At 36.5% G+C, this 144,179-nt stretch overlaps 2 protein-coding genes across 2 annotated transcripts; both read right to left on the bottom strand.

Annotated features, from left to right (window-relative positions):
• Positions 1 to 39,768: 39,768 nt before the first annotated feature.
• On the bottom strand, positions 39,769 to 104,316 carry Adam7 (ADAM metallopeptidase domain 7). Its single transcript, XM_074053327.1, has 24 exons — positions 104,090 to 104,316; positions 79,498 to 79,604; positions 78,182 to 78,285; positions 74,677 to 74,753; positions 70,998 to 71,076; positions 69,615 to 69,691; positions 68,275 to 68,464; positions 66,972 to 67,025; positions 63,440 to 63,511; positions 61,114 to 61,283; positions 58,586 to 58,670; positions 56,735 to 56,865; positions 55,090 to 55,264; positions 53,640 to 53,729; positions 52,494 to 52,689; positions 52,017 to 52,119; positions 50,850 to 51,036; positions 46,242 to 46,322; positions 45,578 to 45,656; positions 44,967 to 45,072; positions 44,549 to 44,648; positions 43,183 to 43,245; positions 41,786 to 41,842; positions 39,769 to 40,801 (listed from the first exon to the last, which is right to left on the bottom strand). Exons 1-24 carry the CDS (start codon positions 104,314 to 104,316, stop codon positions 40,757 to 40,759), a joined length of 2,655 nt encoding a protein of 884 aa, XP_073909428.1. The 3' UTR covers positions 39,769 to 40,756.
• Positions 104,317 to 112,110: 7,794 nt separating this feature from the next.
• Adamdec1 (ADAM like decysin 1) lies at positions 112,111 to 130,424 on the bottom strand. Its single transcript, XM_020153542.2, has 14 exons — positions 130,261 to 130,424; positions 126,669 to 126,787; positions 125,864 to 125,940; positions 125,076 to 125,154; positions 123,404 to 123,480; positions 121,937 to 122,123; positions 121,665 to 121,727; positions 120,847 to 120,918; positions 120,370 to 120,539; positions 119,931 to 120,012; positions 119,076 to 119,206; positions 118,037 to 118,214; positions 114,529 to 114,613; positions 112,111 to 113,374 (listed from the first exon to the last, which is right to left on the bottom strand). Exons 1-13 carry the CDS (start codon positions 130,346 to 130,348, stop codon positions 114,533 to 114,535), a joined length of 1,404 nt encoding a protein of 467 aa, XP_020009131.1. The 5' UTR covers positions 130,349 to 130,424; the 3' UTR covers positions 112,111 to 113,374; positions 114,529 to 114,532.
• Between the last annotated feature and the right edge of the window lie 13,755 nt (positions 130,425 to 144,179).

Raw genomic sequence — 144,179 nt, 5'->3', positions numbered from 1 at the left:
ATCTATCTGAAGGTGTCCCTGAGTAACCCAACAATGACAACAACAAACACCTTCAACGAGTCCCAGAGTGTCTGGCATTTTTAAGACATTGCTGCAAAGGAAGACAAGTTTAATTACTGCAGATGAAATAAATCAGGAGGATCTCATTGGAAATGCAGGTCTGCCAGACAACCTTCACTGCAGTCATCTCAGCCATCTGCCAATAAGGACAATTCATCTTAGCTTCTGAAGGAACAGACTGCACAGGCTAAGGAAAATTGCGGCTTGACGACAGAGGAACCCAATCCCTGAACACTCTCTGTCTTTAAGAAAGAGACCAATGAAATGCTGATGAGGTTGGGGAGAAACTGATTTAGTTCTACCACCCAGGTACCCACTCTGACCTTCCTCATTTCTCCCCATAGCGTAATATCCAGCTACTGGAAATTTTAATGTTCTCTGTCTCTTTTTTGTGCTCATGACACCTTTACAAAATTATGGCTGACTCCATGATCTACCTGGAATGCTGGTCCTCAACTGCACTCTAGACTCCACCAGGCAGGACAGATATCTTCTACCCATGCTGTTCTGTTGTATGTGTCTCTACTAAACCAGAAGCTCTTTGACATATACTTTCATTTCTATGTTGCCATACTTAAGTTGTTAAATCCTTGTATTCTCACAGTGGGCATGGTGCCTGAAACACCATGAACTCAGAACTAACATTAATGAAAACAACTAACACTGCTGGAGTATTTTCTCATTTAATCCTCCTTAAAACCAAATAATCGAGGTATTTTCATCATTGACATGCTATAGAGGAAGGAAGTAATGCCCAGAAACTGAAGTGACAAGTGCCATTTCAAAGAGCTTACAGGTGGGCAGAGGTGGTTAGTGAACCTGAGTCAAATGACTCCAGTACTGTAAAGCTTACTCATTGCATTTACTATTGAACTGATGCTGAGAGGTTGTACATAGTTTGTTATAAAACAATATTATGATAAAAACCAAAATCATAAAAGTGTTATTATCCTTTACAGCAGAAATTCACTCTTGGTGATATGTCCTGCGGGAATAATTCTATAAAGAAAGAAGTCACAATATAAGCACATAAAAACACATTTTGGACATGAATATTCAAAAGAAAGACACTATGGAAGACTAGTAGAATAAAGATTTAATATCATTGATGGCTACTTTTTAAATTTTTCTATAAATTTCCCTATATTTATTTTATAATATTGCTTTAATGAATTGGAACTACATTGCAAGATCAGGCTAGCTATAGAAGTACCGATTTATGCAAAGAAATATTATGCAGTTATTTAAAATGATAAATGTAAAGGTGTAGTTTTTGCCATGTAAAGTGACAAGGATTTATCATTAGCTACAAAAATAGCTTACTAAAGAACATATATAGTATTGTTCTGAATTAAATTATATAAATCATTTGTGCTTAGAAAGTAATCCTGGACATCAAATATAAACATTTTATTAGTAGATATTTCTATGTGGTTAGATTCAGGGTTGGTTATCTTAGTCAGCTGTGCGGCTGCAACAAAAATACCAAAAACTTAGTGACTTATAAATAATGGAATGAACAAAGCATAGTTCTGGAGGCTGGGACATTCAAGATCAAAGTGCTGGCATGGCTCCATTTTCTCTTTCTCCTTGTTGTGTGTCTTCACATGGTGAATGGAGGAAGAGCAGAACAGGCAAACCCACTGTTTTATGGGGGGACTAATCCCAGCCAGCAGGCTTTCACTGTCATGACTTAGTCACCTTGTCAAGGCTCCTCCTCTTACTACTCTGGCATTAGAAAATACTTAAGCACGAGTTTTAGGGGAGTACAAACACTCAAATTATAACAAGGATAATTTTGTTTTCCTTTTTTTCATGATACATATGAACATTGTCTGAAAACTGCAACAAAGAAATCTTAGTTTATAACCATTAAGAGTTGTAAAATTAAGTTTTGCAAGACTTCTGGATGAAATGGCAAATGAGTTTTAAGTTTTCTTCATTTCTCCAGTGGTTCTATCCCTATTTTTTGATCCTTCTCACAACATTTTAATGAAATTATCAGCAAATATAATGAAGAAAGCCATCATCAATGTTTTCATCAGGATAGGAACCATCCATGGTCCACAGAAGTTAAGAAATCTCTAATGTAGAGAACAGAGGAGACTGGGTTTAATGGAAGGCGGGTCTAACCTCTCTTTTAAGAGAAGTTTCATATTCTGCTACATAAAGTACAAAGAAAAGGCCCTGATGTACCCCCAACACCAGTCCCCTATTAAAGCAATTAAAGCCGATGACTAGGGCAGGTTTGACAGTGGGCACCCCTCTGGGCTCTTAAGAACTGACACAGACCAGCTTAGTTTGAAAGCAGAGACCATGAGTCCACATCCCTAGCCCTTTTTGCTTTAGTTATTTTTTCTGATCTGGTCTTGAGTTTTTGCCTGAGCCAACATAGGACCACAATCCTCCTACCTCTGCCTCCTGTGTAGCTGTGATTTCAGGCTTGAACCACCACTCCCAGCTTGTTCTTTGGGATAGGATCCTGCTACTTTTTAGTTTGTGTTGATCTTGAACTGCAATCCTCCTATCTCTGCCTCCCAAGTAGCTGGGATTACAGATATGAGTAATCACTCCTGGCATGGTATACCACACTCTTACTATTAAAAATATGAAAGGGATATAATCTATAAGTAGTTGGCATTTGAAACAAACCATAATGTTTCAACACATACACACACACACACACACACACACACACAGAAAGAGAGAGAGAAAAAGAGAGAGAGATCTCCTTTAAGAATTCAGGCTTCCAAATTCTAAACTATATCTTATCAAAAATAATTTCAGTACTGTTAAAAGACCTTAACCAAGGATAAAATATGACCATAACAAAAAACTGGAAAAGGAAAATAAAGAAAGGTAATAAATAATCATAAAAAAGTTTGACTTTCTTAGTAATTAAACATTACAGATTATTTTTTGCTATCTTTATCACAGTCATCATCATTATTAGTATGTGCATAAAGATAAATATTCATTTCTGAGCAGAAATTACCATAAATTTTTCAAATTTCTCCTGGCTAACTTTAATGCAGACATTTATTTACAAAAAAATCATCAGAAATGATCACAAAGAGTTATGTGAAATAATATTTATTATATTAATTGGAAATGATAGTTTACCCATAAAATGAATTTTGATATTTTTCATAAGAGCGAGACAATTAATGTATAATCTACTAATATCTTTGAATAATAAACATACATCACAATATATATTTTAATGTACATTATATAAGTAGATTAGATAGATGGTAGGTAAATAGATGATATGCAGATAAATTTGTATAAATAAATTTATATATAAAAATTATCTCATGTTAACAATGTTTATAATTTTGGATTGAGGAATTAAATCTATTTTGACTTTCTTTACACAATTTAATGTTTTTCCTACTTTGTGCAAAGATCAGCTCATGATTAGGAAAATATTGACACCTGTAAGTGCAAAATTTTGTTAAAACATATTATGAAAAGAAAGTTTGAGTCTGTCTGGGTTTGGGGATAATTTCTGTGGATCCCGAATAATCCAATTATAGTTACTGTCTTAAGAACAAATGTGATTTTGTTGCTTTGTAACTGTTTGAATTTGACTTTGTGTTTCTTGTCCACTCATTTCAAATATGTCACTTAGCTTGGAAGAGACTGATTTGGAGGCTGTCTGTGATGAAGCCTCTAGGAGTGGGATGCTGTATGCATTAATTTTTAAAAACTCAGCGTCCTGACTTAACTACTAACTACTTCTATCCAGTTAGCTCACAAGTTACTGTTGCTATTTTAACTGTTCCCAGAAAACCATTAGAGATTTGATCTGGAGTATGTCTATGAATATTCATAGACAGCCTCATCTGTGTTAGAAACCACACCCACATCTCTGCAGCATGAATAAGAGTGTCCTCTGGGACTCGTGGTGCAACATGAAAACTTGGCGTTAGCAGCCTGCAGAATGCACAAAAGATCTTTGCTGTTGCAACAATCTGATTTACTTGTTTTGTATCATGGAAATGTTTTTTAAAGCTCCCTTTATGTATTTTGCATCAATTGGCGATCATAAAATCCTTATAAAGTTAAAACTGTCATTTTCTAAAATCAGATTGATAGATAGCTTTAAAAAATACACATACAGTTCCTGTGCTATTCTGGGATATACAGTGAAGAGACATTTGTATATACACCTGGTGATAAATGTGGAAAGCCGGTTCAATGCATAGACAGACATGGTGGCTCTTGGTAAGCATCTCAGTGAGGCCATCACTTTGAATTTGAATTTGGCATGTGACTGCAGAGACACATACATGTGAGGTCATATGTGAGTAAATACTGGCAACTTGCTTAAAATCACGACGCTAGCTCAATTCATTATATAAGAATGTTTTGCTCATATATCTACCCAGCTTAACTCACATTTCAACTCTAACCTTCCAGCCCCTGTGGGACATAGGGAGTCCTCCACATAATTTTTGGAGTTCTTAGAGCCTGATTTCTCGTGATCCTCACTATTTTATCTTATAAACATTGTCTTTTAACTGCACTAAATAACCAAAAGTGGAAATAAATTACTCTTGGAGAACTCACCACTCCCCCTCCTCACCCCACCCCAGGTTAATGAAATCACAGAGAAAATATCAATGAACTACAGACTTACTGAAGTCTTCATTTGGGTAGAACATAGGATTTCAAATCTCCTTTCAGCAATTTTTTTCCCTTAAAGTCTTTCCCCCACTCCCCAGGCTCTGGTCTCCCTCAGCATCTAGCCTTCCTTTCTCACTCTTGTTCCCCTATTTTTAGCTAAAACACTTCAATTCTTCTCCCTCCAATTTGCTGAGTAATTAAGAAAATTTGCATATTCTAAATTTGCTTATCCAAAACTATCAATGTGTTTTCTAAAGAAGGTTTTCTTCTTAACTTAATACACTCTCCTAGGGAACAGTTGGGGATGTATAATATAATACATGAGTTTTGCTTTTGTTTTGAATTGGACACACAATGCTTTTCCTTAAGCAAGAGTGCACCCAGGGTGCCATTTTTGATTGTCTTCTCTTAGCATTCTTTCCATATACCCTTTCCTCCTCCAGTGATTCAAATTACTATTTCACTACAATGATTTCAAATTTCTGTCTCAATTTCCACCACTGGCTATGCTACAAACTCACACACAGGTCTGCATACTGTATATGTAGATGACTAAGTCCTTCAAGTACCTTAACATTCAACATATTCAAAGCAAGTCACTATACACTACCTTTTAAAATTTTGTATATACTCTTCATATTTATTAATAACACCACTATCTTCACAAGGACCCAGATATCTGGGAGCCATTAGTAAATCCCACTGCTTCTTTATAATTGTTAACATGGGATTGTTTATGGAAATCTGTCTCCTCTAGATTTATACTTATTTTTTCCAGCCCCATTAGCCTTCCCAGAAACCCTATGTTTTTTTCTTCCTGGATTTTAGAAACTACCAAATTAGTCTTTTTGCCTTTGGTCTGTTCCCTCTTCAATCCATGCTCTTCCACTTGTGCCAGAGAAATCTTTCTAAAGTGTAAATCTGACTTGTTCCCCTCTGCTCCTTCTACAGGGTCAAACCCAAGGACAATGCTGTAGAGTACAATGTTCTTCACAATCTGGATCCAGGGATGACCAGCTTTCTCCACTTCCATAATCTCTCCAGGCACCCCGATGTTGGGTCTAGCCTCTGCTCACAATGTGTGAGCTAGCACATTTGTTCTTTATTTTTGTACCTGTGTAAGTGACATCACTTTTACTTTGAGAGACCTTCTCCAATCTTTTGTTTCTAACCAGAAAACCCTACTCTTTCATCAAAACTGAAGCCAGAAGAATCCTCATCTGTGAAGACTTTGACCTATGTTTTCTTTTCTGCATAACATTAATTTCTTCTCTATCTGTTGTTTCATAGCCTGTTCTTCACCTCTTAATTAAAGCTTCTGCTGCATTACACTATAATTAACTTATATCTTGGTCTCTCCACTAGAGTGGAAGTTCCCAAGTCAGGACTGCATCATGTTTGCATTTACATCATCCATATTTAGCACAGTGCCTACATCAAGGACCATGGATGCTTATTATTGAATTAAATAATGGTTAGTTCTTAGTTTATTTAATTATTGATATTTGGAGACAAATGGATTTCAGATAAGCTTTATTTACTCATTTTTTTAGCAGTAGGTTTATAGCAAGGACCTCATGCTTGCTAGGCAGGCACTCTACATTGAATCATGCTTCTATTCTTCAGATGGACTCTTGAGATGGTTGACATTTTATGTGACAAATATTTACTCTTTACCATGCTTTAATCAGGCTCCTCTGAGCCTTCTGTTAGACAGGCTTCATCCTTGTACTTTATCTTAGGCCTGTCCACTCCAGTTATAGAAAGAATCCTGATAATTCAGTTTAGCAAGAATTCCCTTCCCTGGATGGGAAGTGATTTTTCTACCCTCTGATTCCTTCACTCTGCTCCTTGCCTCAATCAATACTTAACTATTGCTTTTGTATATGGAAGTCATCTTTCTACCCTATTTCTATCATCTTGACACTGACTGAAATAGCCCTGGATAAAATCTTCCTTATAATTTTAACAAGAATTAAAAACTTTTTTTCTTTAACACATGCTACATGGTTCCTTCTAAGGGTGCTCCCCTCTGTGCTTAAATATCTTAATATCTTAAACATCTTCATGTTTGAGAAGTAGGCTGATCCTTCCAGACCACTTTCTTATTCTGCATATCTGAAATTGATGAAATATATTCTTTGCAACTTACATGAGTACTGGTTAATTTGTTCCTAGAGAGTAAATTATTCATATTTCAGAATTTCACTATCTACAATGAGGGTAACAGATGATATTTTCAAAATTTCAGTACATTTGTGCTCACACATACACACATGAAGGATTGGTTTTATAGTGAATGTAACAATATGTATTTCTAAATTATTAGTCAAGAGTCTCTAAAGAAACAGAATCCAAATAGCATAGGTAGAGATATAGATAAGAAATTTATTATGGAAATTGCATCAAAGTGGTTATGGAGGACAAGTAGCCCCAGGATCTGCCTTCTGTATGCTTGAGAATCAGGAAAGGTGGTGATATAATTCAGTCTGAAAACCAAAAGAGCTAAGAACATAACTCCTAGTCTGAGGCCAAAGGCTTAAGAATTGTCAGGGAGGGAGGAATGGATGTGGGGAGGATGCTTGATGTATCTGAGCTGCAGACATGGGTAATAGTAGGACAGGAAGTAGACAGGGGTGGTTGAGCCAGACCACTGTCAGATTCCAATATGTCAATTTGCATGCTCTAGCCTTTACTTCAAGTGAGTGGGACCACAAGGGTTTGGAACGGATGAGTGGCATGGATCACTTTTTCAAAAGAATCATACAGATTGCTATGTGAACAATAAATTGTACAGGAACAGAAGCACAGCAAAGACACTAGTTAGGACATTATTGTAGTGTTCTAACAATAGTGGGGATGATAGCAGTTTGGAGCAGAGAGGTAGCAGAAAGAATGAAGAGAAGAAGTCTGGATTGTGGATATATTTTGAAGGTGGGTCTTCAGGATTTGTTGATGGATTCAAGGTTGAGTGAAGAGAAAGGGAGGAAATGGGGATGATTCCAAAGTGTTTTGTCTGAACAATATGAACAATGGGATTGCCATTTTATTAAGACAGGAGGGATAGTGATTTGTAATGTGGAAGTTGGATTTGCTTTGAAGTATGTGAAGATCTATAACTAGCACAATCTCCTAGAAAAGGAATCTGTTGCATTTTTTTTCTTACCAAGATAGCAACAGACTCAGAGCTGCGGCTGTGTCTGTGCAGTGGGTTGTGTGCTTAGATGGTCAGACAGTGCAATGTGATGGGAGGGTACTAGCCTCAAAGTCCAGTAGGCTGGAAGATGGAACTCAAAACTCCCAATATGAAGGACAGCCTATTTATATTTCACAAAGATAAGGCCAATATTCTAATTCAAAAATTAAGCCTCAAGGCAGCTTGGCTAGCTAGAACTCTACATAAAGAAAGCCTGTACTTTCTCCCTAGCATTAAAGCACAGGCTGCCTCTTCAGCTCCTGGGATGTTTTAACATATGGAAGTATCACTTCCAGCAAAGAGGCTTTCTATACTTGCTTTAAAAAGGTGCTAACATTGCCTTAAAAATAAGATGTTATTAATGTCATCTTTCCTTAAAATTATAGGCAACCTTGGAAGTTGAGGTAGATTTACATACCCAGATATCTTGCACATTTAGTATTTAAGTAGATACCCTTATATCAAAAAAAATTATGAAGTAGGTGGAAGTGACACAATTATTATCATTGTCAGCTAAGAAATTTAAGTCTTAAAAAAAGAGAGAAAAAACTAAAGACACCAAACTCTAGAAGTAGTAAGTAGCAGAACAAGGACGCAAAGATGATTTTTCTAAGCTAGGATGGGGAAGAAGGTATGTTAGCAACTGACTCCATATTCTTCCCTCTACAGTGCACAAATGTGATTACTGAGAATTTAACTCTGCATTTCTTAATCTCTTATGTAAGTTTTATTTTGGAATAACCAGAACCCCCTGCAGCCTAATCTGTATTTCAGTGTTGCTGGGAAATAATTCAAGGAGGTTATTGGCAAGTTGGGGAGGGACTTACTTTTATTGAGTGGATCATAAAATATCTTATATAAGCAATTGGAGACTCTCCAGTTCTTTCTGGTTGCAGAGAAATTTGTCCTCCAACTCCTGGAAACAGGAATTTTAGATTCAACCAATGAAGCTCAAGCAGATAGCATTACCTCATCAGAAAAGTTTTTCATTGGCTATTCACTTTCCAAGTTGCTTTAAGATAGTTTCTAATACATTAACCCTTGTGTGTATGTCTATGCAGTGCAGCATGAGAGCTAACTCTTGATAATAAAGACATTCCACAGGATCTACATATAGCATATGGTTAGATCACAGAAGCAAATGATATTTACTTCCATTCAAAGCATCTAAACAATGCTAATGGTCAGTTTTACTTTAAAATAACTTAATTTTCTTTTTTTTGCTGACTCATAATACCTCAGTATGCATGCTAGAATGCTAGAGAAATGCCAGTCCATGAAAAGCAATACCAAAGATAACTCTTGCTGTGTATACTGAGTCCTGTGGCTTTTAAATAGCTAATATTCTCCATGAATTATGTCTCCTTTTCCATTTGTCTTTTGCAAGCTGGTCTACAGTATTGAGTCTAGGTGCCTGACAGAGAAATAAAAATCTATGTATGTGGGGAAAAAATGACACATACAGCTAAAGGAACAGAGTAACACTAGAGGGACCAGGGATTAGAAGACTCCTAGAATTAACCGACAGCAGGGTACTTATCCTTCTGAGGTATAGGTGCACCTTCCCCGATTCCTTTCTTTCCAACCCCACTGGTCCTGTAGACCAAAGCAAAATCTCTCTCTTCCATTTACTATAGTTCCTATTGTTCTGATGTCACTTGTGGACTACTCATATCTAGTGTTCTGTATCATTTCATGACATTTCTATACAAAGCTGTGACCTAATTATATTGTTTATCTAACCTTCTTTATCCCATGTTACCAATTAGATTGTAAATACTGTAAGGTGAAAATTTAAGAGTTACAATTTTTTATGTTGTTTAGAATCCAACAACTAAAGATTGATTAATATTGAGATTATTTGAGGAAGACTTAGGAATAAGGACCTGAAAATGACCACACTTCTTAATAGGTAAGAGGATGAAAACAACTCAGTCCAGAAAAGAGAAGCTGGATCTTTTGTCTCCTTTGTGGTTCATGGATTTACTTTCTCAGAGTCTTATGGTAGCAGAAGACACAGTAAGCATCTATCTTTGTCACTATCTGTTCAGTAATTTTTGATAAGTTATTTAATTCCTATGAGACTCAGTTTCCTTATCTATAAAACTGGGAGAAATGAAACCCAGTTTACAAAAATGGGAGAAATGAACCAGTTTACAAAATAATTGTAAGGGAGGTATCTAGATCCACCCTGATTACTGTCTTCTTTATTGTCTCCCCTTTACTCTGGGTAAGATTTACTCATCCTGAATGACAAGAAAGAAAATGTACTTAGCAGGTATTTTCTGGTATCATCACCTACTTTGCTCATTCCTACTATGAGATTCTGAAACCCTTCACTGCTGACTTGACTTCCCTCCCAGTCTCCAGTCAATCCCCATCAAAACAGAAAAAAGTACTTGGCCCCATCCAACTTAGGAATTGAGTGGTCTTGGGTTTCATTTGTTGTCATTTATCTGCTTCATCTCTGATGAACTGGGAGGTTCTGAACTCCACAAGGAACTCACCTTTACCTCTGAGGTGGAGCCCTCTTGGTTTCAAATGGATGTGTCATCTTCCTGCTCAACTATTTGATGCCACCTTGAGGTAAGAGTCTTACAGACAACTGCAGTTCACATTGGTAGGATCTAGACATTGTTCCTGTCATCTGCATTTCTTCAAGACAGAACTGTGCCACCCTTTCATACTGTGAGAATAATGAACCAGATATTTGGCTTGATTTTGTGTTATCACTGCAAATAATAAACCATTTGCCTTCACCAATTTGGGCATTACTTTGCATTGCTATAATTAACTCACACATATCCTTCAAGATCAGTTAATTCATTCCTTTCCTTTTTTTTTTTAAATCAGTTCTTTCATCCACTTTCTGAGGACATTCTTACATTGAATTCTTGCCTGAGCCCTAGGAGACAGAGTTCAACATACGAAGCTACTTCCTTGGTTTTGATCTGGCCCTGTCTCAGTTTCACCTCAAACTGCACTTTTCCCAGCATGACTCATAACGAAGTCATGCTGAGCCTGTATTATCCTTCCAGGCTACCTTATACTGTTTATAGAAAACCAACAGGAAATAAAGAAATGTTAACAGATCCCAATGCATATTGAATAATTTGGATATTTCCAGAAGTCTTTAATTCACCACAAAGAAAATAAGCAAATAATCTTTTAAAAGTAGAATCACTTACAATAAAATAGATTTAAAAGAATTATAGGTTTGAAGGAGAAAAATCTTTAGAAGTGTAGTTAAGTAGCATACTCTGACTAGTAGAAGGCAGAGAATGGGCAAAGCAGATTTAATGCAGGAATCTATCTCTTTTACAAGAAGGCTCTAGTCTTAATATATGACCGATTTGTTATCGTCCTAATAAAGCTAATGTAAATGATTAAAATCTTTCCAAATATTTCTTGCTGTTACTTTGAAAATCAATAACTACCCTGCTTCCTATCAAATTATAATGAAAAATGAAGCCATATGCAGACTTTACGGAATCTGCCAGAAATGTCTACCTTAAATGACCTAATGCAAGGAAAACTATGCTAATGCATTTGTGACTCCCCAGTGCTTGATCTATGACATTCAGATTTATGTCCTTTGAACTAATCTGAGAAAGAATGGGGGATACCAGTGGTAGTTGATGTTCTCTGGTTATGTCATGTACTGCAACTTGAGTTTCAATGGTCTCATGGAGTATCTTTTTCTGCCAGGTTGACTTTGGATCTTATACATGGAAGTGAGTCCATATCAAAGTCAGAATTTTGGCTTGGTACATAAGATGCCACCTTGATTTTCATATTGGGACATTCTCTGTCTGATTCATTAACTTCCTTAATGAAGGTTTTTTAAAAAATCCTGTTTAGCCTCATGATTGCTATCTTGTTTTATGTAATTTGTAAGATTTTTCATCCTTGTGTGTCAGTTTTCTTTTTCTATTAAGTAGGCTGGGTGTCTTTCTAGCATTAATATTGATTGCATGATACTGTTGCATCTTATTAATACTTAAATATTTCAGTATGATCAATTATGATCACTGCCAACAACACTGTGCAACAGATATTCATTAAACATTACAGTGTGCCTCACAGGTACTGGATTAGATTAAGGATCAGGTTGAGATTCCCCTACGTCCATATAGTTTTCTGTTTAGTGAGGTGATAGATAATTTCATAAGTTAGTATAAAATATGATGGATTTTATTAGGGAGGTGTAATTCCTAACTCCTCAAGGGGATAGGCCTTGAGGTCTGCTCAGTGAAGAAATTACCTAAAATCATAACTTAGTTTATCTGATTACCAAGACCCCTGACCCTTCCGTCTTGATTTCCCCACACTGTGCTCTCCCCATCTGGTTCAATTCCTTAGCAATGAACACTTCAAAAGTCTTAACTGGGACCTTATTCACTCTACAGGTAGTTGCCTGAACAGATCTGCAGGCAGCCTCTCTAGAAAGGTAGCTACTTTCAGCAGAACTTGATGTTAGTGCTTCAAGATGAACTATGTGTCTTCCTGTCCCACTCAACTGAATGTTATAACCATCCTGAGATCCTGTGCAGATCAATCTATGTGGCTGCAAAGACCCCTGCAAATGCATCTTCCTGAAGACCTTCACTTGGAACTGGCTTTCATTATTAGCTAAGCTGGGTCCTGAGTTGGTGCTTCTTTAAGGAACTGACAACTTCTTGCAGAGTGTCCAATTCTCTTTAAGGCTACTGCTATACTATTTACCTCCTCAATAAAGAATGTATTATTTTCTCATATGGAGAATAAAAAATGATATGATGATGAGAAAGAGATAATGCATGGGAAAGCTCTACACTGCAATGCACATGGAAAATATTTTTATAGTTGCCTGCTAAGGAATACTCTTGTGGCATAAAAGCAGCATTGTAACCACCCAAAAAGCTTGCTTATATCCAAGAGAGTAAGATTTGTTCTTTCTTGTGTGTCCTTTTTCTTTTTCTATTAAATGGGCTGGATGGTTTTTCTAGCATTAGCATTGATTCCATGATACTATTATGTCATATTGATTCTTAAAAATTTTAGGATGATAATTGTGAACACTATCAACAAACATTTATTACACTAAAAGCAACTATACATAAGTATATGAGTATTTGTGGATATATACTGTTCGTGATGGCTGAGGGATTTACCTAATTTAGCAGAGAAATAGCAAATGGAAAATACAACTGTCAGCATGCATATAAGTGTTAAATAAATGATACAAAAATGAAGAACAGGACAGACTGTGAGCTAATTCAAAGATATTTAATCCTCATAATAAATGTACCTGGTTTATATAGGCATCACTATTCTCCGGTGAAAGATATAAAATTGAGATGTTAATCATTTAATTAAAGGAAAAGAATAAAGAATCTACACTCAAATTAATTATACAACAGAAAATAGATTTTTACACGTGAAGACTTTGGTATCTCAAAAACTATAAATTCCTTACCATGCAACCTACTATCCATATGAGGGAGATATTGAGAGTGAAAAAGGGGTACTATTAACAGTACCCTGGCACAATGGATGTAAAACAGAAATGACCTGGGCAAATGAGGAGGTATGACTGTCAGACCCATTATGTTTATTTAAACTTTATCACTGGGGGAGGAGGAAAGAAAGGATGTAGGAATCATTTATAGCAGGATCGAAGGTAAATATCCTAATCGACAACTTGGTGCAGGAGCTGTCTCTCTGTCCCCTCACCCCAACTTCAGCTGCATTCTCAGAACCCCAGTGCTTGAGTCTAGTGTTCTTCATCTACATACCACACTTCCTCTTCCATAAACTAACCTTCTTGAAGCTTGCAGCAAGTTAGTACTGTCTTAATGAACTTGGGGTCACAGGATGGGCCCCCAAATGAACCTGTGAGTGTCTCTGATCACCAATGTAGCGTGCCTCTATCCAGCTGCTTTGTATGATTTTGTGACAATTGACAAGAGTGACTGTAGCTACACAGTGGTAGGTTTGGAGTTAAATCTTGAGTAAGGGTCCAGCTCCTCCACAGAATACACTTTGGCAGGTAACATGTCTTTCCTTAGTCTCAGTGCTGTGTTGCATTAACTGGACCCACCTTTACACAGTCATGTCTGCTGCACAGGATCAATAAAACATCAAAATCAAATACTTTATAATCCGAAAAGTGCTATATGAAAGTAAATCATTTGGAATTCTAACATGTTTTATTACAAATGATTTCATAAGATGTATATGGTCCTTGGCAACTCTGAAATATTTTGAGTAGTAACTCATACCTCTCATATTACCTGTAGTATGACTGATTAATTACCATTGCAGAGTTTGGATTGACAGCTAAAAACAAAATCCAAGTTGTCAGTTCTTGGTGAACTGCAGAGTTTTCCTATGGGGCAAAAGAGTGGTTAGGAGAACAATTAGTTACAAAGCTTTCAACATATTCAAACATTCACGAAACAGCAAACTGAACCTTCCCAAATATATGCTCCAAGTCCCAATATTAAAGTAAGTTATAAATTATGAAATCACTGCAGGATGACACTAGTTGTGCTTGGAGGAGATGTCTGTGGTGCATTGCAGGGAAATATGAATATCAATGCTAAGTCCAGTGAGACAAGTCAGTTTCAATTCCCATTTGCCCTCCTCCCCAGTGAAGGAGACAAAGACACCCTGAGTGCAGAGTTCAGCAGTGGGCCAGAGGGTCTCCCAGGGCAATGTTCCAAGGAACGTTGAATGAGGTGAGAGAAAAAGGTCTCTGCACTGCTTTAAAGTGCCATAAAAATCAGATTAAATGTAGAAGTTTTCAAATGAAAATCCTGTTAGAGAAAATGATCAAAAATGTAATTTTTGTGAAAAATCGGTATTTTGGAAGAGCATACCGAGATTAACAGTCAATACCCTTGAGAGAGGTGTGAGCTTTGCCATGAACGTGCAGGGCCTGTGTGCACTGTGCCTGCTGGGTGTCATGATGCCATCTCTTTACTTAGCATTCCCATTGAGCAGGACAACCGCATTTTGCAGCTGGAGAAACTGATTGAGTTAGCTGCCCCCAAGCTCACAAATGAGCCATTCCCTGCTTGTTCTTCCTCCTTAGCAACCCCACCATCATTCAAGTATGTCAAGCAGAGAAATTTTATAAAATGCACTTAAAACTTAAGTGGTTGAAAGAGCTCATGGTTGCCTAGCAACAGAGCTTTCAGAGGTAAGCTACATGACAGGCTGAAGAAATCTCTAGAGAAGAGAGGAAACCAGGCCTCTCTCTGTAGCTGGCTTGCTGCATTAAGTGAGAGATGCACTTTAACACTTGGCAGAACTCACCTACAAAGTGACTTGCATGGACTGGGTGATCCCTGAGTTCCTTTCACTGCTATATCTATGACTGAATGAGCAACCAAGTTTATTAGCGTCTCAGCACATTCTGATTTTATTAAGGAATGCAGCATCTTTGGCCATTCCTTATCAACTCCCTTATTTATCTAATTCTCTATGTAAGATGCCATCTTGTCAACTGGTGATAGTTTGCATGATTTACTTAAAGAAATTAGGGCGAGCATAGTATGCCAGGCACATACTTGTGTTAAGGGCACAAGTGTGAACCAGTCACAAATGCCATCTTCCCCAACTCTTGGAAAGCAAGATGACAGGAAAGTGCAAGCGAGTGCCTTTAACAAGTGAAGAGGTAACCATAGAGGTCCATATCAAAGAGCTTTTTATTTGGCTCCCAATTTTCCCTAGAGACCTGGAAGACCTTTATTTTGTGGTAGGATTTATATCATGATGAGTCCTGGAAATTCTCATCCTTGGGCTATATCTTGATGAAAGAGGAAATTGAGGCTCAAGTTAAATGGCTTGCCTCAAATCACACAGCAGGTAAATAGCAAAGATAGGATTCAAGCTTATGCTTTCTGATTACACACTTAGCAACTTTGTGTGAGTTAGACCCTTAATATGAGACTTCGATCGCTACATAAATGAGAAATAAAAATAAATAGTCTTTATCTGGAAGGGGTGAGGAAAAAGTTATTGGAGAGGTAGCATTTGAATTGGTCATTATAAGATGAAGAATGAAGTCTTTGAAGATGGGAAGAAAGAAATCTTTAGAAGAAGAACTATGATGAGTAAAGGAAATAAAAAGTATAAAGAATAAGACAATATACAGCAAATGCTAAGAAAATCAGTTGAGTTAGAGCCTAGGGCAGAAGAAGCAAAACAGCAGAAGACCAAAGCAGAGACTTTAAAGGACCAGGAGGGCCAGGTCCAGGGATGCTGATTTCATTCAGTAGGTGACAGAAATACTAACATTTCTAAGCAAAAGAAAGTCATCATCGTATTTATGGGCTTAAGTGAGTTATAATTATGACAGTTTTAAAATGTGGTTGTGAAGGCCAATTAGGCAACTGTTGCAATGTCCAGGAAAAGACACAAAATGGGGGCAGAATGAAGATTGTCAGGAAGGAGAGGAGAGAATGAACCAAGAAATTCTAGAGGCAGAAAGAGTGGTTTGTGTGATGAGGCTGGCAAAGGTGAGAAAGTGCTCCAGGGATCACCTATGCCAAGTCTGGTGATGTCAGGGAGACAGCATAGATTTTGGCATCATTTGTCCACAGGAGAATATTTCTAGAATGAAGGCGGATAACTGGCAAGGTAAATACTGTGTTATTTATAAATCTGTAGCCCTGGATTAAGTAATAGGGACTTTAATTACAATGGACTATTTTTTTTAGATTTAATAATTTTTAAATTAAAATATAGTATACATTCAGAAAAATGAAGTTATTAAATGTAAAAGTGTCTTTTAACAGTGACTGCATCCTGGCAGACACTTTTATGTCCTCCACATCTCCTCAGAGATACCCATTATTTCCACTTTATTTTAATTGGGTTTGTCCAAAATATGATCACAATTATCTATTATATATTCCTTGTGTTTGCCTCCTTTTACTCCAAGACATACCTGAAAACTTCTATAATGTTGCATGTAACCATAAATCATATTTAAAAAAAATTTCTTTGCAGTATGCTATTGTATAAATACACCAAAATTTATTTGTATATTCTGTTGTTCAATGATTTGAAATTAAAAAATAGTGCTAAGACACTCATACATGTCTTCAGATGTATATATGCATGCATTTACATTGAGGATAATACTAGGCAAGTGTACACACACACACACACACATTCACACATCTGATATGTGTGTGTGCATGTGGGAGTGTGTGGGTGATTCTAATTTGTCACAAAGCAAGGCCACAAAGGCTCTGCATATTGAGACATGATAAACCATTTATATCTGGTCAATGAGATGCAAAGTGAGCAGACATATGTCAGGCCAGAACTAACAGACCCAAATGAAGTACTAATAAATGATAGCAGAAACAAATCTGAATGGGAGCATCTATAAGTAACATTAATTATTTCTTGATTGGGCTGTCATTTATATACAAGGATGTCTGATCTAATGATGGTGCAAAACAAAAGAATTTCTGCATTGTAGAGATGTGCCTTGTCGCGCAAAATCAACATCTCAGTTCTAGATGGTCCATTTGATTTAGAACAAGATAGAAATCAACACAAGAACTAAAAATAACAGATCCAGTTCCCAAAACAAATCTCAGTGAGGTTAAGTTGAAGTAGATAAGAACATTCCTATCTAGTTCTGCTGGGTTTCTGCTCCAATTACCAATGTCATCAGGAAACTGGAGTACAAATCAGGAAGCAGGAGCAGAAGCCCAAGTATGTAGTCTAGAAACTTATGGTAGAGATTTTCAAGCAGAAGACCATGAGTCACTGCAGAACAAACGCAGGGATGGTTAAAGCAAGATCAATTCTTGACCCAGTCTAAGAGTACCAGTTTCCTTATAGTCTCTTTGGTTTAATCTAAAATGACTCCTAGTTAACTAAGTTAACTGTCAAACCTGGATGGCTAGGGTAGAAACTGGCTAGTAGCCAGTACATTGTAGAGAACTTCAAGCCTATGTATTCACAGAAGCTTAACTCTGAATATGTTACCTACGTGTTCTAGAGACAAAATTAGGAATTATATCATTTTCCCCTTCAGAAACAATTTCCTTTTCTCAGTGAAATGTGAAATCAAGACAGATAAACCTCCAGGCTATATGTAAGGTACAGGATGAAAAGGAAACTTCCCAGTGGGAGCACAATGGAAACACAATGAAATGCCAACTATAATACTGAATTTAAGCAAGAGAAGTCAATATAGCATGTCTGCCCCTTAGCTAGTTTTTGCAGTTGTCAGAAACTACCTTTCATTTTCAAATTCCTAAGTTAGTGACTAATACCTTGAGTTTTAGGAATAACACACTTTGATTGGTTTGTACCCCAGAACATGAGAGCAACTTTGAGGATTCACGTGTGTGTGAAATGTTTATTATTTAGCTCTGATTGTTCATCTTTGCTTTTCCTTTCTCCTGCTCTTCACTGGCCATTTTCACTACTCATGAATATTTTTTAAAAGAATATTTGCCAGGAAGAGAATAAAAATAGAAAGACATAGAGTTAATGAAGCTTCCTTTAATGTGGTATTACTAACATTCTTAGTAACTAGAATGTGATTAATAATAGTTAATAATAGAAACTAATGTTTTCTATGCACCAATCTTTGTTCCAGTTGATTTACATATATTAACTCAAACTTGTAGCTCCTTTGGGAGGCATATACTATTATTAGAATTTGTCATTGAGGAAAGTGAAGCATAGTTTTATTGAACTTGACTTTACATTTGTAAGTAATATGATTAAGATGGGTTTTATAAGCCCAAACTATACATTTAACCACCACCCTCTGAGGGCTTTTAATGATATGTGAGAAATATAGGTAATAAAAGACCAAATTTTAATTTATTCAATAAGCTTAACTTTGGTAATTTTAATGAATTAAAAACTGTTATGTTCTAGTTGTGATAAATATGACTGAGACATGTTGCCAGTAGGACAGATAAATAAGTGCCCTGAACCTCAGATGTGGAAATAAATAGCCAAGTTTAAGCTTCGTGTCTGAGATTATCCAGAGTCAATGCAGAGCTAGGAGCAGGTTCAAGTTCTTCTAGCACTTTGCTTAGGCTTCAAGTGTAGCCCCTGAGATTTTAGCCACAATATTCTATGTAAGACTTTGTTCCTGCAACTTTTTCATACCTGCTGTTTCAATTCCTTTTTCACTATTCCATTTCTTGGTTTTGTTCTGCTCATGATTTAAATAGGTTTCCACAGCTCATCTATTTCTGTAGCTGGAGGTAGATGAGAAGACTAACTCCCACATTTTAGATCAACCTTGCAGCACCTCGATTTTCTAAAATATGCCATTCCCGAATATTCACTTCTAGGAACTCTAAAGCTGGAGTTGCAAGAAAGTTGATGGTGCAAACTAGAAGTTGATGCAGTATAAACCAGACTAACATCTGTGCTGTATTTAGGTAGATTCACACAACATAATCAACAAAGCCAGAGGAAATGAATGTAGACAGCCACTGTGTTGGGCTCTGTACTGAAGTGTTGTGACACCTGGTGCTATTTGCTGCTCTCCCACCCCCAGCAGATTTTTACTACATTACATAGTATCAGGTGACTAAGGATGATGGTTCATTGGGCTGCATGGATGCATTGACATTTGATGGTAATGAGACTTCCACAAATCACAAACATTAGTTTCTGCAACACTACCTATCTTTGTATTGTTTTTCATTCTGCTCCTTAGCAGAGAGACCTGGCATTTTAGCAAATAGTTCTCCAGGACTATGGCGATTCTGTGCTGATTCTGGAGTTAATTTGATGAGTTTATCGCTATAGGACATTAATATATCCAGGAAACTTTAAAAGATATCATCTGACCATCCTCAGAGGCCACAGAATGACACAGCCATTGTTCCACAGGTTCATACTTCTTGCTTTGTTTTCTTTTTTAAACCACTGTGACTTGTAAAAATCAGTTATAAAGTTTTTCTTTATTGAACAAACAATAAGAAAGAATGCAAAATGCTATCTCAATTTATTCTTGGATCTGTTCATTCTAAACCCAGAACTATGCACATATGATCACACTATATGAAACTTTTGCTTAGTTCAGGGACAAAGTTGATGCATGTGACCTGGGTTCAGTATATAAAGAGTAGAGATTTAGATTCAGAAACAGCACAGTTTATTTTTCAGCTTTGTCACTTACTTGATAAGTGACTTAGATAACCAACCAGAGCCCTGGTTTTCTAATCTACAAAATAAAGATAAATGCACACTTGCATGCACATGCACAAACACACACCACGCGCTCAGAGACTTGTGAGATCAGAATGAGATAACCTAGGTGAAAAGCCTAATAGCATGTCTATCTTTCAGTTTTCCTAATGTCTTTTATGAAAATTACTGGAGAATACAGAGTTCAATATGAGACAAACAATTGACTCATTCCAGTAAAAGAGCCTTACGAACAAACTCTGTCAGTGTCTTCTTTCTCATTGTAGCTTCTCTTTTTGGAAGAAATATCCATGTGAACTTGGAATAGTGCCAAAATAGATGGACCTCTTCTTCAAACATGCGCCATAGTGGGTCATTGTGAGCTCATTGATAAGGGTGAACAAACTGAAGAAGTCATCAAGGAAACGTGTTATAATAGAATATTACAATATTACAATAGAATATTACAATATTGGACAAGTGCCAGCTGTTGAGGGTTGAGTCTCATCTGGCTGCTAGCTAGCAAGTCCTGGAGCCTCTCTGGATGTTAGTATCCTCACAAAAACATTAAGAAGAGTGACCTAATGACATTTACAGTCTGAACTACTCTTTGAATCTGTGAAGTTAAATTTCTTCATGCAAGAATTATTTGTACAGCTCAGAGAATGGGCTGGCTGCTACAGGAGAGTCATAGCTTTCAATCCTATCATTTCCTGAATGAGAATTTAGCTTAGGCAGTTTCTAGAACCCTGACTGATGGCAAAGCTGTGGGCTCCATCACTGAGTAGAAGTTCATGAGTGAACTGATTCCCACAGGAGTGGAGTCTGCACAAGGCAGTGGCATTTTTCCAACAGTACATTATGGCAACTTCTCAAGATTCTAAGGGTCTAACATTTCATTTGAAATGTTTTATGAAATATCCATGCATTTTGATAAGCCTGTTGGTTATTCAGATGCCACAATACATTTATTCCCCCCTAACACCCTGGGAATCCAAATGTAATAGCAAATCTATTCATTTGCATCTCAGCCTCCTCACATCAATGATAGTCTTTTAGGGCAGGGGCTGTATGTTGCTTTTCTCACTATACCAAGCACATAGCATAGATCCTTGAGCTATTATTTATGCAGTCAATATTATAATGAATCAGAGGTAACAAAGACCATATGAGGCATTGACTTGGGAGTTAGCAGACATTCAATTCAATACCAATCTACCGGGAACTTTACATTTAAAAGGGCTTGTGTCAGCCCAATCAGATCCAAGTATGTAATTTTTACCTCTCTGATCTTGAACATCCTCCTTGTCAATTGAGATGATAGGAACAGGCAATTTTAATGGTATCTTATAGCTTTAAGCTTTGTGTATTAATTCTGGTTATATATTGGAATTGTAGATAAACTTAAAGTTGCAGTTGGAAACTACACAGATTTAAGGAATATTAAATGACTGTTTTACTCAAAAACATAAAGTGACTCTCAATGCTTACATAAATTTCAAGCTCCTTAAACAAGGTGTTCAAATCCTGTGCACCAAATAATTCACCACTTTCAACATGGCACATTTTCAGGGTCATTTGTGAAGTACAATATTAAATACACAGTATACAACTTTAAAGACTCAATAGCATTTCTTATCATGATTGTCCATTCTCTCATTTAATTTTAAACTCCTTAAGTAAAGCATTGTGGTTTTATTTTTTCATTCAGTTTTAACTAATGTCTTATATATAGAAGATGCTAAAATATATGAAAATATTTATGAATAAACATATCAGATCTTATTTTTTTCAAATGTACACCATGAAGTAATTCAAAAATATAAGGAAAGAGGAAAGGTCAGACAGTGGATCTCCTTAAGCTAAAGGCTTGATTTGTAGCCGAGAGATACAGCACTGATTGCAAGCAGACAGGAGTTTAGCTTTGAAGAATGCCTGCTGCAAATTCTTAGAAGAAAGCTCAGATTATTGGGCTGTGCATATGCTATTGTTTGGATATTGTTTGAGTGCATCCCCCAAAGATTCATGGGTTGGAAGCGTGGTCCCTAGTAGTATGGCAGTGTAGAGGTGGTGGCTGAACCTTTAAGAAGGTGGGGACTAGTGGATGGTGGTTAGGTCATTGGGAATACTGCCCTTAGAAAGGATTACTATGGTTTTCATGAACCCTGGTTAGTTTCCTTGAAAGAAAATTGTTATAAAAAGAGTAAGTCTGAATGCAACTCTGGTTACTCCAGAGGCACCTGCACACCCATGTTTATTGCGGCACTATTCACAATAGCCAAGTTATGGAAACAGCCAAGATGCCCCACCACTGATGAATGGATTAAGAAAATGTGGTATTTATACTCAATGGAATTTTATGCAGCCATGAAGAAGAACGAAATCTTCTTATTCTCAAGTAAATGGATGGAACTGGAGAACATCATCCTGAGCGAGGTTAGCCAGGCTCAGAAGACCAAAAATCGTATGTTTTCCCTCATATGTAAACTTTAGATCTAGGGCAAATACAGCAATGTTGTTGGACTTGGGTCACATGACAAGGGGAGAGCACATACAGGAGGTATGGGGTTAGGTAAGAAACCCAAAACTTGAAAGTATTTGATGTCCCCACTGCAGAGGAGCTAATACAGTAACCTTAAAACGACAGAGGTCAATATGGGAAGGTGACTGGGAAGTAGTGAAGAGGTCAGGTAGAGATGAACCAATTTGGGTTGTAATACACTTGTGCATGGAAGTAATGCCAGGAATCTCTCTGTATAGCCATGTTTATCTCAACTAGCAAAAATGCTTCATCTTTCTTATTATTGCTTATGTCTTCTCTTCAACAAAATTAGAGAAAAGGGCAGAACAGGGTTCTGCCTGGAAGTGAGGGGGGAATGGAGGACAGGGGGGAGAAATGATGCAAACAATGTATGTACATATGATTATATGAATAAAGAGAAAAAAAGAGTAAGTCTGGTCCTGGGCTGTCTCTGGCTTTGTGTCTTACCAAGTGATCTGTTTCTTTGTCACCTGTGCTCCTACTGTGATGCCATGTACAATGTTATGATGTAATCAGAAGGCCCTCCTCAGAATTGAACAGATGCTGGTTCCATGCTTCTGGAACCCTGGATCTTTTCTTTATAAAATATCCATTCTCAAGTGTTATAACAATATAAAACAGACTGATGGACTTAATAAAGTTGTTATTAAATGATGAAATGCAAAGAACAAAACACAGAGCTTGTTCCTTTTTAAGTATTCACAACTGGTTAATTGTTTTCCTCTAAAGATTTTGCTTTTTTTCACCCTTCTCTATGGTGATAAAAAGAAAAGTTCATCTGAAACAATTTAGATGATTCCTTTGCAACTTCTAATCTCACTGGAGCCCCTGGCAGGTGGACGTTCATAACGGTCACTTCTGGTAATTTTCATCTCTTTGCTCTTTTCTTATATTGTGCTTTTTTCAGACTGCAAATCAAACAATGTACCATTACAGATGCAGCATGGGCCTGAAGAATTATTATCTACTCATTTTTCATGAAATGGAAATTAGAAAACCTCCCAGTGAGGCAACCACTTCTGGTTGAGTTTCTGAACACTTTGACAGTTTTGCAGTTTCTAAGTGCAAAATTGTGTCCAAGGTCTATTTATCTGTCATCCCTTCTTTACTGAGCAGAGCTTTAGCAAAGGGCCATAATTCTTTGTAAGACTCCTTTAACCAAAGATTTAAAGATTTCTGTAGGTGCTATTTTGGGAGTATTGGCCTGGCTTCTATTGGTTTCTATATCATCTTGAAGGTCTAATATGGTTGTTCTGAGGAGAGAGATACCAAGCTCCAACAGCCTACTTAACCTGCACTTCCAGGACAGAATTCCTGGTAGTGGTCTACCACTTGCCTTTTCAGTTGATTTTAGAACTTCAATGCTTTCCTATTGCTAATTACACTGAGTCTAAGTATTTCTACATGACATTTAAGATCTTGAATTTTATAGTTTCCTCTACCGGTTTAACCACATCTTCCACTCATTGCTCCTCAGATCTGCTTCCTGCAATGTTAATGTCCTACGTCATTAACACTTTGCACAAATGTGACTTTTCCCGGAAATACTCTCTAAATGTCCTCATACCTCTGATCTGTTAACATCAAGCCATTCTCATCTGGTTCATAAAATCTTTTCTGATTTGTACAGTCTTTGTAAACTATGAGTTTCTTGTTCCCTCCTTTCATGTCTATTATTGGACTGAGAATATTCTGCTTACAGAGTAGAATACATGGTTATAGAGCTAATGCTGTATGTATAGACCAGGCTTCCCTCCATTTGTTTCCACCACCCGTGTCTCTTGGTCTCCATAGACATGCAACACAAGCTTTGTTTTATACCTGGGAGGGATGTTGTAATTAATACTAGGGTTGTGAGAAGGATGGTGGTGGAAAGGCTTGATTTGACCCCCCCCCCCACCCCGGTAACCTTTGTTTTCTAAGATTATAGGAATTGATTCTCATGAGATTTGGTGTAACTACTTGACTTCCCTAGATATAAGCTGATCTGCTTTGGGGCCCATGTAATTATGTATGACACTGTATGAGAAAAAGGATAAATGTTTTCACTTTCTCTTCATGGAACTCAACTGAGTTTTGACATTGTGGTGGTCAGGGACCAAGAGGGTCATGGACCTACCCACTCAAATGGGGATAACTGATAAGTGTAAAAATAGCACGAGTAGGAAGATGTGCTATTTTGTGTAAAGTATATTTAGGGTTTCAGGATACTCAAAGAAGGATGCTGTAGGGCCTTAAGGCTATCAGTTATCATCATTACCTGAAGGGGCAAAGGGAGAGAACTGTTGCTGAAGGGAGAAAGAGGTAGAGAGAGAGAGAGAGAGAGAGAGAGAGAGAGAGAGAGAGAGAGTAGACAAGCACAGCAATTTCCAACACATAACTCCCCCCGCCATGAGTATGGAGTTGGAGGAGTGAAAAACACAACCACACTCTGTGTCTCCAAACTCCCACTTGGTGTCTCCTACTGGACACATTCAAAAGGAAGCCAGAGAAGAAAATGCTCACTGCTGCAGTCTGTAGTACTAAGTTTCCTTGGGTAGGAGAAAAGGTAGAAAGTGAATCTGAGGGGCTCAGGGAGAACATCCATCTGAGGCTGGCTGAGGACTGAAAGCCATGAATGATCTGGAGAGGACAAGGAGAATACTAGCTGCAGGGCTGAGACAGCAGACATGAGGAACCCAGATGGATTAACAGCACGTGATACCCCTTGTCCTGACTGCAGCCAACACTGCAATTTTCTGGACACACAAGAGAAGCCCTGTGGGATTCTCAGAAACAAAAGGAGGGAATTTGAAGGAGAAAATAATGTCTGCAAGTGGCTTTCGTGGGGGAAGCCCTGAGAGGTAAGTATGGCCAAGAACACATCTCATCAGAGTGGGAAATCTAACTCAGGTGGCTTAATGCAGTTTGCAGTCTTATTACCCTCACCTGCTTCTCTATTTTGAAGTCACAATTTGTGGAGACTTGGAACATGTGGATTATATAATACTTTATATCCCATGCCTTAACTTCACTTTTGAGTGACATACTGTTTTGTGTTATGCATTGGTGTATCTTATCTTAACAATCTAAATACAAGACTAAGAATTACTTTTCTTTTTTATAGTTATCACACATATTTAATATTTTAAAAAATTTACTAGCACATATTAATGATATAAAGATTTTTCAACTGTGATATTTACAACATGTGTATAACGTACTTTGATCAAATTCACCCCAAATTTAATTCTTTTAGGGCTGAGCACATAATTGGTGCCAATTAAATGTTTGTTGATGGCTTAACAAACTTTAAAAGCTAGAAGTTTGTAAAACTCAGTTATATATAAATAAAAAACAGTTCTCTGGCTTTGGTTGTTTTATCCACATAAAACATCTAAAGAAATGACACAAAAGGATGGCGGTGGGTATGGTTTATGTGTGAGTTCCTAAGAGCTCACACATCCAACATGGAGAGGAATGAGTTTACATTTCCCATATCTCATGTGTCTTCTCACTGGTAAGGATGTTAGGGTGCCATGAACATGACTGGAATTTTGTTATTTATATGTAAAGTGAATTAAAGAGAAAGATCACCAAAAGTGAGACCCAATATTTTATACATACACACACACATACAAATGGATGTAGAATTGTGTTCCATAAATGAGTGTTTATGATATAGTTCAATGTTGTAGCACAAAAATTGGCTATACTTATTCAGAACTGAGTGACAAAAAGCTAAACAAACACCCCAAAGCTTGCTTATTAATTGGGTGTAGAAACCTTCCTACATAGTATACTAGTGCTCTTCCAAATTTTTCTTTAAACAAGGATTTCTATCTCATTTGATATTCAAAACAGAAGCCACACTTAAGTAAACAGGGCAAGGTGTCTTCGTCCTGAGTGTGTCCTGTCTAGTAGCACTCAGGCTCTTTTGGGAACCCCAGGTGGCTTTTTGTCTAGAGAGGTGAGCAGTGGGCTGAAATCGTGCTTAATGTTGCACTTGCTGCATCTGTGGAGATGAGTGGACGATGCCTTGGTTAAGGAAAATCATTCACTGTGGTTCAGACTATTCTAAGACCTCAGACAGGACACTTGCTGTTCTGGAAATGGAGATTTCAAGTCAAGAATTACTCATTTTTCTATCCTAAAAACACATTATTACTTTTTAAGTTATAAAAAATGATCCTTATTGAATTTAACCCGTATATTGTGAACTTATAAAGGGGAATTCAATAATCTCCATGCTACCTTTATTGTTTTTCCCTGCAACAATCAATATTTCAAGTCAGAAAAATAGTCTTTCACAAGGGCCTTCATGTTCTCACTCACATACCTGAGAGAGAGAGAGAGAGAGAGAGAGAGAGAGAGAGCTCTAGGCTCCTGTTCTATGTAAGGCTGGTGCATGTCATTAGTTTTCTTTTCCATGTCTTCATCCCTAAATTAATGTAACTATCTTAAGGACAAGGATGATTAAGAACATCTTTCCTGTCCACTTCCCAAGCCAACCCTAACTCAAGATGTACCTCTGGTGCTGCCTTGAAGTTTCTGATCGTGCTCTGTTGACCCCTTAGAAATGCTGATATTTCCTTGGATATCACTGGATTTATAAAACATAAAAACAAACTCTGTATTCCTTATATTTCTAATATTTTACCAAAATGCAAAAGCCCAAGGAACAATTTTGTACCTCTTGTAACTAGGGATAAAAAATAATATTCAATGCATACATTATTGATAAAATTCTAAAAAAGGAAAGATTTTAAGTAGATGGATGTAAATATTAATGTCATTAGCTCAGTAGATTTTAAATTTTTTCTTTGGAACATAACTATTCCAAAATCTCTATTTTCTCATGGCATTTATGGACTTTTTCTTGTAACATAACTATCGTAAAACCATCTCCAGCTTCTCTTTCATATGTGCACATCTTCTGAATCCACTCATAAAAATTACCATGCTCGCTAGAAAGGAAATTTGCACTGTCACCTTGTAATTAGTGTAATGTAATGCAAGATATTCTAACCACTGCATTTAATTAAAAGAGTAAATCACTTTAAAAAAAATCCTTGGGTTTTTATCAAAGCCTTGATTTTAGCAGTTCTGTCTTGGCAGTGCTCCTTAAAGAGATGAGGCACTCCCTTTCCCAGAGGAAGCAAGTCCTCACTGCTAGCTTCATTGTCAAAGGCAGGCTGCAGCGGCCTGGGCAAATGACTTGGATAATAGTGATGCTGTCATCCAAAGATGCTGTCTCGTTGCTGCAGCAAAGGGTGTTTTGCCCTGATTACAGACATACTATTCATTTGACTTTCGTTGGCCTGGGTGGCTCACAGAGGCCATGGTTGACTTTCACAATAAGAGAACAGTTTACCCTGCGTGTGTCTGTACGTGTCGTGTAGATGTATTTATTCGGCATCTGACCCTCTCATCACATGATAAATTGAAGTTCTTTTTTTTTTAATCCCATTTCCTAAAACTGGATGATGTCACCCATGTAAATAAGTGTACATGCAAAGCCTAGTGACAGACAGTGGCGCCCATCTCTAGAATTATTACAAACCACTTCCTGTGTATTCTGCTCATCCCAGACAATTCTTGTCAAATTGCTCAGCTCTGCTGTCCAGCTGATTTCCACAGTGGGCTCCTCATGTTTTCTTTATTACAGTTTTAAAGCCTCTGCTTTGTCTCAGTCACAATTTTCCATTGGCCTCTGGTACCATAGAGATGAAGCGACCACTCTGATGCTCCTTGCATCAGCCCCTGGGATACAACCCCTCAGCTTGCCCTGAGTTCTCTTCTAGCTGAAAACAACTTAAAACAATAGGAAGAAAATAATAAAACCTAGAAAAATTGCATCTTTGGCTGCTTAAACCAGAAAATAAAGACAGCAAATTATCATCAAAATTGTCTAATTTACTTACTCATTTGTATGAACCAGAACTCTAATTTCTTAGATGGAAACCTGTCTGACCATCTTCAAAAATATTTTTATAAAAAGTATTTTTTAATAAAAAATTGATTATTTAAAATATCAAATAATATTAAAAGGTTTGTTCCTGATTCCCATTTGATATATACTATACATTCAATTCTGTTTGTTACTTCTACTACCAGCTAACTCTATTTCTAAGCGAGTTGCTTATATTTCCATTTGTGCATTTATCAGATTTAGGAATTAGGAATTTTTTTTCTCACTAATCTTTCCAAAACAGTTACAGCACAATTGTTTCAAATATTGTTCATATTTGTATGTCATTCCATTTCTTTCCACCTGCATTTAATTTCCCTTAAAGTCAAAATAGCCTTATTTGCAATTCTTGTTTTAAACTCTACTCACAGCAAAGAGTTCTTCCATCTTGGCACTGTCGATGTTTTGGTATGATGACTTACCTGATAGGAAGTTTGCAAGGCTGGAGGTTGTCCTTCACAGTACAAGGTGTTTAGCAAATCTCTAACCTCATCCCACTAGGTGCCAGCTGTGCCCCGTGCCCACCCAGTCAACAACCAAAAAAGCCTTCAGATATTGCCAGATTGTCCTCTTTGGAATAAAATCACCCCTGCTGAGAACTACTCCTGCAGCAGGACTAGAACCCACATCTCAAGATGGCAGCTACCCTTTGTACTAGGCCAAGTCCTTTTTTGTTTATCTCCTATTGGAGTACCCTCTTCTGGAGGTTCTCATGGTCCTGGCCTCCCCAGGACTCCCATGCAGACAGTTGCTCTGAGGCTGCCCACCCTTCCACTCTCCACCCGCACCTGAGGAATTCCCTCTGCTTCTCTGCTGTGTTGAATTACCTGGTCCCCAAATCTTCTGTCTTCTTTGTCCTTTTACTCTCTTTAATATTGAAGCATATGCTCCAGTAACTTCCTTAAGACATACTTCTGGAAACTTGCAGGGTGAAAATGTCCATTCTCCCCTGGCATTTGGCTGTGAACCTTGGCTGAGTTTAGACTTCCAGTTTGTAAAGTGTTTTCCCTCAATACTTGGACGCTTTGCTCCAGTACCTGCTAACTTTCCATATGATACCGTCCACCATTCTTACTCATATATTTAGATGCAGAATTTTACCTTTGGAGGTTTTGAGACATTGAGACACTCACTTTTAGCCTGCTGATCTAAAATTTCACTATCACTTCTAAGATGGTGCTTTTCAACTGGAAACTCACCTGCTCTAGCTTTGAAATTTCTTTCAATTGTTTTCTGCTTCCATTTTCTCCTTACTGGAAAATATTTAACTATCATTTTTTGAATAATGCTAATTTAGTCTCTCTATTGTCACTCCTATTAGATATAAGTTAGCTCTTTCATTTTTCTTACATCTTTAAACTATTCTTTTATTTTTACCCTGATTATATCTCTATGCTACATTCCATATCATTTTTTCGGAACACTCATGAAGATTACCAGTTCTCTCTTTGGTTATGTCTAATATGCTATTGAACATATCTATTGCACTTTTAACACATTAACTGTTTTATATATGTTTTAAATTCTACGTATTATTGTTTATTATTTCCATTGTCTGGTCATCTTGTAACTCTTTAAATACAAGAAGTGTACATATTTTGTATTTTGAATCTGTTAATTCCAACATCTATTATATTTGTGACTCTGTTTTTTATTTTTATCTTTTTTGGCAGAACTGGGGTTTGAACTCAGGGCCTTGCACTTGCTAGGCAGGTGCTCTATTACTTGAGCCATGCTTCCAACCCCCATATTCGTGACTCCTCACACTGCTGATTACTTTTCCTATTGATTCTGGCTCTCCATGACTTAATTCTAATCCTGTTGTGCAATTTCTAAAGTATGGTCTCATGTTCCCAGGAACTTCATGGTAAAGCACAAAACTGAGCTAGAATCAAAGTGGCTTCTGTTTCGCTCACATGTCTGGATTCTTGTTTCTCCTTGGCTCTGGACTCTGGTGATGTCTTTTCTTTATCACCAGAAAGGCATGAATTTTTACATGAACACTTTGCCGGAACTAGTTGATGGTCCATGCCAGATGCACTTCTCAATCACCATTTCCCCCAAGAGTGAAGGTACTATTTAACATTTTTTCCTCACTGTATGTAACTAGTCTGTCGATGGGATGACAGAAATTAGATTCAGCCTCTTACTTAGATCAACTGTAGACACTTAAAGGACAGAAAGTACGAAACAGCAACTTAGGGCAGAAGTCATCACACAACGGAGGTGATTCTGACATACTAGAACTAAAGAAGTTAAAATATATAGTGTCCCAAACTCACTGCCTTGAGTGTCCCTAGGCTGCAACACAAATTAGATGGAACCCAGGCAGAACCCCATGTAGATTCCCTGAGTCTAAGAGATGCAGTCAAGAATCCAGGTAGAGTATAGCAGTCATATTTCACAAGAGAGAGTACTGTAAAAGAGAGAACTGCACAGAACTGGAACCTGGAAGCCAGGCCTGGTGGTATATTACTATAATCTCAGCGACTTGGGAGGTGTGAGAAGGAAGATCGCAAGTTTGAGGCTGGCCCCTGCAGTTAGCGAGACCTTTCTCAAAAACAAGACACAAACAAAATACCTGAGGCATGACTCAATTGTTACAGTGCTTGCCTAGCAAGTTCAAGGCCCTGGGTTCAATCTCCAGAACCACAAAAAGTAAAATTTAATTTTTAAAAGTGGAATCTGGAGATGCATTTCTCCAGATTAAACAGAAGGTCCCCCTGTGGCACTGAACAAGGGACTGGCCAATACACACATGTGAGGAAACTGCCTGAGACTGGGGAAAAAACAAGTTATAGGTTTATGGGCAAACATACCTGATTGATACATGAGTAAATAATGTCTGCTCTCCCCTAGCCAGATGGGAAACCTAATAATTTATGGGCATTTAGTAGAGTACTCAGATGGGTCTTGCTTGAGCAGTCAGGAATAAATAGCCCTAAAATAAATACTGTTCTGGTTCTGTGTAATAAATCTTAAAGTCAGGACCTGCAAGAATGAAGTTGTTTCCAAATAATGTCCTGCTTACAGCAAAGTTTAAAATTATTTAGAGGAATACAAAAAAATCCAATGCCATCAAAGATATCATTACTTATGTGTGACGTCTAATAAAAAATGACCAGAAATGTAAACAAAAAGGAAACTGTGACCCTTAATCAAGAGAAAACTTGATCAAAATAAACTCAAAACAGAACCAATGTCTGAATTCGCAGGATAGAATATAACCATATTCAACTTATTACAACAATTTTCAATACATTCAAACTTTAAGTAAGACACAGAAGCTTTAAAAGATACTGAAATATCACAATGAACCCCCTGTACAACTATTATATGTGAATAAAAATGTTTAAAAGTGTGGAAGAAAAACATTAAGGATTCGCATGAGATTATATTTCTAGAAATGGAGGCTAGGAAGACTGTTGAACAGAATTGGATAAACGTGTCACTCTGTCTTTTCAAACAGAATGTCTTTTTTCTCTTGAGAGAACTTACTGGGGCTCAGAGTGCAAGGATAGTAGGGCTTACTGGACATACAGTAGAATCTTTCAGAGTTGAAGGAGGGAGGACCTCTGGAGTGGCCTTGTAGTCTTTTCTATCTTAGCAATTCTGAGGACAAGAGGGACCATGCACTGTAGGAGAAGCTAGGGAAATTGGGTCCTACTTCTAGAATGATCAATATTTTAGCTATTTCCTACTTCTTACCTAACTACACTGAATATTATTTGTATTACTTGTAAAAGGAAAAAGTATCTTTTAAATCTAAAAGAGTATTTGAGAAATTTGCCCTGTCTTCCTGGTCCAGGGTTTTAAATACTCAGCCATTAACATAGTAACAGTAAAATTGAATATATTTTAAAGTAATCTCTTCTTTTAAGGAAACATGTATGTGAGTCATGCTTCCTTGTATTATCATATTAGTTCACTATACTTATGTAAAAGTCAGTTAAACTTAACTTCATTATCACTTCCAGCCCAACTTGCTTCACCCCTCACATTTCATTTCTTGGTGGAGGAAGCAATGAGATACAGAAGACACATCAGCTGGGCTCTCTCCCTCATCCTTGTCCGTCACCCAATCAATAAAGAGCTCCTTGAAGCCGTCCTCATCTCTGTTTCTACCATCCCTGGTCCCTGTGAGGTTGGGTATTTTCTAACTTAGACAGTATAACAGCCTTTCTCTCATCTGTCCTTCAAAATCGTGTCTCTTTTGTCCTAAAACACAAATTTGACCATGTTACTCTCATTTAAATCATTTGATACATCCATTGCCTTTAAGATAATGATAGCATAGACTACCCAGCACAGCCTACCCTCACTCTAATGCCATTCCCACCTTCTCATATACTTGATGGTTCAGCTACACCAAAATACTAGCTGTAAGTGGGTCGCTACACTTCAGTAAGCACAGACGCATCACTTCTTGGAAGACTGATTCTTTGCTTGGCAAATTTTTATACATTTGTGAAGGCCTTGAAAAAATTTCCCCATGTGAAGACTTCTCAATTCTAATAACAGGTATATGCCTTCTCTTCCTTCCCCTGGGTTGTCACCCCCTCCTGTTCTCTTGTTTTGTGCCACTCGTCTCCATCTATTTAGTGACCAGCTAATTAGAAGTCTGTTTTGCTTCTGGTGATGCTTAGGTTTCTTAGGGGCAGAGCTTCACAGACATTTTTATGCCCTAAAACAATATCTCAAATACAGCAAGTACACAATACAACAGGCACACAAGTACAAGTACACAATGAGTACATGCTGAATGGAGTAGATAAATAAATAGAGCCTAAATGGTGTCAATCCATATTCATGATTTATTTTGTTAATTTTAAACCTTTTTATCTCTGTGAAATCTACAAGCATTCTCTGCCTCTGTCTCTATTTTTGTTTGATACATCAGGATCCTAGTGAAGAAGATTATAACTTTGGCTGTTCTGTGACTCAGGAAATGATGTCATATAATTCTGCCATTTTCTCATTTTTTCCTTCAGAGACTAAGTGTTCTCTCCCTTGTAGATCCAAGTGCACCACAGCAATAATACGACATTAGATTGGACTTGTGCCTGATAATTCATTTCTGAAGTTGGGATATTAGGTGTCACAGCGTCCAGCTGGTGATATTTTCACCATAGAAGCCTGTTAAACCAAGGCAGCATTACCAAGATGGATTGCATTGACTCATTTCTCTTCGGAATTGCATGGCAGTGCTCCAGCATTGAGGCATCAAATTTACTCAGTATAGGGTTTATGAGATTATCCTTTTCTTGCCCCTGCCTGCCCCAAGACTACAGGAGGAAGTGACATCTTGACAATGTTCTTCTTCAGAGAGAACAGCAGAGACATTTCAGAGAAGATGACATGCCTCCCCTTTCCCTGTGGAACCTGAAGTGGCATAATTCTGAGTCAGGACTTTAAGAGATAAGGGTGCTACTCAAATTGTTGTTCCCTGTTCTTGGCTTATTGACCTAAGCTTTGATATCAAGATGCTGCTGATAATGGGGATGGGAAGCTTAATTATGGACGATTATTACTCTCTATGCTGGAGGATTTATCTTAGACCATTCACATTTTTCCAAGATAAGCAGAGATTTCTCTTTTGAGTTCTGATAGAATGACAATTGACCTTTGAAATTTTTCTTCCCTGTAGACATGGCTGACAAAGATGTGAAAATGAAACTTAATACCTTGTTGATTTTGGGGAAAAACATAAGGGTAGGGCAGGAGAAGTTCTGCTAACTGCTTTCCTCTGGCCGGCCCCTCGAAGGCTCAAAGCTGCCTTTGCCAAGGGAACAACTCTTGAATCATTCAGTTGTCCCTGTGACTGTGGTCTCATTGGTCAGTTCAGAATAGGAGTGGGTAGCAGTTCTGAGCATGGCTTTGCCTGAGGTCTCTTAAGGTGTCAGAGTTTTCATTTGCAGGCTGTGTGTTGGAGGGCCTCTCACCCTTCCTTTCCTTGTTGTACAATAACCATTGTTGTGAGGCTTTGCACATTCACAGAAATGTGAAAGGATCTAGTAGAGCCTAGAGTCATGAAGGTGCCCTTCAGACACCCTCCTTCTCCCTGTGTGTTGAAAGCAGCCACTCATCTGGTGCATTCTTTATTTTATTAAAGCAAGGAAGAGGGCTGAATCATTGAGCTCTGTGGTGTCTTTGCTGACACCTGTCACCCCCTGGCCCACCACTCCTGCAGAGCATCAGTAATTCTCTTGCCTTCCCCACCTGCACAGCCATGGCAGAGGCAGTGACTGAGTCTGCCCCTGCACACTGGGGTGGATTAAAAACACCATCCAGGTGGAGAGACCTGTTCTGTGGGGAAAGCATCATCCAGAATCTCAGGTTTTTGTAAAATGAAGAAAAACTAGACCTAAAATAATGACGATGATGACGATGATGATAATGGGACATGAATGTATATGGGGGACTCTCTGGGGGAAGACCAGGGAGAGGTGGGAAGGGAAAAGAAAAGGTTATGAGGGGTGAAGTGGATGGAAGTACTCTGCATATATGCATATGAAGACAAAATAATGAAACCCACCAAACACTGTTTGAAAGAGTGGGGAGGAGGGAGAGAAGAAATGTGAATATGATGGAGGAGGTGAACTTGTTCAAGGCACATTGTACACATGTACAAAATTATCACAGTGAAGCTCCCTCATATCATTAATGTATTGTAAACCAGAAATTATATATATATATGTGTGTGTGTCACATACACATATGATACACATATGATAAAGAAAAACTCCTAGTCTCACAAGATGCCTGCTAGGGAGTAGCCTAGGAGAGCTGTAAGAGGTGTTAAAGTTTCAGGCCCCTCTACACATCGAGCTGTACCTTAAACAATAGCCTGGGCTGCTGAACTTGGGTAACTGTCCCTTGGCTTTACTTTTTTCTTCCTTTGTATGTAAAGCCATCACTGTAACTATGGTTGAGAAGACTGTGAAGTTTGGTGGGGGAAAACAAGAAGAGGAGTGAGATCTATTAGTTTCCTCTGCATGGTTTTGAATTTGGTGATGAGGGTGGTGGTGATGGTAGTAAGTGTTTGTATGTGTGTGCTCTTCCCTGTCAAAACTGTATCGACACCGGCACAGTAAGTGACAGAAAGCATACTCTTTGGAGTTAGACTTTATGGTTTGAGATCCTGACTATACTTCTTAATTAGCTATCTCTCTTTTGGCAAGTTATTTCATTTATTTTGACCTCAATTTTCTCAAGCTGTAAAAAGAGAATAATAATAGTAGTCCACTCAAGCAGTTGTTCAAAGTTAAATAAAATAATATTTATGAAACGCTGAGAATAATGCTTGGCACGTGGTGTATGCTTGATAAATGCTGTGTTTGCTTTCCTGGCCTGGTTGCAACAAAATTGCTGCTATCATGGCATGAGCAGCACTGGCTTTTGAATCCACTTATGTAAGATTCTCTAAGCAGCTCTGATACAGTTTCTTCCCAGCTAGCATTCCTGCAATTCTGAAGATCCCTTTTGCTAAACTCTTACTCTGGATCCCCTGTATATATGTATATACGTAAAGAGCCCTTCCTTATATCAAGGCTCTCAAGTCTTCTAAAAGCCTGGCTTTTAGTTTGATGATGATCAGGAAGCTTCCAATAAGCCTGGGAGTCAATATTTTGTGCTGTTTGGAAATGATTAGTAAAGGAATGTCAGTTGTCATCAATGGTCGATCACAAAGTCAGAGGAGTCACACAGCATACTGACTTTTCCTGACTTCAACTATCCATTGTGCATCCCTGGGGAGAGGGGGAGAGGAGCCCTTCAGGTTCCTATGACAGCAATGAGCCATGTTATTTTGCTGGTATTTAAAACTTTAAGAAACAGATAATACATATAACAACAACAACAACTAACCCCAAACTAAACCCCACAGTACTTTTCAGAAGACTGTGTTATTGGGTCTGTTGCCATTCCATTGCCAAGGAGACTGGACTTCAGAGAGGAACGAGGATGTGCTTTTCCAATTTAAAGTCTCTATTCATAGGTTTTGGACTGTTGGGAAGCTGCCCTTTCATTTAAATGTATGGTCCCTGTTATTTACTTTGGCTCATAACTCATAACAGAAAAGGAAGCGGTATCTAGCAAAGTCAAGAACAAAGTTTAGCCTATTTCTTAATCCATTTATTTAAAGTCGTGATATTGGAAAAGATACCTGGAAAAAGAGAATCATGGAACAATTTTCCAGCTCACATGAAACTTAGTTAGCTATGTTGCCACCTAGTGGTCCTTCTGTGAACTTCACTGATGGGTTGTCAAATGGACATTTCACACTGATAACTTATTAGCTTTCTTTCCAATGTGACTTTCCAATTTTAGCACATCCGATGGGAGTTTTTGAATTCTATAATCATTGGCAGGAGAGATGTCTTGATAAAAAGGCAGAGTGGCTGCGTGGAGAGGGTTGATATTTGAGAACTCTTGATGCTATATTGGGATGCTCGTGGTAGACCATGGAAGGGTGAAGGTTTTTGTTTTGTTTTGAATCACTATTGCTGCATTCCTGGCAGAAGTAATTTAAAAATATTCTTGAGATTTCTTGGCACAATAGTGTACCTACAGTGTATTATAAGTGTACCTACAGTGTATTATAACATATATGGGCTCTGGTTTATTTTTCTGAGTGTTTTAAAAGTGATTTGCCTGATGTAAACTGCAGAGGTTGTTTTCTCTCAGACCCGTTTTACAATGTGTGCAGCTACTGGTGTCTCTGCTTGTGTTCTAACTCTTGCTTTTAAATTTCATCTGATTTTCCTGTGAGTTGCTCCAAGTATGCCTTATTTAGTGGTCAGTGATGTGGGCAGAGATTTCAATTAAACCCCCAGGAGCCATTGAGCTGTATGTAGTCTGGATATCATAGCCCAGCCAGTTTTCAGTCCTCTAGTACTACCTTTTCCTTTTCTTTCTTGTAGCCCAGGAAGGCCTCCAACTCTTGATCCTCTTGCCTTCACCTTCCTCGTGCTGGGACTACAGGCAGATGGCATCGTGCACAGCTTTGGGCTTTTCTTTCCGTGGCTCTCTCTTGGGTCCCCATGTCAACATTCACACATACCAGGAGTGTGTGGTGAGCTAGTCAGAAGCATGGAAGTTTTGCTTCATTCTCAGAATACCTCTCCATCCAATTTCATCTCTGGTTGGTTCACTCCTTTCCTTAGCTCTTAGCAAGCCAGACAAGAGGCATCTGTCTTCTATTTGTTTCCTAGTGGCTTGCCCTTGTTGCTTATAGAGCATTTGGTTTCCTCCTCTTCAACTCAAATCTACCTCATTGGAAGCCATTAAAAAAATGTAGGGCTGGAGGTATAGCACAGTGGTAGAATGCATACTTAGTATGCAATAGGCCTGAGCTCCGTCTCCTGCACTGAAAAAAGGCAATGTAGAGACAAAATTAGATTGAAGATGTTAAAGAGCTGTTGGAAGGTTCTATGATTATGATGAACCCTGAAGTTTCAGCTTCTTTTGCTTCCTGGTAAATCTGCAGATGGGATGTGACCCAGCTACGAGGACAGCCCAGTATCCCAGGTTATTCCAAGCACTTTCCAAGTTTGGGCAGTTTCCAACAGCAGCAGGGTTCTAAGTTCATGCATGCAACAGGCAGCACGAAGCCCATAGGGCAGAGGGGAAGGCAGATGCACTCAGACCACGAGTCTGGTGGATCTGTCCACTGACAGCGGTGTCCCTGTCAGCAACCAGGGCTCAAGGAAAATCCCCAGAGGAGACAGAAGGCAGAAAGTATTAGGTAAGTGTTACTTCTTAGGGCTTCAAGCCTAGGCACCCAGGTTCTAAACAATTGGGGTTAGATAAAGAAAGGCAGCTATAGGACTGGAGTATAACCCAGGATTAGAGACTGAGGTAGGAAAAGTTTGGGGCTCATGTAGGTTGCCTGGAAATGGCCTAGACCACCCTCAACTGACTGGGAACTGCCCAGGCCCCTCCCCACTTGTTTATTATTGGGTGGGAATCTCCTGGGTCTGCCCTCTCATGGGTTAGTGTAGGTTTTGAAAGCATCTGAAGAGCAGAAACATGCTCTCTCTGCCAGCAGACTCTACCTGTGCTCCCTTTGTATTTTCTTTCCTGACTTTTAATAAACTCCCTTTACACCCACATGTTCTGCTTGGATTCTTCCATTTGGAGCACAAGGACCAAGATTGTCTGAGAACAACAATCACCTATAACAAGACTACTGGGGCTTGTGCAGAGGTCAGTGAAGACATTCAGCCCCTGAAAAATTGATTATGTGATCCAGCTAGCAGAATGATGTAATTCTAACACTTCACATACTCCAATGCCAGAAGATGGAACTGGACCTCTGGTATAATCCTCTGAAGGCATGACTGGATCCACAACCTGTGGACTGCTCTTTACCAGCTGGTCAACCAGTAAGGAGAAGCAGTGAGTGCTGTTTCCTATCTGTACACAGAACTGGAAGGAGAAGACCCTTAAGAAACAGGCCAGATAATGGCAGCATCTGAAAGGAGATTTCAGTAAAACTCTCAAGGCTGGGACAAGTAGCTTATCCAAGCTTGGAGAGCTCTGCCTAAAGTCAAAGAGGGGCTTACTGTTGAAGGTTCAGTGTTATTTGAAAAAAAGCAAAGCAGCTGAGAACCTAGAGAGACTATTAGTTAGGAATTGCTTGAAGATGAGGATTTAAGGGAAGAACTCTATGGGAAAATACTCAGAAATTAGATGTAAAGCTCAAGGCAGAAGTAGACAATAGTGTAAATCTTCTAGAAGAGACTTGGGAGTGGTAATAATAATAACAAATCAGGAAGGTGATTCTTTTATAAAGGGAATATGATATTACCAAAGCATGTATTGCTCACCCGCATATGTAGTGCTCGCTTAGAAGAATATGAAGATGTGACCGTGCCTTAATTTTGGATGTCTGAGGAGTATTGATTGGCTTAATGAGGTTACTATATAGTAGTATGGAGTTTTCCTCCCCCCGACCCAAAAGTTACATGAGGTACTGAAGTCAGGGTCTTTTGGTCTAAGAACACATTTAGCAGTATTCTTTTCTAAGGTGGCAGTTTTGATCAAAAGCAGAAGCACGTATGTAGAAAGCTGAGAGGTGCATGCTGAGACACTGCCGTCCTCCCTGCCTCCACCAGGGGAAATGAGGAGTCACCAAGGACAGCCTGCTCTCTTCCTTCCTCTCTAGCCTTTATTTCACTGAGCCGGAAATTTTCATTTAGTACTTGAGAACTTTATTTCAGTAAATGAAGAAAAATAGCTGCAGTAGGTTTAACAGTTCACAAAGAGAAAATAGAGAACACTGGAGAATCCACCAAGAGGCATCTGAGTAAGGAGCTGAAATCATTTCCAGGACATCCCCATCCACCAAAGAAACCCACCGGGACCAGGCAGAGACACGCAGTACAGAAACCACACACTGAGTGCTCACATCCGTGTGTGCTGAGGGCTCTCACACCCTTCACGGGCGTTTGGAGCACATCCTCTTAACTAGAGTTAATTTTCTGAAATCCTTGTAACCCTCCAACTTGTCTGTCACATTCTTGAGGAATTCAGAACTGTCAGGAGCATTCTGTGTCCTTGTGGCTACTGTGATTTTCAAGGCTCTTCTGTAGTCACGGTGACCATTCTTCCGTCTTCACTTTTGATTGACTAGTGGATTGTGCTACCCTGTGCACTGCCCTCTGGCATTTCTACAGGACACAATTTCATTTACACAAAAGTGGAAATGATGTCCTATTCAAGTTACAGTAAGTACCTCCATGTCCCCAAGGAAGTAACCATTTACAAAGGATGTTTTGCTTCTTAGACTCAGGGTTGTAAAGATATCATTTTCAATTTTTGATTCTTATAAAAGTAACTATAGTAGGAACCTCTACTCCCATTGCCCACATGGGGGCAGGAAATGTTTTGCTGTTTTTCCTTTCTCCCCACCTTTATCCTGTTATAATAAATTTTTTCCTAATAAACTTTATTTTTACTACAAAAAAGTAACTAGATTAGCATGTTGTAGGCAAATAGTATTAAGCTAAAGTACATTGCAGCCACCAGACATTTTTCTTCTTGTAGTGTATGTCTGTATTACAGATTGTGAATTCTGCAAGTAATATTAACAAAAAGAAATTGCTTCTCTTAAACATTTTCTGCTGGATAAAGACTATTTGAAAAGCTACTGGACTCTGCACAGCATTTAGGGAAAGTTGTGAAGATCTTGCATGAAGGATGTTCAGCCCAGCCTGGCACAGCCATTTTGGATGTTCAATTTCAAACTCTAAACAGAAACAGAGGGTTAAAAATAAGTTGTTTTCTATAAAACTCATACACATATATTTCATTTATTCATAGCTTCTAATTGGAATAACCTTTCTAGATTCTGTCATACCTTTGCTCAGACTTTCTTTTGGATCTTCTTAGCCATGGTTAACTGTGTGCTTATAAAAATGAACAGTTCTACACAAAATGAAGAAAATAATTTTGTTTTCCAGTGCAAGGGGCCAAACCATTTGCTTGCTCTAAGGAGTGTTTCCACTCTCGACTCTATATGGAATAACTTTGTAATTGTGGAGTGGAAGGATCATCACAAAATGTCCTGCTTTGTCCACCAGTGTATGTGCACCACACAGGATTTCGCGGAAGAATATTTTGTGGGGGAAACCAGTACCCAGTACATTGTGGGGGAAACCAGTACCCAGTACATTGTGGGAACTCAACAAAAATGTATGAAGGAAGGAAAGAAAACAAAAACTCAGAAATGTAGCCAAATGATAGGCATTTTGCCTCCTTTTGACAAAAGGCATAATTTTTTCCACAAACTTTCCAATATAGGCACGTAATTCAAATGCAAATTCACCCTCTACCTACAGTCATTTATTATTTTGGTAAACAAAACCTTTAGTAAAGCAATCACAACAAACAATGTTCTTTTTCTGTGATTACATCCTTGAAAATACTTTAAGAGAACCTAACGCATGGGTATATATACATGCTGGCCAATAAAAGTCTGAGAGAAAATTATCATTTTTGTTATTTGTTAAATATAATGAGAATATGACACTGCTGAATTCTAACTTGCTCCTTTGGTCAATTTTTAAAGTTTTGGATTCAATCCTGCTCTTCACAATTCTGTTAGAAATTTCAGCATATCAGTGGAAACAATTTTCGGTATCTTGTTCTTTTGATAAGTATTGAGGACAACAGTCAACAGTAAAGAACAGGAAAGGAATAAAAAAAGCAGTACTCTGTCACAGAGCCTTACCAGTTTGGCACTTTGATTGGGATCTGAAATTCCTCTTGGATCTTTACTTGCAGATTTCTATAAAAAGTAAATTATGTTGCATCAAGAACTGCACCAGGTATTGCATGTGCACACAAACACATGAGCTCATATGTGCAAGCCACTTCTTGCTCCACATAAAAAATCCAAGACAGTTTATAAATCCAGCAAGGAATGGGGAGCCCGTGTATAAAGTTTTGATTAGATAAAGTCTTATCAAAAACCATTAATCTATAAAACTTGTGACTCTTTCCTAGAATATATTAGGCAAGAGATTTTCGAACTTTTTGTAAGCATTAGATCTTTCATTCAGACACTATTTCTACTGGGATCCCAGAAAAGCCTATCTTCAAAGATAGGCTCCAAGTGTTCCATGGGGAATGCAGCACAGTTCCAGATCCTTTTCTGTGCTAGAAGATTCTGAAGAATCATGGATTGAAAACTATTCTGATCACAACCTTACAGTTATCTGTAAAGAAAGCTTCATGAGAATTGCTGATTTCAAAATGCAGAGATAAGAACCATGGTGTATACAGCACATCATTCTGGGTGAGAAGTGCTCCACCATGAGACTTTGAAGATGTCATTTCTCAATCTCTCTCTCTCTCTCTCTCTCTCTCTCTCTCTCTCCCTCTCCCTCTCCCTCTCCCTCTCCCCCTCTCTCTCTCCTTGCTTAACTGAGCATTCCAGAGCCTGGCTTTCATCGTCTGGAGTTCATTAAGGCCTCAGTAAAAACCATCATCATGGTTTTGGCCCTTAGATCTGGGTCCAGGACTGCAAACGACACTAGTGAGGTATTTATCTCAGGAGCAGAATTTAAGGGGTGAAAACAAGCTCAGTAATGACAATAAATAGTACATTAATGTGGTAGTTTAAAAAATCAAAATTAAGTGACAAGAATTCATGATGAGAAAAAAAGCTATCATTTAAAACAAAGCCAGGAAAGGGCTATATTAGAATTTGAGTGGTTCGTCTTACTCTCCTCACCCCAACATCTGTCCTGCCTTGAAGAAGTATGTCTCTATACCAGAGGGTCCTAGTTCTAACTAAATCAGAGAGTTATGTGATATTATTGAACCTTTTGTCAAGGAATCAACAGACAGTTGAATAGTATCAAAATTATCAATGAAATAAGGCCAGGCATGTTGGTGCATTGGGTGTAATCTCAATGACTCGGGAAGCAGATATAGGAGAATTGTAGTGTGAGGTCAGTCCAGGTGAAGTTAGTATGAGACTACCTGAAAAATAAACTAAAAGCAAAAAATTCCTAGGGATGTAGCTCAAGTGGTAGAGTGCTTGCCTAGCTCCAATACCATAAACAAATTGTTAATGAAATGGACACAGACTACTACGACCAAGAGAAGGGAACAGAGACATACCGGTGTGATGTAGTGAGGACTTGAAAAACTGGATGGAAGGCTCTCCAAAGACTCTGCAGTTCTCTGCTAATGAAAATGTATATTATTAACCTGTAATTAGAAGTCAAGAAATTATGACTATTTCCCAAGCCCACAGAACTTCCTAGTAAATGCACAAACACTGAAACACATAGAAAAATTACTGGTCCTAGATTGCTATCTTCGAGTCTAAGGCTTGTCTGCAAAGCTGACATAGGCAGGGAGTTTCTTCACATATTGAGATACACAAGTAGCACTAGGTGGCCTGCCTCCTCCAAATCTTAATAGCTCTAATTGTCTGCATCCTGGAATTCCACAGCCTCCAGACCTGCCTTTTAAAACACAGACACACTTGGCTAAAGCTACCCTCTTTAAAAGTGCTTTGTGTTAACTCCCTAGGAGAGGGTAAAATAACTAAAGGACATGGTCCAGTGAAAATGACCTGAGAAAGGCACTGGCTGCTAGAGAAAAAATACGAGGCATCATTAAGGTAACAGGGAAGGAACACCGAAGATACCTTCCCCAACCACAATTTTCCTGAGAACTTTAATGAGGGAACTTCAGTGTCAAACAAGTATTAGTTAAGTCGTTATTATCCACGTAATTCTACACCAAGTAATATAAAAACCCTAAATGTGAGATTTGAGGGCCCCAACATTCCCATAAAATCTGTGTTTATAAAACTATATATCTCAGTGTATACACATTCATTCTGATAGTCAACAAATATTTATCAAGTGTTTCTTCTTGATGCACCTCATTTAACCCAAAAAACCAAAGACCTTAAGGAGTTTGCAATCTTAAACACAACAAGTATGTCACAGCTCTCCTTGAACCTCTGACTGGCTTCCACCCTTGATCACATCATCACCTACCTTTACCAGACACCCTGCTCTGGGAATGCGCCTAATTTGCATATTAGAGAAACTGGAATCAGGAAAGCAACTGCAATGGCGCTTGTGGCACTGCAGATAATTAACACATATTCAGTGTAAATACACACCAAGTGGTGGGCTGAGTTCATTGACATACACTTTCTCACTTAAACCTTGAGGCAAATACGAGCATCATGACAGAAATTCTCAGGTTAAGCCTAAGAAATTATTATATGATATGTTCTGTTTATAAGCGTGGACAATTAAGACTTATTTTTAGCTTTGGGGGATTACTGATGGCGTTATAAAATATACAAATGGATAAAGATGACAAGAAGTCATCATATAACAAAGGAAAGAACAATTGTTCACCTCTGAATAGTCTACATTAAGTGACTTCTTTCCATTACTCACCTCAGTAGCACACACACAAGTACATTTTTAATTAACTATTGCAAATGAAAGTTTCTTACATGTAGGGGATGAACATCTGGGGAAACTGGCTCAGTCCTTGTCTGTTGCTCATCACCAAAGTATCCTTTATTCTCCACTCCCTGTATATCTCTAGGAGGGCTTTCAGGAAGGAAACAGCACATGTTGACATGTTGACTAATATGGGATAAGACTGCAGTTAAAATTAAGTCATATAAAACATTTTAAAATACTAACCAATACATCACTATGCTTGAAAGATCTTTGGATGATTTCAATTCACAGCAAAGTGCACTGAGGTAAATGTTGGATACAAGCAAACACGTAAAAGGTGGATTTGATACTATTTTATCTGCTGCTTAGTAAGAGACATTCCTCTATTGGGTAACTTCTATGGTGGCCACAACACTTATATATTCTTAGTAAAAGTCCCATTCAACACAGAAAATGTAAACATACCTCTGAACTCGTCTCAACTTAATACATTTTTGGTAACGAATTAATAATGTGACAATTCCAACACCAATAATCACCATGACAAGTACAACGACCATGATGGAAACACCTGCAGCATTAAAACATAGACTTCAGCCAGGACATCAACTTTAGAACAATGGAATATTAACAGTAATGGAGCTCTTATAGATATAACCCTATTTCTTTTCTAAAGAACCTTAATTCGCCTTGCCCCAATTTTAAGCATAAACTAAAACATTATAAAAATTACCATCTGTATTAGTAACTGACATTAAACCCACAATTCTATTATACTGAAAGTGAACCACAATCAGCAAGAAAACTTTTTGTCATTAGTTATTAAATAACTTTTAAAAAGCCCCTTTTGTTGTGTGTTTTCAGAAGACATAGGCAATATTTAGGTAGAAGAGATTGTATGAATTCTAAAGGGCAATTGTAAATCCAATTCGAGTCTCCAACATGAAATAGTAAAAAGAGGACCATAAAAAAAAAACCCATGTAGAACCACACCAAATATATATCAGACAGGAAGAAAACTTTCTTACTGGGCAGGCTTTTGAAACATGTGAGATACTATATTCTAGGATGCTTACTGGTAAGATTTAAGGTTTCTTCCAAGTCGGTAAGTATCTGTTCTTCCTCACACTGGCACTTGAGTTCATGGCCACCCACCTGGAAGAACAGTCAGTCATATAATTTCATAAAACAACTGATATATGTTATGTTTCGCACCCCATTTAGGTTAATGCTAGCTCTACACACCACACACACACACATTTTTAAAGTAATGAAATAAAGTGTATACCAAAATCAATATGAATAAAATAATTAAACAAAATCTGAGAAGTAACCATCTCTGAAGAAATCCTTTGAGCCAGAGAATGATAACTACATATTCATGCAGATGGACTAGACAGTATGACTTATCTTTCCAGAAAGCATCCATATCCGAAAATGAATAGCCTCTGCTGTGGTTGCACAAATTATAGCCAAAGTGTAGGGTGTAAGTTTAGTAATAATGAGATAACACTGACATGGGCAAAAGGAGTGACAGAATATTTAGTTCATCAAAGATCAATGTGTAATGGTAAGAGAACACACACTGGATTCATCAATTTTTATTGACACATGAAAAAGGGTATCTAAAATACATAGCTGATTTTAAAAACCAGCCTACTCACACACGAGTTCAAAAATAAAAGCTTATGTAAATAAATGGATGGTAAGAAACTAATTTTACAAGCAATGAAATCTTACAGAATTTTCATCGCACTGAGAAGGGCAGTTGGTTGCATTGTAGACCTTTTCCATTTTTATACATTCACCGTTGCTGCACACCTAGAAGTGAAGCAACCAACATGGATTAGAATGACTTATAATTTATGTGACATTGCAACTTCACATAATTACATGTGAAGTTTTGCATTCCATTTTATGTAGTATAATTAAAATGTATGTGATTTTTCTCCATTGTGAAATCCCGTAAGTAGAACCTGTGGATGGAGAAATCTTCCATAGATGATTGGTGAACGTATTGTATGTTATAAACAAACTCATTAACTAGTAACCTGTTTATACCCCTATTAATCCTTTGAATGTTAATCTATCAAAACTTCTGCACTTATACTTGCAGTATTTCTATTTCCGTTGTTTCTTTTGATTAGTATGAGAATTTAAGTCTTTCAAACCATAATTGCTGGTTGAGGATTTTATTAACATCAATCTTCTTATGTCAAATACCTGGAGTGAGTTGAAACTTTATACTTGTAAAAATAATTATTATTCATTATTCAATATATTTTTACTCTTATAATAAATATATTAACCACAAATAACTAGAATTTTCTCAAAATTTAATAGATGTTGCTGCTTATAACCATTTCTCTAACACCTTCTCTCCTTATTTTAACTTCTTAAGTTAAATTCATTTCCAAGTTGGCTGAAATAGTTTGACTATATTTTTCTGAGAAATAGATGCAGTGCATACAATACCATGTCTTTTCCTTAGTCATGAGATGTGTGAGGATGTCACTCTATTGCTTTCTTGTATGAACACTAACTTGGCTGTCTATACAGCTTTAGTGTTCTGGAATTTGTGTTCTCTAAAGTTCTGTAGATGTTGCTCCATTTTCTTTTGGAGAGAAAACATTGCCGAGAAATCTTGTTGAAGAGAAACGTGACGGCTACTTGATAACTTTTCCTGTAGAAAAATGGTGACTGGTCCTCCTTTGTGTTTATACTGTGTATTTCTCACTCTTGACATTCATGGCATGAAGATAAGTATTGGTGTGCATCTCTTTCTATGATTCTTTTCGGGTATTAAGTGAATGTTTTATATTTTTATTATTTTATTATTTCCTTAATTGTATTTTCATGCCTATGGTGTTTTCCTTCTCTATTAAAAATGTTTTGGATTTCTTAGGACTGTTTTCCCTGCATTTATTTATTTTCTTCTATTCTTTAATTTCTTTCTTAGTCTTCCATGTCTTCTATGTCTTCCATGTCTTCTTAGTCTTCTAATTTACTGATAATTTTAGTATTATCCATTTCCCTTACTGTCCAGTTTACCTGTAAACTAGTAACATGACATTTTAAACTTTGAAGGCAATGATTCTTCATCTTAAATGATACCATTTTTAAATCATATAATGGCTGCATTAAGTTCCGTGTCAGATGATCCCCATTATATGTCTTCTTGTTGCATCAGGAGATTCTTTGTACAAGTGATACTCATTTGTATTCTGGATATTTTGGGTACTAGGAGGTGCTGGCTCTTATTCAAACCTTTTCCTTTAGCAGTCCTTCTCTACACCATGCCTTTTAGGGAAGGGGGTCCCTACTGTGCTCATGCCAGATGGGGCAGAAGTCCTGGTTCCTCACATTGCTGACACAACAGAGTGGCAATGGGGGAATTCTCTACCACTGAGCTCTGGTGAAAGTCCTGACTCCCCATGAGCCACCTCTACACCCCATCTGGAGGGAGGATCATTGCTACCACTGGAGTTGCAGTGGGTCTTAGCTCCCCAAATGATCTTTGCCAACACAGGTGGGGTGAGTCTGCGGTATGTTTCTCTGGCGCTTTGTCGAAGTAGAACAATTGTTTTCAAAATGTTTTGTTCAATTTTCTAACTTCTTTCCTTGTCCTTTAGCTACAGAAAGATTTTTTTGGTGCTTGTTTTGTTTGTTCCTATTGATGCTCTAAGATACAGGAAAGAAAACAAACAAAAAAACCAGGAAACCCACTGACTTGTGGTTCATTGAGACCTAGAGTCCTTAGCTCCTCTCTGCCTTTCAGAGTCTTCTTATACTTTTTAAATATATAATGACCAGAAGTTTAGCTATATTTAGCAGAAGAAGGAGAAGTACCTATACCATACCATCTGGAACCAAAAGCCCTTATATCTATTTTTAAAGTGAATTATTATTATAGTCTTCCCTAAAAAAGTACTTCAGATGTCACTGTATATCTACTAGAATGACCAGAGTCTAAAACACTGGTGTTAACAAAAGCTGGTGAGAAGGTAGAGGGATGGAGGCTTTTGTTCATTTCTTGTAGGAATGTGGAGTCGGGTCACAATTTTGGAAGACCGTTTGGTAGACTCTTAACAAACTAAATATATTTTGCCAGTATCCAGCAGGTGAACACTTGTGTCCACACTGGAGCCTGTTCATGAATATTTATAGCAGCTTTGTTCATACATGCCAAAACATGGGGACAGTCTTCTGCGCCAGTGTGTTCTTCAGTAGGGAGGCCAATGAAGAGACTGAAGTACACCAAAACAGTGGAGTGTTACTTGACCTTAAAAAGCTATGAGCTAGTAAGCTGTGAAAAGACACAGAGGAAACTCTAGTACCTATTACGAAGGAAGAGAAGCTACTCTGAGGGGCTACATACGACCTCATTCCAACTGTGTGAGATTATGGAAAAAGTAAACTGATCAGTGGTTTCCATGGCCTAGAGGAGAGAGAGGGATGAATAAGCAAGCACAGGGAATTTTTAGGACAGTAAACTATAATATGATACATGTCATTATAATTTAGTTGAAACTCATAACATTCTCATTAAAGTGAAACTTCATGGAAAACTATGTATTCTGGGAGATAATTATGTGTTAATATAGATTCATCCTTTGTTTAAAAAAAGAAAAGGTACCATTCTGGCAGGAGATGTTGCTAACAGGATAGGCAATGTATACAAAGGGGATATGGGAAATATTTTTCCTTTCTGTTTTATTTTGCTATTAACCTAAAACTTTTCTAAAAATAAAGCTTATTAAATTTCAATGTTGTGAAAGCATTTTTCTTCCTTTTTGATGTATAGCTGTTCCAGAGGGACTGACATCTATGATTTCTCACGTTGGCTGCTTTTGTTCACACTTTGAATTCTTTTATGTCTGTCGCCATTTGCTGTCTTTGCCTATCCTTACAGAATGGAGCGCTGGGCCAGATTGCTTTAAACCCATGTAGATGGACTGCCTTCAGTATTACAAACTCCACTAAAGAGTAATTTGAGATAATGTCTTACTGTGATTTTGCCATTTTTGTATGTTCAGTAAAGAGATAAATACAAAGGTTGTTTTACAGCAATTCTTCTTTGCCAGAGAATGAGATAACAAATTTGCTTCATTTCTCACCTCTTCTCTCCCCTCCTCTTTTTTGATCCCCTGTCTTCCTGTTTTCCTTTTCAATACTGCTGGTACTTTAGTGTGACTAAGGAAAAAGGAACTAGGAGATTTATGATGTGTCTTACTTGTATTCCTGTACAAAATTAAAATTTATCCAGAAAAAATACTTAGAGAATGAAATGAATTATGAATAAAATTCATAATGCTTAAAAATTGTATTTCCAAGAAAAATGAAAGAAAAACTCTTTAATTCTTGACTTGATAACCCCTCCCCAGACTATCATTTACATGCAGTGAATTCCGTCACAAGGAGTTGGATGAAGTACAACTGTGGTTGGTGTGTTTCTGGAATAGGAGAGGCTGGTTAATGAGTACAAAATTACAATTAGATAGGATGTATTATTTATAGTGTACTGTGATATAATAAGGTGACTATAATTAACCATAATTTGCTGTGTATTTCAAAATACTTAGAAGAGAAGATTTTTAATGTTCCCAACACAAATAAGTGATAAATATTTGAAATGATGGATATACTAATTACCCAGATTTGATTATCACACACTATATTCATGTATTAAAGTGTGACAATATACCTCATAAATATGTATAATTATTATCAATTAAAAATAAATGTTATAAAAACTGGAAAACAAAGTGACTAAAAAATCTTCCTCATTTTCTATGTGTTAAAACATTCATGTGATCAAAGCCAAATTTTAAGGTGCCACACATGTTCTATGAGCATTCAATCACTTTGTCCCTTAGATTGCAAATGCATACTGGTCACACAACTAGGAAAGCCCATTTGTTGAACTTTAATGATCTCTTTAATTTAATGTGTGAAATTCTCGACTACACTCTTTAAATTTTCTGTGTCTAGCATAGGTATTGACAACTTAGCACTTGCCAAGTAAATAAGTACAATAAATAAAATAAATGAAGAATATATGCCTACATTAGAGTCCCATTAATTAGAAAAAAATCATGTCTAATCTCATTAGATGTCTACTGTAGGATACTAAGCATATTTATTTGTAACAATTGCATATCATTCTGTATAACTAAAATTAAATAAAAATAATATTACAATGTTATTGCCACTCTGTTCCTCAGTAATAAAAAGAAGTTGCCAATTTATTTCCTCTATATAAGTCCCTCTGGGACCAATTACAGGGTCCAATGTTTTTGAGCAGCTGAAGCCTGGAAGTTTTAATACAATAAACAGTTTTCAACTTACCATTCCATCTCCACATTTTGTCCCAGCATCAACCAGACCAATATCTTTAGAACTGCGGCGTAGAAAGATGGTTTTGCACTGGACGGTGGCATTCTGGTGTGGGTACTTAAGGTAATAGGTCTTGTCTTCTCCAAGTAGAGATGAGTGCTGCCCTCCAGAGCAGTATATCTTCCCACATTTGAAATCTCTGAAGGAAAAGGATAATATTCTCAGACTTGGGAACAACAATAGCCCTGCAGAGACCAGGCTGGCAACAAAGTGGCCCAGCGACATTTTTGTAGATCCAGGTTTGTCAGCAGTGGCAAGGGGCCATGGCAGGTGGAGAAAGCCATTAGGCAGTTGAAGTCCTGACCCTGGGAACTGAACCCAGATGAATATAGTATATAAAGTAATCATCTTAAAAAACTTCTGTGATTCTCCCAAATCAGTATTAGTTCATGTTCACAGAAGAATGTTTTTATTAGTAATTTGAATTAGCATAACTTTAATGAGTACTCAGAGGTTTCCTTCTGATTCTTTCTTGCATAGAGCTCAACAGATGATTCTGACAGCAAGCCTGTGAGGTTGCTGCTATGACAACCTACCATCTTACAGTGCAGTTAGCAACTGAAAGTAAGGGAAGTGAAGTGACTGTACATTTTACTATTTATGTATTCACGAGAAAAGTTGAACTTGACTATATGCTTTCCCAGTTGTGGTTTTCAGCCTACATCCTGCTTTGTAGCACCCAAAAAGCTATGTGGAATGTCAGCTGACAAACCTGGAAGTATGGCTGAGTTTATGCTTATGGTAACCAGGTAGGACTTCCAAATTTTTCCACTCTCTTCAATTCAACTTCTACCTTTCTTTTTATGACTTCATTTTTTTCTTTTTCATTTTTAAACTTCATTTTCCCACTCCCTGTTTGCCTCCTGCCATGCCCTGTTTTTGACAGGATCCTTCTCCTCTTTTTCTTTCCTAAGCATGTTAATTCTTCCATCTTCATTGAGCGTCAGCTGATAAACAGGACATAAATACCAGTCACCAGTGTCAGGGATGTATCCCCTCTCTCTTCCTCCTCCCCTCTCTTCCTAATCTCTCAGAAAAAGGAGGTCAGTGGCTGTCAGAATTGAAGCCTTTCTGATTTTTCAAAATAGTCTCAGAGCACTATTTTCACAGGGCACTTACTTCTCTTCACATGGAACAAATCTGTTTTCCTTGTTTTTGCAGTAGCCAAATTTATTTCCTTTTTTATTCATTTTGTAGCAGGTGTCATGACTTTCTTTTGCTCCTAGAATGTGAAATTATATAAGAGAATAAAACAATGAAAGCATGAATATTGTAAATCACAAAATACCTTATTTCTAACCCAGTTGAACTTTCTGTATCATGTGGTATCATGTATTGATGAAGTAGATGGAACAGGTATCCTGGGAGAGATTTTAAAAGAGGAATAAACATGCATTAGCTCACATACTGAGCTAATTAGTGAATGTTGGAAGTAAGATCAGCAATAGAGGTCATATCTAAAGAGATGCCAGGTAATACCTTAGAAGAATGCCACAAATGATATTATTTCCAATCTTGCCCCCAAACTCTTACAGAACAATAATACATAAATAAAGGCTGTTGTCACTATAATTATTCACTGTTACCATCTCTCACCATCACTAAATAATTCTGAACACTGATGATCCCTAGTGGGACATTCCCCCATGAAGCAGTAGCCTTCTGCATTCTTGCAAGGAACCCCATTGAGGTGGAAATGGTCCTTTGGACACTCAGGTGAGTGGCCAGTACACACTTCGGGAAAATCACATTCATCTTTTGCTGGTCTGCACATGGACCCTTTTTTCTTCATCTGTTGAAGACAAACAAGGAGACTGAGTCATGCACACATTTAGTTAGCTAAGACTGAGCAAGGAGGCAAAAAGTTGACTTATTTATCTTAAAAAGGACTTTAGGGATGGATCAGAACTTTCTTCTACATTACATTGAGAATTATTTCATTAGCTTTTTATGGAATTTTAGGGATGATACAATGGCAATTTTGACATTTGGTATTAGAACAGACTTCGGCAGAGTTGAAATGGACATAAAATGGAGAGATGGGCAGGTGTTCCCATTTACTTTGTCTTTTCTTTATCACTTGTTCCCATCCATCACCCCCCATGAACTCACATGCTTCTAGGAACCCCTGTCTATGAAAAAGGAATCGCCATCACCAAGAAATCAGATCCCTTTACATGAGCTGGAAAAATAGCCTGGTCTTCATTGGTGGAGGGAATTGCATAGACATGTTCCTTTTCTTTGTGAATTCACTCTTCGCGAGGGGATGGGGGATGGGGGTGGAGGGGCAAAGGAATTGTCAATAAATCCTTGAGCGGCGACATTTAAATTTCTGGTCTTCTTCCCTAGGACTAATTTTTTTTAAACCAGCTAGCACACTATCGGTTTCCAATCCCAACATTGTCTCTTTTCTTTGTAGCTGACTGTTGTTGGGATATCAACTTTCCTTTCAGGTGAGGAGGTTAAATTAATTAGCAATGATTTACAGAGGGACAAGAATAGTGTTGATATGTGACTTCACTCCTAAAACACCAAGTGTGCTCACTAGCTTCTCCTCTTCCAAGACCATAGCACCACCAGATGCTCAGAAGTCAGTTCTTCTCAGAATAAGGACTGCTGTGTATTAGCAAGACTTGCCTCATTCTAGAATTAGTAGTGGATATTTGCATACAGCCAGACAGCTCTTTGGTCCTAAGTTCACCTAAACTGAAAGCAGAGAAATCTCCAAACAAAAGGTCTGACCTGACAAGATTCACAGCAATCTCCTTCTGCACAATCAAATCCTGGCTTCAGGACACATCTGTGTGCATCACAACAAGGATTAGTGCACTCCTGGAAAAAAATTAAAAATAAACAGCATAAGTAGGTTTGCATTTTGGTTCCTGTGTGATGAGTTAGTTGCTTGTACTTCTGTGTGATCTTTGGAAGTTAAATACAAATGCAGGATCCTTGGCTATGGTATATGGACAAAGACTACTGTTTGGAGCTCTGTTTGGGATTTTTGTGTTTCTTTTTCTCTTGGCTGTTCAATACTCTGAAGCTTATGAACTCTCAGTGGCAAGACTAGAGTTCAATGTCTATGACTGTCCATTCCCTAATGGATCCTGCTGCTTCAAATGCTAAAGTTTGGTGTGAGATAACACAATTTCTAAAGACCTGATCACACCCTTTGCTCAAAATACCAAGTATTTCAAGCTGAATTTTCTTTCTTTTAATACATCATTCTGTAATATCAGCAGGTCCTACCTGCTCAAACAAAATTAAAACTGCAAAAGAAATTGTCTGCATCCATCCAGGTAAGTCACTTCATTTGTTCTAAAAAAAAGCAAGTTTCCAAAATTAAGAGCATTTTGCATTTAATCTGAGACACTTGAAGAAAAGTTCTTATATCTCTGCACAGATCATTGTTCCCTCTCTGATTATGAAGTCTGTTGCTTGCTAGCCTATTAGAACACTTTTGAGTTGTGTGGTGTCAACAGTGTAGACACAGACCAGCAGTATCAGCAGATCCCTACATCTTGGTAACAAGACAGAATCTTAGCCCCCTAAAGGGCTACTAAACCAGAGGTCATATTTTAAAAATATCTCCCAGTGGTTTACACGATTTGTTAACTTCAGTAGTAAGTTGTCTAGGATACTTACTTGTTTCACAAGCTACTAAAAGAAATAGCTTCAATGCTAGGAAAAAAGCAGATTAATAATCACTTTAAAATTTGCATCAAAGGCTTTTTCTAAATGCTCCAAAAACCAAAACTGCACTAAATATGCAAAAGGTTTGAAGGTTCTTGCTCTGTTAAGAAAGAGTTTAATAATAATGGGAATTGTCTGGCTGTGAGTAAAACTCAACTGAGTGACTATAAGAGATTTTGTAGGATGGTTATGTCCAACTGTGCACGAGAGGTCAGACTTAATGACACGTACGGTCCTTCTCACAAGATGTGCCAATTAATATATAAACCAGGAAATGGGATATTGCCATTCTCTAGCAAGACCATTATACACAACTCATGACTTCCTAAGAAGCCTTAAAATGAGGCTGCCCCAATGGCTGATTTTCAAATTGAAAAGGAGACAGTTTTAATTGATACTTTATAAGGAATATGATGGTTGGTGGGATTAACAGCTACATCCGCACCTACATTTCAGCTGAGCATAGACTTTGTAATTGAAAGACAACATCCTTTGCAAATACCTGGATAGGGCCACAATCACACTCTTCTCCCTCATCCGCCTTCTTGTTGCCACAAAATGGGAAATCAGTGAAATTGGTAGGAAAAGGAATATTGAGCATGCATGTTGGCTTGTAATCCTTCTGGTATTGCTTGTACTGGGTCTGGCTGCATTTACTGAATTTTAGTGCAGGGATGCTAGAAACAGGACGAGATAGAAATAAAGATTTACCATAGTAATGCATCGTAGTACAGCAGCTGTGAAAGTTTTATGAAGAATTTAGAAAGAACAAATATAAATGTAAACTGTGATAGTGGAGTAGGAGCTGGGTTCCTTATTATTGAAATAACTTTCTGAAACACAACTCACATATGTTATTTCAATAACGAGATTCCGGCTATTCATCCTTCAACAAATCCTCCTAGAATTTAGACTGGTTGTCTATGCTTGCTGCATCCATATCCCTTTTAATGTGGCCCTCTTGAAATAATCTTATAATACTGTACATCAATGTTTACCATCTCTGCAAGATGACAAATTTCATAAGGCAAGGGATGTCTCTGTGCTCAATTTTTTTAAATAATCACTAGCTAACACAATGCCAGCACAGAATAGTTTCTAAAAATGTTTGTTGAAACAAACTGTTTGATAACCTCATACTATCCCTAGGAATGCTAAATACTTCTTTCTCAAATTGAAATTCACCTTCCTTCTATCTTCCTTTTCTTTGACTCCCTTGACATCATTTACACAATGATTGAATACAGAAGAGCATTTAGACACTTGATTCCATATCATAGGGGTGGTGGCACTCTGCAAGCAGGCAGATAATTATGTAATGTTAGATATCAGCTTCTGAGTTCTCACTCCATATCAGCTGCTGTGTTTGGGTACTTTACTACTTTAATTCAATTTGTGGAGGCACTGATTATCATCAACAGAGCAGTTTCTTGCTATACAAAATGTATCTTCCATAAAGGAGTCCAAAGATGTGCAAAATAGGAACTGACCACAAGATAATTCACAGTTGGACATTCATTCATTGTGTGACTACTTATGGAAGACCTAACATGTGCCTGGGACTTTTCTAGACAATAGTAATATAAGAGATGAAAACAGACAAGATCCTCGTTTTCTACTGGAAAAGTAACCTAATAGGCAAACTAAATGTGTAAAACATAAGTACAAAAATCAGAAACCAAACAAAACAAAGGGGAAGGAGGTGGAAAATGTCAGAATATGTGTGTGATGAAACTGGATTGAAAAGTTTCAGGTGGCCAGGGAAGGCTTTGCTGAGAATGACATTTGGATAAAGATGTGGGGGGGGGGGAGAAATTATAGCTTATAGCAGAGATGGCAAACCAAAGAAGGTAGAATCTATTTCTCCCCTAAGTATCTTGGTAGAGATTGATAGTAATTGAACATAATGTACTTTTATGATGTACACAGATAGAGTTTTAGGATGTCTTTCAGTGTATCACTAGAAAAAGACATTGCCCATTTGAAAAAATTCATCTCTAATTGGGAAACTCCTCATTTTGCCTGATTTTATAATAAACTTTCCAGGAAATTCCACTGAATAACAATGTATCCCTAAAATAATGGAATTGACCTGACTCCTACTCCCCATATATATAAAGGTATTCTCTATAGTATTCAAGTCTCACCTTCCACCACGATCCATCACACATTTACCCAAAGGACAGGTGCATGGGAATTCATCATGATGCATTCCGAGGTTATGCCCCAGCTGATGTGCCATTCTGTTTGCAACTATATTTATGTCAGGTAAAAGATCCTGATAAAAAAGAAATGCTCATTAAAAATTTATAAAAACACACTGTAGTACATAGCACTTTGAGTAGTGGTTGAAAGAGCTTGCTTCTAGCCCTTAGTTAACTAGTACTTATTTAATAGGTCATAGACTTAATTATCTTCCTCCCTTGCACCTTAATTTCTTTCTACAATGAAGTTGGAAAAATGACTTTTTAAATATCCTTAGCTCCAAAATTTTGAAACTTGTTTTTGTGTAGAGCACAGTAACACTCATTCTATTCACCAACTCATTCTTACAAAAATTAAAAACTATTAACTAATGCTATTATAGTCTGAATGCTTGGTTCCCTCTAAAATTGATATTTTGAAGCCCTAACCCATAAGATTGGAGGTGATTAGGTTATGGGTGCAAAAGCTCTTATAAATCAAATTAGTGCCCTATAAAAGAGGTACAAGAATGACCTTACCCCTTACCCCTTCTTGCACAGTGAGAAGGTGCAAACCCTGAGCCAGAAAGCGGACCCTCACCAGACATTAAATCCAATAGTGTGTTGACTTTGGACTTCTCAGTTTTCAGAATTATTGTAAGCAACTTCTGTTTATGGTACTTTGTTTTAGTAGCCCAAATTGAGTAAAACAAATGCCTTATACAGCACAATAAATATTATTGATTATTTTGTCTATACTAAATGTACAAAGGGGACACACATAAAAACATTTGATGTTTTTATAGTTTCAGACTGCACAGCAATGCTGTACAATCCTCTGTAGGGAGTTTTGCAATGATGAAAACCTGAAGGTCAGAGACCTAATATTCATGCTGGATTTGGTTGTTACCTTAGCTCACAGTTTTAAATTCATGTATCAATTCCTATAGAAATGAAAAAATCTAGAGAGAATAGGCTATTAAATCACTGCAAAGCTGACAGAACACCTTTAATTTATTCATTTAATTTTGTTCATATGAAGTTGAAAATGTTTCGTGGGCTGGTTAAAATATCACGATTGGTATAGAAACAGGCTGTATCAAGGTAGATTGATTCTATCACACAAAACTTATGTTACTGAAATACCAAAGGCAAACATGCTGGCATAAAAGTTGCTGTATAATAAATAGGTCATGCAGCCATTTAAATAAGTGCTAGCTTTTAAGTCTGGGGTCTTAATAAGACTGGGCTGGGTCTTATTAACAACTAGGCAAAGACATGAAGGAACTAAATAAAAATCTTCATGCTTTCAAAAGTCTGCCAGACAGGGTTATTTGGACATCATTTCTAGAAACTTCAAAACTTGTAAAAGAGGCAGACAGACAAGGAGAGAAAATAGTTCATAAGTCTTATGCTTCCTGAACATGAATTTACAAGGGTGTCTTGAATTGATACATTCAGTGATTTATGTATTTTCTTGTCAGCACAAGAACAATTACCTTTACTTGCTAAATAAGCTATCAAGTTTGTGAACATTACTTGTCTATATAAATAATTATATTTAATATGCAAAAGAATTTCCTAATTACTGTATGTTAAGCTATATATGGTGTTCTTTTGAACTCTGAACTACACTGGTTAATTTTTATTATTCATCTATATTTTTTAATAAAACACTTTTCTTGCTTAATAAAGGGAATAAGTCTTTTGTTTACATATCTTGGGAATATATGTGGTCTTCTCAACAGGACACAGAAAATAAAGAAATTTAATCCAAATATTTTTACTAAGTAGTATAAGTAAAATATAGCCCACCTTAACAATACTGGAGGAATAATAGGGCAGGCACAGTCCTCCTGGGTAAGAAATTCCTTGTGCATGGGTGTACAGCCACTTCCCACTATAAACAAGATGCAAATACAGGTTTCAATCTGAATTAAGTTTAATTAACACAAAGATCAAACTGCAGTGAGCTACCACAAGTGTGATGCCTGTGCTTGTGAAAGTGTCTTCCCACTTTTGAAATTATGGAATCAAGGATGCCCTTATGGAATCCAGGATGACCTTAGGTGATATTAAACTCATTTTAAACAAGAGGAACTGAAAAAGCCAATGAAGTATTGAACTGAAAAACATTAAGTGAGAATTTCATTTTTCTAGACTTTTGTCTCCCTGCACTCAGCTCTGGATAACACCACTTAAATGACAAAAGACCAATTAATGAATTAAATTTTAAAGTGTTGGAGTGGGCAGGCATGGTGGCTCACACCTGTAATCCGAGCACTTGGGAAGACTGAGGAAGGAGGATTGTGAGTTTGAGGCCAGACTGGGCAATATAGTGAGGCCCTATCTCAAAATAAACAAACAAAGAAACTAAAAAAAAAAGTAAAAGAAAGAAGTGTTCTTGGGGACAATGAAATACAGTGAATGTACTCGATGCCACAATCAACTACAGTTGAAAACCTTAAAACTTTTAGTGAACCATAAAAAGTCAGAGAGGATTTGATATCTATAGACTTTTCATGTAAAAAGAGGACTATTCCCGGATTCCCTAAAAAGACAAATGATGTATATAATCTAGGGATCCAAATTTGATTTGACACCAGAACAGTTTTTACAGTTGAGTCATTGTAAATAGAGCTTTCATGGACTGGAAGACAGCACCTAGAACATCATAGGATTCAAATACAAAAATGTGGCTAGGTAAGATGACCCCTTGCAGTAGTTGACTTTTTTGATCTAGAAAACACACCACTTCTTCCTTCACTAGTGAAATGTTTCTATCTCTACATTCTAAGTGTTGGTATTTACTATGTATCTGGGAGGAGTTTAGAACTCTGGTCTTCCCAGATGCTGGTGATCTTGGAAGAACACCATGAATGATGAAGCAGCAGGGAAAGGATGGTCTAGAGGCTGGCTTCTCTTGGTCACTTAAGTGCAAAAGCAACACCATGGCAACACCATATATACTTTTACGACTTCTAACTCTACATAGGAGAACTCACACAAGGAACCCAACATATAAGAAGTCCCAAATATCATGCCCACTTGGACACCTAGTACTATTTGCCCCCCCGCCCCCTTGCAGATATTCTGTTGATAAGCAAAGCTACTTGTCAGAGTAAAAGAAATTCTACTAAAGAAAAAGGATGTTCATCTATACCTATTTACGTATTTCAGGACCTATGTATAAAGTATTTTAAAATACATGTACAAAGAGAGGATTCAAGGTCAATCTTTCCAACTATGAAGCTTGTGATGTTTGACAACCCTCATCCCCCCAAAATTTAGGCATGATAGTGCACAAATACCCAGGCACAATAGCCAAACACGACTGCACCACTGGAGATATTTGCTATAGGCCATCCAAATATGAAAACCAAGAATGATATTTTTTTGGCAATCCAGTTCATGCTTATCAATCTGCCAAAGGACTAGACCTGACCTCTGATTGTAGACTTTGGAAGTTCCATGTTTGTGAGACCAGCCTGAAAGCTGATATCTAGATAATACCAGAAAGAACAGTAGGAAGCTGTGTTTGCAACCTCCAGAGATAAGGTGACACTGCAGGTAAATAAAATAGATTAAATGGGTGCTAATCCAACATGGTGGCTATAGGGACATTAGAAGAGATGATGAAAGATGCCATTGCTCCAAACTAGTTCCTGCATGATTTTTAACACTCATTAGGAGAACAGGATTATGCACTCATAAGGTTCAATTAAACTCAGTTCCACAACTCCTTATCATTTTCTCTTATGCTAAGAATTATGTTAGATTTTTAAATAACAAAAATAATAAAATGCGTGCATTTTAAAGGAATTAATGATTGAGTAGGCAATCTAAACTTTTACTTAAAATATTGAAGCTGTGGCAGGTATAGCTTACCAGGTTAGTTGCCTGTCACCAGTACAGTAAAGAAGATAGTCTTGAAGGATGGTCACTGACTGGACACACTTTGATGAGGAAAGTGCCCAGAGAGTGAGATACTTCCCAGAAAGGCAAATTTTGGTAGACTACTGGAATGGGTACAGCAGGGGTAGAAGAGGGAAGCTGGCACTGCATGTTCAGAGCTGATATACATGGATTCTCAAAGCACTTTGCTTACCCAATGACATTTTTAAGTCTGTCCAGAAATATGTGTATAGTCATGTTTTTCAATGTCATAATGAAAGACTATTAAATAGTCCATTTGGAAATTACCAGTGTAACTAGAAATAACATTTTTCCTTGTGTATTATCCTAAATCAATTGTTTTTAAAAGTATTTTTGTTGTTCACTCATTCTGCTTTCTTTTTTAATAGTCTACTGATGATGTCCAGGAAAATAGAGCAATCACATACCTCAGTAACAAAACATGATCAAAATTCTTCCTTTTCTTAAGGATTGTTTCTTGCCACGTTGAAAAATGCAATAAGGTAGTTTCTATATTTGAAGCTATTTCTATTTTGTCTCCATTTGTCCATATTTCAATGCCAACCAATGTCACATGAATGTTCAAGGTTTTATAAATCTGTTCAAAAAAATCACAGTCAAGTTGCTAGAAGGATCCTTCATTATAACTATATTCCTTTATATTTCCCAAAAAAACAGCAATTCTAACTTGTTAAGTACATTAAGAAAATAGCACAGTCCTCATTTTATAAATTGAGATATCAAACTGGAATGCAGAGTGTACTGTGAATATACTTGGTGACTATATTCATTGGAGGAGTTTCCATGGTCAACAAAGAAACTTGATAAAAAAAAAATGCCTGATTTTCCACAAGTCTCATAAGCCTTACAGAGAATGTGTCTAGAAGGGAGAACTTAAAGCTCTGAGGTTATAAATCACTTGAAAATGTGAATTTAGTGGAATGAATGGTTTTTAGCTTATTTCTCTAGTTTAAGCCAAAGATTGTTTAAATTATAGATTAGAAAGTTGATGTTGGTTCTCAGAAACTTAGCTTATCCATACTTGATTTTTATCATTTTCTTTTTGGTCTGAGAAACCTCCCTTGGGATTGCTCAAATCATGCAGAAAGAGTTGCAGCCTAATAGCATTCCCACCTGTTTTCTAAACTGCTTTGTAAACACCTAGTTGAACTTTATTTTTATGCCAGGACAAAATAAAACAGAATTTAGCAATGCAATTAAGAGTATTTTGAGACAAAGGAGTATGCATTGCATCAACTTTATAACCCTTAACAGAACAAAGTACTAGTTGAAGAAAAGAATGATCAATAGTGAATGCTGAATTAGGGGCAGAAATGGAAATGTCACCCATTTGATGTTACTAGAGAATGCAACTAGTTGTTAAGAAGTTTCACAGTCATATTATTTGCCTAATAATATCTTGTACACTTTTCTACTTCTACAAATTATGAATATACTGAATTTCATGTATTTCCATTATAACTCAACAAAGGTCAACCATAGACACGATAAATAGTATTTTTTAAAACTCTTATAAAGTAAGACATCTAGTCAAGTCATGACCTCAAAACTCACACTGGTACCTGTGATTCCCATCCTTATTCTTCTTGGCCTTGATCTTACTGTGATAAACATTATCAGGCAGAATTTTTTAACCTAAATTTTCTGAGCCCTTTCTTTATATTCATGGATGGGCTATATGTTCATAAAACTGGGCTCACATGAAAATGGCAACAATATTTGTGATCTTACAGTGCTTTCAGTTTTAGTGAGAATAGTGAACATTCACCAGGCTAGATCAAATTCTGGGTCCTAACACACACTTTAATAAATTGAAAAATAGTTGAAATGAGACAAAACAAAGTCTAAAATTCCAATGGAATGAAAATCAGAAATCAATAATAAGATACGTAAAAATCCACACGTCAGCAAACTAAATAACACAATCTCCCTGAACACTGAATCAAAGAGAAAACCGTAAGTACAATATGTCTTTAACAGAATGATAATTAGAAGTAAAATATACTAGAATTTATAGGAAACATTTCAAGAAGTATATACATTCTTTATGATACAGCATTCACACTTATTTATGTAAGGTAAATGAACATTACGTTCACATTCATGACTACATGTAAATGTATAAAGCAGTTAGTGAAAAACTACAAAGAGGTCCAATGTCTCTCAGCTGTTGGGTCCAGTAACCTAGAAGGGTCATTCCCTCCTCCAGCATCTTCCTGTGGCACCTTTTTACCCTAGTAATATAGCTGGGGTGTCTTAGAAGTTGTTAGCAAAGAAAGAATTATGTAGAATTCACAATTTTTCATAAGATTTATGGTTCATTAAAATGTAGACAAATTAATAACCCTAATAGATTTTACTGAAATAGTCCATGTGTTCTGCATCAAATCATGAACAATACATTATAGGTTGGAAGACTTTTTGTTATACAAGGTCAAAGAGTACCAATAGTAGTGAAATTTAGGTTATATGTGATTTCTTTTTGAATCCTCTTTACATTGCTTCATAAACTTTCAAAATTAAATGTAATCTACTTAGAAAACCAAAACCTCAGTGCTGTGGTTTGTTGCTATGACTTTTTCATTGGATTTTTGTTACTTAGTTCACGTGGTGAATTAGTGTGGCCTGGACTGCCTCAGTTTCAAGGTTACTGCAATAGTCCAGCAGAGATCTACCCTAAAGAATTCTTTGCATTTGAATTTTCAGATTGATTCCAATTATATCAAAACATACCATGTTGACAAAATTGACCATTCCCCAAATTCGGTTCCTTAGTTTATTGTAAGGTTTTCCATTCCTGTGATACTAGAAATACAAATGTTATATCAAAATTCATTAATAAGAGGGGTTGATTAATAAAAGTAATCAACAAAATACTTCATCCATTTTGAGATATTGCAAAGAAAATATCCAATGGAATAAAAGAAAGAGGTCTCCTTCCAGTTCCTAATCACTGCACAATCTATGGAAAGATAATTTTTGACATAAAATGGGTAGATACAACATTCTATAGGGACATGCTTAACACTGCTTTAGGATTTTCTTTCTAACTGCTTACCCCTATTTTCACACTGCATGGCATTGCATTGATTTATTTAACCAACCGGTTGTTTAGAGTCTGTTTTTTAAATCACAGGGCAGCACTTATTAAAACTCTATGGTAACCATTATGTTGCAAACAGAAGTAACTTAGCCTCCCGAGGTACTGGTGGTCACAGATTTTGAACCATACCATCACAAAGCACCTTGAGACCAGACACATGCTTCAGCAAATCAGGAAATGGCTCTGGCCTTCTTTGCTCCAGGAGAAAGCTCAGAAGGCCAAGCAACTTTGCTGCACCAGCCATTTCTGCCTTTGCTTCTGTTCTTATAACCGGTTTCCTTTTTGTATGATCAGAACCTTGCTACCAATAATCAGTTAAAAATACTTAATGACAACCAAATATTCTGTAGGGGTACATTCTTGTGGTCAAAATTTCTTTCATAATAAAAATAAATAAACATGCCTTTCCTGAATTTACCTTTTCATTGTTCTCCCATTACCTTAAATATCTAAATACTTCCAAAATATAGCATTCAGAATCTTCAATTTTCATTTACCACTGACTCAACATACTACACTCTGATTTCAACTGCCTCTATTACACTGATTTTGTTGATAACTCATAAATGCCCCCCTAATTTTCAAATGCATTGAACATTTTTTCCTCATCTTCCTGGGTATATTCTTCATATTTACTACTGACTGTTTTCTCTTTCAAGACATTATTTGACACCTTATTTTCTGTTACACACTCCAAGTGATTTATTGCTGGTTTCTCTTTTCCTAACATCCCCTTACATTCAGGAGGGTAAGCCAGTGTCACACGAGGATTTTCATGGATTGGTGGGGAGGGATTGCCTAAAATACAGTGTAGGGAAAGATCCCATGGCTGTCTCAGGAATCACAGGACTAAGACACTTTATCAGTCAGTGATTTCCAATTCAAGGGGAGCAGGAAGGGCTGGGTAGGTGTGAATTTTGCACCCTTTCTGTCAACCTTCATTCAATGATTGGCACCCACCAGGATTCAGAACAGGATTCTGTTCTGTTCTCCTCTTTCAACTTGTTAGCTCTGGGTGTGTCATCCATATTTTAAGTATGATTTCTTTCTTCCAACATTTATTATCCTTGCTTGGTATTTAGTACCAAATTTAAGTATTACAATTTTTCTCATGAAACTTTTTGAATGTATTACTCTCAAGCCTTTTCTCCTATTGCTTAAAAAGAATACTCTGAATCACGTAGAGGCAATCTATCTCTTTGTTAAATTTTTGTCTTTTTTATTAGTGTATATTAATTTACAAAGAGGTTTCACTGAGATGCATCCATAAGTATATGTAATATGCTTTGATCAAATTCACCCCTCTCTAACTCTTTCTTATCCCTCCCTTTTTTTTTTTTACAGTTTTAATGGGTTTTAGGATTCTGTTTTATTTTTTATTTTTTTTTTTCTTTTTTCTTTTATAGGATTCTGTTTTATAAGTGCATATAAAGTTCTTGGATCACATACATTCCCCCACCATAACCCTCTCCTTTTATCCCCCTCAGTAGGTCTCCCCAAACAGTCCCCCCTTTAGTATTCATTCCACGTTTTAGGTCAAGATTCCACATAATGTGAGAAAACATGTGAATTTGTCTTTCTGAGTCTGGCTTATTTAACATGATAATTGCTAGCTCCATTCACTTTCTTGCAAATTAAATAATTTCATTCTTCTTTATAACTGAATAATACTCCCTTGTGTATATATACCACATTTTCTGTATCCATCCATTGACGGGCACCCGGGGTGATTCCATATTTTGGCTATTGTGAGCAGTACTGCTATAAACATGGGTTGGCAGGTCTCTCTTTTGTATGCTGATTTTCATTCCTTTGGATATTTGCCCAGAAGTTATATAGCAGAATCTTATAATAGTTCTAGTTTTAGTTTTTTTGGAAACTTCCATACTGATTTCCATAGTGACTGCACCAATTTATATTCCCACCAACAGCATATAAGGCTTCCCTTTTCCCCACATCCCAAGTTGATTTTTAAGAATAACCTCCCCCTTATCTTTACTGTTCTATAATTTTTCAATATTGTTACCCAGTTTATTTATTGAGAATTTTCTCTCAAATCTTACCTATCATTCAACTACCCATATTCACTGTTTATAAACTTTTTCATTCTCATTTAGCATCTATCTCCATGCTCCATAAGTGGTACTTTCCTCAACATCTCCATCCTCCAGTTTTCTGATTCTCTCTTCATTTGTGTCTAATCTCCTGATAATTTGCTCAAGGATATACGTATCACTTTTATAGGTATTAGTTTCTCAAATAAGACTGCCATTTTTCCAGGCTCTTCTGGTGTTTCCTTTGTAATTTCTACTCATTGTTATATCTTCAGTAACTTTAAACCTGTGTGTTTATTACAGAATAATTTAAATATCATTGGATAATTTATGGTTCTTTTGAGCTCATTTTCCCTTTTGTTATGTTGGTTGACTCTTCCTCATGTGATTCATTTCAAATTTGGTTATGAAAGAATCTTTACAGGGCATTTTTTTTCTTGGGCTCTCATCATTTACCCAATCTGTAACCAATTGGTGTTGAAAGCTTTGCTTGTCATACCTCAACCTGAATAAAAATATACTATAAAATCCACCTCTGTGAATGGCTCAGGCTTTGGATTTGTCAGGCAGACAGAAAAATCCCTTTATGTTTTTCAGTTTTTCAGTTTAGATGGAAACATTCTGGTTTCCGTTATAAGAATCAGGCAGCTCTTCTGGCTCTGGGGGTCATGCAGAAGATTTGTGTGCAAATGTCAGACTTTTGTTCTTAAGGGGGTTTAATTTCTCAACTCCTTCTGCCTATAGTCTATACATCTTGAGTTCCCAAGCCTTTAAATGTTACTTCTTATTCTGACAAAGGTTTCCTTATTACTTTTTAGCATTTGAAAAATTTCATCCTAACTATGGGTTGTTGACATGTTTTTAATTTTTTATGTGTTAGTCAGTATTTCCATTAGTTTTTATGGGGAAAGGGAGTCTGGTCTGGATTATTCTGCTAAATTGTGAAAAGGCCAGGTAGTCTTTTATATTGCATCTATTTTGGGAAGTTAAAAACAAAAACTTGAGGGCAGACTGGAGTTCTGTTAGAATACATTTTTTTCTAGGATAGAATCACAACTATTATTTTATATGGATAAATAAAGAGTGAAATGTGCATCTGAAAACTTACCACATATTCATCAGCAACAACAAACAGCTCAACATACTTCTCTTTATTGGTGCTCTTGAAATTTATGGAAAATTCAGTAAAGTATGTTAACATTTTCACCTTAACAATTAAGTTGAAAGAATTCTAACATTTTAAAAGTAAGAAATGTTAATATTATTGATATCACAAGGCAAAGTAAATGAGTACATCTAATAATTCAATTAATTCATATAAAACCCCATCTTATTATGAAAACATGTGGTCCTATACACCAAATTTTAATAATTTTGAAGCAACATTTCATATTTGCAACCTTTTCTTGTTTTGTCTTTCAGGCCAATTAAGAATTATAAATTATCATGAATTCAGTTTTTAATATTTAGGGTTTCTTTTTCATTTACAAATTAAATGATTCATAAGTAAGCTCATGTAAAAATCACCCATCTATAGTGGAAAGCTAAATTTGACTGATAGTACTTACCATATTCCTCTTACGCCTCCCTCTGCCTCCCAAACACCTAAATTGTAGTAGATTTAATTCCAAAGAAATGTATAAATATGGCCAATTAAAAGTCTTTTCTTTTTAGAAAACACCAAGATCAGGAAATTGTTCTAAGTTTTCAGCTTTTGGTGGAAATGACCAAGATGCATGCATATTCTCCGAGGACAAACCAAAGCAAAGTTATTTAAAGCCTGACTAAGTCCTTCTTTTGTGGGATATATTATTATTAATTCATTGGGTTGTTCAATCAAGAAATACCTGTTAGGCATCGGTATGTTTCAGAAACCATCTGGAACATGAATGCGAGAGGATAAACACATAGCCTACCAGCTAATAACTAGTAGACAGTTAAGGTAACACGTAGTGGTTATTTGAAGTCTAAAACACAGAGGACTTAGCAATCATCTCAACAGAATCTGAACTTGTTATGACCCTTAAATGGAACATATGACCTAATGAAAGGGGAAGATCTAGCTTGTTGTCAGTAACTTCCCCAACAGTGGCAGGGAAGACAAGGAAAGACAACATTTAGGATAGATTCAGAACACTGAAAATTTCACTCTTCCAATCACTTACAGCCCTAATGACTCCAATCTGTACGGAGGATTGTAGACATCCTTCTTTCATAAAGTTGATGGGACAAATCGAGTTTACTGTAGAGAATAAATACTTTTCACATAGATATAAGATGTTTGAATTTCAAATTTCAGTGAGGTATCAAATTTAGAACAGCATATATATTGCACCAGCTGGACTCATATTCTCTTTCTTAGATCATAAAGGAAATAAGAGGTGTAAAGAGGATTTAAAAAGAGTACTCACTTCCATTTTGTGGTCTTCCTTACATTTAGTATCCCTTGGAACTGTTTTCTTAGTATAATTGAGCTCTGTGCAAGAATAATTGACAGCATATGGCACCTTTGTATTATATTTGAACACCAAATGCTCTCCCTCATCAGAGTATTTCACCGGTTCAATGAGAAACCTTTGATCATTTACTCTGAAGAATCCCCTGTGGAAATTGGAACACAATGTGTATTTGAGATCAATAATTATCATATTCCATTTTATTGACTGGATTTTTTTGTGTGTGCTAGAAATTAAACCCAGGACCTTGAGCATTCTAACATTCTACCACTGAGCTACATCCCCAGGAGCTGGCTGCATAGCTCAAGCTGGTCTTGAACTTGTAATCTCCTTCCTCAGCCTCCCAAATGCTAGAATGACAGATGTTAAACACAACACCTGGCTGACTTTACCTTTCAAGAAAGGGAAACTGCAAGGTTGAGATCTCATGAGAATGCAGTTGTGTATGTTTAGGTGGTGAAGAAATGAGATAACATGAAGCTTTAGATTGAATTAATAACTTATTCTAAGTCAATTTATATGGATTTTCAGAAGTTTCACAGGCCAATTTCTGCTTTGAATACAAGTAGAGTAGTAATTTCCACATGTCTTTGTCTCAGAGATTTTGCTAAAATTTTGTGAATTTCTTTGCCTATCACACAGAGTAAATGTACGAAGGTACAAATACCACTGTAAGGTAATTTTGTCACTGGAGAAGTTCTCATTCTTGACAATGCTGGGAACTACTTATAAGGAAAGTCCTTATAAGTGAGGATAGTTGTTCTTTGTTCTTAATCCCTCTATCTCATCTCATTTGTCCCAGAGTCTAAGATCTACAGAAAACAATAAGCTTTACTTTTTACCTCTTACACTTTATTCTTAGAGACCAGAAATAACCTCATTTAGTAAAAATTTGAATTATTAAAGCTCAGTCTTATAGTAGGAATTCACAGAACTAGCAGTCAAGCGACTCAGTTCTACCAATAGCAAATTGTGCAGAAGAGAGTCGCTGATTTCAGCATGTCCTGATCTCTAACACAGAGGATGGACTCGATGATGTCTAGGAACCCTTCATCAACACTGAGTCCCTTGATCATATTCTGAAAAAACGTCCTGCTGAGGGCTGTGCATCATGCATCTTGTTGTGAAATATGAGCATAAATCAGGAGCCTGAGCTCATACTCACAGCCGAACATACACAGAATCCCTAGCCCCATTATTTTTATATTTACCAGGGTTGGTTAAAAGAAATAAGTCAAAATATATCTTTAAAATTCATGGGAAAACTAAAAACATAGGCAGATATGTTGCCTTACCTCAAACCATTACAGGTGCTGATACTGGCAGCAGAGTCAAGTTCATGAATAATGGATCCTTGGTAAAAACAGTGATCCTAAAATAGAAGAGCTTATTAATAATAATTAATTATAAGTGCTGATACCATTAGATATTAGTATCTCTATTTTCTGTTCAGAAAGGATCACATACTTTCCATGCATTTATTTACTACATTCTTTCATTTAGAAATATTTGAGCTTGATTTAGAGGACTTTGGTCTTAATAACATGACGAAAAGCCAGGTATGTGTTCTTACCTCATAAATTAGTTTAAGTTGTGATACCAATTTTAAATATGACCCTTTTCCTTATAAATACGACTCCCTTAACCCATCTTCAAATCTTTGCTAAACTAGCCCTCTTGTGTTCATGTTATAATTTCCGCAGTTGCTTCTGAAACCAGGCCAAATTCTTGACCCTTCCTAAAATTAGATCTTGCTCCCCAACCAGTTCCCTTCATGCTTTTCTCTCTGCCTCTCTGCTTCAATCAATCTGGCAGTTTTATTACTCCTACTTGATGACTGGATTATAGTAATCCCACTCGGTGATTATCCCTCCCATCATCTCCATCTGTTCAATTAGTCTCTGTGAATGACACTTTCTGTGTCCCTCCAGGGACCTCACACTTTCACGAGATAATAATCACCCCCTGCATAAAAAAATGTTTTCTAGTTTTGTTTTGTGTTATTTTTCAGCATTGCATGTTGACTCAGGTCTTATTGGATTCTACAGTTGCTTTAAACAGAGGAAATAGCTTCTATTTGTTAAATTAAAACTTGCTTTTATCAAGTGAATAACGTTGACACTGGTTAGAAGGTCACAGACGGTATATTCTGGAAAGGAGAATAAAGGTAAAAATAGAATCTATATCCCTTAGAATAATACTCGTGATTAACACAAAAATTCTTTTTGGAGAATGAAGAGACCATGGCACTGGTGCATCAGAAGGACTGGTCAAGGAATTGCAAAAAGTCAGTTCCATGAAGGTGTTAAGGTTTTTTCATATGTTTAGATTTTATCCCTTTAACTTAACCCCAATCTCATCCAGTGCCTTATTGTTTCCTTCTTCTACTTACAACCATATTAAATGTAGAGAAATCAGCTTAGTAAAAAAATAAAAAATAAAGATGCATACATCCAGAAATGTGGTTTCTGGATTGCTTTGTAGGTAGTAATCAGCTTCCTATAGGGCTTAAAGGGTCATTTTTTCTAATATATCATCACTCAGTGAGAGCAGTCTATTCAAGACTCAGAAGAGATGAGTGATTTTTTAGGCAGTTTGTAGAACTGGAATTAGGATTCAAAATTATATCCACAAATAGCAGTTATAGAGAAGAGGTAGAGGAAGGTCTTGTAAGATACCATGATCTGAGGATGCCTGGTGAGCTCTTCTCCTTTTACGGTGTAGTATGTTTCACTGTAATTTGAAGCTAGGAACTCCCTGAAAAAGAGGGCAGTGGGGTAGTGAGATTTATTCGTTCTAAAAATCTAGCATGTAAAAGCAATTGTGTGTTAAGAAGCCTTCAGACTGACATCATAACTCAGCAAGGTCCTCTCCTGATAAGAAAAGTAGAAAAGCAACATCAAGCCCACTCAGATGAAAAGCATTTCTACCTAGATCTCACAGTTTTATAAAGGTTGTAGAAAAGTTAGAAAAAGAATCGGTAATTTTAGCAAAGCAGCATTTAAAAAAGAACTCCAGAGAAAATGTTAAGTAAAAATCTACCTAAAAGCCAAAATTAATGCAAAAGCAGGTGAAATATATATATATATATATATATATATATATATATATATATATATATATAAAATCCTAATTTTAATCTATGATTTTAGTGCATGGTAACTGAACAGCTACATGTTTAAACAGAAGTAGCATTATTCTTTGTAATAAATTTACAAAACAGGAAAGTACAGAGGAAATTATCCTGTATCCCACAATGGAGATAATACTCTTGTCAATATTGGCATGCCGTAAGTACTTTCTGCACAAGGGATGGGAAAACTTTCTGAGTTACTGCTAGAGTTTTCCTGCTTCTACACAGTCTCCTGCATCAAACTGAACGCAGCTAGTTTTGTGTGTTTTCATTCAGGACATCGATGCCACACAGAACTGAAGCACAAAGAAGGAAGTTATTAGTTCTTGTATACCACTGCAAACTAGACTTTTAAAACTTAAAACAGAAAGTCTTGGAGCTTAAGGCTCTTGAAATGTAAGCTTAGCTTTGTGACTTTCTAACATTTGATAATGATGAGTTCAAGACAGTCATCTGTAAATTACAGACTGACAAAAGTAAAAGAGAAGCCAGGTTACACTGTCCTCAACAGGCTCATGAAGACTGCCATTTCCCTTCACGATGTCAACTTTCTGCTCAGTGGTGTGCTGCAAGTTGCTAGTGAATCACAAGAAACTTAGTGAGTTATTCCTATTTGAGTCCTCATTCCATTATCTTCACCTTTCAGTTTTCTTATATGAATTTTATAACATCCAGAGATTTTAGCTGTAATTAGTAGAAGCAATAAGGAAAAGTATGTCTGCTTCATTTCTATGGAAGCATAAATTTTTGAATTTTATTTTTGAAATCAAAGTACATCAACTTAAAAAATTAAAGAACATATATCATATGTAATGTCTAGCTTTTAATGTTGTACATAATTATATATATATATATATATACATATATACAGTATCACTGTGCAGGGCTGTTAGACAATCACAAGTTATGCTTGCTATTACTTTAAATTTCAAAACATATACACATTGCATAATCACAATACATTTATCAGTGTTTGTGCCCTTGGTAGATTCAGTTAATCTAAGGACTAACCAAGATGGCAATTGATCACTAGTGCTTTCTTTAAATATTGAAATATGTAATATATAATAAAAATATTCAAATAGCCATAATAAACAATTTAAAGTAAGTAAGTCATAAAATTACATAGGATAAAAAGTATTATTTCTTAGATGAGAGGTATAAGTCTAAGAGTCCTATTGCACAGTATGATAACTAAAGCTAACAGCAATATATTGTTTACTTGAAATCTTTTAGCAGTAGATCTTAAGTATTCTCCCCATATAAACATGATAAGTATGTGAGGTAATGCAAATAATTAATTAACTAGATTCAGTTATTCCACAATCTACACATATTTCACAACACTATGCTATACTTCATAAATGTATACACTTTGTATTTGTCCTTTAAAAATAAAATAAAATAAACACACACACAAATTGCTATTCAACCATGGTGCTCCTGAGTGAAGATGATTTAAGACTGAATGCCCATGGCCACTTCTTGATCTCACCTTCAACATAAAAAACTTCTAGAAATACTTTGAAAACCAGTTTAAAAAATACTTCCTGACTTCATCAGGCAGATTTTGAGCCTTTTTTCTACTTTGTGTATTTCATACCTTCAAACAACTCCATTCTGATGTTTAGATAGTAGGTAAAGTGAACAAAAAAATCCAGCAATTCAAAGAAAGATCCAAAAGAAGGCTGAGAAGGAAGACCAAAGGAATAAATAACAGAGAAACAAACAAAATATCAACCCAGCCATATCAATTATATCATTTTATGTTAGCATCGATGTAAACATCTCAATTTAAAAAATCAGAAATTTACCAGGAGGGGTGATGCGTGTCTACAATCCCAGCTACTTGGGAAGCAGAGGTAGGAGGATCATGGTCCAAGGCCAGCTGGGGCAAAAATGGAAGACACTATCTGAAGAAAAAAAACTAACAGTAAAAGAACTAGTGGAATGGCTTAATGGTAGAGTCCTTGCCTAACAAGTGTGAGGCCCTGAGTTTACTCTCCCATAACACACACACACACACACAAACACACACCCCTGCAAACCAGAGATTGTCAGAATCTATTCAAAATGAAGAGCCAACTAAATGAGACAAATTTTAAATATAAAGACACAGATATAATGATAAAACAATGAAGAATAGCACATTATCCAAATAATGAACATATCTAGGCAAATTGCAAAGTGACTGATTCATTTACTAATGATTCCCAAACCAAGGTTATTATTTTTAAAAACTCATCACATGTTTTTGTAAGGTAGCTGCAAATAATAGAAAAACAAAATCATAAAAGTAATTCTGTTTAAAATCACCACAGACAGGAACTATCTAGAAATAAATTAAAGACATGTGAAGGCTTTACAGAATAAACACAAGACATACTTGGTTGGAATTAAAGAAGACATAAATGAACATAATCCTAAATGATTATTCAACCCCAATGTACTACCAACCACATCTCTCTCAAGTGACGTATAAATTCCATAAAAAATCCCAACCAAAATTATAGAAAACGCTTCCTAGAATTGATGAGGTGATTCTAAACATTTACAGAAATGCAAAGGACCCTGCATTGCGATCCTGGACAAGTAATTACTTCAATGCACCTACCTTATACCAATATTGTAGGAGATGAGAAGCAATGGCCAAGAAAGACACACAGAAATTGCTCAATAAATATTAGCTTCCTTCTTGCCGATAAGGTTAAAATGTGCAGAATTTGAACATATTGTCAGTATGGTTATGGTTTTAGGCTTGTATTTCTGGACATTTGTCTAGTGCGGGATTCAGACTGGAGGGATTCTTTTTTTCTGTATTGTTTTGTTCTGTTTTAAGCTAATAAAGCAGAGTCTCAGTTCTCTAAGAGTTCCACCCTTGTGTTCCACTTAACATTTGACAAATCAGTTTAAAAAACATGTTTTTCAAATAAATTTCTTTTGTTGTACTAAATTCAAAAAGTACTGACGTTTCAAACTGTTTCTTAGAGTAATGTTTGGAGTCCAAAGAACTCCAAGTACTAAAAAAATAGGAACTAATTCAGGAACTGGAGAACAGGATCTACAGTCATCTTTAAGAGAGGAAATGGGCTAATATTTGAAGAGGAAGAATGCATGAAATACAGCTAACAATGACTTGAATTCACTTTACTGATAGTTTATACAAGACCTTGGCTGTCACAGACAACTAAATCTATAAGGTATTAAATTATAGAACAACTTACCTTGATCTTAGAAGGTGAAGGATTAAGGTTTTTCTACTTAGTTTTATTTCATACAACAATTCTTCTTCATATGCTTCCTATAAAACAAGATCTGTCATGGAACTTCATACTTGCTTCTTTAGTGCCTGCTGGGGTGGGCGGTGCCATTGCAGCAGAAGGACCTTGCCCACCCTGCACATCCTCACCAGTTCTTTCGAGAATAAATATGAATAAAATGGAATTTAAAGTAAGCTAGTATTATAAGGAGGAAGTTTACTCAAGTTCTCCCTCATATGTGGACATTAGATCAAGGGCAAACACAACAGTGGGATTGGACTATGAGCACATGATAAAAGCGAGAGCACACAGGGGAGGGGTGAGGATAGGTAAGACACCTAAAAAATTAGCTAGCATTTGTTGCCCTTAACGCAGAGAAACTAAACAGATACCTTAAAAGCAACTGAGGCCAATAGGAAAAGGGGACCAGGAACTAGAGAAAAGGTTAGATCAAAAAGAATTAACCTAGAAGATAACACACACTCACAGGAAATTAATGTGAGTCAACGCCCTGTATAGCTATCCTTATCTCAACCAGCAAAAACCCTTGTTCCTTCCTATTATTGCTTATACTCTCGCTACAACAAGATTAGAAATAAGGGCAAAATAGTTTCTGCTGGGTATTGAGGGGGTGGGGGGGAGAGGGAGTGGGCGGAGTGGGTGGTAAGGGAGGGGGTGGGGGCACGGGGAGAAATGAACCAAGCCTTGTATGCACATATGAATAATAAAAGAAAAAAAAATTTTAAGTGGGCACGGGGCATTGTGTGTGTGTGTGTGTGTGTGTGTGTGTGTGTGTGTGTGTGTGTGTAACGTGAAGGATGCCTGTGGGGTCAGTTGGAGAGTCGAGTGAGCACGTAATAAAAAAAAAAAAATGGAATTTAAAGTAAGCTAGTATTATAAGGAGGAAGTTTACTCAAGTTATTTTTTAATTAAAATTTTCAAAGGGCTTTTATTTTTCAGTAATAAAATGAAATGAAAAATGCATATTGACCCCTCATCCACAAATTACTATATACACATTGTTTATATAGTAAACAATTTTATGTGTACTGTTTTGTAATCTCCACTTTCACTCAATAAATCTTGACCATCTTCTATTCTCATAAGTGTTCTTTTTATGAGAGTGTTTTATTATCATTAATAAGTCTTTTACGGCTTCAAAGCACAATGTGCAATCTGGTTGTAGGTGTTCATGATAGCTAGAGTTTCACTGTCAACAAGATGGGAAAATGGATTGATATTGACATGATATCCTGAAGAAACAAAGTGCAAATTCAGATCTTCACTAACACAATTTATGGCAGCTCCTGCATGAATAGTACCACCAGTCATACCTATTACTGGTGAATTTCCTTCTTACCAGGAACAAATATTATCATCAATAAGTCTTTCAATGAAATGATAACTTACTGTGACACTCTGTTTTCTTTGCTAACCATTGGCATTGATATCTTAGTGTATTTAGTTCTTGTGGCTTTTATATGAATTCCTGATTCATGTCTTTTCACCACTTCCTTCTGTGTTATCTCATTTCTTTATGATTCATAAAAATTTTATAGTTTGCTGTTTACAGTTGCTGGTCACATGTCCTGCACATTTCTCTTCATTGTTCATTTATTTGACAGCTGTTACTTCAAGCATACTGGTAGTAATGACAATTGATTGGTACACAAGTTGGAGGTCTCTGGCTTCATAGAAGCTCCAGCTTGGCAAAGAAGAAAACCAAATAACCAAGTAATTGACAAGTATAATAATAGGAGAAATACAAGTGCTCTGCCAGAAGTGTAGAAAGGAGGAGTTGGAGGAGGGGACAGTACCTGTAAAGTCCCCAAGGTAGGAGGAGCGTGGCATTGAGGAGTAGGGAGAAGTTGAACAATGCAAGGAAAAGGTGAAAAAAGGAGCTAAGTAAGCACAGCCTAGCAAGTCAAGGATTTAGACTTTTTCCAAAGAGAGAACAGAATCAAAAGGCTTAGGAGAAATATGCAGAGATAAGCAAGGTATTTTAGAGAGGTTACTTAGTACAAATAATGGGTCTGCAAAAAAAACAAATAGTATTGTGCACCTTGGACAAGGAAGTCACTTAGAGGTTGGAGATGGGATGCAGGAAATTTAAGGAAATATTTATATATGAGAATCTATTTCACGATTGATGGGGTGGCACCCAAGAGAAGTGAGGAATGAGCCCATGTTTGTGGTTTAATTTGTTTAGCTGTGCCACTTCCGTAAGAGGCTCTGAAAAGAGGTAACATTTAGGTGTGGAGAGGGGAGTTTTGTATTTGTTGACTGTGAGATGTGCAGAGTTAGGGTTTTTTTGATTGTAAGTTTAACAATGAGGTGTTCATCATAAAGACACAAAATTCTTGGATGTGCAGGTAAGAAAATAGGTGCTTGATTAAATAATAGGGATTGAGTCAAATACATCAACATTACCAGCTATGTGTAGGTGTTTGTGCTCAGGTGTGTGTTGTGTGTATGTGTGCATGTGTAACATTGGGACCTTTGAATATTTGAGTATAGATTTTATATTAACTAGTATTAAGAAATTAATGGTAATACTGTATATTTCTAATCTTATCACTGATATTTTTTAAATAAACCTGCTTTCATTTTTATTTTAGAATTTATTTAGACTTGCAGAATGCTTAGAAAGTCAGTACTGAGTTTCCATACACTCTGCACCCAGGCTTCAATATTGTTAGCATCTTATATTACCAAAGTTTATTTCTCACAGTAACAAACCAGGAGTGATCTATTACTGATAAAGTCCATATTTATCCATATTTCCTTAGGGATTACCTAATGTCCTTTTACACTTTCAATCTCATCCCAATTCCACATTAGCCTTACTGTAGTGTCTCCTTCAGGTGGGATCTGTGCACCACTGCTGGAGAAGGGAATGTCTATAGAAATTATTTGACTCTTGTGGATGGGAGCTTTGACTATCCTCAAACATTTATTTACTTATTCAATCATTAATTATGTCAGTATGGGCATTTGGGTCTGAATATATATTTCATATTCTAGTATAAGGTCAGATTATTTATTTGTAATTGAAATTGTCCCAGGTTTGGCTCTTGGGAGTTCTTTTTGTCAATTCCTGAGTTCTTTTGATATGCCCCATCAATGTGAATTTGGAGTTTACTTGGATTTTTATTTTGGGGACACTTCCTAGCACTACAAGAAGCTCTTGTCTCATCTTGTGTATTTCCTGTCCCCATCCAGGCTCATTTGTAGATTCATAATGGGACTTTTAATATCAGTCTTGACTAAATCTTAAGACAATATCTACAAGAAGAGTCCACCTACTAACCTCCTGAAGGGTCATTTACCCCTGAGCACATACTGTAGACTGAATGAGAGAAAAGTTCAGAGTCCTCTCTTCCTATTTGCTTCTGGTTGGAGCCAGAGGCAGCCTTCTGCAGGCCTGTGTAACAATACTATGTCTTATTTATTAAATCAAAGCTTATACCGGTATGTCAAAATCGTGGGTGTATCCAAGATCTCTCTTGTGAATCAGAGGAAGTCTTTTAGGATGTATCAGTTCTTGACCCTCAACTCCAAGGATTATCTTTTCTAAAAAAGAAAAGAAAAATTCATCCAATACCAACATTCATCCACAGTGACTGGAATCGAGAATTGTTCTCACACAGTTCACGTGATTCCTGTTGCAGCCCCATTTGTACACATCTCTTTCTCATTTTAAAGGCAAGGACACTGAGGGGATATTTACAAATTGGAAACATATAAACAAAACTGTTAAGAGGGCAAAGACAGAGTATCTCTTGTCTTCTTCTATACTTTCACCTTGTTCTGCAGTTGTCACCTTTGTCATTTTATTCCTTCATGCCAGTGTCTGAGTTATGCCTCCTGCAAAGCCTGCACTGAGTGGCCTATTTCAACATAAACCACCATCTTTTTTTCCTTTAAGGAAAATTTGCATTTGAAGTCTCAGCTCCCATTGATAAGTATAAGGCTTTCACTTGTTAGAGAATTTTAGAGAGTCCCATGTTTGTGCTAAATATTATTTGTTTCCTGTCACACACACAGCTGTGGGTGATCCCAGATCTTAGACAGCAATGAAGAGGAAAGCGCCCAGGCTTTGGGGGATATGCGCCAATTCGAATCCAGGTTTAACCGGTTTATCAGCTGAGTGGCTATGGTTAGCAAATCTAATCTCTTTGGTCTTCAAATATGAGTCTCATTTTCCTTACCTGTAAAGTGGAGATAGTAGTATTGGCTTCTGAACATCCTGTGGCACAAAGTGGCTAATGGCTAGCACACTGCCTGCCATATTGTCAGTATTTAATAAGGTCTATTCCTTCCCTCTCACTATGTGTGGAGTGCTGAAGAGTGATAGGGTATTTCACAGAATCACCAAATGTCATGATTAGTTATAACCTAGTCCAAGCCCTACGCTATGTTCTCAACAGAATCACCAATGTATAATTAATGTTTTATCATATACAATTTGAACCTTGTTGCGAATGACATTATGTTCCAGCCTAATAAGAAAACCTTGATAAAAAGAGAAAGACATACCTTTAGTCTGAGAAATGAGTAAAATCGTCAATAATATACACCCGGGAGACATTCTGAATGTCTGGTAGAAGAGGGACACAGACACTTGAGCAAAGCTGTGTTCCACTATCAGTGGTTCTGCTACAAGGATGAAGAATCTGGCAAAGAGATGGGCAGTTTTGATCCAGCACAAGGAAATGCTCCTACATCCAGGTACACAACTTGCTCAGTGCTTGAGGCTAAACTTGGGGGTTGGATATCATGTACCAATTAAAGACAACCATGAGGCGGTGGTGGTGGCGGTGGAGGTGGGTTTGGCATAGATTCCTACTTCTACTCGGCTACTATAAATATTATTTGAGATGTTATTAAAGCTTCAAAAGTGAAAAGTCAAAAATACCTTAAAAAATTGCAGAATATTTAGAATATGCTTGGATTGAAGAAACTGAAGTCCTTGCTATATAGAACACATGTAAAAGCCATAAAGGAACATTTGATAAAATAAGACAGGTTAAATTGAAATTTTATAGATGCCATAATCATATATTAATTAAAAGTGAAAGACAAACAATAACTCCAGAAATGTATACAACATACGTAATGAAAGGTGGGAGTAAGTATATTTACTATACAGCACTGTTTCAAATTAATACAAAAATAAATACTAATAGACAAATATACAAAGGCCAGGGACAAACCTATTTCTTTGCGTTCTCATGTGGTGTCATTACAACAGTAGAAGAAATGTTCCACTGCCCATATGATCCCTTTGTCTACAAGGCACAATCTGTTATCTTCCCCAGCTCACGATTTTTCTCTAAAATTTCCAGAAACTAAAGGAATCTATGTCACCCAGGAGCTTCCTTGTGCTGCTTAAACAAGCTCAAGACTCCCTTTTGAAAAATCCTACTTTCAATCCTGTATTTCATGTGCTCCTACTATATCACTTTTTTTTTTTTGTCAATTCCTTAAGCTAAACCTCTTGTAAGGTTGACCTTGACTGCTTGTGGCAATTTTCTGACTTCCAACTCATCCTGACACATTCTAGTTATGATACCTGCCTTTGTTATGTTATTGAAATAGTGGACTAATGTTTCCAGTGACTTAATTGTTTCTGTATCAATGGATATTTTGATTCCTCATCTTGCCCTCTTAATATCTGGTACTGATGCCCACACACTATCCATAAAATATTCTGTTTAGCTCCCTTGACATAGTCTTCTTAATTTTTTGCTAGCTCTTTGGCAACTTGTAGACATATCCTCTTCCAACCAGCCCTTACATCTTGAAGTTCTTTGAGGTGTTTTCCTATACCCTCTTTTCTTCTATGTTTGCTTCAAAACCATCTCATCTTCAGTTACTGTTTAATTATCTCTATCTGATTTTATGTTTCCAGCCATATGAGCAAGAGACCTTCACAGACAACTTTCTATGCAACCTTTTCATTGGGAAGACGCAAAGCTTCTGCAAGCTCCCTGCAGAAAGAATAAAGTACTTCCTCCCTGCAATTTGTTCTCTGCCTCAGCTAACGATGCCACAATCCATATAGCATTGCAGCTCTGGAAGTCACTATTGTAATTGCATCCCTCATAATCAATTCATCATCTAGTTTGTTTATTTTACCTCCCAAAAGCATACTGTCTACCTCCTTCCAACTTTTCTGCTTACATCTTAGTCCAAATTACCCAAGATTCTCTTTGGTCACACTCTACCAAGTGAAATCTTTTTGAAATGTAAATCTGGTCATGTCGTGTGTCAGGTAAAAATGCTTCCATCGTTTTTTTACTGGTCTCAGAAAAAGTCTCACTTGTCTTTAAATTCCCCAAAGCTAAATTCTTGTCACTCATTAACTCTATAGCATTGGGCAAGCTATGAAACAGTTCTTACCTACCAAATGGGTGTGATAGAGATGGCATGATTAGAAAATGAATCTGTGCTGACAAGCAATCTTCTCTTCTCTGATTCATGCACTCTCTATCTCTTAATTGGCCCTTTTGTATCTTTCTTCTCTCCTTGACCCTCTAAATAGCTTCTTCTTTAGTCTTATCTGATCTCTTTGCTGTCTAATCACTAAGAAAAAAATAAGCCATCAGGAGAACTCTCAAGTTCATCCACATGTGTTCCATCATAGATTAGCTCTGTCTTGTTCTGTGGGTGTCGGATATGTGGATCACAACACATGATCATTTTTCTGTACATGAAGAGAAGACTTCTTTTATTCCACTCTCCCCTCTACCCAGCTACTACCTATTCTTTACATCTTCTGATAGTAAAGCTTCTCGAAGGATGTGTCTACAGTTGGTCTCCAGTTTCTCTCAGACTTTTTAATCCCTCACTCAACAAAGTAGGTTTTGTCAGTATTGCCAATGATTTGCATATATCTAAATTCTGTGGTTGATTCTCAATCCTCATACACTTTGGCTTTTTAGCAGGATTTGATCCAGGATCATTTCCATCTTTTGGAAAGAGTTTAGCTCTCTGAACACCATGTGTCTCCTTCATGCTTACTCCCTGCTTCTTCTTAATCTCCTTCATTGGATCTTCCAAGGAAGTTGTTCTCTTCCTAGGGTCTAAATACTGAAGATTCCCAGGGCTTGATTCTTGAAACTTCTTTCTATAGTAAGGTAATTCTCTTCCAATCTTTTTGCTTTTGATATCATTTTATAAAATAATGGGTGCCAAATTTATTTATCTAAACGTATCCCTGAATTTTAGACTCATAGAAACAACTTTCTTTTCAACATCTTCACTTGAATATCTAGTAGATATCTCCAACCCAGGTAAAAAGCCAGATTCCTACTCTTGCCCTCCTGACTTGGTATTTTCACAGTCTTTTCATCTTAGATATCACATCTCTGGGCTTTCAGTTCTCAGGAGTCACCCTTGATTCTTTCCTGACAGCTTATGTCTCAACCATCATCAAATCTAGCTGGCTCTACCCTGAAAAGATGCCAAAGATATGATCACTTTTCACATTTATTTCTACCATGCTGATTCTAGGCATCATCATTGCTGGCCTAGCTTATTGAAATAGCCTTTTAATTTATCTTATTACTTTTCTCTTGGTCCTTTACCATGTATTATCTATGTATCATCCAAAATGATCTCATAAATATATATCACATTATGATTCTTCTGTCCAAATCTCTTCAATGGCTTCCCATATGAGTAATATTCAAAGTCCTATAAAGGTCTACAGGATCTACATGACCTCACTTGACTTTCTCTGACTTCACGTCTTACTCCACTTCTCACTCACTCTGAGCCAATTTCCATGTGTCCTTGAGTATTTAAGCAGTATGCCAAGCACATTCTTCTTCAAGGGTTTTTTCCCACTGTTCCTTCTCTCTAGGATGCCCTCCTCCAGGTTAGTCATAGGTCTTGCTTCCTCTGTTCTTTTAAGTGTCTACTCAGTGAGGTCTTCTCCAAGCACCTTATGCAAAATAGACCTTTCCATTCCTACCCAAGCACTATGACCTTCTGTGGCCTTTTATTAATCACCATTTGAAATGCCATATATTTGCTTATATTTTCTTTTTTAACTGCTCGACTCTCCTCTCCTTAAAGATGTAAGCTCTATGAGAACAAAGATTTTGTCTGTTTTGTTCAACAGTGCATCTTCAGGGCCAGGAACAGTAGATTGTCAACAGGGTTTTAGTGAATGAATGCATTGATATAGTTACAAACTTGAAAAAAATAAGTAAACTGTTATTGTTCTAGTTTTTAGATATGAGGCGTTTATATAGTAAAACAAATAAAGTACACACTCAGAAACACATCACTTGAGTTCGATTCCCAGCATGTAAACATTCTACTTGTAAATTTCCCACAATATCTGATTTTTCTGAGCCTCAGTTTTTCATACCCCCAATGAAGATAACAATACTCTAGCTTCAGCAAAGTAGCAGGATACAAAATCAATTTACAAAAATAAGTAGCCTTTCTATACACCAACAATGAACAAATTGAGAAAGAATATAGGAAAATAATTCCATTTACAATAGAAAATAAAATAAAAAAATACTTAGGAATAAACTTAACAAAGGATGTGAAAGAATTCTACAAGGAAAACTATGAACCACTGAAGAAAGAAATCAAAGAAGACTGCAGAAGATGGAAAGATTTCCCATGTTCATGGATTGGAGAATCAGTATTGTGAAAATGGCTATATTACCAAAAGTAATCTACGCATTCAATGCAATCTCCATCAAAATTCCAATGGCATTCATCACAGAAATTGAAAAATCATTACTGACATTCATTTGGAAGCAAAAAATGGACCTCGAATAGCCAAGGCAATACTGAGCAAAAAGAGCTAGGGTGGGGGTATCACAATACAAGACATCAAAGTATACTACAGAGTCATAGCAATAAAAACAGCAAGGTACTGGCACAAAAACAGATATGTAGAACAGAATAAAAGACCAAGATATGAATTCAAGCAGCTACACCCACCTGATTTTTGACAAATGTGCCAAAAACAAATGATGGGGTAAAGATGGCCTCTTCAACAAATGTTGTTGGGAAAACTAGATTTCTGCATGCAGAAAACTGAAATGAGACCCTGTACAAATATCAACTCAAACGGGATTAAGGACTTTAATACAAGACTTGAAACTTTGAAGCTAGTGTGGGAAATAGCAAGGAATACACTGGAATTAACAGGCATAGGCAATGACTTCCTAAGTAGAACTCAAATGATTCAGCAACTAAGACTGAATCATTGCATGAATATTATCTGATTACATCCTTATACATTTTCTTCCCAGAAATTTTGAATACATCATTGAAACAACTGTAATCCAAATGATCATCTGTACCAGGAGAATTTTTTGACAGTTTCTCAGGTCAATTAGAAGAGATAGTTGAAGGCCCATAATCCAATGGACTTGACCCTTCATGAAGCAATTGTCAGCCTCATTCACACTGACAGTTAAACAGAACATTTGAAGTTGTGTGATGGGAAGTAAGTTGACTTCTTTGTCAAAATTGTGAAAAATAAAAGTCTAATTGGAATTGTCACTAGGAATTCCTCCATGTATAACGAATACATCCTAATAAAAAATTTATAAAATAGAATTTTTCAACCAACTTGTAAAATGTCTACCATGGAATCTCAATTATTTATACTGTCATGTTAAGTTATAAGGATTTCAAGCACTGTCTGATGTCTTGATTTAGCCACTATCTGAAGTACTATGAATTTACTTATTTAAACTAACTTTCTAGTAGATCAACACTTTAAGGAAATCCACAAAAGTTTTTGTAACTTATTCAAGCTACATATAAGTGGAAATCAGAAATTATAGGAAAATTTCTACTTGGTTCCATGTTCTTTTTATTATCTGCTAGGATATCTTTTTTTTGAACGAAGGAGAAAAGCTTACTCTTTCTACAATAGCTGTATAATCAGTCTTTCAAATGTGAAGAACATTACTCCTAAATTCTAAATTCATTGGTAGAAGATAGTGAAAAATGAGGATTTTTATGACTAGTCTATAGTTCTCTCTATCTCTCAGGTTGTAGCAGCATTCTGTATGTAAATTAATGAGTTCACTGAAGTATACAAAGCTTTTCTTACAAACAATGAGTCCTGAAACAGATTTCCATTTCAAAGAACTCTGTGGAATCTAAAATATCAAACAAAAGGAGATTTTAGAGAGGATTAAGCAAGTGTTTTGTTCCTGCTTATTTCTCTGCCGGAAATCAGTGATGGTACCTCTCTCAAAAGTGCTCTAATTGACTCCTATCTATGAAGAATTCAGAGGTTGTAGATTTTTGCATTCATTCATTACCACTTGATTGAGCTCCTTACAAAATTATCAATTGATGGCATTTGCCTTTGAGGCCTTCTGCTTTGTCCAGACCCGGCCCTTTCCCTCATTTTATCTCTCTCAAACCCCTGATGCCGCTTCAGGCCTGCCTTCCTAAGATGCTTTCTCTTGAGGGCCTTCTTAAAGAGGTAAAGGGGTGGATCCATGAGCTGCAGGCTCAGGAAGAATGTCAGAAGCTAAAGAATACATCAGATGGAAAGCAGCCCGCTCTACAGATCCAAAATGCTTACCATCATACAACCATTGGAAAGAGAAACGTGAAGAAAAGTGCAATGCATTTCAGTGAATGAAGAGAAAAAAATGAAGAAAATTGTCTTATTCAGATGAAATTGTCCTATAGAAATCCTAGGATAAAATTAAATCAAGAAAGCAATCCCCTTTACATTAACTACCAAAAAAAAAAAAAACCCTTAGGAATAAATTTAATCAAAGAAGTGAAATACCTCTACAATGAAAACTCTAAGTCATTGATGTAATAAAGAGGGCATAAAAAATGGAAAGACTCCCCATGTCCTACTACCAAAAGTGACCTATAGATTCAACATAAGCTCTATCAAAATATCAATGACATTCTTCACGGAACTAGAAAAAAAATCATAAAATTCATATGGAACCACATGCACAAAATGCAACAATTGGATTTTCAAAGCAATCTGAAACAAAAAGGACAAAGCAGGAAGCATGGCACTACCTGACTTCAAAATATGTTCCCAAATTCTAGCAATCGTAACAGCATGTATTGGCATAAAAGAAGATGGAATAATGGGACACAATAGAGAGCCTAGAAGTAAACTCAGCATGGACAGACAACTGATCCTCCACAAAGGTCATAGGAACACACACTGGGCAAAGGGTAGTCTTCAATATATTGTGGTTGGAAGATGGAATTGGTACATGTAGAAGAACAAAACTATGCTCTATTTCTTATCATATACAAAAATTAATTCAAAATGGATTAAAGATGTGAACATAAGCCCTGAAACTGTGAAGTTACTAGAAAAAAGCATAGGAGAAATGCTTCAGAACATTGGAATAAAAAGCATTTTTTTGGTAAAACCCAGAGAATAGAAACCAAAAGCAAAAACAGACTAATGTGATTCCATAAAATTAGAAAGCTCTGCACAAAAATGGAAACATTTACCAAAGAGAAGAAATAACTTACAGAATGGGAGAAAATATTTGCAAATAACACACCTAAGATAAGGTTAAAATTATAATTTTTTATTTGACTCTAAAAGAAATACTATAAAGTACCAAAGTCACATTAATGAAGAACATCTTGTAGATTCAGAAGTCAATCAGAGCCTATTAAGTACGTCTTCTGTGCACTGAAAAGAACACCATATTCAAAATCAGGGGCTCTGTGTTCTCCTGTAACTAATTAAGCTTCCTTTGGCAAGTCACTATTTCTTTGGGCTCCAATGCCTTATGTATAATTTAATTCAGATTGTTATAATGTTTGTTCTCTAGGTTCTTTTAAATATCAAGATGCTATCCTTCCATGTTTTTACTATTTTTTTCCCTTTTCATAGACATTCTTCATTGTAAGTAGAAACTTTCACCTAAGAAATGACAAATAAAATATAATAACAAAAAATCATGGGCTTTTTATCACTTTCAAATTTTCCATTTAACAAATGGAAAATCATAAGTTTGTTGATTAACATGCACAGTAAGTGTCTATAATAAATGCAATAAGAGCCATAAAAAATGACTCATTCAGCTGCCTAAAGGGACAAGGTTATTCCTGGGGAATGGTAGAACCGCAATAAATAAAATGTATAACTTCACTTTTCATTCTCGTAATCACATTGATTATTAAGTGGCATTGAATGATTTACTTAATATTTCTAGAGACTTGGTTTCCCCGTTGTACAGCAGAGGTCGTTGTGATTTATAAATAGAATAATTATGTAAATGAAATAAGATAGTCAATAAACACTGTATAACATAGATAACTCTTGATTTTCTCAAAAGGCTGACATTATTTTCACTTTCAATTTAATTCTGTTTTATTACAGCTTGAAAAAAATACACTAAATTCGGAGAGATCAAAATGGCTTAAATAGCACAGACTGAAAGCCGGATGGTGACAGAGTATGAAAGGCAGCATATTCAGATTTTTTTCCCCTATTGGATGAACAAGCTCAAGGTAATCGCATTAAATGTTTCTATTCCTAAGCCCCACATTCCTACAGGTCAAAGTCATATCTTCTCACGCTTCATCAGCCAATTACTCCCCAATTTTAATCTCAGCTGATGACTTTTTTTCCCTTTTTACTAAAAAAATAAGGCAATCAGAAAACAGCTCCTCCAACTTTCCACCACCACACCTACCCAGCTTCCTGTTGGTGCCCATGTCCTCTCACCACTTCACCATGGCTGAGGATGAATGGTCACTGCACCACCTTACTGTACACTGCACCTTACTGTACACTGCACCCTTACTGTACACTGCACCCTTCAGCTCCCACAGCACTCCTCCTTCATCTCCTGTCTCTCTCCATAGTGGAGAATTTCCATAAGTCTGTAAACAAGTTCTAACCTCCTTCATCTTTAAACACATTATGGTCACTCTCTTGGGCTCCCATCCACTTCTAGCAACCTCAACATTTTTCAAAATGCTCTTAAAAATTAACAATAATCACATTCCCAGTCATGCTCCTCATTCTCTCTTTAAGCCACTTCATTTTGGGTGTTTGTCCTTACTTCTCCACTAAACTTCCTCATCAAGGTCACCAGTGATCTCGAGATTTTAAATTCAATGGCCATTTCTTAGCTGTACTGACTTCATTTTACTTCTCGGTCATGTTTTGTTTATTACAAACCATTTCTTTTTTTTTTAATACATTTTATTTTCTTGACTTTCAGCCCAGATTTGTCTCCTTCATTGCCTGCTCCTTTTCACTTTTTCTCTACTCATTTGTCCCCAAGTCCAAGATCTTTAACACTGGAGAGGTCCCCGGACTCATTCCTCTCACTTGTTGCCTGTTCTGTCTATACTTACTCCTTTCACACATTGCATGTCTTAACTATTGCTATGCTGCTGATACTAAGTTCATATGATCTAGAAATATTTCCCTGACATCACTTATCTTTTCATTGCCTTCATTTTGATGTCTAATAGCTGTCTCAAATTTAATATATGCAAAGACAAAACTCATGGTCTTATGCCCCAAACTCTTCCTCCAAGTGTCTCTCTCATCTCAGGTAAATGACAGCACTGTCAGTCTACCTACCTGAGCCAAAAACACGGAAGTCATTTTGGACATCTTTCTTTCACTCAAGCTCTATCCATAGTCTGACAGGAAATCCTACTGTCTCATCCCTCAGAATACATCCAGAATCTAAGCATTTATTTCCTCCACTGCTACCACTCTGAAAAAAATCCATATTTAGCTCTCACCTGAATTTCTTCAACAACCTCCTTACCTATCTGTGGTTTTATAGACTTCTCTGGCATGATTCTATTTTCCAAATACCAGCCAATCAGTCATTTAAAATGGATGCAATTCCATATCATTTCCCTAAAATCTAACTGTGAACAGAACTTGAATCCTTTGTCATGATCTACAATTTCCTGCATGCTCTGATGTCTGCTACTCTGGCTTCATCACTTACTCTTCTCCTTAGCCCTCCTTGGCTATGCTGACATTCTTGCTGAAGGCCGAATTAATAAGCCAGCATGCCACCACAGCAGGGCTCCATCCTCATGGCTATATCCCTCATCTCTTTCCATTCTTTCTCAAATGTTAACTCTTCAGCAAGACTTTCCTGTGTTCAGAAAGACCAATGGTTCCTACTCTGTTATAGATTTTACTCCCTTCACATATATACATCTAAACACTTCTTATTCCCCTCCCAGCTTGGTTTGTGCTATAGTATGTCTTATTGCCTGGCCAACAAAGACTTACTTATTTATAGTCAGGCACCATGAAATATTTCAATCAATAAGGGATTGCACATATGGCAGTGATCCCATAAAGTCATTACGAAGCTGAAAGTTCTTATCTCTAAGTGGTACTGTAGCCATCAGAGGCACAGTGGTGTCATTAGCACAATAGCTTGCTCATGTATTTGTGGTGATGCTGACATAAAGAAGTCTCCTGCACTGCCAGTCATATGAAAGTATAGCATGTCTAATTATATACAGTAGTAATATTTGATAATGGTAATAAGCATCCATGTTACTAGCCTGTGGGTATTACTATACAGTGAAGGCAAAGAAATACTTCTGGGTTATATGAATTTGGCAAGACTTGTACTTATAATCATTTTAGTATACTTCATCTACTTATTAAAAAAGAAGTTTACTGGCAAACCATATGCCATGTTACAGGTGCAGCAACCTTATACGTCTCGTGTTGTGGGAGCACACTCTGATATTTGCACCACAATGAAATCTCTCTGTGATGTACTTCTTGTGGCTATTTGTTTTCCATCTGTCTCCTGTACTAGAATGTAATGTAGAGATTTTTGTCTGATGTTAAGTGCTAAGTCTCCAATGTCCAGAGCAGTCCCTCATGTATGGTAGACTCTTAGCAAGTGTAAATTAACCATTTGTTTTAGGTTACTGTCCTTACACCTCATGTTTTATTTTCAAGAATTCGAGCATTCCAAGAGTTACTGAGACTCTAGAATCATCTGTCTTTCTGTAGATTTCCTAATGGCATGGATGGTTAAATATAAGAATACTTAAAGTATCAGGTCCAGCTACTGTTTGTGAAATATTTTATAATCATCAGCTAAAAAAAATAAAAACAAAAAACCTGGATTTCTCTTCAGCCATCTGATCATTTGGTGGGTTGGCCTACTCAGTTCTTGGTGACCCTGGACCTTTTCATTGGCCCACCCCTTTGAGTTCTCCTACATAGCTGTCTCCTTTTATCTTCCTACGGTTTCAGCTGAAACAACTCTTTCAAGGTTGACTGAACAGAACTCAGCATTTATTTGTTTTTCTTGTGGCTTAATCATTATTTTATGCCATCCTTCTCCTTCAATTTGACAGTATGATAAAATCACTCTCTGGGATGAGGGACTCCCCCCACTCTGTCCACCTGTCCTAAACTCACAAATGCTTTCATGTGTGGCTCCACATTCTTCATAATACTTCCGTTATCCTGTTACCCTTCTAAATTCCTAAAATTTTGCTCACTCTGCTCCAGTCTGTATGTTAATGTGTGAGAACCCTCGGGTGAATTTTGTGTCTTCTCTTTGCTTATTACCGTGGACTACTAGTAGTAAGTAAGGTTGGAGGTATTAGTAAGTTTGTTGGTCTAGATCTTAGCAAAGTAATATACCTGAATTGTATGTCCCTTACCTATGGCTGCTCCCAAACATTTTCAATGTCAACAAATATTACCAAACATTTTCATTTTGTCTTTGAAAATATGTGCAAGCTTTTTATAGACAGAAACTAGAGGTAACCTTCAAGAGTCCCATGTAGTTTCTAACAGCACTAAACCAAACATGTTGGGTTCAATAAGGAGTACTTCAAGAATTTGATCAATTTCTCAAAAGCCTCATGGCTATACTGTTTACAAAGTAGATTGTGAATATTATAGAGTTACTTTGACTGAAAAAAGTTTCCACTACAACTTTCATTTTTCTAGCAAAAATTTGGACTATCTTGGGTCTCTGTATAGTGACCCCAAGGCTGCTAAAGGACTCCAGAGTTACCTGTGACCACATGTTTTTCATAGACTCAGAGCAAGGTCATATTACTATATTTAGTAACTTGGATATCCATCATGTCTTTCTTCTGAAAATAGAAATGAATTTCACAGCATCTCTACAGTCTACCCATTCAAACTCTGTGGAATGCAAACATCTGCACCTTCCAGCCCACCTTGATTTCTGTGTGCCTGTCACAGCAGAACTCCATTGATCATGTGTTAGAGGCTGAGTATGGCCCTCAAAACTGTGCCAGAAACTCCCCACAACTAAGGTTGTCACTTTACAAGAGAAAGCATTTTGGCACTCAGAGATTCCATATATCGGAATGTACACATTTGATTCAGGTCGGAATTAACTCCCCCAGCTAATAAAGAGAAATTAAACAGATACTCTGAGAATTTCCTTGTCAAGCTCTTACTCACTCAGCTTTAACCATATGCATTAATTATTATTTAGTTGTTTTATAAGTGAATACCGAGACTCAAGAAAAAAATTCCAAGAAAACTGGTAAATGATGGAGCCTTGTGCAAGTCCAATCTCTTAGACAATTAGTTTATGAAGTTTTGACTATTCCATTCTGCCTCTCACTTCTGAGCATCACAGAAAAATTCTGCATCAAAGATTGTCTCAAAAAAGATTTTTTTAATTATTGTCCTGGGTGGGTCATATTCTGGCATTTACAGAAATTCTTATATCAAATATGTCATACTTGAGTTCACCCATTCCACCATTCTCCATCATCCTCTCCTCCCCTTGTTGCTGGAATAGTTTCAACAGATAGCATTTTTTCCATTTACATACATGTGTACACAGTATTTGCACCATATTCACCCTCCTACACCTTTCCCCACTTCCTCCCCCTCCCACTGGCACCAATCCCCCCAGACAGGACTTGTTCTGCCCTCCTGTTCTTTGATTAAAAGATAATTTTTATCTCTCAAGGTAACCAGCACCTGTCAAGGGTTCAAATTAAAGGATGCATCTCCTTCCAATGTCAAATCCAACAACAGACCATATAAAGATGAAGGAGCATTTGGAGTCTCTTTTTCATTGTTGGGGATGGATCTGCTCAAGTCAGTGGTTGTCCTCAGATAGAAATTCAAGAATTTTAACATTTTCCTTAATCAATGCTCCTTCCTTCAAGAATCATGCTTATCTCTAATTATTAAGGAGAAGTCACAAGAAAACATTTTACTCTCCATGCCTCTCTATCAAGTCAGGAAACAGGATTTGTGGTCTCTGTTCTCTTTAATTTCTGTTATTGTCTTTTAATTTTTGTTAGGGTTTAGGACCTGCCAGGATTTGCTTTTGCCATATTTCTTTCTGGGATTTCTTAGTTGATTCAATGGAGCCATACATACCTGCAGCAATTGTAAAGTTTTTATAGCAGGAAACAAAGCCTAGGTATCAATGGGATGATGGGGTTGACCCACAGGTGTGAACTCCAGTAGAATGTTATTACAAATTGCACTGAAATTCCTTTAAAACAACTGAGGTGAAGTCAAATCACATCTACAACTGACAGACTACTAGAGCTAGGTACTCCATGGGGATGTGTTTAACAATAGAATGGGATCAATGGGTTTGAGTGGTAAGAGAAGGCAGAACCATGAGATAAGGCTACGAAAATAGGTTAGAAAATGGATTGTGACAAAGTCAGGTTGCCAGAGTGAAAAGATAGTGATTTTTCCTGAAAGCAATAGCTACTTAAGATTTTAATCACAGAAATAATGTTGAAATTTTTTGGATAAGGATATCTGGAATGATGAATTGGAGTAGGGAAAGGAGAAAATAGTTTTGACTGTCCCAAAGCTTCTGACCAGGAAGAATAATTTGATTTTACATTGTTTTACTCACATTGGTATGTTTTATTTTTCTCCTTCAACTTCAGATGTTTTATTTCTTAGACATTTTCTTACTACAAAAAGGGCATCCCAACTGTATTTACTATAGGATAGTACCTGTAATGGTTTTTAACCTGTTTTAGAAGATTAGCTCTGTGATTTGAAAGACTGCTTCTTGATTTTTTATAATTTTAAGAAATAAAATGACCTACATAACTTTTCTAAATCTGGGGAAAAGATACTATGGTCATGGGCCACAATTACCTCTGTAACATAGGTTTTATTGGAACATAACCATATCCGTCATTTCTCACTCACAGGGTAATGGCATTAATCTGTTCATGACCCAAGAGTCAAACATCGCTCACTACATCCTCCCTCACCAAACTGCCACACTGAGGAATTAAAATTCCAACATGGTAACTTTGGGAGGATGCACTCAAACCATAGCCCTATTGGTAAAGTCCTTCTCCATTAACTTCTTAAAATGTTCCTCTATAATATGTTTGCTTAAACCTTATCGTCACTTTTCATCAAGATGAAAACTAAATCCAGAGGTCTCATCTGACTCACGAGGCCCTGCTTATCTGTCTCCTGTTCTTTTCCCGATTTCAGTGTCCATGACTAGTCATTCTTATCCTTACTTCTCTATTTCTAATACCTAACATATTGTTTGATACATAACTGCCATTATAGTTGCTGAATAACTGACAATTAAAAATGACCAGGTACAGCAGTGAGATTGAGGTTAGGTGACAGGGACTGCAGGTGTGCATTCTAACCCTCAGGTGGATGCTATATATGCTGTCTGGAACTTCCTCTGGAAAGGCAAGAGAATATTTTGACTGTCAAGCAAGAGAATAACCATAGAGGTTTCTACAAATCTTAATTCCAGGAAAGGAAAATTTATAAGGTATTTTATACCAATTATGGACAACAGAAAACTTATCAAAATATCTGCTCTTAGTTATTTCTAAGGACCATGATCCACCCAAACAAAAAATAACTAATGCCAAGCAGATGAAACTCCAAAGAAATAAATATGCATGAAATAGTTTGCTTCAGGTTATTACTTCTAAAACAAACTTTCTATAATTATGCAGTAATACTCATACTCACTGCTTTATTATATGGAAGACATTACTGAAGATAAGGAAGAAACATTTTTCCAAGGGTATTTTTCTATCTCAAAGTTTTTATTGTCACGAGGGGGTTTCTATATTGTATTTTACCTAAGAAGAGTTGAGATGAAAATTTATAACAAAAGAGATGAACAGATGGCATCTCTAATAGCACTGAAACAGTCCTGTGCACATGCACATGGGTGTGTGTGCTTGCACACGTATGCACAGGCACATGCAAACTGAAAGGGCAATGCCAAGGGAAGAGAGAGCAAGAGGCAAAGACAGAGCAATTTGTATGCCCATTATGTAACCTCATACCATAATATTTGTCTAAAAGGCAACTTTACCTTTTAAAATATATAACCTCATAGTACAATGTGTAGGTACTGCTTTACCTGGACACAAGAGTACCATTCTTTGCTGAAAGTGTGCGATTGTGTTACTTTATATGAGCAGCAGACTATGTCCACAAAAGATACTCAGAAAGACATTCACCAAGTAGGTCCTTGCATCTGAGATTAGAGCAAAGAGTAAAACAATCTCTATCACTAATGTTTACAATATTATCTTTCATTTGTTGAGTGCCTACTGTATCTCTTGCACAGAACTAAGAAACAATCACTATTAAATATCCCAAAGACTGCAAACTGTAACTATGTTTCACCCAGTGACTGTTGACTGTGTCCTCAACTGTATAATGGGGTAGCAGTGATGAAGATTTCACAGATGAACAAATCAAGTTCATTTTCCAGTTTCCTTTCAGCTTGTAACTGGCAACACAAGAATTTCTTCTCAAGTCCACCTCCTACAAATTTAATGTTTTTGACTCTGTCAAAGGTAAATAAACTGGGTTTTATTTTTAATCCCAAGTATTTCTCTCCTGCCAAGACTTACAATTCAAAACATTTCAAAATTTCATTGGAGTCGCAGTAAAACAAAAAAGTAACTGGAAATATATACTTCTGAAGAAACACAAGCCTCATCAGTATGAGAAATCAATGTGTCCTAGACAAGTCTTTTTCTAAAATTAGCTCCAAATCCATTAAGGTTGTTAGAAACTAAAGGTTTTTCTAACTCTAAAATGTTTTGTCCCTAATAAAGAAATCTGACCTCAACCACATTCTCTGGGAAAAAGCACTGTGTCTAAAAGAGTAAAATTACTGAGAGAGCATTTTAAGTCAACCTAATGAGTTTTTCCTCCTAATTTATATCAACTATTTTAGTTTCCTAATTCTGTGCAGCTTATTTTAATTTCCCAAATGAGAATAAAACAGAAACAAAAAACAATGTAGTCACATCTTTTGGAGTAAAAATAGTGGAGTTGCTTTTCCCATTTGTCTTCTCTGTGTCCATGAAAAGGCCTATACGCAGCTGTATTTTATCCTGAAGAAAGAATCAATTAACAAAAAAACTAGTGGATTTCTGGAATTTACTAAAAAAGACAATTTCAAAAACTTTACCATAACTACTTTAGTATACTTTTCTTGCTAATATTAATAATTTGGTCTTACCAAAGTACTCTGAGGAATGTAAAAAAAAATTTGAGTATGTTTGAAGATTTGGGACTTTCCAAGTAAAATTGCATATATTTTATGCCCTGGGTCATAGTAAGGCTTGGGATGTTAATTTATTACAACGGTATAGGTAGTGCCAGGAGTCCAGAGAAATTTACCTAACTCTGAAGGTGTGCATTCTATCTTTACATTTAAAGATAGAATAAGTACCAGGATCTTGTAGATATATCTAACTGCTCAAAGTTGGAGATGCAGATCCATCTTTTCTTCAGTGTGGTTATTTGCACTCTGAAAGATTCCAGTAAAAAGCCAGAATATTTTCCATCCTATTTCTAAGTAATGAAAATTCATTTTCATTTTTTGTATTGTTTTTCCTTTCTTTTGGGAGAAATAAAGAAAACAGCAAGGTCTTTCTCTGATACGTAAGCAGAGAAAATCCATTTTTCTCCAATCCTTGCCTAGAGAGTATCCAACCATTCAAATAAGAGATTTTTCCATCTGGCTTTCATTGTGTTGTCTCAGGGTAAGAACTGGAGCAAACAGTTCTTATTATAAAAATCCTAATGATGAATCTCACTCTCATCTAGGATACCTCTTATGCATGTTGAGGATAAAACTAATTGTGATAACTGTTAAAAGCCCAAAGTTTCACTTCTCTTCATCTTTTTCAAATTTGTTTTCTTCTTGCATCTTATGTATCATTGTAAGTTATCTTAAAAAATTTTCACTCTGCAGTGTAGGAGTAAGTATGTTGGTATACATAAATTGATAGATTGTATTAGAGATGGAAAGAAAGAGGGAGGGAGAGAGAGAGAGAGAGATGTGAAGCAGCGAACTTTGAGATTTTTATTTTCTAGTTCTTCACTGAGGATCATTACTTAGAGAGTTACACAATCAATAAAGCTAATTTAAATTTGTGAAGCTAAGTTAAATATTTTACAATAGTAACTGGAGATCTCATTAATTTTTAAGTGAAATGCATGCAAATGTTCCAAATCTTCATAAAATTATGAAGAGATACATTAACAAAGCAACTTCATAGCATAACAAAATAGTCTTACATGTTCTAATACTAACTCGTAGTTATAATGTTTCATATCAAGACCATTGAAACTTAAAAAATGTATGTATGACATGCACATAGCTTTATACATAATAAATATAGTCTTCATATTCTATGTGATCTTTGTGGCAACTTATGAATTGATAAAATAAAAATTATCTTTGTATCATAAGTTTTGAATAATGAAGTTTAGAAAGAAATGACTAGGCCAAGGCATGCAGCTAAAAATGTAAAATTACCATTTTAAAAAACCTGAAAAGTTACTGAATGGAAAACAGTAGCAATAATGAAATGCATAGTTCTCGCTTGAATGTGGATCTCCAAGAATTGGGAATAACTGCGTATCTATCATGAGGTCTCTGGACAGTGTTGTCCAGTAGTTTCTTCCTGCCTGCGTCTCTAAGCATGAGGAATGGATCACATGGAGTACTTTCTGTGAGTGGGGTAAACTCTCGTGTTTATGGGTTTATATAAAGGAAGCTGGGCACTTGTGGCTCATGCCTCTAGTCCTAGCAACTTGGGAGGCTGAGTGTTCAAACAAGCTGAGTGCTACTGTCACCTGGATTTCACTCTGAGGAAATTTCCAGGAGGGAAAACGCAAGCATGCCATGCTTGAGCATAGCTGAATTGAGGAAAGGAGCTTCAAGAATCTGGGATTTGCAGGTAAGGGTAGCAGAGAAAGTACTCTACAAATATGTGCATCAAGTTTATTTAATATTTTGTCAAATAACAATCTGTGCTTGTGTAAGGAAAAGCTTCATGATCAGGAAAAGGGCAATTTATGAAGAAAATATATTGACTGGGTAGTTCTAAGCCAAACAATTTAAAAAACTCCCAGAACTTGAAAATTTCAAAAGCTTCCTCAAAGCAAAGTGGAGAGACTTTGTTTATTGATTAGAATATTCTATGGAATATTGAATATTACAGAGATTCCAGAGGACTATATCTTAGTCGTAAGCTTAAGACTACTCTAAATTCACACTACAGTTATGGGTTAACCTGACATATTAGTAACCTAACTGACTATCAGAGGTAAGTTCAAGACTCTTGAAGTAAACTAAACAAAGCCCAACAGTGTAAATCCAAATTTCTTCCATCCAGTGAAATTTACTAGTCATGATACTAATGTCACTCATGACCAGAAGAAGACCTGCCAATAGGAACAGATCTACAAATCACAAAAACAGTGAGACCACTGTTTCAAATATGTCCAAGGACTTACAGGAAAATATGAATTTAATTATGGAATAAGTAATATAGAGAGGAAAAAAGAATTAATAGAATGAAAAATAAACAATATGAAATTTAAACAATTTTGCCTATGATTTATAGCGGATTACAAAATCCAAAAAAAGTAAGAAACCTAACAACATGCAAAAATGTTGAAAAAATGTATGTGTGTATACAGAATGTGAACAAAGAGATAGAAATAATTTTAATATACTAAACTGAAATTCTGGAGCTGGTAAATGCAACCACAATTTGAAAAGTCAAGAGGTAATCAAAAGAAGATTCAATCACACAAAGCAAAAATTCAACAAACTTGAAGACAGGTCATTTAAATTTACTAATTTCAGGAGAAAAATGAAGAAAATAATAAAAGCAAAAGCAAAAGGACTAACAATCAGAGCCAAAGGGATTTATGAGACACAATCAAGCACACCAATATATACATATGGCAATCCCAAAAGGGGAAGATATATAGAAAGTTGTCCAGAGCTTAAGTTGAAGACCTATTAGCCAAAAAAAATCACCCAAATCTGAGAAAAGTCATGGACATAAATTGCAAGTTTTGACAAACTCAAAATAGCCTAAAATAAAATAAATTCATATTTACACACAATATTTTGAAACTATTAAAAGACAGCAACAGAAAAGCAAATCATTACATACAATGGATTTCTAATAAGATTATCAGTGGGTTTATTAGCAAAAATGTTGTAGGTCAGAAGAAAAGAAGGAGGACAAATTTAAAGTACTGAAAGAGAAGCTAGGAATATTCTACCTTGAGCACTGCCTATGAAGCCAGTATCAAAACCAGATAAAGACATACAAAAAAGAGACCTGTAAGTCAATTGCTTTAATGAGCATAAAATTAAAGTCCTTAATAAAATACTTGAAAAGTGAATGCAACAACACATTAAAAATCATACATCATGATCAAATTAGCTTCATTTCAGGAATGCAAGGATGGTCCAACATATGCAAATTGATAAATATAACACAGCCCATAAACAGAAGCAAGGACATCTCAATAGATACAGAAAAAGCCTTTGACAAAATCCAACATCCTTCATAATAAAAATCTGAAGAAATGAGGAATAGAAGGAGTGTACCTCAACATAATAAAGGCAATAATAAATATGGCAAGTATAGCACACATTATACTGAGTGGGGAAAAGCTGAAAGCATATCCACTAAAATCAGGAATAAGACAAGGGTGTTCACTATTACCATTCTTATTCAATACAGTTTTTGAATTCTTAGCCAGAGCAATAAGGCAAGAGAAAGAAATAAATGGAAACAAATATGAAAAAAACTCAAATTATCCCTGTTTGCAGATGATATCATCCTATACTTAAAAGACCATAAACATACCCCTAGAAGACTATTAGATCAGACAAACACTTTCAGCAAAGTAGCAGGATACAAAATCAACATATAAAAATAAGTAGTTTTCTATACACTAACAATGAACTTACTGAAAAAGAAGTCAGGAAAGCAATCTCATTCACAACAGCCTCAAAAAAAAAAAAAAAAGAAAGAAAAAAGAAAAAAACCTAGGCATAAACTTAACCAAAGACATTAAAGACATTTGCAAGGAAAATTAAACCACTGAAGAAAGAAGTTGAAGACCCCAGGAGATGAAAGACCTTGAGTGTTCATGGATCATCAGAATAAATACTGTTGAAATATTTATTAGCTAAAGCAATATACAAATTCAATGCAATCGCCATTAAAATTCCAATGAGATTCTTCACAGAAATAGAAAAAACAATCATAAAAATCACATGGAAAGATAAATGAGTCCAAAGACACAAAGCAATCCTGAGCAAAAAGATCCATTATGGAAGTACAACAATACCTAATTTCAAACTACACTATAGAGCCATAGGAACAGAAACAGTATGGTACTGGTACAGACATGTAGACAAATGGAATAGAACAGAAGATTCAGAAATAAGTCCAAGCTATCTGATGATTGACAAAGGCTCCAAAAACATATATTGGAAAAGAGACAGCAAGGAAAACTGGTTATCCACAGGTAGAAGAACTAGATCCCTAAATCTCACCCTGTAGAAAAACAACTCAAAATGTACCAAAGACCTCAATGTTAGACCTGAAATTTTGAAACTACTAGAGGAAAACAGTGTATCACTTTATGATATAGGCAATGATTTTCTGAATAAAGTACCAACAGCTCAGGAAATAAGATAAATTGATAAATGGACTTGATAAATTTAAAAGCTTCTGCACAGCAATAGAAACAACCAACAGAGTGAAGTGACAGCATACAGGATGGGAGAAAATCTTAGCAGATATTCATCCAACAGGGGATTAATATCTAGAATTGATAAAGAACTAAAAATATTAAACATTGCAAAAGCAAGTAATTGAATCAGTAGATGGCCAATGGAACTGAACAGACACATTTCAAATGAAAAAGTACAAATAGCCAGTAAATATATGAAAAATGTTCAACATCTTTAGCCGTCAGGGAAATGAAAGTCAAAACTACATTTAGTTTCCACCTCATCCCAGTCAGAATGGCTATCGTCAAGAAAACAAATAATAAATGCTGATGAGGATATGGAGGAAAAGGAATTCTTATTCACTGGTGGTATGAATGCAAATTAGTCCAACCACTGTGGAAATCAGTATGGAGGTTCCTCCCAAAATTAATACAACTACCATATGATCAAGGTATATGACTCCTGGGTATTTACCTAAAAGAAATAAAGTCAGATTTCAATAGAGATACCTATACATACATGTTTATTGTGGCACTGTTCATAAAAGCCAAATTATGGAAGCAGTTTAGGTGCCCATCAATGGACAAATGGAAGTTTTACTCAGCCAATAAGAAAAGTGAAATTATGTCATTTTGTGAAAAATGTGTGAAACTGGAAATTATCGTGTTAATTGAAATAGGCCAGCCTCACAAAGACAAGTATTGCATGTTTTCTCTCATTTGTGGAAGTTAAGAGGAAAAAAGTAAAAATACAAGGTCATGGAAGTAAAAGCGGGGCTTCTAGGGAGGTTGAAGGGGAAGGGAAAAGGAAGAAGGAGGAAGGAAAATAAGAAAGAGAAATAGTGGAGTTGAATATGATCAAAGTACATTATATGCATACATGACAGTGTTGTAATGAAACTCCTTGCTGCATACAATTTTATAAATGCTGATAAAAACAAATAAGAATTATTATAATTTTAATTTATTACTCCAGTTTTATTTATTTATAAGAATTAAAAGAGATGCATAAAATAATTATTGGCTTTCTGGTACTGGGTGCACTATATGTAAAGATATAATTTGTGACAGATATCCATTCATACAGTGGGGGAGGACAGAAATGTTAAGGTGTATCAGCTTAAATTGGAATATTGGAATTTTTAATATTATATGTAATCCTTATGGTAACCACAAAGAAAACAGCTATCACATATACATATAAGGAAATAAAAAGGGGATCAAAATGTTTCACTGCAAAATATCAACTTAGGGCTGGAGGGATGGCTCAAGTGGTAGAGCATTTTCATAGCAGGCACAAAGGCCTAGTTCAAACTCTAGTACTGCCAAAACTAAACCTAACAGAAAGGAAGGCTGTAAGAGAAGAAATTAAAAATGGCAGTAAAAGTCTATTTCTTTCAGTCATTACTTTAAACATAGATGGAATAAACTTCTCAATTAGTAGACAAAGATTGATAAATGAATAAATAAGTAAATGAAACAAAATCAAAACCAGGAACCAGCTATATGCTCTCTATAGGGAACATACTTTCTCTAAGAACCAGTTTGAAAGTGAAAGAATTAAAAAGATATTTCATGCAAATAGTAACCAAAAGAGAACTGAAGTGGCTACATTAATAACAACAAAATAGACTCCAGTTCAAAATTCTTGCAAGAGACAAAGGCAGGTAATAAATCATGATAAATGTGTTGATTCAACAAGAGAATAAAATAATTATAAAAATTTACACTCTAGAGTCACTAAATAGGTAGAATATTAATAGAATTCGAAGGAGAAGCTTGATGATAACAGTCAGAGATTTCAATACCCCATTTTCAAAGTGTATAGAGCAACCAGGAAACAGGACTTGGACATCACTATAGTTCAATCGGATCTAATAGGCAAAAACTCCATCCAAGTGCAATGGAGAACACGGTATTGTAAAGTGCAATGAGTCATTCTTTAATATAGAACACATATTAAACCATGAAACAAATCTTACTAAGCTTCAACTGTTGACATTATACTAAGTATCTTTTCAGACCACAATATAATGAAAAAGAAAACATACAATTATGAAAATCCACAATTATGTGGAAATTAAACAACACACACTTAAACAAACAATGCTCAAATTAAAAAATCACAAAGGGAATCAGAAGATATGTTGAGCTAAATGAAAAGGAAAACACAACATACCAACACTTAAGGGACACAAGAAAAGCAATTTGCTATGAGGGAAAATTTCTAGTTATAAACACCAGCTGTCCGAAGAAAGGGGATTGTGGAGCCTTGGTCTCCTCCTCTTTTTCACATAAAGTGAGTGGTTTTGCTCTCCTACATATTCTGGCCTTGATGTATCATCACAGGCCCCAAAATAATGAGGCCAGTTAATCAAAGACCTTAAAAATGTGAGCCAAAATAAACATTCCTCTTTATCAGTTCATTGCTTCGGGCATTCGTTACAGTAATGGAAAGCTGTGCAATTAATTATCCAGTAAGAATAACTGAAGCAATAGCTGAATCTCTTCAACATTATGCTGAGTGAAAGATGGCTGGATACAAAGCCTACATATGTAAGATTCCCTTTGCTTGAAACTAGAAAAGATAAATTTAATTTATCTTGATAGAAAGCAAATCAGTAATTGGGACCAGGGATGAGATTGAGGCTAACTGGGAAGAGACAAAGGAACAGATAATGTTCCATGGGTTGATTGTAAGAGTGCATACATTTGATCAAAATTCATTAAACTATGCACTTAAAGTAAGTGCATCTTACTGTGTGTTAATTATAACTCAATAAAGTTCTGTTTCAATATATATATGTACATAATGTAGAAAGGAAATAAGGCGAGAATGCTATCTTTGAGCCCAAAGGTTGGGTAGATATCTGCAAATATCTGTCCATCTAGTGGTCTGATCACTTCATTCTTAGGAAAAAATCAAGGAAGGAGAAATAGATAGGTCTTGGGCTGTTTACAGTGTTTCAACACAAAATGCAACCTTAATTAAAAATAGATTTTAATAGGAAAAAATTAACTTATCTTCTCCTAAAAGTTTGCATTTTCTAGCAGTAGTTTTGCTTTTTCCCTAGGAAAAGTCTGTCTTTCACTGGAGGGTAAGTTCTTTATTTCTAACAGCAGGTGTCACAATTGTCTAAGGAAAGGAAAGTGTGTTGTATGCTTTCATAATGCATAAGAGAAATGTGCTAATCACTTCAAAGTATGGTTTCTAACATGTTAGAATTGCCATGGTAATGAGTGCATCTCTCTTCTCCAGGTGGCATGCTGGTTAGCTACTGACATTCATTTAATCATAGTTCTTGAAGGAAAAAAAAGAGACAGCACTTGTGTCATAAAGTGTGCATCTCTGTTGTTAGAAAGTATACATGCACATATATTGCAAGCAGTGTCCCAACTTGATGTTAAAATGTGAGTGACTGTTCAAGGAAATATTGTCACTGACCATCTATTGTTTGAAGGGTACTTGATAAACCCCCTGCCCCCTGCCACTGATCCCAGGTTTGCTAACACCTGTGTGTCCATTTCCTTTTTCCTTGCACAAAGCTAACTCTGGGTGGTGCTGAAATACCACGTGTTCGATGCTGCGTGACAACAGTGGGGAATCTGTGGGACATCCGGGCCTGGACTGGAGGAGGAAGGAGTTGGCGTTATACTGTTTGCTGATGGACACAGGTGGTACTCATCCTTTCAGCTTGCACTTTGGGGATGGTTAGAAGGGAAAAAAGACATTCTCTATGCTCGGTGCCTGGTGCACTGGTCCTGCCCATAGTGGGAACTAAATCAATGCAGGGAAAATAAACCAGCTAACAATCTCTGAATGACATCATGAAATAAACCATGAGCCCCTCAGCAGAAGAGTTTATCTTTGTGCGCCTTTGCTGTGAAATACTGTCTGAATTTTTCATTTTTTAAAAAAAGGCAAATTAGTACTCATGTTTGCATAGAATTTATCTCTACACTCAATCCTAAGCCTCAGAAAAGATTATCAAGCCCTTTCTGGTAGATGTTCTTTTTCAGGAAAGGAGCTCTATAACTACTGTATCCAAAAAGATATCCTTAAGGTAGCTGAGCTGTGTCCAGACACAACACATCTTATTCCTACTCATTATTTCTTCTGTGCTTCTATTTATCCTATGAGGTGAAGAAATATCACCCTAAACAAACAAATAAGTAATAATAAAATAAAGCAAAAATTATTAATCCTTCAAATTATCAATTACCGATGCGTACAGGATTAGCCCTTCCCAGGTAAAACCTGGAAGATCCATCTCTAAATTGAAACAATGGAATGAAATTGTTTCCTGAGCAAAATGTAGATATGTCTCTGACTTGGAAACTGGTGAAGAGAGAATGATGTTCTGGTCCCTCTGATGCTGGCTGGAAGAGGTCATGTGTGGGTCCCAAAGGCCATCCCAAGCGGAACCAGCGAAGAGCAAAGCACTAGGGTGTGAGTGGGACTTATATGCCAGGTTCACACTGAATAAGAGCCAGTGGTACCTGAATCGGCTGCACAAGCTGTTGTAGGGATAGTCATCGGTGACCAAATATCGTGGCATATCAATGGAATGTAAACAGCTAGTAGAACTAATGAGTCAGCTTAACAAGGTCACAGGGCAGTTACACAAATCAATAGAACAGAATAGAGAGGCTAGATATTGATTTTCACACATATGTTCATTGATTTTTTTTTGTTTTGGCAAATGTATTGAGGTAATTCCTTAGCAACAGGGTGATATTTTTGACAAATGCTGCTAGGATAACTAGCTATATTTATGGAAAAAATGAATGTAGGATTTTTCCCAACATCGTACACAAACATTTATTTGAAATACATCATAAACATATGTATAAAAAACTAGAATATAAGTTAATAAACCTTAATAAGAAAGGCATGACAAGGATGTGTTAGTTCAGAGCAAATAAGCAGCATAAAAAGGGGCAAATGATAAATCAGAACTTGTCAAAAATTAAAACATTTTCACCTTGAAAATGTAACATGAAGAAAATGAAAAAAGCAAGCGGCAGCCTGGGAGAAAATATTTATATACATGAATCTAATTTATCGGAAATATTTGTGAAATATCTGTGAGACAAGGGTCTTGTGTCTATAATCTAGTATACATGGCAGTAGGTGGTTAGGTAGCTAGTAGTCAGAATCTGTAGGTGAGAAATGAGACAAGACTCCAGTTCCAAATGAAACTGTGGAGGAAAGGCAATGCAAAAAGCCATCCTTCTTTTGGCTTGAGAGAGTGGCTAAAGAGAATGTATAGACTGTAGTAAGGTAGCTTCCCCTTGAGTGAAAGGGGAAGGAATAATTTGAATGCACTTGAAGATAGGAGAAACCATGATCGGATTAATCTTAATTCTCAAGAAGAACAGGCAATGGTGCCATCTTGCCAGTCTTGCCTATGGAGAGCCCATGAATGAAGTCTACCTCACAGGGATGACCAAACTTCAATTTGGCTGGCTGGCCTGAAGGAACCTCCAGGACCTGTTAGTCTAGAAGGAGGTCTGGTTCCATTCGTGATCTGTCTCCAAAATCTTTAACCCAGACCAATGATATTCCAATCCACTTTTCTTCTTTTTGTATCCTTGAACTTTGGCTTTCATTTTGTACTCCTGACTAAGAACCAAGTTCCTGTTGTTTTGTGTATCTTTTGGACAGGGCTCACTCACTTTCCTTCTGCTGATCCACTTTGCTGATTTCTGGGATAGGTATAGATTCTCTCTTATAAACATCTTTAAACAATGAAGAAAATAAACTTCTTCCTTTGGTTTCCCTTAGAAAACGGAAAAAAAAGGCTATTCCAGGAAAAATATCATTACTATATACCCAGTAACAACAAGAAATAAGTAATATTATACAACTTGAACACTTCCCCTGTGTAGTTTCTCCACTCTGTGGTTTTGTGGTCATCTGTTGAAGTTGTGGGTGACTATTAGAGATGATTCAGTGGCAATCAGCTTTGTGTGTATGTGAGAGAGAGAGAGAGAGAAAGAAAGAGAGAGAGTGTGTGTGTGTGTCTGTGTATGCATGTGTGTACAGTGCCTGAGGACACTGTTCCCAGAGCATGCCTCCTTCTCCTTCCTCATTCTTGCTTCCAAGACTCTTCTTAGGTGGAAAAGTAGCCAAATCTGAAATGAATAAAGAAGGACTTCACAAACTCCAAATCTCAAAATCAGTTTCAAATAAAAAATAGAACCAAGACATTGGGTATTTGGGTCGAAGACAGGGGTCGATTACCCATTTAACAGTTAACAAGAAAGGAATTGGTTGTTTTGTGTTGAGTGCATAAAGTTTGACCAAGGATGCAGTTTTCGGCCCAAGAGGATTAGTTTTTATCAAGGCAACAATATTTTCTTCAGGGAATTCAGATATGGTCCTGGGACAGGACCTGAGTCAGCTCTCTATGAAACTGGGCTTCTCTCTGGCACTAGCCCATACTTGAACGCAGGTTGGTAAGCTTGGCAAGGTCTGTATGAAGTCACTCTGAGAGTGCTATCTATAGTGAGGGTTTACATGGAGGAGGTAGGTGTGAGCTCTGCTGCTATAAATACTATGGCCACAGGAGGGAGCACAAAGACCTGGATTTCGTTTACAAAGGACTGAATCAGTTTAGTGTCCATACATCCTGGTCCTGCCCAAGCCCCTCCAGATTTCAGAAGAGTCTTCTACTTTGCTCAATAACAGTATACAAGTCACTGGTCTTCTGGTACAGGAAAAAAATAGAATAAAGGACGTTTAAAGACAGGGAAATGCAAGAAGTCCTTGGTCTAGAATACTCTCCAGCTTAGCCAGACTAGCATAGAGAAACCCTCCCTGCCTGCTCAAAGGGCACAGAACCTGCTTTGTGTTCACTGTCATTGACTACCTTGACTCTAGTCAAAAGCATTCTTGGGAAATAGTTACTTGCTGGGAAGTAAGCAACTTTCCTACACGTTTATGGTGGGGGGAGCCTTGCAGATGGTTTATATATGTTTAGGATGAAGGGAATCAAAAATTGTGGAAGAAAGATTATCAAAAATAAAATGGAATCCCTGCTTGAAATAAAAAGGAGACGAAAGGGGACCAGGCACTATATACAAGACTTATCAGTCCTTTGGGCCAGTTTGTCCTAAAAGCAGAGAGCTAGACTTGGAAAATGGCTGAGGCTGAGGCAGGAAGACTGCCCAAGCTACATATGGAGGTCCTGTCTTAAAGAGAGAGAGAGAGAGAGAGAGACAAAGAGAGAGAGAGAGAGACAGAGACAGAGAGACAGAGACAAAGAGAGAAGAAAGATGACTCTAGGCTTCAATTTTATGATACTATTTACTCATTTATTTTTACTAAGCATACAATCATGCCTTTTTCCCTTTTTTCAGGAAAAGGGCTTTTATTTAGCTTTACTTTTATTGCTCATTAAGATGTGTTTCTAAGAGGGAAGCAATAGCAGTCTCAGGGCTTGGCCTGGTGAATCCCCAGGAAGAACGTGAATGAACACTGTCCACAAAGTGTCATTTAAGATGACAATCATGAGCACTTTTCAGAATGCAGTCATGTCTTGCTTAGCCATGGAGATTTGTCATACAATCCACTCACAACTAAGACAGCCCAAAGGTCATGAGGCAATATAATTTTATGGGGCCACTGTCTCATATGTGACCCATCTTTGATGCCAATGTCATTCATTGTATGAAAAAAGACTATATTTGAAGAGTTATGCATTTTTCTTCTAGCTGCTTAGTTCAAGTGCAATTCATTAATATATTTTTTTTGCCTTTCCCTCTGGACTTCTTTCCATCTGTGAACTTGATTACCTATTCCTTTTCCCTGATTTCCCACTGCTTTCTTATATTCCATGGACATTATTATTACCTCATTATACCAAAGGATACTGCCTGTCTTTTTTTTTTTTTTTTTTTTTGCCTCTAACATGGGTGGAGGGCCTCTTCTTCCTAAAGGTTCATCTTTTCTTTCTTCTCATCTTATGCCTATGACGATAACAAAATCCAGATTAAAGTAATTCCAGATTAAGAAATTCTGCCTAAATTGCTGTCAGTAAGGATGAAAACAGCTGACAAGTTGCAGGTAAGTCTTTAATATTTGATGTTTTTATATTAAATGGTCAAAATGAAGAGTAATTTTCCAGTCACCTGGAACAGGATGGTATTCACATGGAAAGAATATTTTTTGCCAAGCATAGTGGGTTGTCTGTAATTCTACATACTTGGAAGACAGCGATTGGGAGGATCAGTCCAGGCAAAAAGCTTGCAAGACTCCATCTCAACCAATGGCTGGATGAGGTGACACACCTGCTGTTATCCCAGCTATGCAGGAAGCATGAACAGAAGGATTGCTGACCAGGCTGGCCTGGGTAGAAAGCTAGACCCTATCTGAAAAATAAGCACAAAAAGTACTGGTGGAGTGGCTCAAGTGGTAAAGCTCTCGCCTAATATGCACACACATAAGTAAATGTAAAAAACATAATAAATAAATAAGTAATTAAAATCATTATAAAAATAATAATTTTTTCATTCATTCACGGCTCAAGAGTTCTCAGTTGGGACTGCCTGGAATAAAAGGCAGATGAAGAACAGAAAAACGACAAAAGTTTAGCAAAATGTATGCTTCCTGTGCACATGGGAGAATGCCAGAGAAATAAGCAGATCTTTAGAGAAGACTTCAGAGACTGGGAAAGCAGGCTTTCCCGTGTAGTTCCCTCCTTTCCCTTCTTGTTGGCATGTCCCAAATAGCTGCCTCACAGAGTGTTTCCTCCATCCAGGTCTCTGGTAGTCCTTCCTTTGTTTTTGTGAGGGGGAAGAGAAAAACTGGAAGAAATAAGGACATGCAAATTAGCCAGATGTGGTGGTGCACACCTGTAATCACAGCACTCAGGAGGTGGAGGCAGGAGGATCATGAGTTCCAGGGCATATTGAGCCCTGTCTCAAAAACCAGGTGTCTTAAAAAAACAGGGCAGTGAGCAACTTAAAGCAAAAGAGCAGCTGGGGAGGTTTATGGAAAAGGTATTAGGACAGGGAGAAATTGCTGAAGAGAGCACAGAAGGGTAAAGAGGATAAGTGCTAAAGTCAATAAAGAGGGGGCGTTCTCTGATGAAATCAACAGGAAAGCCATCAAGCAGGAAATGAACAGGATAACACAGGTGGAATTTACATTAAAATGAAGAAAAATGCATCATGTCAGAGGTAGCACTAAAGAAAGAACAGAAGTCTCAGGGATCAGAAATACTGGTTTGGGCAGAGATGGCCTGAGATGCCAACAAAGGAAGATGCTGGAACTGGAAGGTGCTTTGGTGCAGCTCCACAGGAAGAATGGTCCTTAGGTGAGAAAAGGAGGGAGAAGAGTCAGTGTGGGGATATGATAGTTCAGCATGAGATTGAGTAAAGAAGAGCTGAAGAAAGTGAGAGCCCTGCTGAATGGAGCTGATGCCTCAGTAGTGCAGGTGAACAGCATTTTGCACCTATCTGAGAAACGGAAGGTGATGTCGTCTACATCAGGTGTGACTAACAATTTGGAGCCCACCTGGAAATAGTAAGTACAATAGGAGATGCAAATGGAATGGTGAATTATGGAACATAGATGGGTGATAAAGTTAAGAGACTTGAGTTGATCACCAATGGCCAATGGTGTAATCAATTTTACCTACTAGTAAAACCTCATATAAAATCAAAAGGACAGAGTTTGTGGAACTTCTGAATTACTGAACATGCAGAGATTCCTGTAGGGTGGCATGGTTGGAGAGGGTATGGAAGATCCACACCCCTTCTTTTCATTTAGCTGTCCTTCTGTATCATTTTAAATTTCCTTTATCATAAATCATTAAATACAAGTGTTTAATTTCTGTGAGCCTTTCTAGCAAATTAATTCAACCCAAGGAGGAGGTTATGGAAACTTCATGTATAGCTGGTTGATCAGAAGTATAGGTCACAGCCTAGGCCTCCTACCATACTCTCGTGTCTATAGATGATGGTAACGTGCAAACCTAAATTCTTCTCGGGTTCTCTCCTCTTAGACCTCTCTCCTCTTCCTCCTCCTGTCCTTCCTTCTTCTTTCCCTCTCTCCTTTACTTCTATTTTTCCTCTCATCATGCAGGAATAACCCTCCAAAAGATAATTACAGCAAGATAATATCATACATAAATATAGAATTTGAGTTTTTGGCCTGGCTTACTCACTACATATTTGGTTTCCACATTTTCCTCCTTAGGAGTATATATTAGTTCATTTTCAAGAGGCTTTAACATTTGCAAAATGTTAAAACAATTGCAAATGTGAAATTTGTCCATGTGAACACTGTTCTTACTGTACTTTGCTCTCCCTGTTAAATGTGGGCTCTCCATTCAGCTGATCCCTGTTTATTTAGAGTGAAATATAGATTTAGTCAACAGGAAAATGTACCAAACAATCTGCTCTACTTTTTTTGTGAGAATTCTTCCCCACTTTCAGTGATACTCAATAGTCATGTTACTTATTTTTTTCCCCCATATACTACTTTAGAGTTTGAAATACTTAGAAACATCTGAAGCACTTATAGCCTGGACCTGTTGCCCAAGGATATGCTTTCTTCTATTACCCTGGGCTATTTCATCACACACGACTGCTATCTTCCAATAAAACTCTATAGGAGAAAAAATATTCTTTCAATGTTTTGCGTATTTATTACTCAGTAATGTGCTAGGTAGGTGCTTATCTATAGAATACAAATATTAGTTTTTAGAGTTGAAACTAATTGGATGAATGTTTTTCAATTACTAAAGAAGTATAAATTTATCCTTGTAGGAACACAATTTCTTTCTAATTAATTATATTTTCAATTTCATACATATTATTATAAAGTTAAATACTTTTCACTTTAGCGATAAACTCCTGTGTACTGAAATCTAGTTAAGGAGCACTGTCTGTAGACAGCAAATTACTGACACAATCCATGGATATTTGTACTTTGAGCTCATGTGTACTTTTCAGTACCACAGTGGGTTCTTGTAGGACTTGACACATTGTAAGCATGAATAAACAAAATATCTTCTAAATGTTTTGGTATATGAAGTCCACCCGTCTCCAGAGATAATCCCATTAAGTGGATGATAAAATAGCAAACATCCTGGCTTTAGGACTTGGGACGTGAGTCTGAGTTTGATGTTGCTATAAGTTTTTCATGGAACTTTAGATAAATTACTTAACATCTTTAACCAGAGATTCATCCCCTATAAAACAAAATAATATTTTTCATGCCTTACTCCTTGCTTTAAGTATCAAACTAGTATCATCATGCTGGATAAAAGATGTAAAACTACTTTGAAAAATGTATGCATTGAACCGATGTATGGTGGTGTTTTGTTTTTGCTTTGATTGGAAGCAGAATTGTGCCTCTGAAAAGTAATTGGTAGATCTTAAAAATACTTCACATATAGCTATTAGGTTGTATGCATACTGCCAGACATCAAAAGTAAACCATCCAGATGTTTGGTACACCAAGATGTGAATCATCTGAATGTTTCCAAAAATAGTATTTTAATCTTTATCTTAGCAATGATTTTTTCTGGGTAATTTTATGACCTCTTATATTTTCAGTGAAAAACATTTCCTTTAAGTTGGTTCTCTGGTGATATGTCAACTATGCACAGGCTTAAACAATTGTCCAGCTTGGTAAATCAGTTTTCTGGAAAAGCAGATCTTTCAGGACAAATGGGGAATCATTTCAAGGTTGAAATCTGTATAACCAGACATTTAATTCAGCCAGTGCTTGGCTTCAGACTTGGACTTTAAAATCACTTGGTTAGCCAGGTGTTGTGGCTCATACCTATAATCCTAGCTACTCAGGAGGCTGAGATTGGGAGGATCATGGTTCAAGGCCAGCCCAGGCAAAAAGTTTAAGAGATTACATCTCAAACAGTAGCTGTGTGTGGTGGTACGAGCCTGTAATTCCAGCTATGAGGAGAAGCATAAATAAGAGGACCGTGGTCTAGGGCTGGCCTGGGTATTAAGAGAGGCCCTGCCTCAAAAGTAACCAAAGCAAAAAAGTCTGGGGTGTGACTTAAGTGATAAAGCACCTGCCTAGCAAACTTGAAGCTGTGAGTTCAACCCCTAGTACCACCAAAACAGGCAAACAAACAAACACCTGGAGTTAAATGTTACCTTTCCTCCAGAATGTCCACCAGCTTTCAGGGTTCGGATGTAATGAGGTAGAATTGGAAATGGGTTTCCCCATGACCTCCCCTGCCCCAGTCACCATATATCTATATACTGAGTCAAATGATTGAGGCAGAATATTTTTCATGACAGACAGGATCTTGACCCTTACAAAGAAGCCTGAAAATACTCACTTTTGAAAATGACCACACAGAAAAGCCTCAAAAAGTTGCATTTTTATTGGCAGTATGGTTTATCAAATCAATCAATCAATGAAGCCTTCTTTTCTGGCTCATTTAAAATCTAAGCAATGTAAATTCTCAAAATAAACTTTACAAGTGATAGTGAAAGAAATGTGTAAATGATTAGACCTGATAAAATGAAAATGTTTATATTTAATGAATCTTCACATGAAATAGAAAAACAGCAACATTTCCAAGGGCAAAAGGCAAGACAAACACTGAGGATCAACAGGAGATCTTAGGATGAGCTGTTTTCTGCTATAGCTGTCACTCATCGGGTGGTGATAACTGAAGCTTATTTTTTCACAGGCTATACTAGTAAAAAGAAACTAGGCTTAAAGTATGACTCTCTTGTACTGTAACAATTCTGAGTTGACTAAATAATTCAGTGGTGTATTTTGAGGTACCTTCTCCAAAGGCTAATTTTGTTCTCTGAACAGCAGAGTTAAACCACAGCTTTAAGGTTCTTAGAAATATATTGAAGATTAGGCCTAAATATGTAGAAAAATCCCCTAAGTACATATATTTACCCCTGTTTTTTGGATTGGTAAAAACTATAGAAAGTAGAGCTGCACATGGTGGTACATGCTTATAATCCCATCTACTTGGGAGTCAGAGGTAGGAAATCATGGTCGGAGGCTAACCTAGGCAAAAAATCAAAAAGGGTTGTGGGCCTAGCTCAAGTGCTAGAGTGCTTGCTTAGCAAACATGAGGTGCTGAGTTCTATCACCAGTACAAGCATGGAAGGGAAGGAAGCAAAAAAAGGAAGGAAGGAATAGAAGAAAATAGGAAGGAAAGAAGGAAAACAGAGTGACAAGTAAATAGCAAACACAGTCATCTCTTGGTATCTGCTTGGGATTGTTTCCAGGATCTTCATGGATAATAGAATCTGAGGATGCTCGAGTCCTTTGTGTAAAATGGCATAGTGTTTGCATAGAGCCTATACACATTCTCCTATATATTTTAAATCATTCTAGATTATTTATAATGCCTAATATAATAGAAATGTTATATATGCATAGAATAACAAGAATAAATGTCTATAAGTTTAGTACCAATGCAATTATTGTTTTCCAAATATTTTTGATAAGTGTTTGAATCCATGGATGCAGAACCCAGGGTACAGGTGTTATATGTATGTCTAGTACAATGGTAAAAATATACAAGATTTCTGGCATGGTTAGAGTTCTTGATTCTTGTCCTGGCAAATTAGGTTCTCAAAGAAGTAGACTCTTTGATTTATTTTCTGAGTAAAAGAAAAGAACATAGAAATCATGGCTATTATAAATTATAAAATATTACATAACAATGAAAATGAAATTTAATAGAATTTAAATAGTGCTATCAATCTTACTGAGAGACCTTATCACTAGCTTCATTTCTGGTGAGAAAACAACTAGTTTCACAACTAGCTTTTGATAGATTTAAGACTAGAATTTAAGTGTCCTGAGCTGAAGTTCAGTTTTCTTTCCATGAGACTAAACTGCTTATCTCACACAGTAAGGGGCACGTCTGCCCATCCTGCCATGTGTCCGGGCTGGGCACAGCTCCCGGAATTCTCTGCAGAGTAGACTCACATTGCGTCTCACATTGTCCACGTGAAAAGAAGCTTAGTAAATAAATGAGGGAAGGTCCTTGTCTTTTGATCATTCTGTCATTTCCTGAGAAAATGGCATTTGAGTCAGCTCTTTTCTTTATACTCTCTCTGTAGTTTTATCCAAGAAAGATTTGGAAGAGAGGGTAAGGAATAACTATTTCCTTGTAATGAATGTATCCTGACTCTTTCTCATCGTTAAGATTTGTGTCGTCGCCGTTGGCATTTTTATACTCAGGGACTATTTTTCACTTGAAACAAATACCAAATTCCAAACAATCGGGTCCTCTAGCCCAAATCACATAAAAACTGTAAAAGACTCAAAACTAACACCTGGATTGTGGCCCACTGAGGCACTTCAACAGCAATAAGATTACCAAATTTTACAGCATGTCCTTAAACGCCACTCATTTTCTGACCACCTTGTGAATTATAGCTTTCAGCTCTGAACCAAGAATAAAATGTGCTCATCGATTAAGTTTTTTAAAAACACATGCTTTTCTTCTTCTTGTCCTTGCTTATATTAAACTCATCACCACCTAGCAGAAAATTACACAATTTTCAGTGCCGATTTCATCAGCCCTAATCTCCCAGGTGTCAGAGAAGCCCTTTTTCTCACTAGTGTATACCTACACTTCTTTAAGTATTTTTGTTTATAATGCTTGCTTTTTTCCCCTCTCCAAAACTGAATCATTTTTGAAATGTAAAACAACTTGTGTTTTAGTCTATTAGTGAACCCAGTGGGATATCTTTATGAAATCTGAAGGAGAAGTGAGAAGATATTTTGAGACAAAGAGCGGTCTCACGTGATCAGTTGGGAGCCTCTCCTCCACATCCAGGTCCTGGTTTCAGTTTACAGGTCAGGGGCTCACAGCAGGGACTGGTGCAATCCTGCAAAGCACACACACAGCAGGGAGATTATTTCGATACTTTCTTCCTGTAGGAGCCACAAACTTTGACAAAGAGCTGAAATTTAACTTTATAAACTAAATTACTCTGTTACACCAATTCCAGTGAAACTGATCAGGGAAAGGCAATAATAGAAAAATGTTATGAACAATGGGACTTCTTCAAAGACCAAAAATAGAATTATCTAAGAATTTTCCTTCATAAATTTGGTATAGGAGTTATTATATCTCAATTAATTGAAAACTTCAAGGAAGAATATTTCAACACTATTCGAATGAGGTGAAAATAGAAAAAAATGTCATCCCTGGCTCATTTTACCAAGCCTTCACAATTCTGTTCGTGAGACAATAATGATTTTACACACACATAGAGATACACACACTCTATTCTCATTGATGAATATAAATGCATAAGCATGGTTTTATACACAGAATAAAGTGATATAATCCATCATATTAAGAGACAGCTCATATTATTGTGACAAGTGGCAAAATTAGTTGAAAAATTTCAATAGTTCTTATTGAATTATTTAAGCATTATGAACTATGAGCAGAATGATACATCACCATCATAGAGAAAATTGTGATGGCACATGGCAAAAACATATTCAATAAAATGAAGGATAAAGCATGAATTATTGATATTTTGTATCTTAATGGAATATTTAACAAATACCACGGGACATGGAAAGAGTATGAAAGTGTAATAATTGAAAAGTATAAATCACATATTTTCATTGTTTGTATGGGATACAATTCTCTATTTGGAAAATAAAAGGAGGGTCAACTCTTTAAAATATTTGATTAGTCACTAAGACTGCTGTTTAAGATAGTGATGCAATAGCATCACCATTAAATGAATTAAAACCTAAATAAAAAAAATCACACATATAGCAAAAAGAAAAATAGGAAAATTTCTCCAGAATAATCTTTTAAATTGTTCAAGAACTGTATGAAAAACTTGACATATATCTTTCCTACAAACTTTAAAGAAACTTGTCTTTTAAGGAAACAATATTTCAAAGTATCTGTGGCCTTCAGAAAGAAATATGAATTTAGTGTGTTTTAATCAAATTTCAATTGTATTTGGGGACAAATGGATTTTAAAAGTAGTAGAATTTTATGAAAGACTAAACATTAAAAGATTGCTGTGCAAATTCTACAAAAGAACTCTAAAAAAGTGAGGAAACTTCTATTTAAATTCATTGTATGCTTGCAGTCATTAAAATATTGTGATCTTTGTGAGAAATATGTATTCAGAGAGACAGAAAAATTATCTGAAAAAATCTAAAGGCAAGGTGTGGTAGGTTACACTTGTAATCCCAGTCTTCAGGAGGCAGAGATTCGGATGATCACTGTTTGAAGCCAGTCAAGGTAATAAAAGAGTGAGACCCCATCTCAACCAACAAGCAAGGTGTGGTGATATACACCTGTAACCCAAGCTACTGGGAGGCATAGGTAAGAAGACCACTATCTGAGGCCAGCCCCAGGCAAAAATGTGAGATTGTGCATGAAAGATAACAAGCAAAAAAGGGCTGGTGGTGTGGCTTAAGTGGTAGAGCACTTGCCCAGAAAGAACAGGGCCTTGAGTTCAGACTTCAGTACCAAAAAAAAATCTAAAAATAGACCTAAGAATGAACAGACGATCATACTTCTCAGATCTATGGGAAACCAGGTTATTCAATAAAGGATACTATATAAAATACAGATAATACTCATTTTTTTTCTTTTCTACTGTGTTGGGGATTGAACTCAGGGTCTACTCAGAGCACTTGACTAGCAAATGAGCTACACTCCAGCCCCTAATACTTTTTTGATAAGAGAAAATAGCTTTTTAAAAAATTCATTTGTTCACAAGCCTGAAGTTGCTAGTTTTATTCAACCAGATAAAGAAGATGAGGTAGCTATGGAAACAATGCTGGAGCCCTTCCTCTCTCACTTCCCCTCCCCTTCTCCTCTGTCCCTCTGTTGACACATGCTGAATCCAACCATGTGCCAGTTACCTTCCATTATAAACTTCAATCTACTTCCACCCAAGAAACCCTAGGGAAGTATGAGCAAGTCAGATTGAGAGATACTTCAGTTTAATTCAATTAAAAAAAGGTCAAATCACATAAAATTCTTTATCTCCTTGTAATTGAAAAAATGTGTTCAATATCACAAGTGATTAAGTTATTCCATATGACCTATTAATGTAATCTAGCTGCTTAAAATTTCTGACTAAATAAATCAAAGCATAGGAGTAGCTTTGAAGGCTTCTCTATGGTGGTAAAGCTGTCTAAATTATGGACAAGTCTTGATTTCCCCTTCATTTCATCAGCTATTAGCTTTTATCCTTGAAACTAGACTTCTGTTGGGAACAAGGACACCTACAAGACATATTTTGTAGATGTGTGGTGCACAGAAAGGAAATGCAATTTATAAAAGGATTTTGCAGATTGTGTGTCACATATAAATCTCTTCAAATATTAATTCTCCTAGAAGGCAACACGCACGTACAGGAAATTAATGTGAGTCAACTCCCTGTATAGCTATCCTTATCTCAACCAGGAACACTTGTTCCTTCCTATTATTGCTTATACTCTCTCTACAACAAAATTAGAAATAAGGGCAAAATAGTTTATGTTGGGTATTGAGGGAGTGGGGGGGAGAAGGAGGGGGTGGAGTGGGTGGTAAGGGAGGGGGGTGGGAGCAGGGGGGAGAAATGACCCAAGCCTTGTATGCACATATGAATAATAAAACAATAAAACAAAAAAAATATTAATTCTTTTTTGTCTTAAGTAGAAGGTTGCTAAGAAAGCACCATTTTTTCCTAGAAACCCACAGTGGGATTCCTTAGTTAACATGGATTGTTTATTAAAGTACATAGATAACCTTGAAATTTTATAAATATTAGTAAAATCATAGTAGTTACCTTAGATGTTTTATGTTGAGCTATGTTGAGACCCATTTCCTACAGGCTGATCTGATTTTTTCTTTCCTCTTTTATCTATTACCTGGTTTACATACCAACTTGATTTAAAAAAAAAAAACCCTCTGCAGAGAAACCTTACTTCCATATCTGTGATTGCTATCTGCCTAATAACTGAGTGACTGACATTTTGTAGGAATCTCTGACTAATATATCTAGAAAGATATGTGAAATCTCATGGTCAATGATTAACTTTCTTGTATTCAACCTCATGTTATAATCATATAATCATGTCTTGGCTTTTGGAATGCTTTTTGTAAGACAACTACAATCAATCATCAAATGCAAGTGAAAATTTACTTCTTACCCTGATAGCAAGTTTATCTTTAGAAAGAACTTCCAAAAGAACAGTTAAATGAAAGAAAAATAAAGTCACTCAATCCTTATTCCCCAGTAACCTGCTAATAAAATATTAGCCCTCATGTGTTTCCATACCTTCACAGAGCCACAGTCACAGTCTTCACCCAATTCCAAAAGCTGGTTCCCACACACTGGTTCTGTTATTATATTTTTAGGACTAGGTGCTTGCAGTATGCACTTTGCGTTTTTAGATGAAAGGTATCTTTGAAAATTTGAGCGACAGGATGGACTGAAGTCCTTTGGGAATTTTGAACTGTAACCAGAAAAAAACTCAGAAATAACAAGGTATACAATACAGTGACTTTTTTGTGATAAATGGATGTAAGGCTATAACATCCCACTGTATTACCTGGCTCAATGGAAATTCCAAATTTAGTAACTGCTCAGTATTGTACTATATTGTACTTGGTGAGTGAAAGGACTTGCATACTATATTATCTGAATTTTTTTCTTCCTAGAGACCCAGGTGCAGAGGTATAAGAATTTAAATTCCCGTGTGCATTCATTACTGTCCTAAATATCAGCAATGATGATGTCAGCATTTGCTATCAGTTACTTATCTTGCACTGACAGTTGAGCAGTAAGAAATAATAATGACCCAGAAGAGGGAAGTACTTACAGGCATCTGGGTCCCATGGTCATAGTTCTTTATTTATGAGCAACTCAAGGTATGCTTTACCCATTTTTCCAGCCCAAGATTTTGCAAAGTGACTGGCATTATCAAGTAATTAAAAATGCGTAAAAATAGATTGGTTGGTCTATTAATGATGGGGATATGTGAAGATGCATCTTAATTAGCATCTTAATTAGAAACTGTGTTCACAGCTATGGTATCACTAAGTTAAAGTAATTATAAGTTAATATAATATGATCACTATATTTATGAACTCTGTTTCGGTATATTTAGAAATCTTAAAGAGTGAGTCATGATATTTGGTAAAACCTGTGCATAAAGAAACTGGAGGATGAATTAATGGTAAATACACCCTTTGGGAAAAAATACCCATCTAACATGTATGCAGTTGCTTGTAAACTCTTTATGATTTGGGAAATGTGTGTGTGTGTGTGTGTGTGTGTGTGTGTGTGTGTTTATTTCAGGGTAACACCATCTTACCTCAGGTACTGACTCATCACACAACTTCCAGAGGGACACTTGACAGTATAGGAAATATCAGGCATGCCTAGAACATGGCCCAACTCATGTGACATCACTGCTACAAGGGATACACTATTCTTTCTTTTAGCCTGGAAAAAATGAAACATCTGTTACTTCTTATTTCATTCAGCCACTTATCCAATAGGTAGCACCTTCTCAGTGTGCACTACTCAAGAATAGCTGGGGGGATAAAAAAACTAATGAGTTACTTAGCTCCCTTCCCTGTTATTGCTAATTGCCTGGGGTTGAATGAACATCTGGAATTGTTGGGTCCTGTGAACTTAGTCATTGATTCAATGCCCAATAGAAGTTTGTTGAATTAATAGATAGAGTTTTATTAAAAATTAAATGATGCTTAAATTAATTACATTCTTCATAGAAAGTGACAGGTGCAATAGTATGGACTTAATATGAACTAAGAGTTCTATTAAAAAAAAAACAACCCACGGTTCTGATGCTTTTAACATTAGTAGTGCTACCCATATGTACCTTTCTTCCCTGTCTGACCTCTTTGGCCATAGATACAAAGTAACTAATTTAGAGTTATCTCAGGTCATAGAGGCCACCTAGATCGCCTTTCTGTCTCAAAATTCCTGCTCTTACTCCATGTGCTAATTAAAATGTGAAGTCTTCTTAGTAGGGATGATGTTTTGTAATCCAAGGAATCTTCCATTTAATGATCTACTAGTAGTTTCATTTCCACCTTTATTTATTGATTCAGCAAATGTTTACTGTACTTACTACATAAAAAGCACTGTGCTGGTCATCACAGAACTATAGAATCACAGGAAACTTTAGTGTAGGTTTACTAACCTCGATAACAGCCACTGAAGATGAAGAACACAAGGAATTCGAGGCTGCCATTCCTACTCGTCCATTTGTGAAGGCAATTCCGCTGTGTGAAAGACACACGTTCACTGTTACAATCTGACTCTGGAGCCCTCAGCTTCTGCTACTGACCTGTAGACTTCCCCTGCTGCCTAGCCCTTGTATGTTGACTAGGGTCCAGAACAGCTTCTAATATCTCATACACTATAATAATCTCAGATGGTTATTCTGCACCCAAGAGATGATTTTACTGATCTTACAAGGGCCTTCAGACATCTCCAGGTACATTGCTGATGGTAGAACGTCAGGCCCTCCCTTTACAACTGATTGGGGAGAAAAGACTGAGCAGAACTTCCTGCCATGGGGCCTTGGGGATAACCACCCACTCTGCCCACACACACTTGCCCTGGCAGCACACACTCACCTGAGAAGCTGAGCGTGGTTGTGGATCTTCTTTTTCCCCAGGTTAGAATGATGCCAACTCTGGAACTTGCTAAATGTGGAACCTATGTTGGGTTCCACCTTTATCTTATCGCCATCAGACCAGATTTCCATACCTACCAAGACCACTTGAACATCTATAGTGTTATAAATCTGTGGAAAGAGTGTTTATCTTTATGAAAAAGTATAGGATTCATTTAGTGTTTAGAGCTGTTGCTTGGCACAAGTGATGGATAAGGGATGGGCCTAGGGGTGAGTTTACATCTTGAAAAGAGAAATATTAGAAAATGCCTTTGCTACAGTGTGTGTGGTTTTACAGGATGTGGACCCTTATTCTGCTAAAATTTTCCAGAACCACTGCCCTTAAGATACCATGACTCTCTTAGCCTCTTATTGTGGAGTCACAGGGATGCCTGAGGTTCCTGAATGAAAGCAGGTGCTTACGTGAGAGGTATCTCACCACATTGAGAAGGTTCAGCACATCAAACAGGAAGCTTCTCATCAGAGTTAGATTCCCCTTATACATCTCATACTGTAAAACACAAACCACAAAGCAAAACTAAAGTAGCAAATTAAAGTGAAAGCAAAAAGGGGGCACAGGATTTTATATTTATAGGAAAATTATACATTTAAATGTAATCAACATCTATTCATTTCATGACTGCCTTTGAAAGACTCTGTTTCAACAAATTCTATTTAAAATGTAAGATTTTTTCATAGGAGAAAATAGTTGTTTATAAATATGTCCATGTTATTTATCAAGTTGAATAATTCAAACGAATAATGGAATGTTCTAAACTCAGTATTAATCCAAATTGGTTATGAAACAATATTTACTAGGCAAAAATATATTGTAGCATTTTTCTCTGCATATATGTAATGTATAAGTTGTTTTATCTATATTTGCATAGTTCATGTTGCTTACAGTATTTTGTCCACATCATATTTACATAATATTTATAGTAAATGTATTTATATTTCATGTTAAAAATAAAACATGACTTAACAGCATGATAGCTTATTGTTATCTTTAATTTGTGACTGAATCCCTATAGCTATGTGGCATTAATTATATTGCCAATAGCTAAATATCAGTGGCAAATGGTATGAAGTGGGATGTGAAGATGAAAACTGTTGTTGATAAGACAGGTAGAACAGCCACAAAAACCAGTGAGAAAAATACATTGTTAACTAAAAAGTTTATTGCTTGCTTTTGCTTAATAAGTAAACTTTAAAGTTGAGTAAACTGTCCAAAAAGCACACAAATTTCATACTCACGAAGGCATTATCCAGCACCAAAAAGAGGCTGATGTATTTCGGTCCCCGAAGAAACTCTTCGTGCTTTACAAATAATAAGAGAACATCGTAAATAATTACCTCCATATTAGATGATTCAAAAACTTACGAAAATATTTTTCTGCAAAATAACCTGAAGAATAAGTAGATAAAGTACAGGCTTGGCATTTCCCAGTCATTGTTGAGCACACCAGTGTATCAACTATTCCCTCTGAGTGTGCTGAAATAAATGAAGGAGTAGAAACTGCACTCACCTCTCGCCCTTTGAGTGACCTGGAAGTTCGAATGTGGCTTTCTTTTCTGCCAACATGTCTCACACCACACTTGTGACGAGCTGGGTCTAGCTCCTCCTGGTTGTATGTAAAGATGGCATGCTCTCCCTGGTTTGTGCTTTTCAAAGGCTGTATCATGTATTTTTGACCCTGATGTGTGAAGTATCCTCTGTGAGAGACAAAAACTTGTATTTCTATGTTTCTATAGAAACATGCAGAGCTTCTTGCTCAATGAGTTGATGCCTCTCCCTCCATCCCAAGTGTGCATTCAAGACCTAGCATTCATATCCCTTTCAACTACTATTTGTTCATTTAAGTTATAGCCAGTATTTGTCAATATTAAAATGAAGATTAGGTTATTTGCCCAGACAATTCTGAAGAATTACTAAAATAAAAGCAATTTGAAAGAATTTGGCATGTACACCATGAGCTTGCTAAATATTTCACAGAGTTTGCTTATTCATTTTACAAATATGCCTTGACAGATCCTAGGAACAAAATGAGAATGGAGTGAAGGAAAGTTTAGACACTGAGAACCCTAGGTTGGAGAAAAAGAATCCCTAGTTCAGCCAGTGTAGCAGATTGGGACTAGTATGAGCTTAAAGACTTTCTATTTTGAGTAAGATAATTATGTCAGAGATATAAAGTAAATCCATGTAATGTAATATTACAAAACCAAAATAAAAGTCATTACAACTCTATCCATGATTTTGTGTTATGATATGGGTAAAATTTACAACGTAATATTAAATTTGAACCAAGTGGGAAGAGAAATTCTGTGCTTAAGTATTTTAAAATATAAAAACTTAAAATACAAAAATTTCATAGTTTAATAATATGAATGAGATACTTATCTATATGCATGAAAGACTACAAACATGGCTGTGCATGGTGGCTCACACTATAATTCTAGCAACTTGGGAAGCAGAGATCAGGAGGATCAAGTTTCTAGGCCAGCCAGGAAAAAAAGCTCAAGAGACCCCATCTTGGAAAAAAAAAAGCCAGGTGTGGTGCTGTGTGCCTGTCATCCCAACCAAAAACTATCTAAAGCAAAAAGGGCTGGGAGTGTGGCTCAAGTGGTAGGAATTGAACAGGTAGAGTTACCTGTGTAAACACAAATATATACAAATACACTTTACAAAATTAAGTTCAACTGGGACAATTGCAGGGTAGAAATCTTTAAGAAAAAACATAATTGCCTTAAAGAGTGAGGTAGATGAACTTGGCAATGAACCCAGATATCACCAAGGTCCAGTGTGCTGTTTAAACAGAGCCAGGCCTGACCTGTACAGTAGCAGATGACGAAGGGTTTGCAAGGCTTTGTTCTCCACTTTAACCACACAGATTCAATAACCAGCAGTACTATCAAAATAGTAAGAAGATGGTGTCCAGGAATATTCAATTTTGTGTAACAAACTGCTCTTTAACATTTTTGGTAGTGGTTCTCACCTCAACCCATCACAGGTACTAATGCTGACAACAGAGTCCTTCTCATTTAGGATGTGACCTTCATAGTAACAGTGTTTCTGGAGTGGAAAAACATATACACTTTAAACACACACATATGCATAGTTTCTACTATATATAAATTATGTACATAAACAGTTGTAGTACATTTACGAGCGTTGTGAGGAAAGCTGCCATCTTTAATATGGAGGAATGTTCAAGTCATGACTGTGGCCCTACCAGTTCCCAAGAAGAATCCCAGTGAGAACCTCAGAGGTTTTCTGAGTTGCTCCACAGTTGACCCTAGACTCCATATTTGGTGTCTGAGCTGTCTTTCTAACGTGAATTTGCAATAAGATAGTCTAGGAGGATGCACGTAAGTGGGCTCATAGTGAAAGTGGCTGTTGCCTCTAAGAAGCAGCCAGTCTCCTTAGGATTTCTGACACCACTGGCAGGATGTCAGGGAAGGGCCAGTGTTGGAGGATCCAGCTCCCCTGTGTTGAGTCTCATACGCACCGTATATCAGATGTCAGTGAAACCAGGCACCTATTTTTCTAGATATTAAAGTCCCCAGAGGCTGCATTATCATCCTGAGATAAACTAACTAGTTTGATTCATCATTTTAATTAGATTATTAGTGGAATCTCTTTGCCAAACTCAAAACCCAGAATTATTTGTTTGTATCTAGAAATGCATGTGTGGTTGGTGATGTCTATCAGCAAGGTAGGGGCCACTTATATGGAAAGCTAACAAAGATAATGGACTTGCCACAGGGTCTCAAATTCCGTGTGTGTGTGTGTGTTTCCTTTGGAAGAAACTTTGTCATAAACACTTTTTGATAGAAGACTTAGAAAACATACCATGTTAACATGTCCTTAGCTAGTAAAACTGAAGCATGACTTAATTTATCAGACACTGTCTTCTGAGTACAAATATTAACAAACATCCGAACATCCTTAAAGTGAGAGTTTTGATAAGACAAGGGACCAAAGAGCTATTTTATGGTAAAAGTCTTATTTATTTTTGTTCATTTGTTTGTTTACAGAGACATACATGTTTAGAGTGCCATGGAGGATGGCTCTGGGAAACATTCCTAGTTGACAATACCACTTGTATGAGCTTTTTTGTGTTCTTTTCCTGCTCTTCCGTGACTCTTCATGCCATGATTCTCTATATCTGACAACTAGGCCCTGGCATTGGTGTATAGGAGAGTGATTTAGCCATACATAAACATATTGATTCAATAATTGACATGGCGTTGCTGACCCTGGATAAATTCAAGTGTCTTCAGAAAACAGCAGTGAAATGACACTTCAAGTACCTGTACAGGAATTTCTTTCGTTTTTTTTTTGTTATTGGGATATGAAAATTTTACAAAGGGGTTGTGTTGTGGTATTCCCATACATGCATGTATTTCAGTATTAGGGGACAGTATTTCTAACCTGTGGATAAAATGATCTAGGGACAGGTGGACTTCATTTGCTTCAAAGAAGCCTCCTGTTACTCCCACCTTTTAAAAGCTGATGTGATCTTCCACCTTCTAGCCACAGATGAGCACCTTGCTTTCAAGTAATTTGTTTTTGTTTAAAAAAAAAAAACCTATCCTTTTTTCTATGCATTTTACAAAGTAAGTGACAGGTCCCAGGAAGAGTCCCAGGAAACATACAGACCCTACCATATTCCAAGAGCTTCTGGAGGTCTTCTCCCCTCTGGGAGAGTGATATGTTTCAGAGTAGTCTTTCCCCAGGAGATGTCTGTAGAGAGAGAAAGCTGCATAACACACTCGGGATTGTAGTGAAGGTTCATTTACTTGACATAATAGTCAGCACTAAAGGAATAATAGTGTCCCATTATAAAAATAGTTGGCACTTTGACCATCGATTCTTTTGCAACATTGGAACCCTGCTGCTGAAGCAAATCAAAGCATTAGCTATGCCTACTAAAATTGATGGAAGAAATTCCTCAACTACTTTTCAGCTACAGATTACTTTGCCTTCAAATGGGTCTCTGTAGGATGCTTTGTACCAAGGCCACAACATTCAGAAATCTTTGAAGGGTGTTTGGTCACAAGACAGCATAAAGAACCATTGGCTACTGGAAGAAGTTTACTGACTACAGTAGAAGTTGCTGGAACCCTATCCCCCAAAATGGGGGGTGCACTCTCAATCAGACTTAGGCATATGTTTTTATAAAAGTAATGCAAAGGTTGGAGTTTTCCTGAAAAGATTTTTAGTACATTATAAAAGTTCAAGGAAGAAAGACATTTTTAGGCATAACTTCTGCTATTTTTACACATTGGGTATATTTTCCCAGGAAAGCATTAACACAAATCAGCATTATCTAAATCTGAATATGCTTCATGTCTTCTATTCCAATCATGCTGACTAGAGCACCAAGCAGATTTCCCCCCACACTTTCTTTTAAATTAATCCTATGAATAGACATTTAGGAAGTAAAACTCACTTGGTTTTTTGAAGGTGAAGGATGATTTCTTGTCCATTTAATTTAATCTGATACTGAACTTCAGGTGCATATCTTTCCTGAAAGTATTTAATGGTACAATTACATCATACAATTTATATTTCTGAGCATATCCACAATAATTATAATGACATATGTAAGGATAGCAATTGTAAATGCTTGCAAGCTGAAAGCAGTTCTCTCCCTTCTTTAAAATGTCTAAAATAAAATATAGCTTGTACATTATGTGGGCTTTCTAGAAGTACTCCTACATGACCTAAGGACTTATCATTTGATACATCATATAATTACACCATGTGTGATATCATGTCCTGTGCATTCTAATAGATCAATGGAGAATAGCAAGGCATGTATTTTTCTTTTAATTAATTGAATTATATTAAAGAAAGTTTAAAAAACTACCAATAATTAAGTAAGAGAAAAATTACAAAATGAGAGAAACACTTGTAATGATGTAGAAATTTTTTTTCTATACAGATAAAGGTGAACCCTGTGGGAAGCAGTTGATAAGGGGAAGACACAAGTTTGGATTGGCTGGGAGGAGCAACATCCACTTCTAGAAATAGCTGCCCTTGCTGTGACCATGTTGCATCCACAAATTTAAGGTAATATCCAGGTATCTCTTCCCTTTTTATCTGTTAACTGTAAAAGCAAATGGTGTGCTTTCTCTTGGACTTAAAGATGAAGCTATTCAATGCTGACTGTGACATCACTTCTGTTAGTGAAAAAGACTCTATTTGTTCTTTAGATGAGTGTAAGATCCAGCACAGTCCTCTGCATTGCTTACCTCTTTGCTGTACCTCTCTGTCTGGTTGTTCTCAATCCCTCTTTTGTTTGAAATGTGCAGTTTTTTGGGTTGAACTAGCTCATGAAGCTTTAATTCAGGAGTTTGCTTTATGTCTATTGCTAGAGGAAGAGAGATAATATTGACATAAACAATTTAATGCTTTTTGTTTTGTTTTGGTTTGGCTGGTTGTTTTGTTTAAAGGACATGAAAGAAACACCAACATTAGGAACAAGCTGATTCTCCTACTTTAGATTTGACTGCAATTTTTTTTCTCTCTCACTCCATTATAGAAAGACATGAAGTGATGAGACCATGCTTTGGAGGGTCTCTGTGGGTGCAGATGTTGGCCTTCTATGATGAGAAAAGGTCTGTCTTGGATTAAGAACAGAAACGGGTGAGGTAAGAATTCTGCCTGTTCCTTTTCCCCTACAGTTCTCTTCAGAAAGCAGTGTTTCTCCCAATGTCCTCAGGAACCTCTGCTCTTCCTCTTCTATCTACGTCATTTTCTGACTGTGGTACAGCCCTGATTATGAACTGCAAAATCAAGTTGTCCAAATGCAGGTAGTACTTCATTTTTAGCAGAGACGACAAGCAGTGATTTTACTCCTTTGTGTATCAATAAAACATGAAGCTCTATTTCTCATTGGCCTTTGCCCTCAAGACTCTAGATTTTCACAGGAAAACAAATTTCTGTTGACCTCTCTCAGAGGAATTTTAAAGCAATAGAGGAAAATTGTTTATAGACAAATGAGTCCTTCCTGATGTACTTGAAATTACATCATATAGACAGTTTCTGCTGTTTACAGTTAGTAAGAAAAGAACTGATCTTGGAGCCAAAAGATATGGTTTGATGTCCTGCCTAAATGGCCCTGTAGGGGCCATTTTGTCATAGTATCATTTGTTGTCTAAGACAGAGATTGGCATAAAACTTGAACAAAAGAAAATATAAAATTATTTGGCACTATTCTAGGAAAATGGCAACAGATCTTTTCTCTTCTTTTTAATTGTTCAAGCCTTCATATAAGGTCAATTTCTTTTGGTGGTACTGGGGTTTGAACTTAGGACTTCATGCTTGGTAGGCAGGCACTCTACCACTTGAACCATTCCACCAGCTCTCAAAAACATATCAATTCAGAAATGGAGACATTGGTCCAATATTATAATTTCATTTAACCTGCAATGCCTCAAATCACCACATCTGACTTTTTATATGATAAAAACAAAAATAACATAGAATTATTGCATTGTTTTTAGACAGTACAGCTTAGCATCTGTGATACTTCTTTGATATGAAAACTCAAATTTTTATTTGACAAATGTTTATTGAATGTCAACTTTACTCCAAGTACAATTCAGGGACGTTGGGTTAAGTCATTGAGTAGAATGATTCCTTGCCTTTATAGAATTCACATTTTTTTGAGAAAAACTTTGTATAATAGTTTCATAATATGCACATATTATAAATAACTAAACCACCTACAAGTTGGAAAGTGATAAGTGCTATGACCATAAAATGTACTGGAGTAAAGAAAACTGTGAATGGTGGAGTAGAATCGAGTCTTTCAATTTCAGGTAGGGTAATGTGGTGTGATTTGGGGTAGTGAGTCTTAGAAAATAAAATGTTAAGTGCGAGGATGTAGGTCAGTGGTAGAGTGTCTGATTGACATGCACTCTGGATTTAATCCTTACACTAAACCCCGCCCCAAAACAGAAAACAAAGCAACCAAGCAACAAAAACAAGAAAAAAATTAAAGAAAGAAAAGAAAAGAAACTCAGGGCTGGGGATGGTGGTACACACTTGTAATCCCAACTATGTGGGAGGAAGAGATGGGGAGGGTCATGGTTTAAGGCCAGCTCAGGCAAAAATGTCAGTGGGACCCTATCTACAAAAGCAAACTGGGTGTGGTGATTCTGTAATCCTAGCTGCTTGAGAGGCAGGGGCAGAGGATCATGGTCTGAAGCTGGCCCCAGGCAAAGTGAGACCCTATCTGAACAATAAAGTAAAGCAAAAAGGGCTCTTGTTGTGGCTTGAGGGGTAGAAGTGCTTGACTTGCAAGCACAAAGCCCCAAGTTCAATCCTCAGCACTGCAAAAAAAGAAAAGAAAGTTACCAAGCCAGTAGGATTCTGTTCATCTTTTTTTGTTTTTGTACATCTTAATAGGTTTCATCATGTATATAATGCATTTTCATCATATGCACCCCACTATCCTCTCTTGTCACTTCTTCTATTCCCACTTGTTCCCTCTGCTTCCCAAATATTTCCCCTTCTACTTTCATTTTTTATTTTTTTAATACATAATTATATATATTATGTATGTCACATTTAAGAGAAAACATGATATATGTAAATGTGATGAATATCCATTTTCCTGCAAGTGACATAATTTCATTCTTTTTCATGGTTGAATAAAACTCTTGCCCATTCACCTGGTGATGGGTACCTGAGCTGATTCCATGACTCAACTACTTGAATAATGCTGCAAGAAACATGGGTGTGCAGTTATCTCTATTGTATTTTGACTTAGATTTCTTCAGGTACATACTCAGAAGTGGTGTAGCTGGATCATATGTGGATTAACAGGATTATTAAATTAGAGATACAATTTCAGAGACATCTTTACCAAATTATTATGAAAATCATGGGCTGACTATGAGCACAAGGTTTATAGCAATTAGATAAAGAATTAGTAAAGCCTTCACTGAGTAGTATGTATGCAATGTATAGCATAGTTACTATCTGAATAGTTATTCTATTTTATTGTTCCTTTGAGTGCATTATTAGGGCTCAACAATGTAAGAAACTTATCAGAAATATAAGGTCTACATCCAGCTATGTTAATGCAACTCTCCACAGCACTATTAAGCCAGTGATAATTTTGTGATGAGCTTAAGTAAGTCCTTAGCTATATTCTTTATCTGTTTCAGTATATGATTTTCCCACAAATGTATTTAAACATGGAAATAGGCAGATTTCCAGCATTTGACTTTTAGCATGACTATTATGTGATCGCAAGCAAAGTAACCTGTCATGTTATCAATGGACTTAATTTATTTGCAGTACAGTAAGAATGCATATATAGTTATCACGTTGGCTCATCTATCAATAGACAACCTCAAAGAAAAAAAAGTGATTTTGTTTTCCCAAGACTAAGCCTTTAGGCACTTAAGAATCTTTCTCAAGGAAATATCCTAAAATGTTAATTTTTTAAAAAATAGCCTTGATTCTTGAATACGTTACTAAAAATGTATTAGTGAAAAATGTAAAGAGATCCACAATTAAATTTTGGCTCATCTGTTTTGGAAAATACTATGAAACCATGAGTTTTTTTCTTTAGTAAAATACATAAAAATTTTAAAACTATGACAAGCTTTAGAATACATGGTCTATATAGTGGTTTAAAATAGCTTTACTCAGAAATATATATATGTATAAGTTAAATGTATATATAGTTTGCTTTTTACAGTGATGGGAAATATATTAAAATGCAAATGGTAGCAATCTTCAGGTCAAGGAAGCAAATGTCATTTACTTATGGGTACATTTATCAGATAATTTGACTTTTATATAAAATGACAATATATTCATGCTTACCTTGAGTTTGGAAGATGAGCCAGAGTACAGAAAGCAGGACCCAAGACATGTTGGCTACTGCAGGTGGCTGAGAAGTCCCAGGCAGCATGAGGTTGTGGTCTCCCCAGCTGTCAGTTTTATCTTTTTCTACTTCTCTTTAGAAGTTGAAAAAGAAGTCAAGGCTTCTAACTTTATTGTGAGATTGGTGGATATTTCCTCATTGTATTGGGAAATTGCCAAGAAGTTGCAGTGTTGAGATCATGAGAATGTTCCTCACTTTTGAGAGGTATTTACATCTGTGGTTACTACCCGTGAAGGACTCACATCTGGAGAGCTGTTGACCTTGGGTTTTCCTATAGTGTGGGAATGTGCAAACGGAGACTGAGGTTCTCATCTGCATTTTTGCACATAGATTTCCAAAACCACAAATTTAGAAAATATATTGATATTCTATCCATATCTTGAGCACAGAAAACAGAGTCTAAAAAACCAGCACCAAGCAAAGTCTTGAAAACCAGTATATCATAAATCCCTCTGACTCTCAGACTCTATATGTGTGAAAATGGATGCTGGTAATGCTGACTACCTCAAGTTCCTTACAAAATTCATACTAGGGTGCACATACGTATGCACGCACATGCAGAACTATAAAGAAATGTGTGCATGAAAGTTATCTGGACAGCGATAGTCCATACTCCATATGAAATATGTTTGAGCACACCACAAATTCTACTTCAGAAGAATAGTAATATTTTATGGTTAACCAAATGACATATTTTCATTATCATAAATATAACAAAAATATATTGAAGGAAAAAGTAATCAACCCATGACCCAGCACCAGGAAACGATTTTTCATAACATGTTGACAATTCATTTTCATCTCTCTCTTATTCAGTAAGGAAAACACCCAAAGAAATGAAAGAAAATTAATATTGCTGTACAAAGGTTTTGAGAAGCTGATATTTTTTTGCTTAGCATTCTAGCAAAACTTTTCATGATATGGAATGTTAGGACATTATTTTAATGACCTTAGAATATGGGTGCATATTTTATATGTTTTTATGTATATTTCTTTGATTTCTGGGATAAATTTCTAGAAGTATTATTTAATTTAAAATGGCAAATCAACTTGAAATTTTGGTCTAAATTGACTCAGTGCTTTTCAGCACAAAATCATTCATTTAGAAGATTCTTCCAATTTAAAATCTTATGCCTTCTAACCGTTGAACTTATTTTTACTGATTAATTTAAGAGCTTTGTAATATTCGGTTGTGAAGTTGTAAAATTACCTTTCTGTTTCTTGAGTTTTCTTCTTCTTCTACCTCCTTTCCCTACAGTTCTGTAGAGACTTTTGATGGGCCAGAAGACAAACATTCTACTTATATCTTTGACCAGTTACCATTAAAAATGTTTAAATGTATAATATTAACATCTCTATAATCAAATACAAGAAAGAAATCCCAAAGGGGTTTAACAGAATCCCAATCCTTGCTACCTTATATGTTGTTATCAAATATTTCAGCTTTATCATGCCTTTGACCCCCATATTACAAGTTTTTTAAATTTTTTTGTGTTTTCTATCTATAATGCTGTCTGAAAGGACTTTGCTCAAAAGTCCTTTTAGCATGGTTCACTTTTATAAATTTGACTTTCTTCTTTATGACATATGTTAATAAGTCCTTGTAATTAGTAGAAACTTTGGTAAATTAAAGTTTTCTAGGAGTAGGCACTACAATGTTTTTCTAAGAGAGCATGTTTATTTTACCTTATTCTTTTAGGTTGCTTGGCTACGAGTACAGCCTTAGGAGAACAAGATCTCCCTGAATTTGGATATATTACTTTACTATTGGTAACTATTGCTGTTGACATTGCTGCTTTCAGTCTGTTTATTAGAAATTACTTTTATCAATGATACAACTAGTATAATTTCCAAGCTCATATTAAGTTTAAGTTTATATTGTTACTGCTATATTTCTGTGTATTCTAAGATGACTCTGATACTGTCCTTGTTGTTGAGATTACTGTACTAATATAATAGTTGAGACTGATCCACAAACAAGCTGTACAAATGGGAAGTAGTGTGGTTGAGGTCTGTGCATTTTGTTCAGATAGACTTTAGAAGGAGCACATCACTTGGTGAAAAGCAAGAGTTAGATAACATTCTCTGGAAAAAAGAATAGAGGAGTTGGTTGTACACACAAAGCCATGGGTATGGAAGAAGTCATAATGTTTGTTGAACTACAGTATGTTCCCCAAAAGATGAACATAATGTAAATAGTAATAAGTATGTAGCACAAGGATTATGATATATGCAGGGGAAAAATTATAGGAAGAAAGGCTAATGACCTTAAGACAAAGGGCACATATTTGAGAAATGCTTAGCTCATAAATTTTACAGACTTGCTCTGTCTCTGAGGGAGACAGCGATCTGGAATAAGTTCTAGGTTTCAGTTTGAGCAGCTGTATGAATTTTATAGATGACATCTTCCAGTTTGGTCGATTGGTGGGATTTGCAGTTTGTTAACCCTTCAAGGACAGAAGATGTATCTCCTGATATACCTTTGAGGAGCACAGCATTTTGAAGATAATCAGTGTTTTAAAATAATCATTGAACATATACACTATGAAAGAAAACTGAAAGCAACACTTTCTCGGAATTGTTTATTAGATAGCTGAATTATCAGTTCATCAGTTAAAACTGTGAAGAAATTGTTTACTCAGTGCATCTGGACAGATTGAGAAATGGCATATATACAAACCCTATTGCACACAATATTCAAGGATTGACTAAACATAGTACTTAGTTTGTGACCATAAAACTAAGAAGACACAACCAACATCTGGGCTACCAAGAACTTGTTCCCATAAAATTTGAAACTTAACACTTTGGAATGTTTCATAATAAAATATTTTTGATGATGTTGGGAAGATGTTTAAATATTATCTAAATAGAAATGAAAATAAAATAGCAACATCTATAAGGTTATGGCAATCCCTTGTACATTTAAAGATACTCACATACATTACTCTTATTTGGTTTTCATAACTATAGCTATAAATAGTCGATTCAATGATTATAATTTTGTAGATGACTCAAAGAAATTTATTTATTTCAAATTACATAGAAGATTTGTAATATATATCTTCTATGTCATTAAGGTGGAAGAAGAGCTGGTTGATATTAGAACTAAAGGATTTAAAATATTTTATTTTGGGCAATGACTGTGATGGCTTCAGTTGTCTCAAGAATGAAAACTATTCCAAGATTATGACTGGACAGGAGTCAATGGGATTGTTGAGAAGTTGGAGACAGGAAGAAATGTAATAGTATTCTTGCTCTGAGTGACCCTTTGCTGCCCAGGAATCTCTGTTTACTTATAAAGAGTATTGGGTTAGAAGTCATGACACCTTCCCTGTTTGGTATGGGAGTACATTGGAATTAGTAATGAATTTTTCCAAGCTGAGTTTGTGCAAACCTTCTGGTAATCCCTAGAGAATTGAGCTATGTTAATAGCACGCCATTATATAGCTATATATTGGCTATTGTGAATAGTCCTACAGTAAACATGGACATGCAAGTATCTGGTGCAGTGGTTTACTCCCCTTTGGTGTACATCCAGAAATACAAAAGGTGGATCACATGGTAAATCTACTTTTGTGTCTTTGAGAAGCCTCTCTAGTGTTCTTCATAATGCCTGTACTAATTTACATTCCTACCAACAGTGGACAAGAGTTTCTATTTGCACCGCCTCACTAGCATTTGTTAGTTTTTTGATTACAGAAGTGAAATGATCATTGAAGTGAAATGATATCATATTATAGTTTTGATTTGCATTTACCTGGTGGTTCATGATATCAGGCATTTTTCACATATTTGTTGGCCATTTGTATTTCTTCTTTAGAGAAGTGTCTGTTCTGACAATTTTCCTGTTAAAATTGAATTACTCACATTTTATTGTTTTTTGAGTTCTTTATATACTCTGGATATTAATCCTTTGTCAGAAGAACAATTCACAAATATTTTCTCTCATTCCTTATGTATTCTCTTCACTCTGCTGATTGTTTCTGCTGCTGTGCAGAAGCTTTTTATTTGATATAATCCCATTTATTTTTGCTTTTTTCTGATATTTTTGTGGTCTTATCCAAAATATTAATTGCTTATATCAATATTTGAAAGAGTTTCCCTGTGTTTTGTAGGTCTTATGTTCAGGTTTTATTACATTTTGAGTTGAATATTGTGCAGGGTGACAGGGGTCAAGTATCAATTTTCTACCTAGGGATACCCACTTTGCCTAGAATCATCATTAAAGAGGATGTCCTTCCTGCAATGTGTGCTTTTGGTGCCTCTCTCCAGAATCAGTTGGCCATAGATACTTGGGTTTATCTCTAGAATCAATTCTGTTCAATTGATTTATGTGTTGTTTTATTACTATAGATCTGTAGTAGGTCTTGAAATCAGATATTGTGATGTCTCTTGCTTTGTTCTTTTCATTTAAGATTGCTTTGGCAATCTTGGGAATCTTTTGTGTTCCATACCTAATTTATGATTGTTTTTTTTCCAGTTCTGAGAATACCAATGGTATTTTGTTGACGCTTAGATTGAATTGGAAAATTGCTTTGAGTAGTATGGACATATTAACCATTTTAGTCTTTTAACAATATTAATTCTTCCAATCCATTAACATGGGAAAATATTTCATTTTCTTATCTCTTCTATTTCTTTTGTCAATGTTTTTCAATTTCCATTGTAAGGGTCTTTCATTTCCTTGATTTAATGTTTTCCTTATTTTTACAGCTATTGTGATGAAATTGCTTTCAATATTATTCCTTCCTCAGAAAGTTTGTTACCGGTATAGAAAAATGCTATTGATTTTCCAGTGTTCATTTGTATCTTGCAAATTACTGAACTTGTTTATCAGTTTTATAGTCTTTTGGTGGAGTCTTCAGGTACCCCTCTGTAGAGAATTAGACCATCTGTTAGCAGGGAAAATTTGACATCCTCTCTTGCTTTTTATATGCCTTTCATCTTGCCTTATTGCTCTGGCTAAAGTTTTCAGTACTATTGAATAAGAGTGGTGGGAGTGAAAATCCTTGACTTGTTCTGAATCTTAGACAAAATGTTTCAGGTTGTGCTCATGCAGTATGATGTTGGAGATGGGTTCTTTTGATGTCTAATCTGTTCAGATTTTTATCATGAAGGGATGTTGAATTTTATCAAATGCCTTTCCTACATCTCTTCAGATAATCATGATTTTTTTATCCTTCAGTCTATTGATGTGATGTGATGTATTATGTTTATGGATGTGTTTATACTGAACTATCCTTACATCTCTGGGACAAATCCCATTTGTTCATGATGAATAATCTTTTTGAAGTACTGCTGGACTTAGTTTGCTAGCATTTTGTTGGGGATTTAATATCTCTGCTATTTCTTTTTTCAGTTCTGTCATCTGGTTTTGGTATCAGGGTCATGCTGGCCTTTTGATGAGTTTGGTGGGGTTCTCCCCCATTCAATTCTCTGAAATATTTTAAAAAGAATAAGTTAAACATTCATTAAAATTTAGCAGTGAAGCCATCTTGTCTCGAGCTCTCCTTTGTTGGGAGTTTGTTTATTACTGCTTCATTATCTATTCAGATTCTTTGTCATAATGATCCAATGTTGAAAGAGAGGGCTTTTAATTTGACTTACTGAGTTCTTCATTTCCAAGATTTCAAATGATTCATTTGGGGGGAAGGGGTCATAATTCATTTGTGTGTGTAATGTATATTTTACATTTTAGTGTTAATTGTACAAAGTGAGTGGTTTCATTGTGATAGTTCCATACATGCATGTAATTTACTTTGATCATATTCACCCTTTTATTACTCTTTATTAGCCCTTACCCTACCCCCTCCTCTTTAAACTTTCCTACCCAAAAAAATGTTACTGGAGCTTGAACTCAGGGACTCATGCTTGCTAGTATGGAACCAGCCCCATTTGCTTTAGTTATTTTTCTCAGACTAGTCTTTGATCACAATCCTCCTACCTACACCTCCTGAGTAGCTGAGACTACAGGTGTTCATCTTGTTCTTTGACATAAGGTCTCACTAACTTCCTTATCCAGGCTGGTCTCAAATCACAGTCCTCTTATCTCTACTTCCCAAGTGGATGGGAGTCAGATGCGAGCCACAACGCCTGCCCCACAAAATTTTTTAATGAGTTCCATCAATCTATTCTTTTCAAAACGTCTATCTCATTGTCAATTGTTTTTCCTAATTTTATTGAATTTTCTGTCTGTGTTCTTTTAAATTTCATTTCAGTGTCCTTATAGTCATTGTTTTAAGTTTTTTATCAGGCATTTCACCCACATCATTGAGATCTGTTGTTAGAAAATTATGCTCCTTTGGAAGTACCATTTAACCTTGTTTTTCATATTTTGTGTGACCCTACATTGGGAACCATGCAGCTATAGATCAGTTGTCTCTACCACTTTTGTAAGGTGGCCTTTGTAGTAAATAACTCTCCTGAGGATGTGCCTCGGGGTAATGATTTGGTGAACTATGTTAGTTTTGGTTCCAGCTGGGCACCATAGTAGAAATCCCTCTAGCTTCTACAGCTATAATCAATGGTTTTGAGTCCACACTGCCCACCTTACTTCCCCAGCAATCAAGGAAAAGGAGATAGTGCTCATTACTGTTTGGTGGGATGAAAATCCTAGCCTCCTGCTCATCCTTGTCTGACACCAGCCCAGTATGAAAGTTGGGAGAACTTGGAAAGTCCTAGAAAATATGGAAATATTTTCTCCATTCAGTCTTGGTTGGTGTGTTGCAGTACAGACATAGATAGAACTATATTACCTGGCAGGAGTAGAACATTTGTTATTTAAAAGTTTTGTGTTGCTACCTCTCCCTCCCTTTCTTGGTCCTTGGCTACACTTAAGTGATTTCACTGGGGCTTTTCTTTGTGTTCATTGATACTTCCAGGTTGATGGTTTCTTTAGACCTACTGTGAACAAAAAGAAAATTCAGGGAACTCACCACCTTGTTATCCTTGCAACCTGAGATCATATAAAGCCTTTCTCTTATTACCTTTTAGAGTCTTCTGTATGCTTATTCAATCTATTGTTTGGGGGTTTTAGTTATAATTTGTGGGTGTGGAGAAGGTAAAGTACATTTATTTCATCTTTGTAATTAAATTGCTCTTAAGGGAAATTTTCTATTTTATCTAAGTTGCTGAACTTATTTTCCATGTCATTTTTATTTTGCTAGGTTATTATCCTTGTAATGCCTAAGGATACATTGTAGTGCTATCTGTTTCATTCTAGATGTTGGCAATTTCTGCTTTCTCTTTGTAATTGATATATTTGGTAAAGGCTGGTCAATTTAAATTTTCCTTTCAGATAATAAATTTATGGTTTCATTCATTATTTTACTGTGTCAGTTCACGTTTACGTGTTCTAAATTTTTAAATTTTTATTTACCAATTTTTAATTTTTTAAAAGCTTTACTGGCTTCTTCATTTTATTTTAATCTCTTATTTTAAAATCACTGATTTTAAATGTCTCACAGGAATAAATATTGAGAAGTTACACATTTCCTAGAACTATCTGACAAATTTACCTTACTTTGTTCTATTTTTCAGAGAGTTAGTTTAGTTTAATTTTCAGATTGGGTCTCGCACTTTTGCTCGGGACTGACACTCATCCTACCTCTGCCTTCTGTGTAGCTGGGGTAATAGCTGTGCACCTCACCCAGCTCCCTAACACGGTACTTTTTTGCATAGAAACTAAACTACGCTAGTTGCCTAGTTGATAATACATTCAAATCTTCTGTACGTATGCTACGAACATTTTTCCTAGTTACTTTATGAATTCCTGAGAGAGTGATGTGCTATGACCTAACAATTGTGAATTTGTCAATTTCTCTTTTGCTGTTTGGATGTCGTGTATTTTTATGCACAATAACTAGACATACAGTGTTTGGGTTTATGATATCTTCATGATGAGTTGATTTATATGAAAAGTCCTTCTTCACTTTCAATTGTATTTTTTAATACTCAACTTACTTTTTTTATATGTATCCATACTAGATTTCTTATGAAGATTCTTTGCAGAAGAATGAAATTATTTTATTTGCTGGAAAATGGATGAAACTGGATATCATCAGGTTAAGTAAACTAAGTCAGACCGAGAAAGAGAAATGTCTACCACATTTTCACTTATACGCAAAATCGAGATTTAATTTTTAAAAAGACATGAAGTAGAAGAGGGGATTATTTAGGAAGAGGAAGGGGAAAAAGCGCACAAGAGTAATGGCTGGTGTGTGTGATCAAAGTACATCATATACATGCATGAAAATGCCATGATGAGAAACCCATTCGATGTAGAAGAACAAAGAGCCTGCCTTTTTTCATTCAATTCTCCCTTTACACTAACTCTGAACGTTTGTTTCTCAGGATTCAACCTGAGAAACATTTTCTTTCTTTCTTTCTTTCTTTTTTTATCAGAATGTATTCATTTTACAGGGGGATTCATTGTGACAATTCCAAATAGGTTTACACTGTAACATTGGTTAGATCATCCCCACAATCTCTGCCCCTCAACCCTCTCCCTGCCCCACTTAAAGCAATTGCAAGAGGTTTAATTGTTCTCTTCCTTATAAGTATATGAAGTCCATCAACCATATTCCCTCATCTTAATCTCCTTCGTTCACTCTCCTTCTCCCACAATTACTCCCCCCACATATGCACTGTACCTATTTTACAGTCCTTTCTTTCATTAATTCCTAAGACAATGTTCAAAGGAGTTTCTCGATGTGTCATCACTGTTAGTACATTTTACTTTGATCCATTCAATCCCTTCCATTACTCTCCTTTACTGCTGCCCTGCCACCTCCCATCATTCAACAGCCTTCAATACATATCGTTATATCCCCAGTCATTTTTTAATACTGTGTAAAATATGTTTTTATGTGAGTTGCTTTTCCTATTTGTATTTTATGCAAATATTGACATGGGAGAGGAAATAGGATATTTTACATCCCCTCCCCCCTTTCACATTTTAAATGTTTTTAAATCCTTCCACATTTCTAAAATAATTGATATCCATGAAACCCCCGTAAGACAAGAATAAACCAAGTATTCATATGCCTTGCTCTCCTCCAAGTCCTACATCGTGTTGACATTATCTAGATCTATACTGTCCAAAAAGTAGCCGGTAACCACAGCTAGCTATTAAGATTAAACTAACTAAAGTCAAATACAATTTCAAAGTTGTGTTCCTCAGTCACAGAAACCATATTTTAAGTGCTCAGTAGCTATTGTACAGCACAATGGCGATATAAAACATATAGAATATTTCCGTCATCACAGCAAGTTTTACTGCATAAAACTGATTTGTGTTTTCAAATCAAGGTAATATAAATAGACTTTCTATTTTTACTTTGTAATAAGGACTTTGCTTCAGTATACATAAATTTCATCAAGGTGTTTGATTATCTTTTCTTTTTATACCTCTTCCAGTATGTTTTAGATTTTATTCTTATTTATTAATTCATGCAGAAGACTTTAAAATGAGTCCTTCTGTAGTTAAATTTCTACAACCTTGGATGCCAAAACCTTTTAAAATCAAACCCTTTATAATTCAATTGCAACAACTGGATATAAAACCCTAGCTTCTAAGTTCAGTACTTCAAATTAACATAAACATATTATTAAATTAAATATAGATACACATTGTTTTAAAGTGACACATCAAAAATATATCTTAAAAATGTGAAGATTGAATTGAAAAACAGTTATAGAAATTCTTGATCTCTGTATTTTCTTCTTGAATCTACCACTACTTGGGAGAAATGTAAGGGCAATGGGTTCTTACTTTTTTATTAAAATGCACGAAGCTATGTCTCTTGGAATCATAGAATCTCATCTCCATTTTTGTATTCCTAAATTTGCCATAAAGGGAAGTGTTTTTGTTCATTCCTCTTCCTTGTTTGGTTTATTGTGTATTTTTTTCTCATGTTTAGTTTTTTTTCACAAGTGTAGAAAATTCATTTCCATTACTCAAGTGTTTCCTTATGCTCATTTTTTTTTGAAATACTTCTTTTTTCTGGGATTCCTATTATTTGAATTTTAGCATTTTTACTTTTATCCTCCATTTATTTTGGCCTTTTTCTTTGCAATTTTTTGTGTCCTGCTGGAAAGTCTTCCATATTTACTTTTCCAGTTTGCTGATTTGTTCTTTCATTCGATTCACTCAGCTCTTCATTCCATCTATCTTATTGTGTATTTCAACTACTCAGTTTTTAAGATATAATATATTGCCTTTTTTTTTTAACATTTTTTGTTCTCATTTCGTATCTTCCTTTGTATCAGTCAATGTCTGATACTTCTGCTCAGGTTTGAATCTCTGTTTTTCTTTTCAATTACTCTTCTGGCAAGGTATCTCATTTTTACATGAGATTTTTGTTTATTCTACTAAGCAATGCAGGGGAAGGGCAGGACCTCAGATATCATCAGCTGGAAAAGCTTCTGTTGGAGGCACCTGATGAGTGGTCCTTACAGACAGAGTATGGAAATTCAGGCTCTGGAAAGCCAGCCAGTCACGTCCCAGCCACACCCAGATCTCCAGTCAGATTCCCACCTTTTGTCCTCAGAGAAGTGGCAGCAGCGATGACATGAGCTCTCAGGTGTTGCTTACATGATGTTCAGGGGCTCAGGCACTGCCTGAAATCTGCTAGGCTCATTTGCTTTGGCATCACACTGCACAGGGATTTTGTGTTGCCCTGATTTTATTCCCAGCTGCACCAGGACTAGTCCCACTTGCTGCAGATATGCAGATAGCACAGCATGGTCAGGCCACTGTTGGCAAGCAGCCTAGAAGCTTAATAATACGTTTTATTTTTCCTTTAGCTTCGCACAGACTTGTCAGGCTGTGTATTTTAAGACAAAGCAATTCACAGATGTCCAAAAATTACCCTACCCCATTCCTACATACTACAAGGGCTTCACTTGGTTTTCTTAGTTCTTAGACAAGAAAAACAAAAAAGAAGAAAACTGTATCTTATCAGCAACTTGTTTGAAGCCACTGAATGGTTTTTGTGAAGGTGAAAGATATACTTGGTATCTTTTCTCATTAAATTAACTTAGAATAGGTCATTCACTTGAGCAGATCCTTTAACGCCCCTTTTTAGTATGAAGCCTACCTTGCATCAGCCTGTCTATAGCTCTTCCTTTTTACCTCTACATTTTGAGTTTTAAAAAGAAAGCAGAAGCCCGAGCCAGACAATACCTGTAGCTTTTGTGGTGAGATCCTTTTGCACGAAGTCTCACAAAATGCTGAAGTAAGGGTTATTTGATGTTATTTGAGTCAGTCCCCTAAGAGATTCACAATATGAAGAGAAGTTAAAGAACTCAATTGTAATTTCTGTTTGTGACACCATCTCTAGTTGCACCCAAATGAAAGGAGCCTGGATGAGTACAAAAGGCTGTGCATAGCAAATAAGCATATGCAAAATGCCCCACATCATATGTTATTAGGAATTTTTAATTGAAACAACACTGAAATACCATGCTACACCTCTCAGTATGGCCAAAGTCCAGCACACTGACACCAGATGCTGGTGGTGGAAGTTGCCTGGATAACTTTGATGTATTATTTTACTGTTATTTCTTTTACTCAAAGCAGAATTAATAATAAAATAATAAGGAGGATAAGGGAAAAAATATAATGCTTGAATGGTCAACAAGTCAAGGAATGTGTCAATAGGAAAACAAGTATATGTAGGTCCTTGAAGTGTTTTCTTAGGTCAATTTTTTTGAAAGGTCTCTTTTTTGATATTCCTCTTACTTGAATTCTAGCATTTTTACTTCTACCCTCCACAACTTTTGGAGATAATCAAATAATCAATTGCAATTCTAAGAAAACATTTATAACTAATGGTTATACAGTGATATAAAATGTAACCAACGTCACTAAAGCCATTGAGCTTTCAGATATGAATTCCTCCAACAGCAAATTTAAATATGCTAAGATATCTATATATATATAAATACTTTAAAGAAAGGAAAAAGTAACTCTTTTATTAATTTGGTGTTGGTATAAATAACTATTACTCTGTTTCTCAATTCATAGTTTGCATTTCAATTAATTTCTCAAATGTAATTACTCACTGGGCATGGTGGCACATGTCTGTAATCCCTCATCTCAGGAGGTTGAGGCAGGAGGATCACAAGTTTGAGGCCAGCGTGGGTCACACAGTAAGACCCTGTCTTACCCCATTAACCTTAGCAGGGCTCAAAGTAATGGATGAAAAAGTAGGAAGGATGCCCTAAGTTGAGCCTGTGCCTTGTTGGTGTTTCTTACTGAATGTCTGTGACAGAGTATGGGTTGGGATAAGTGGTCAAGTGTCCAATACATAAAGTATCTAGGGCTTACCAGGGTTAGAGTCTAGACAAAAAGGTATAGAGAGGTTCTCTAGTTTGGTCCAACAATGCTGTTTTCCTGAAAACTTTCAGATCTTTGAGGTGGGAAGAGCTAGCCTCCCTGTGATATGTTGATTTAAATGTTTTGGCTGCTTGGTTTTGCTTTGTTTATGTGATTTTGTGACACTTGGTCCTGGTATGTTTGTCTCTATTCTGTGGACACTATAAATCTCATGTCAGTCCTGTTTACTTCTCTAGTCTGTTTACTTCTTGTTTATTTTTAAGTAGTTTAGAGTAAAATTTGGCACTCATATTTAAACATGTAGAGCTGTATGTTTTATTTTCCATGTGTCTCATCTGACACATGAATTTATGATTTCTATAAATCTCTTCTAATTTTCTAAACTTCCTTTTTCTTTTGTATTACAGTTTTCTGCATTTATTAAATTAATCCATGCATCAATGTACCTTTAGTGAAGAGTGTGATATATAAATACATAAAGGTACTCAAAAATTTCAAAGATTTCTTTTGGTGCCACTGGGGGTTTGAACTCAGGGCCTCATGCTTGAAAGGCAGGCACTCTACTACTTAACCCCCTCCACCAGCTCACAAAAAATTATTGTAATGATTTGCTGTTGTCTTGATGACTTCTTGAGGTTCCCTGCACATGTCATGCCTTTTCTGGGATTCTGACTATGACTTAGCTCCAATTTCTCCCTAGACTCCCCTTTCCTTCTTTTTCTTTTGTAGGTCTAATAGCCTATAATTCAAGATCTACATGACACCTCCCTTGGTAAACTTCTCATGTCCTTTCCTGATAAACATTTCTCTGTGCTTCCTTACAATATTTCAACAATTATTTTATCTCTTACTTGTTTATGTCAGTCTTCAGAATGCTGGATAGCAGGGAAAGAGAGTTATCTTTCTATCCCCAATATCAACTTAGTAAATAGAGACTTGGTAAATGTTTATATTGAAGAACTAAAGAAAACAACTAGATGAGTATAAATTGCACAATGTATTAAACCGAGAATCCTGATGGTAGACTTGTCTAGTTAATTTATTGAATGTTTATCATTCTTCAGGCTCCATGCTCACCATGAAAAACAAAATCAGGGGGAAATGAGAAGTGATTTTCAAGAGTGAACAGTCAAATTGGCATGAGATCTTACTGCACATTATAAATTTCCTGAACCTGTGTATATAAAAGTACTGTTGCTGGAGATAAGGTAATATGGCAGCATTACAATGTGCCTTTCTGAACTAAGTGCTTGGATTAAGAGGGTGGGGTATGAGTCAGTGTTAGAGGACTTAGCTAGCATGTGCAAGCCTCTGGGTTCCATCCCCAGCATTGAGAAAAACCTTTGGTTTAAGGATATTCGAGCTTGGGTCCCTGTTCCAACACTTAGTACCTAGGCAATCCAACAATTAGTGGCTATGGGATGTAGAGAAAATCCCACTATTTTCATCTTTTTCTCAATTTTTTCATCTGTAAAATGATGACAGTGATTTGTTGCATTGGATATTTATAAGAAT

Source organism: Castor canadensis, chromosome 14 (assembly GCF_047511655.1).
Source record: "Castor canadensis chromosome 14, mCasCan1.hap1v2, whole genome shotgun sequence".
Classification (NCBI taxonomy): Eukaryota; Metazoa; Chordata; class Mammalia; order Rodentia; family Castoridae; genus Castor; species Castor canadensis.
This window is presented reverse-complemented; position numbering and strand designations above follow the sequence as displayed.

Bases quoted from the DNA above. Each gene is read 5' to 3' on its own strand.
- Adam7 (XM_074053327.1), bottom strand. From the start codon at position 104,316: ATGCCACGATATTTGGTCACCGATGACTATCCCTACAACAGCTTGTGC. The intron at 78,286-79,497 runs GTACATGATATC...TTTCTTTTTTAG, and splicing joins CTCATGGTTGTCTTTAATTG to AAAAGATAATCCTTGGAGTT. The intron at 41,843-43,182 runs GTATGTCTCTGT...TACTTTTTATAG, and splicing joins GTCCTCACTACATCACACCG to AAATCTGCAAGTAAAGATCC.
- Adamdec1 (XM_020153542.2), bottom strand. From the start codon at position 130,348: ATGCTGCCTGGGACTTCTCAGCCACCTGCAGTAGCCAACATGTCTTGG. The intron at 123,481-125,075 runs GTAGGGTCTGTA...TTTCCACTCCAG, and splicing joins CCAGAAGCTCTTGGAATATG to AAACACTGTTACTATGAAGG. The intron at 120,919-121,664 runs GTGAGTATGAAA...TGTGTTTTACAG, and splicing joins TGGTGCTGGATAATGCCTTC to TATGAGATGTATAAGGGGAA.